The sequence below is a fragment of the Triturus cristatus genome, chromosome 2_1 (genome assembly GCF_964204655.1).
Source record: "Triturus cristatus chromosome 2_1, aTriCri1.1, whole genome shotgun sequence".
In the NCBI taxonomy this organism is placed as follows: domain Eukaryota; kingdom Metazoa; phylum Chordata; class Amphibia; order Caudata; family Salamandridae; genus Triturus; species Triturus cristatus.
The window spans coordinates 178,425,547-178,569,725 of NC_140581.1; the positions used below are offsets into that span (position 1 = coordinate 178,425,547).

At 46.3% G+C, this 144,179-nt stretch overlaps 1 protein-coding gene across 1 annotated transcript; it reads right to left on the reverse strand.

Moving 5' to 3' along the window:
- Positions 1–25,733: 25,733 nt before the first annotated feature.
- Positions 25,734–98,860, reverse strand: SKOR2 (SKI family transcriptional corepressor 2). The gene is made up of 9 exons (XM_085640698.1): positions 98,614–98,860; positions 91,803–93,598; positions 90,546–90,609; positions 89,028–89,102; positions 52,821–52,886; positions 52,358–52,456; positions 42,604–42,671; positions 32,819–32,884; positions 25,734–26,339 (listed from the first exon to the last, which is right to left on the reverse strand). Exons 2-8 carry the CDS (start codon positions 93,549–93,551, stop codon positions 32,822–32,824), a joined length of 2,184 nt encoding a protein of 727 aa, XP_085496824.1. The 5' UTR covers positions 93,552–93,598; positions 98,614–98,860; the 3' UTR covers positions 25,734–26,339; positions 32,819–32,821.
- Between the last annotated feature and the right edge of the window lie 45,319 nt (positions 98,861–144,179).

Sequence of the window (144,179 nt, forward strand, 5' to 3'; positions counted from 1 at the left end):
AGGGTGTGACAGCCTTGGGGAGGAATGATGCTCAGATCCGAAGGACCAGTAGGTCTGGATAGAAAGTGGTATATGGAGGGTTGACTGCGAGAGCATCTGCGGTTCGCTAACACTTCTGGCGGATGTAATAGCTACTGGAAACACTGTTTTAATGGTATGCAATCCGAGAGTACAGCTGTAAATGAGCACAAAATGTGAAGACATCAGAAAAAATAGAGCTAAATTGAGGTCCCATTGGGGACATAATGAAAGGTGCAGGGGCAAACGTGTTGTAAACCTTTCAGCAAACATGTCACACTGGGTGATTTGAACAGGGAGGGTTGATCCGGCAACTGCAAAAAAGTTGAGATGGCTGAAAGGTACCCTTTAACTGAGCCCAAATCCAGACCTTGCCGGGTGAGGGACAATACAAACAAAAACTATTTTGGATAAGGGTGCAGAAAGAGGATCAATCAATTTGGCAGGACAAAGAGCCATACATTTGTCCCACAAACAGGTGTACACATTCTTTGTAAATACAAAAAGCGAGAGATGGATATGCTAAATCGATCTGCACATCATCACTGTACATTTTTCATCATGATTGGTTTGTCATAAAAAACAAATTAGTCTAGGGTGCTGATACAGTGCTCAATACTAATCCATCACCAGTATTGTACTTTGCTTTATGACCACAATGTAGTCAAAAACCATTAAATTGATCCAATAGGCACGGCAGCACAACAAAGTACAGTTAAATAATTCGTAGTCCAGATTAGAGAACTTCCTCATTGATAGATCTCAATTTGTTCAACTCTGTCAAGTACCCAGAATATTATAGAAGATAGTCCAATTCCATGTCGTGATGTCAAAATATATTTTAATTCCAAAACCACGTGACAGCCGACGCACGTTTCGCCCACAGGGCTTTTTCAAGGCTGCAAGAATTACATAAAAACGACATTTACCCAATTATTTGCACCTATGACATTGTTGGCATGTTAAAAGAATCAATGTTATTTTTATAAACATCTGTATCTAATATCCACATCATAAACACACAAAACTTGACATTGTATGAAAGAGGAGAAACTACACAAAATGTCAAATCTTAAAAACACACCAGACCTTGTGAACCAGCAAAAATCCGAATGAAAAGTATAAAACAAAAGAAACAGTGAAAAGAAGATATAAGAAAAAAACTTCATAAATCACCACAAAGGGTTAAGCAGAGAAAGTACACTGTCCCCTAACCCTAAAGAAAAAAGGAAAGAAACACACCCAAAGTGCCTCCAGTAACGACGGAAGTCCTAAAAAAAATTTTTTATAGCTCTCACCTCCAGATAATTATTCCTTTGGACATAAGTCCTCCCCGAGTTATTCCAATAAAATCCTGTTATACATACTCCGATGTAGTTTTTTCAAATTGAATTGTTGACATCAAGCGCCACAAGTATAGGCTTATAAAGACAAGTAAAGGACCATAATACGTCCTAATCTTCTAAAACACAAACAAGAAAACGGCCTGTAACCATTTGGAACGTGAAACATAAGAGTCCGATAGATAAATCTGTGTACGTGACCAAATACAGAAAAAATTAGGCCATCCTCATCTTACTGCTATGAGCACCCCACATTGTCACAAATAAAATTTCAATAATATTATTTAAAAAAATTCAGAAAAATCCTCTGAATTGAACCCACATTATGCTTTATATACGGGGAAAAGAAAACAAGCAACGTAAATTTGATTGCATGTTTTCACGAAGCGCATGACTATAAGGTTGTAAATCTCTGCCAAAGTTATACATCTAATATTATTATCCGTAAATTAAATCACATCCAACTTTATGTTGAGAATATGAGCACAAAGATGTTCATATTGTACCGCTGCCCTCAAATCTAAAGCACTCCCCCGCTGTCCTGTATTCTGACAGCCACGTTCTCCAAGTTGTTCCGCGTTAGCGTCTTTGCTTTCCGCCATGAGATTTAAAGAGACGCTCGTTGGGTTAAAGAAATCAAAATAGGACTTGCTTCAACTTGTTTTCAAAATACCAAAAATGTGGTGGCCATTATTAAGTATCTCAGTAACTACCCATCATATCTATTTTTAAAGTCTTTCATTCAATTTTTCAATCAAATTTTTAGGAAAGACATATTTATTATTGTTCAAGTCTTTATCAAGTTTCAGTCAAATTGTATGAGGAACATATTTTTTTATTTTTATCATGTCTCCTAATGCAATTGCAAATAAAAAATATTTAAGTAGATGGTATTTAAATCCCATATATATTAGGGCCATAGATATTTGTCAAGTATATCAATATCCAAGTAGTCCCGAATCTGAAAAACTTATTGCGAAAACGTTACTTAAAAAAGTTTGTTTCCCGTTTGTTAAGAGAATCACCAATGTCGATCCAATTATAAAGATAAAAATGCCCCTGACGAAACATTCTTAATATTGATATGTTCCATCAGTGGGTGAAAGAGTCTCGTTTCTTCCAAAATCGTCTCCATAGAGTATGACAAAACTGGAGTCAGAAAATCGTCCAGTACACATAAATCTCTAACCAATTACAAGGCCCAATATCAAATGGAATATAATTATCCGATTGGAAGAGTGCAAACATAAACAAAAATGGACCTCACAACAAATTGTTAGGTACCATAATGTTAAATAAGTTGTTTCCATTCAGTGCACAAGAGTACCAAAATTGAGTAGTGAAATACCCAATGTTTGTTAAGAAACCTAACTAAGGAGTATTCAAGTCAAAACCCCCCAAAAGAAAGGCCCATTCTAATAGTATCAATCCCATTGTGTCACTAATTAGAACAAACCCACTTTCTATTGAGAATTTTCAGAAAATAAAAATTAAAAAACTTTCAATCCAAATAGGCATAAATGCCAGAACAAATGTACGCAAAGCACTGATAAATACAATTCAATTTATCAGCTAATAGATTGTCTGATTTCTCATCTAGAATTGTCCAAAAAGATTGCATATATAAGGCAGCCGCCTTATCTTCTGAAAATAGAACAATAGCACGTGCACAGAAAAGGCATATCAGAGTCCAAGAAGACAGTTTGAATTCACTACCATCACCATAGCAACATAGGATAAAAGAGTGGATTACAAAAATTCAAACATCTCTTTATCAATGTTAATCCCATGTTCTACAGCCCTTAAATTGATAATCCATTTACCTTCTTTTTGACGTAGTCTGCTGGTTCTGTTAACCCCTCTTATGTGTGGGAGCACTACTTCAAGACCATGAAAACCAATGTTGATTATTTCTGTTGTTCTGTGCATCATATTGAAATGGAAAGCTAGCGGATACTGGGCATTGTTGTTACGTATTGCCCTTATATGCTCCTGTATCCTCTCTTTTAAAGGTCTTATAGTGCTTCCTATGTAAATTTGGCCACAGATACATTTAATACAATAAATTACAAATTTGGTGTAACAATTTATAAATTCATTTACTGTATGTGTTCTTTCTGTATTGTATTTAAAGGTCATAGTTCTATTCATGGCAAAGCAACAAATATTGCAATTGCCACATTTAAAGAAGCCTAGTTTTCTTGGGGGTTACTGGAATAAAACTGGGACAGAGAGATTGACTTAAAGTATGACCTCTTTCAAATGTAACACTTGGTCTTGATCCAACTACTTTTAGAATGTCTTTATCATCTGTTAATAGCTGCCAATGTTTCTTAAGTATTTTAAACAATTCACCACTTATGTTGGAATATGGTGTAATGAACCTGATTTTCCTTGTCATGCATGTCTTCTTTTTATTTTTTGTTCCTGCTAATAAGTACGTTCTATTTATTTTATCAGTCTTGTTACGTGCTTTCCTAATATCCACATTTTTATATCCTCTGGCCTTGAACCTTTTTTCTACAGCATCCAGTTCTTGTTTTAGGATGCTGGTATCACTACAGTTCCTTTTAGTTCTTATCATCTCCCCATGCGGGATTGATCTTAACTGTGATGGAGGATGTGCACTATTGGCATGCAATGTAGCATTGCAGGCAGTTGCTTTTCTGAATGGTACCGATTGTAGCTTATCTTTGTCAACTGCAATGGTAATATCCAGAAAGTTGATGCAGGAAGTACTTTCTTCTTTTGTGAAAGTCAAGTTGAAGGGATTGTCATTTATGTAGAAAAAGAACTCCTCCAAGGACTCCTTTGTCCCAGCCCAAAACATTAAGATGCCATCTATCTATCGTCCTAGGTATAATACATGTTCCATAAGTGCATGAGGACCCTTTCTCCAAAGATGTATCAATTCAAAATAGCCCATATAGAGGTTGGAAAATGAGGGAGAAAATTTCGCCCCCATTGCCACACCCCTTATTTGGCGATACCACTCTCCGTTGTGTAAGAAAATGTTATTATCAAGGACCAATTCAATAAGTTCCAATAACATTGCAGTGTGTTCATATAGCTGTATTGGTCTAGTATATAAAAAATGTTGTATTGCCATCAGTCCCAGTCTCCCCGGAATACTTGTATATAATGGACATACGTCAAGGGTCACTAGATAATGACCCTCAATCCTGTCCACATCTGAAATTTTGTTGAGTACATCTGAAGTGTCCTTAATGAATGATGGCAGATTCACTAACAGCGGCTGCAGGAAAGTGTCAATATATTCAGATATCCTCTCCGTTGGAGAACCGATACCTGAAATAATCGGTCTCCCGGGAGGAAACCCCCCGCCCCCTTGTGTATTTTTGGTAAACAGTAAATACAGGGGATAGTTGGATTATCGTTATACAAATATCTTAACTCAGTGTCTGAAATAAGGCATTTGTCCTTGCAGTATAGCAATTTACTATGTATCAGTTCCTTAGTTGTCAAGGGACTCCTGGCTGCTAAGATGAGGTCACATACTTCTGGAGGCAGATTGAAAGCTCCTCGCTGTCACCGCTCAAACTTCATGAATGCAGGTGGAGTGTAAGCAGGTTCGGGTGCAGAACCATGCCCTGCTAGCTACTGTGACCGGAGATTTTGCCGAAAATGCAGACTGATCGGAGAACTGAGCCTTATGCTCAGGATTTCGGGATACCATTCTCTTTGTGATGAGTCCATGGATGCTAAAATGACTTGGACCCAGGCGGTTCTTATCTTCCTGTGAACTTGGGCAGCAGGGGTATCGGTGGAAAAGTGTACAGGAGTCCTGAGCTCCACTTGAGATGATGTGGGTCTATTAGTGAGAGCTGCCCTGGAAATTCAAAAGTATAGTAGCGCTGACATTACGCATTCTTGGTGGTGGCGAATAGATCAAACCAAGGTTTTCCCCAGTTGTGGAAGAGGCCTTGCACCACCTCTGGCTGAAGGCACTGTTCATGATATGTGAGGCATTGACAGCTGAGTTCATCTGTGTTGGCCTACAGAGATCCTGCCAAGTGTTGTGTGACCAGGTAAATGTGCTGATGCTCTAGCCATGTTGAGAGGTGCAGCGCCTCCTGGCACAGGGTCCATGAATACCTGAAACTGAACTAACCTTCCCTTGATGGATGAAAGAAAGGCTTGCAATGCCAAGCACTTCCCTCTCAATTCCAATAGGTTGCTATGGTGCTTAGGCTCCACCGGAGACCAGAGTACTCTGATCTCCACCTCGCCCAAGTGGCTACCTCAACCCAGGAATGTTGCATTTGTGACCACTGAGTTCTGGGTGGAGAAGGGAGAGGGATCTCCTGCTGACACAATCACGGTTTGTTAGCCACTACTACAGATCTTTTGCAGTTCCCTCTAATATCTGGACCAGGTCGGAGAGATTCCGCTAAGGCTGAATCCACTAGAACATCAAGTCCCACTTCATAGCCCACATGTACCAACAGGCATGCTTTACCAGCAGGATGCGGAAGGCCATGAGGCCCAGAAGCCTCAGAATCAGTCTCACAGAAATCCAGGATGGAGGATGAAACATCAGTATCATAGTTTGAATATCCTGGAATTACCACTCTGGAGGGAGGCATGAAACTGCACTGTGCCCAGAAGGCTCCGAGGAAGGAGAGCATCAGATGCGACTTAGGCATTTTGATAGAACCCAAGAAAATGCGTGAGTTCCCCTGTAGTCTGGAGGTGATGACTGCCTGAGGCAAGCTTGCTTTCAACAGCCAGTCATTGAGGTAGAGGAAGACTGAAACCCATAACCTCTGCAGATGGGCTGCGACCACCACCATCACTTTCGTGAACATCTGAGGGTTCTGGTAAGGCTGAAAGGGAGCACAATTAATTGAAAATGCTTGTGACCCACCGTAAACCACATGTAACGCCTGTGGGCTGGCAGTACGGGAATATGAAAATATGCATCCTGCCAGTCCATTGCTACCATCCAATCCCCAGGTTCTAGGGCAGACAGGACCAGAGCCAGAGAGAGCATTTTGAACTTTTCTGTTTTCAGAAAGAAGTTGAGATCTAAAATAGGACAAAGTCCTCCATCCTTTTTTGGCACCAGAAAGTAGCGGGAATAGCAACCATGACCTACTTCTGATGTCGGCACCCTCTTGACGGTTCCTTTGGCCAAAAGAGCCTGTGCTTTCTGTTGCAAGATAGCAAGGTGGTTCTTCATCAGCATATCTGAGAATGGTGGCATAGGTGGCAGGGTTTCCATAAAAGGAAGTGCATAACCCCATGAACAACCTTAAGCACCCATTGGTCCGAAGTTATTTTTTGGTGGTGGTGAATCCTGCCGCCAACTGACTGTCCATTATTTTGCAAGCTCATATTAGAGGGGCTGTGACTGCTTGGGCGGTGGCAGACTGGGTAGACCTCTAGCCTTGGTTTTGACAAAGTCTGTGCAAGCCACGTTCGTGTCCACGAAAGGACTGAGGTGCCTGGTGGCTGGGGTGGCTAGGGGTGAAAGGACACAACGGGTAGACCCTACTGTAGCCATGGGATTCTGAAAATTACGGATTTTATCTCTCGAGTTACTTAGCACCAAGTACAGCCCTTTAGTATATGACCCTCAGGGTTGCAAAGTTGATCATTCTAAGGCTTTTTCAGGGATCTGGTGTGGGTTAGAATCTCAATTCTCAATAGATCATTCAATGCAATCAAGGTCCAGCCAATGCTTTTACTTATTTTTTTTAAAGTACCATTCTTTGGACACACAATACAATACTGTACATAGTCACCCCATTCTTACACCAATGTTTTGAATAACCAGTTAAGTGAGTATCAACAGCACCAGTATCGGCTGTGGAAAGGCCATGCTTGGGTCGTGCTGCTTGTAATTCACATTGCAGTCCGGGTGCTTCTCCTGCCTCCATCTTATGTACCACTTTGGTTTGGATTCCTCCGTAGCCTCACCTACATAAAACAGAAATTTCCCATGCTCAGCCTTCCTAACTCACAGGAGTAACACACAGAAACACACCATGCATGTCCCACTTGGATGGAGTGAAGGACCTGGCTGCAGGGCACAGACAGACCAATTTTAAAATGCAGGAAAGACCAGTCTGTGACTCTTCCTGGCAGGCGAGAGTTAATAAAGCATGCCCTGTCACCATAATCTGTTGCTGCCACCACTGCCTGTCCCAGCAGCCTGATAAGCTGGTGATAGTCACGTTTAGTAAAATAATCTCTGCTGTGTATCTCATTCTGTCACAGATGGCCTCTCCGCACAGGTATGGTTGTTGCGTGTGCCAAGGTAAAAAAGTTAAAAACCCACAGAACTTGCAATGGAGAAGTTGAGGGAGAGCCACACACTCTCCAGAGCCATTCAGGGGACCATTTTCCATCCCAGCACAAACCTTGTGTAATACAGCTCTTAGAGGCGCAGGGCTATAAGAGCAGAACTATCCTTCAGGTTAGACACAAACACACACAGATATACACATGCATACACACAGTCAGATTTGACAGTAAATCTACTGACTATATACAGCCACAAATCTCACAGGCTCTGCCTCTGGACAGCAAATATATCCCTTAGGCTAAAAAAAGATCACACAAGTTAAGGCCTTGAACTGCGACAGAAAAACTATCAATCTGGTTACACAGATCACATAGGCCCAGACTTCAGATAACACATCTTACAGCCTCAGATATATGTTAGCAGAGCATTTACTTTTGTTGTACAGGTGTCTTGCAGGCTTAGGTCTCTGGTACAATCTATCGTCCCAATTCCATAGAAGTTACATGCTCTGGCTTCAGACTGACGAGCTACTCCTGAGGTTACAAAATATGTTTTTGGCTTCAGGTCGCGAGTGTTTAGTCCAGATCTCACAGGTGTCATACTTAGTGCTGTGATAACATGCTTTAGGAAATCTAATTGTCAAAAAATCCCTTGAATTTAGAACGGTGACCTGCAAGAGATAAAAGCCTTGGTTCTTATTCCAGATTTTAGGTTATAATATAGCAGTACCGATCCCATCGCACATGCACGAACATGCAGCAGCAATGTAAACAACCCTCACACACATAATGAGCAGAAGCCGTGCCTGTCATCACACACAGAACAGATACAGGTTAGAGAGGCACAGCCATGGGCCTCATTTATGAGACTCCTTGCGGCTCCGAAACGACACTGTTTGTGACGTTCTGTGGTGCAGGTGCCTGCGTGTTATTTATCAGACAACACTAAGCCACTTTTTTTGTCTCAATGCTGCCTGACAAATATCAGTCCCTTTAACGCAGGGGCGTTCAATGGGTGTTGCTGGGGGCGTTCCCAGCAACATCCATGGCCTTTTGACACTGCCCCAGATTTACGAGAAATCGTAAATCTGAGGCAGTGCCAAAAGCTTACACCTCCAGTACGATTAATTTTTTGTTATAAAGTACCAATAACGCGTTGTAACGGTATGCGTAATAATTAACTGCGAAGTAAAAGCATTTTAATGTATTTGTATATATTTGCGAAGTAAAAGCATGCGCACTGAAATCATATGTAGTAATGGTATTTGCGAAGTAAAAACTTTGAAGTAAATTCCTGCGGAGTAACGGTATGCTAAGTAACCACATGTATTTGTGCAATGGAGGTGGGCCGCATGCCCCCCCTGGAGCCATAGATAGCCCTTGGGACCAACCCCCCCACCCGCTCATGGCCAGCTCCTGCTATCTCCTGGTGTGCCCATCCCCAGAACATAGCTGTTTGCTGTGGCTTGGTGAGAAATTTGACAGCTCCTGCTAAGTCACAGCAAATGAATACATGATGTTACTTAGCATACCTTACTCCCAGGGAGGTGGCAGTCCCAGGGGCGCGGGCAGGCTTAGCGGGCCCTCCCACATAAGTGCCCCAGGGAGGTGGTGGTCCCCTGGGCTTGGAGGGCTCCTGCATTACTTTATAAATATTTGTCCTGGGTAGGTGGCAATTCCTGGGGCACGGGGGTGCAACACAAGTGGCAGATTTCTCAACGATAGTGGTCACCAGCGGTCGTGACTTGCCACAACTGCTCACATTGAGAAATCTCACCAGGAGGTCTGCTGCGCGATTTTTTCTCGTAAGTGCTAGCCAAGTTAACAATGGTGAGCCATTGGAGAGAAAAAACTCTGCTGTGCGTCACCTCGTAAAGTGTTTCGGAACTTCGCGTTCTGCGCGGAGTGGGCAGAACTCTATGAATATATATACACATATTTACTTTTTAATCTTCAAATATAGAAGATGACGCTGCCCTAAAATGTATACCTGGTTTCATCCTGGAGCAGTTCTATTAATCCCCAAACAATATTAAATACATGTGAAATGCGATAAGCAGCGCAGTGATTATTGGTCACAATATAAAAATGTGTGAATTATGTAAGGATCTAATTAATGGAAGAAGGAAGTTATGGTGGCAATGGAGGCTACATGTGGTATTTTCTTGGTCTAAATTTGTGTTTGTTTGTAGAAGATTGGTACCACAAGGCACATTGATTTCCATTACTGACCTTTCTGAGGAGTCAGTGGAGAGTAAACATGCTGAGTAAGCGTAAATTTCACGAGAAGGGGATGTACTGACTGCCAGTTAGAGAACACGGGGAATCAATAATAGGAATTGGTGTAAAGAGGAAACAAATACATAAGGATCATGATGATGACCATCAGAAAGTAACACAAACAATAAGCAATAAGGTGGAGTGACAAGATACCTCAGCGTCTGTGGATCTTGGGAGAACTTATGGGGCATATTATCAAGAAACGGCGTTAAAATTATCTCTGCTTTAGCGGCAGAAAACTGCTGCAAAAGCGGCGATAATGTGCTTGATAATATGCCGCAGAGAATTCCCATAGAAGCCCATGTTCTGGTGTCAACATGGGCTTCTATTGGAATTCTCTGCGGCATATTCTCTAGCCCATTATCGCCGCTTTAGCGGCAGTTTTCTGCCGCTATGGTGGCGATAATTTTAACGCCGTGCATGATAATATGCCCCTATGATTGTAGATCCAGATTTGAATGATGGCGAGGCATGCTGCAGCATTGCACGGGCTCTAAACAGGAAACATCCCATGTGAGGATGTTTTGGTTAAATAAGAGGGGAATAGAAGCCAGACACGTTCAGGTGATTTGTGGCAGACCTGATGCTTCTACGCAGCAGTAAGTGTGAGGTGAGAGATATGGATGGAGATTGGAGAAAAACGTAGGGAATATGTGGAAATAATATGAGAAACACTGTGGAGGGGCAATGTAGGTATTGAGCAATTAAAAGATGTCTTGATTTTGAGGATGGATAGAATTGTCTTTTTATAGAACAATGATAATTGTAATACATGTATATTCATCTTTATATGTATATGATATCTATATGGTTTTCACAATGTTCACACGATGGATGATATACAAAAGTGTGCATGCGTGAAAGTGAATTATTTTGGTTAGTGTGGCTCAATACCTCGGGGAGCATTTGTTAAAATTTAGTCTACATACCCTGTCCCCTTGATTAGAGGGGTTACTCTCATTTATTATCCAATTGAATTATAGGCCTGCACAGGCTCTAATCAATTTATTAAAAGTCTCATCTTTGACAGACTACCTGCACTCTGATATCGGACTGAGGGGCATATCATCAAGCCCCGGAGATAAAATTATCGATGCTTTAGCGTCCATTTTCGGACGGAAAGCGGCTATAATTTTATCGCCTAATCAGCAAGGTCACGCTATCGCGTGAATCCTTGCATTATCGCCCTTTCCCCCAATGCCCATCTTTGCATCTCTAATGAGATGCAAAGTGGGCGTTCCTGCACTGACATAACTGGAGAAATGTCGCTAAGCGTAATTTCTCCAATTATCAATGGGCACACTAACCTGCAGAGCGACAAGCAAAGTAGCGATAACCTCTGTTATCGCTACTTTCCTGACGCCTGCTTCAGGACTGACTTAGCCATGATAGCCTATGTAAGGTGGATATCATGGCTAAGTATGCCTTGCCCTATCAGCAAGCTTTCGCCAAACCTTGTGCAATTATCGCTGTATTTCCAGCGATAATCGCACAATTGGCAGCTTGCGCTCTGAATTTTATCGCTTTGGAGATAAGCGTTGCTGATAGCACGCTATCTCCGCGATAAAATTCAGAGTTGGTCGACGATAATTATCCTTGCACTAAGAGTGCTGAGCGATAATTATCGCATGGCCTTGATGATATGCCCCTGAATTAGATAATAGTCCAACTCCTTCAGTACGCACACGTGTGCACATTTGTGTGCAAACAGGCACAGAGCCGCCTGCTCCAGCTGTGCTGCAGCGGGGTTTATTTTGAAAGGCAGTCGCTAATAGTTTGCACTTAAATACAAATGTACAGATGCTTGGAGTAAGTGAGACTCAGTGAGACTCACAGCAGTGATCTTAAAACCCAGTGGTTCACAAACCATGGAATGGCCTCCAAATGTTTCCCTTTCCAAATAGTGCTCTTCAAAAATTACTCATTTAGTTACCCTTGGTTTCATTAAGCACTTCAGGCAGTTATTCAAGTCATGACCTTTATCTTGAAGTTCTTTGATTGAGCATGAGCTCATTCTGTAGATTTAGTTTTTGGAAAAAGAGTGTGTCTGGACTCTTTTTACTGGACGTCAATATGCCTTAATTGTATTGTATTGTATTGTATTGTAGGCAGTCTTGTATAGCGCGTAGTTACCCTCGGGCATCCCAGCGCTTGATCAGTCATACCTTGGCCAGAACACAAAAGAGCACATCAAAGAGGAAACAAGTAGGTTTTCAACAATTTCCGGAAGCGAAGGGTGCCAGTTTCTGAACGCAGCTCCAGCGGGAGCAAGTTCCAAAGGGTAGCAACGTGCACTGCAAATCTTCTGCCGCCCGTACGGGCCTTAGACACCCTAGGGACCTTGAGTAGCGATTTCTGGTTAGAACGAAGGATTCTGGAAGCTTTATAGGGCACCACCAGTTTGGATAGAATAGGGGGGCCCTTGCCCTGCAGGACCTTATGGGCTATGCAGAGGGACTTAAACGTAATCCTCTCCTATTAATCAGCTTTCTTTAGGTCTCAGGAATGTTGTTCAGGATCTAGGCACATTTTCCACCTCTACAAGTCCTTATGGTTTTGAGGTCATTTGACTTCTGAAGTAGAATCATTTTCTCTCCTACTTTCAACTTTGGCTAGTCACCTGCTTTCATTCTTCGTTAACTTAACTACATTCTCCATTTGAGCCACACATTTTCCAACCAAGGTAAAAGCAGGAACCTTTGCCTCAGCCTTTAGCAGAACATCTTTCTGTGTTGTTTCTTCATCCTCTCAGGTCAAGAGTGAAGGAAGAGGATACAGGGCTTATAGCTCCTGAGTCTCAGCACCCTCATACACACCCCAACCTACCACTACAGCGTGTGCATATCATATGCACAGACAGGCAGCCAAGTGGCATTGCAGGGTCCTGTTAGTGTCACTGTTGGTGATGCAGGCTGTTGTCTGCTGCTGCTACCACTGGTGATTCTGACTAAGGGCCTAATTTAGATCTTGGCGGGGGGAGGAGGGGAATACTCCATCACAAATGTGACGAGATTCCGTCCACCATATTTCGATCCTATTCTATCCTATATATCCTATGGAGATTGTAATACGGCAGACGGGATATCCGTCAGGTTTGTGATGAAGTATTCCATCCTCTGAGATCTAAATGAGGCCCGAAGGGCCTGATTTAGAAGTTGGGGGAGGGGAACACTCTGTCACAAACGTGACGGATATCCTATCCACCATATTTCGATCCTATTATATCCTATGGGGATCGTAATACTGCGGACGGGATATCCGTCAGGTTTGTGATGGAGTATTCCATCCGCCGAGATCTAAATGAGCCCCAAAGAGCCTGATTTAGAAGTTGGCGGAGGGGAACACTCTGTCACGAACGTGACGGATATCCTATCCACCATATTACGATCATATTCTATCCTATGGGGATCGTAATACGGCAGCTGGGATATCCGTCAGGTTTGTGACGGAGTATTCCATCCGCTGAGATCTAAATGAGGCCCGAAAGGCCTGATTTAGAAGATGGGGGAGGGGAACACTCTGTCACGAACGTGACGGATATCCTATCCACCATATTACGATCATATTCTATCCTATGGAGATCGTAATACGGCGGCTGGGATATCCGTCAGGTTTGTGACGGAGTATTCCATCCGCTGAGATCTAAATGAGGCCCGAAAGGCCTGATTTAGAAGATGGGGGAGGGGAACACTCTGTCACAAACGTGAGGGATATCCTATCCACCATATTACGATCATATTCTATCCTATGGAGATCGTATTACGGCAGACGGGATATCCGTCAGGTTTGTGACGGAGTATTTCATTCGCTGAGATCTAAATGAGGCCCGAAGGGCCTGATTTAGAAGATGGGGGAGGGGAACACTCTGTCACAAACGTGAGGGATATCCTATCCACCATATTACGATCATATTCTATCCTATAGAGATCGTAATACGGCGGACGGGCTATCCGTCAGGTTTGTGACGGAGTATTCCATCCGCTGAGATCTAAATGAGGCCCGAAGGGCCTGATTTTGAATTTGGGGGAGGGGAACACTTTGTCACAAACGTGAGAGATATCCGACCCACCATATTACGATCATATTCTATCCTATAGAGATCGTAATACGGCGGACGGGATATCCGTCAGGTTTGTGACGGAGTATTCCATCCGCTGAGATCTAAATGAGGTCCGAAGGGCCTGATTTTGAAGATGGGGGAGGGGAACACTCTGTCACAAACGTGAGGGATATCCTATCCACCATATTACGATCATATTCTATCCTATGGAGATCGTATTACGGCGGCTGGGATATCCGTCAGGTTTGTGACGGAGTATTCCATCCGCTGAGATCTAAATGAGGTCCGAAGGGCCTGGTTTTGAATTTGGGGGAGGGGAACACTCTGTCACAAACGTGAGGGATATCCGATCCACCATATTACGATCATATTCTATCCTATGGAGATCGTATTACGGCAGACGGGATATCCGTCAGGTTTGTGACGGAGTATTCCATCCGCTGAGATCTAAATGAGCCCGAAGGGCCTGATTTAGAAGTTGGCGGAGGGGAACACTCTGTCACAAACTTGAGGGATATCCTATCCACCATATTACGATCATATTCTATCCTATGGAGATCGTATTACGGCAGACGGGATATCCGTCAGGTTTGTGACTGAATATTCCCTCTGCTGACTTCTAAATCAGGCCTTAAGTGTCAGCTCCGTTCCCTCTTCTAAGTCACTTGTCCATCTGGACTTTAGGGCAGACTCTGGACTTTAGGGCAGAACAGTTGCTTCTGCAGCGCTGGCAGAGGCATCCTTTGTGAGTAGGAGTTGTGATCACTCCTATTGATTAGTGAATGGATTCGAAGGACGGGTGTGCTGACCCCTGACTGAGGATGGACTCTGCAGGAGCAAACAAGGATGTTGGGAGCACCTTGAGTTCTGTGGCACCGAGGGTTGCCATCTGTCCTTTGTATTTAGCTGGACACCTCTGATCATATCTACCTTGGACTCCTGGGTGTGAGCAGCAGGTCTCTTAGTAGATGGTTTGGAATGCAAGTTTATTCATTCTTGTTCAGCACACATGGGAGGCGAAGTCCTTAGGTACTGCACATTAACCAATGAAAACCAATAGTGTACGAATCAGCATTTAGAAGTCCTTCCAGCCCGCACGTCTCCACAGCACTCTCCAGAACCATCGCCCTGGGCTGCAGCCCATGTCAAATCTGATGTCTCAAACTAACTCTTAAACGTTTTCTCGACTGATAATTAAGGAAACCCTTTATTACAAGTTTATTGCAAACCTTTCTATCACCCCCTCGATGAAACCTCCAGCACTGGATTGCAAACACCCCGTGGTCGAAGTGTAAACATGAAAGTACCGAAATAGTGATCTTGGGTGCAGGGGGTGGAGGGCCCCTGGGGGGTGTCTGGAGTTAGGGCAGGGTGAGTGGTGTGGCGATAGAGTGATAGGCGCGGCTAAAAGTGCCAACCATACTGCATTTTGGTTCTCTTTTTCTTTTCGTAAATGCGTTTAACAACATTTAGTTCATCCACACCTTCAACTGGTGGTTAAACATCTTTTGATTCGGTTTTCAAGCATAACGTTTCAGGGGCCTTATTCACGAGTGCCCCCTGTCGGATGCGATTAATATTTCACCAGATGAAGACGAACACCCAGGTGTTTGGAACCGATTGGATTCAACAATTATCGTTTATTCTGACTTTTTGTGGACTAACATGTAGATTTTGGTGGGAATTTTCCCCCTGTTAAATTCTGGCAGTTTTAACCTGCCAAAGTGTATAGAATTTTGAGAACTATTTCGCACTTGGGGGCATATCAGCAAGGCGATGTGATAAAATTATCGCCGCTTTAGCGTCCGTTTTCGAACGAAAAGCGACGATAATTGTATTGCCCTATCAGCATGGACACGCTCACGCATTAATCCATGCCTTGGCGCCTGTTTCCTGAACGCCCAGCTTTGTATCTCTAAAGAGATGCAAAGTGGGCGTTGCTCCCCAAAATAACTGGAGAAATGTCGCTAACTGACATTTCTCCAATTATCAAAGTGTACGCTAACATGCAGAGCGATAAGAAAAGTAGCGCTAACCGCGGTATTCGCTACTTTCCTTACGCCTGCTTTTATCCTGATTTAGCTATGTAATCCAATGGGATGTGGATTACATGGCTAAATCCACCCTGCCCTATCAGCAAGGTATCATCGCAGTGCGATTAGCGCTGGATTTCCAGCGATAATCGCACTGTTTTATGGCTAACGCATGGATTTCTATCGCTTGGAAGATAAGCGTTGCTGATAGCACGCTATCTCCGCGATAGAATCCAGCATTAGCCTGCGATAATTATCCTCGCGCTAAGAGCGCTGAGCGATAATTATCGCAGGCCCTTGCTGATATGTCCCTTGGTGATTAGCAATTGCAATAAACATCGCACCACTTATAATTGCGGTACCTGCGAAAAAAGATGTTTGCACAGGGATTGCAATGTAATAGCCACATATAATGAGGCCCAGGTATTCTGTTAGCCTTTCACCTTTGGACAGCTTTACAAAAAACTATTTTGTCAATTCACATATTTAGGTATAGATTTAAACATGTTTTATTAGATTTCTAAATCATACAATGCAGCAATTTAACATGTCTATGGGAACTTGTATTTTTTAAATTACAGGTCACAAAAACTTCCACATTCTCAATGTACTTCTGGGAGGAAGCAATCTCATTAGAATTGGATCCTGTAGAACAGACATTTTCAATATGTGCATAAATCAAATGATCTATTTCTCCATGGCTGTAATCTGTCACCCACACGTTGCATGATGATCTCTGCAATGGGTGCATATATATTTCCCATTGGAATTATGACTTGTGGTCTTCAGGACACACAGATCTTTGCAGGAGGTTTTCTATTAAAGGCTGTGTAGACTGTAAGTAGAACCTGTGACATGCAGGCTGCAGATTATGTCTGAGTTCGTGGTATTAACCCATTTAAATAACATATAATTATTAGAACCAGTGACCAGCAGGTCACACATAAATCTTTAACATTCAGCTGTAGTGTACTTTTATGTTATTTCAGTTGTTTTCTCTTTTTCTCTTCTTAGACTTACTTCACAAATGTTAAATTTTTTTTCGTGATTTCTATTTTCCAATCTTTTACTGTATTGTTTTATATCCCACATGCTCCCTTTGTCTTTCAACTGTGTGTTTTCTGCATTTTTCTCTCTCTTTGTGCTGTTTTTCTCTTTTTCTGCTTTTCTGGGCCTGATTACGAGTGGGTATCAATTTCCGACCCCTGCATAAACAGCTGCTTGCATAGTGGTCGGAATCACGAGTTGAGTGTTATTAAGTGCATTATAGTAATTATCGGATGGGTTACACCTCAACCGTCGCTAAATTTCGGCAGGTCAAACCTGCCGAAATTTAACAGGTGAAAACCATACAGTAATTACCGTAACATGTGGATATTGGTACGTCACACACCAAAATCTGCATGTTATTCCCCACAAACTCGTAATAGGGGTTATTTATCGCACAGGTTAAATAACGTACCCGATGGTATCGTTATTTATCAGGTGACACCCACACTTGTAATGAGGCCCTCTGTCTCCTTTTTTAGGTCTTGCCTGATCCAGCGCATGCGCTGGTCTGGCCGAGACATTTTGTATACAGGCTTTTCAAAGTGCTGCCGTGGCCTAAAGCTTCAGTGCACGTGAACGTGCACGCGCGCAGCGCCATGTGTCTTTCCTCCGCAGCACGCAATCGCGATCACTTTCACTTTCACGTCCGCCTCACTTTCGCGGCCACGTCGGCTTCACTTTGTCTTCAATATTATGCACATTCAGATCTAGGTAAGTATTGATCTTTTATGTTTTCACTACTCTATTCTGGATGCGCATCCGTCCAAGCTGACCAAGGACGCAATGCTGACGTCACCACACCCATATGGTGGAATGTCACTCTGGTTATTCACTGTGCTCTATGGTTGGTGCTGCAGCTCTGCTAGAAGGCTGGATGCATCACTGGGTGAGAACCTGGAATACTTAGATAGCACCAAGGGGTCCTTCCTGTAGTGTGGACACACTTATTGAAATCCCAGGTATTACAGGTGAATCCGCCTCGAAAGCACAGATCCGTTTTACGTCTCGTACTCCCAGTGAGCACTCTTTTGTAAATGTAAAATGCGTGTCTTTACTTAGATATCTGAACATGGTGTAAGTTATGCTGGTTGCATCCACCACCACAACTCACAGGCATTACTGCCTGGACAGCTGCAACTAATTTATCTAGAGAATAGCCGGCGAAACTAACAGTGCTCCAAACATTTTTCTGGGTGGTTTTCTATTCATGAGAATCCATGAAGGCATTTGGCACAAAAAAATACATTATTCACTCCTCCGCCTGCTCTGGTAGCCCCAGTTTTGAGTAGCTGGATGTTCATTGTGTGATAATTGCAATGTGCTTTCCTCGTGGTGCCAGGGCTCCCAGGCAGTCACAGTCATTGGCAACTCTGCCAGTTTGCAATGAATCACGGTGCAGTTAAAAAAGGTTTCTTCTATTCCACTTGTTGTTTTTACCCGACTTCCGCCTGCGTCCCTGTATATGTGCTGTACGTGTTCAAAACTTCTCTTGAAAGAGATGAGCTGAATGCAGCCCTTCCCATCTCAAGCCCTTCTTTCAAATTTGAAATCTACGTATCAACCGCATAACGGTTAACTCGCAGTAGGCACCTGCCTGCTTTTTGCTTCAAAAAAGCTAACTCGAAAATATATATATTTTTATTAGATTAAATCAAGAGCATTGGTAACAACAAAACACAAACAAGCATTTGCAATGCAACAGGCCTCGCATATACGCAAGTTTGAGCTATCGCCATTGTAAATTACAATGCCTTTTATTTATGTTTTGGTTTTTGAAGCATAAATAAAACGCGTTGTCATTTACAATGCCAATAGCTCAAACTCACATAAATGCGAGACCTATTGCATTGCAAATGCTTGTCTTGCTTGGTTCTTTGCCAACAGTTGATTTTAATTTCTAATTTTGTATTTTCTCTACTACTTGTTCATGGCACTCTTTCACTACTCTTCTTCTGAAACCCTTATTTTTCTGTTCCATTTCATCGTGTTTTTTTCCCCTTTCATCTTTCCCCTACATCAATGCAGATTTTTTGATAGGTGCAGCAGGAAGCATGGGAATCATATTCACCAAATTATTCATAAAATCTAGCCACGGGCCATATGAACACCTCCCTTGAGTCTTGGGCCGATGGGTGGCCCTTGGGATACTTAGAGGCTTGTGCCAGATGCCCACTAGAAAAGACACAGAAATGAAATGACCCCATTTCTCCAGAACCAAATAGCATGCAAACTATACTTATTAGTTTTGGATAGTGCCAACCAACCAGTAGAGGACATCTAAACTGTCCTCCCTTGAACCTGGAAAGCAGAGAACAAGTACTAAGAAAATAGGCAGGAGATTAATTAGCATAAGAAATGTGTAATAATGTAACATTGTGCAAAGCATATTTCAATAATTTCAATCAATCTTTATTTCAAAATTAATAAATAATCCATAAAAGATCGAATACAAAGTAAGTTACAACCATATTGTACTCTCCACTTTAATGGGTTTAAGTATATTTTCCAGTCATAGCCGAGGCACAAACTTTGCTGTGCATTCTGAATATTTATATAATGTACCTAGATAACGTCAATTTGTATATATGAACCACCTTCTCGTTTTTATGTTACTGCGAAGCAGTAAATGTTCGAGGTACTACATGGAACTACACTTAAAAAAATACATGCATTTAGCAGCATTTAATTACTCGTGACATGCAGGTAAAGACAAGTTAAGGAATGCAAAAAATGTTTTAAGAAGCCATGGGCCAGGTGTACTAAACACTGGTCACAAAATACTGCAAACAATGTGGAATTGTGCGACCTGACCTATGTACTAATATGTACTAATAGGTCAGTTCACAAATTCCGCATGTAGTGTAGTCACAATCTTATTTATCTCATAAATATTCATGAAGTAGATTGTAAATTGACTCCATCTCAATCCTTTTGTACATCATTCTCTACTTCCTGTCTCTTTATCTCTCTCTATCATATTCATCATCCCTACTTTCCCACTTTCTCACTGTTTTCCTTTTTCTTTCTCCTTCTGTTGCTCCTTTTCTCCCTTTCTGTCTCTTGTGATGGGTCAAATACTGATGATGAAAAATAATTCATAGTACCAAAAATTGTACACTGCCCACTACCTACAACCACCTGCAAAAAGGAACCAATCACTACAGCTGGACACCCGCTCCTTCTCCCAAAGCTTTCAGCAGGTCCAGGCCATTTTTAACAATTTGGCAATACTTTCTGTTCAGAATGATGTGTGTAAGATGAAGAAGTATGAAAAATGTGTTCCCACTATTTCCCACCTCTTTAACTCTTCAATAACGTTGATCACAGGCCAGCCACACCTGACCCACAGCAATCAGGCTGCTCCTATTGCCAATCTTACTATGACCCGGTAGCACTCACAAGTGACCCAACAAGAGTGGGAGGTAGAGGAGTATGTTTTGTAACCGTTTCTTCCCACAATGCCCCTAACTCAGTGTGCATCTAACACTAATTGTTCTATAGCTCCATGGGTGTGCTTGTGTAAGCAGTCGTGGGTGAGATCTAACAACTGCTGAAGGAAATGAATAGGTCCCTGGAGATACACTCCATCTTTCAATTACATCCTGTACCCTTTTTAGGTCTCACGTAGCGTTGCAGCGCAAAGCGCTGCTTGCTCTGTGAGACCCCTTGTGATCAAGGAGATTGCAGAAGGGGACTTGAAGCCCCGCCCATCATTTTCATTGGGTCGCGTCAGCGTTTATTTCCCATTGAAAATGATGCTTTTTGGCCACTGCCCTTTCTCCCTTTCTCCCTGGGTCCCTGGAACAGGCCAGGCGCCCCACCCCTTCCCTTCCGTGCCTCGGTGCGTTCCAGAGGAAGCATGCCAGGCCACAGGGATACTGGAGCTGCCACCCTCGCTACCTCGAATCCTTAGTCAGGGAATGCTGCGTTTTAGGATTAGGGCTTTTTGTCTAAGAATCCCGCCCACCCCTTCCGCCCCCCGTTGACTAACTGCTTTGTGCGCTTGTGAGGGAACATAGCATGGGTTTTCAAGCTGCATGTTGCAGGTTTTGGTGCCTTTTGTACGCAGGAAATTGCAGGGGGAGAGCGTCCCCTGCAGCGCCCTTTTAAAGGGCTTGCATTTCAGCATCGTGTCTTGTTTGTGGCTGCGACCCCAGCAGTAGTGGCCGTTTTCTTCTCAGTTCGCCTGGGGGGAGGAAGGGGGCGAACAGCATGTTGTGCTCTCGGTGGCGCTGAGCTTGTCCTAAATTGAAGGGATGCAGTGCGAGTCTGGGACGGTTGTAGGCAACGAAGCATGGCTGGGATTGTAGAGGAATTTCGATTGAAATGCCATCCGCCGCAGCGCCTGACCCAGGCTGCAGTGATGGGTGCGTGACATGGCATTTAGTGCTGGCATCCGCCGCGAAGTGAGAAACAAAAGGCTTGTGCATATATTTGCTTTTGTCATTGACAGGTGAAGCATACACATTCCAAAACTGCACAATGTACATCCAACGGACATTTAAAGCTGCTATGCACTGGTGACTGTTGCATGATTTCATGAGGCCTGGCTCTGATTCAGCTCGAAGCCCTGCTAGAACCTCGCTCCCATAACGAGCTGAGCCTGCCTGTGGCTCCTACATGAATGATTGTGGGCCTCGAGAGAGTGCCACGAACTCTGTGCCGTGCACACGTGTTTAGTTCCATTTGCTTTGGCGCTATACCAGGTTTGCACCCCATAACTACTCGAATAAATGCCAATTTATTCTGCTATTATGTATATGCCCAGAATGTAGTGTTAATATTCAGTGTATGTGTGGAGTGAGTGTTTTGTTTACACCCTCACTCTTATTTTTTCGTTCTTTTTGTTTTACTTTAATGAGCACAGGGCTGTCTTCACGGACACTGCACTATGCAATGCAACAGGTGTTGCTTTTGGTATTGTAAATAACAATGGCTTTTATTTTTTTTAAATGCATTGCCATTTACAATGCCAATAGCTCCAAAATTCGCAGTTGCGAGACCTATTGCATTGTAAATGCTTGTTTGAAAGCAAGGCTTCGATTACAAGTGCTGTGTTAGATTAAACCCTGTAGACTGCATTTACCGATAAAACTATATTTCAAAAAGAAAGAAAAAGATTCTGGACAAAAGAAAGATGCCAGTGATCTCTTGACAGTTGTATATTAATTTTTATAGAGAGATAAAATGAATGATTTTCTGCTTTAAGGCTGCAGTACAAACTTGCGGGTCCAAAAATGAGGAGGGGGCACATCCCAGTCTGGACCGGGCACATAAGCACTCAAATCACATGTGCCATGCCCAGCAAAAATGAAGTCAACAAAAACAGAAGGATTGAAAGCAAAATGTTGGGAGAAAAGCATGCCAAAGATTTCAGGTCCAACAGCAACCACTAAAACTACTCCATCCAAACATTCAGCTAGAAGGTGTTGGTGGCATATACTTCACTCTCAATCATGTGGCAGTTGGCAAGAAAATATGGCATGTGTGAAGGGGTGTGCTAACAGAATATTGAGTTTTAAATATTGTGCTTAGAAAATACAATAGCCAAAATATTACGGATTAAAACATCATAAAGATAAGAATGATTTCCTAAACTTACCACCATATATATGTACCTTACCATTATCATCATCATAATATCATTATTCAATTTGCAGTAGCAATCATAAAAGCACATCGTTAAAACTTAGTGATGAGAAAGCGATTACAGCAACGTTGAAATTAAAGATAATTTCATAAATTAGCAAAATACACCCGTGGTAAAAACGGAGATAAAAAATAACAGACTTTTGGGTTATCTAATAATTGCAGATACAAGACAGCGGGTCTCACTTGATTAAAATTTAAGGGGACAAAAAAAGGACAAATATACTTATGTCTTAAAACTGCCCTTTTGAGGTAGATAAAAAACAACATGCAAAGTATCTAGTCCAGAAGTTATGTCACATGTACAGAATGGGAGATCTGATGGTTTATGCCATCCCACTAACAACTGTGGGAACAGATTTAAACGAAAATACATTAATATTGTTCTGTGCTGGGCCGGCATATCTAGAGTTAAATACATTTCCATTTTGTTCATAGACTTCACCATCACATATTGCTTATAACTGTTTTTATATTGCGACGTAGAGAACCTTGCTTCTCTTGTAGTTGATCTAAAGGCCTCTTTAACCCAGGCTATATATGATTTACAGATCATCTCTGGTGCGCCTAGTAATTGGGGTTTACCCAGCGCCCCTAGAGTTGTTTTAACATAACTTAACCACGATATACGATAGCTATGATCCAAATTCCAACAGTCACATATAAGCTTTCAATTACATTCCTACTCACTTTTAAGCCAAATTGAAAGCCAAGGAAGTATTTGGCAGAGTTGAATAAAATCGGAAATAAAATCTGCTCCCAACTCTTTATGCACTATTTCCTCTGAGACACTCTGTGGGATTTGTAATAATTTCCTAAAAAATGTATTTTTGCTACTTGTATAGAGGGGCAGGATTTGTATCCCCATATTTCTGCTCCTAACGCCACAGTTGGGCGCACTTTGTGTTGTAAAGATTTAATATAGATTGTATATGGGTATATCCTAAGCGCTTTTAAAAAGTATCTATACCTTGGACTACCCTATTAAAAACTTGTACATGTGCTCTTGCCAGAGGTCCCCGATTTGTTTGATGATCCAACAAAGTGCCTAGGTAGCACAACCTATCCACCTACCCTATACGGTGGTTTTTAATATAATAGGTTTTCGATTTTGCATGTTTGGGCCTACTGTAAAAGTGCAAGACTTAAGACAATTGATTTTCAATCCTAAACTCTCCATAAATTCATAAAAGTGATTTAATACTAACTGTAAACCATTTGCTGTCCGTTCAAGAAGAACAGAATCATCCTCATACAGTAATGCCGGGACCATTCTGGTTCCCACCAGTGGCACATCCCTACAACGTTCTCTTAAATGCTGGTGTAACCTATTATGTACCGTACCAATATCTGTGTAAAACGGATGTACGATGTTACAATGCGAGTTTTTACAACGCGTACCGTTACATCGCGGTCGTTACAACGACTGCGATGTTACCACGCCATGCCTTTACAACGCAAGTCTTTACATCGACTTGCACTAGATGGCGTGCTAACATTAGAAAAGCTTAATTTACTATTCCAACTCCAGTCCACTTAACAGTAGGGAAGGTGTTGGGATAGTAAACTACACTATTTGTAATGTTAGCACGCCATCTAGCGCAAGTCGATGAAAAGACTTGCGTTGTAAATGGCATGGCGTGGTAACATTGCAGTCGTTGTAACGATTGCGATGTAACTGCATTGCGGTGTACTAACTGCGATGTAAAGGATGTTCCCCGTGTAAAACAGATGTGGGGTTACGAATAGTAACTTTATACTTACCTGTATTTACCTACCTTCACAATATTTTGGTAGTTGACATTCTGGCTACATTATTTTGGTAGCCCAATATGTTTGTGCTTGATAGTCTCACAAATAATGTATGAGGACATCTGAATCATAATAGATAAGCTGGTCATTTCAAAGACTGCTAGCTGTACCTCTGCTACCTTCAAGCACCACCAACAGTGCCTGTGGCTCCTGCAAGCACCACTTTCTGTACCCACTGCATGACCAGCTCTGCTTGTTATAACTACAACAGTGAAAGATAAATCCTGTTAGCACTACTGACGTGCACTGTATAAGCAGCCAATCAAATACAGCACTATACAAAAATCAATAAATGAAGTTAATATGAAATAAATATTATCATGGTGGGTGTTTATTTATCTACTTTGAATGATCACCATATTTGCATTACTGTTTGAAAATGCCACAGTGAAGGGATGACATCTTGAAACAGACATCAGAATTTGATGTATGAGAATGTCTTTGTGTATGCAGTGCTGTTCCACTCAGTGGTTAATTTGTAAAAAAGTGCTGGGGCGATGGTCAAGAGGCAGTTTGCACCAGCCCTTTTCTCTAGTTAGCGCCGTGGGGAGAGTATGTGGCATAATGGCAAGAGCAGCCGACCTCTGAGCTGGAAAACCAGGTTCAAGATTCGGCTTAACTTCCTGAGATTCTGGGCAAATCACTTAAACTTCCTCTAAATTAATGTGTCCTGAACTGGTGCTCATGAAAAGCGCCAGTGTTGGTGATTAAGTGCTGGTGCTGAGCACTGGAAACCACCCGCTCAAATTAAGCACTGGTTCCACTGTTTTGGTGCTCCTTCATTTGATTGTTGCTGTTGCTATTATTGGTTTAAAGTGCACATCCTGTGACTGTGCGACATTAATCTTGCCATTGAATAGACATTATGTGATTCTCATATAGTTTCAACCAGATCTTAACAAAAGCTCCAATACCTTCACACCCATGACAATCTGCTCACTCCCTGGAAATGATCAGGTGGAAAGGCTTACATGTAAATCTTGGGAGATGCAGCGGCTCATCCCGCTGAGCTTATAAGGATTCCGCGGCGCTCACTTGTCGTAAGACTTGTGCCAGCTAACCGTTGCGAACGGTGACAAATGCCCTCGTTTACGCTTTGCTTCAAAGTATCAAAATGTAAATTGAATTACTGAAGGAACACAAATTACTTCATAGCTCTTTTTTATTATAGACTTTTTTATCCACATGAATGTTAAAGAAACTACATGAACAGCGTTAAATACCTTTTTTATAACAGCGATTATATTCTTAATTACACTCAATAGTAAACTGTAAAATTGTTCCCGAGGAGAATACAATCCTAATTGATTATGGCAGGCGGAGTACAAGTGCGGCAGGGCCGGCATAGTGCAATGTCCAGGCCTCTTCGGCAAAGCTCTGCGTTGAACTGACACCCTTCTCTTGCAATGTCCGGGGAGCTCCTTTTTCAAGATGGAGGTATCCTTCATCACGCATAACTACTTCCAATGCGTACAATGGGTAGGTCTGTACTCTCAGTTGCGTTGGAAGAACCAGCATTTGTGTTGACAGGTTGGGTCTTTAACACTTGAGATAGTCATGTTTCCGACCTGAGTAAGCAATCTCAGCTTTCCAAGAACACGGCAACTTGGAACCACCAGAAGCTCCATGACTGGTTCCTATTGTCCGCTACATTCTGTTTTAAGCAGGTACCCATAAGCCTTTGAGGCGTCTGGTCCTGGGTTTCCCAAGACCCTCATCAGTTTGTCCCTAAGCCCTTTTGCATCCAAAGATCTGTACAAGTCCATTTCCTTTGAGGAGTGAAGTTATATTTTACAATAAGAGCTGCAACTGGTCCCAGGCCTTCTGTAAGAGAAAGAAAAAAAATACAACAGCTTGTAAATTGACCTCAGACTCATACATACAGTATGTGTTTATGTAATGATACGTTAGGGCACGAAATATAAAAATATTATGCAACAACATTCTTCTAAACTGTACATTTTCTGTTGCACCACTTCTTGATTTCATACTAGCTTACGCTGTCTACAGTACACAGAACATTGCTACTATGCACTACCCAATGGATGCCGCGCTCCCTGGCAGGACACGTTAAGAAACAATAGCTTCATAACATCCATGTGCAGAACCTTGACTTTTGCACCACCTAAAAGTTATAAACCTGAAACAATTCAAATATAGCTGCTTTTGAGGAATACAATTAATTAGCTATTTCATGAGATACTCACGCAACCCTCTCCCGCCGTAATGAGGTGAACAATGTACACAACAGTTGTTGTGCTCCAGAATTTGAAATGAGCCTTCAAGGACAGAACTAATATTCTTCCCACTCATTGGTGGAAAATGAACTCATCTGAATAATATGGGTGGGCTACCGGTGTAATGTTGTTTTGAAAGATAGTTGGTTGGTGTTACCAGTGACTAGATTTTCTAGAACTTAGGGTGTCCTGCCCACAGTAAAAAAGCATGAATCTGATGATTTATATGGTTTGTGGTGCTAGTTTTCTAGTCATTAGCTCAATATGTTTGTTGGTGACTTTCCTCTGTTGATTTAAGCAATTTCAAACAACACCTGTTTGATTTCCATGCCTCCAGAGTCATAGAAGCATTTCTAAATATGGCTATCTCTCCAAGGGCAGGCAGACGTTCTATTTGATGTGACAGGCAGTGTGACGCCAAAGGCCAGGGACTAATGCTGGGTTAGTGACGCGTTTACATTTAGATGGCATTGTTGTTCTACAAAAGAACCCTGGAGACCAAAACCAAACAACGTTTAGCCCAGGGTCGTCCAGAGAGGAAAGCTGGCAGATGACCAAGATGGCCAGATCACTGCCAGCTTTTATCTCTGTCCATAAAAATTACATTCACATATAGCAATTCTAGATGAATCTGATTTACTTTGTCAATTGTTATCCTGAAACTCTGACATGGATCCTGTCCTCCTGGACCCATGTAGACCTACATGGTTTAACTGATTATCTGGCCTTCTACCTCTAGAATAAAATATAAATTATGTTGGGGGCATCATCTATGGAGAATCTTACAAGTAGTGTTTATTGAGGCACTGAGACTGTCACGTAGAGCTGTGTGGTAATGGGAGACATTTATGGTAGGCTGATTACCACATATTTCTCTAGTTTCTGCGGATTTCCAGTGTTGGCATCAGCGATGCAGCAATTGCACGTCAAAGAAATGCTCTGAATGGCTTTGTAAATGTAAAGGTACTTATAGAGCGCACTGTCACCAGACGGCCACCTTGCGGTGACGCCTTTGCAGTTTCCTGGCGCTGATACTCATACCGCTGTGGAACCCCTCCTGGCTTTCCCTGTGAAGTGTCCTCTCCTGGGCACCCCCAGGGTGAAGCCAGGCATCCTTAGCACTGTTGGGGCCAGTGTGGAGGCTAAGCAAGCTATTGCCCAGAGTTGCAGCGTGGGGCCCATGATTAGAATAGGCACCGAGGCAAGAATAGACAGGTCCGAGGAAATTGGGCCCGAGCCCCACCGAGGCAGGAATCGAACCCTGGTCCCTGGCCAGAACTCTGCTTCAGGGTCTGTCGCTCTAACCATTGAGCCACACTCCTCCACCTTTGACCAGCTCTAACTAGTGGAACCTACTACATCCTTCCTGAAGTCTAATACTAGATGGAGACTGTATTGACAAATGTATTAAGTTTTGGATGGATAATTTTACTCTGGTCAGTTGCACTGCCGGGGTCCTGTGGAATGGATGTCATTATATTACAAATAAACCACGTTTCTCTTTTGCTGCACATTTCCAGGTTACTGCATTGGCGACGAGGATGGGATAAGTGACGTTAATGTAAATTGTTTGTCCGTTGTACCGATAGGAGGGAAAGCAAAGGTGGAGTGGCCACTGGGGGTGATGTGTGTGTAGAAAAAAGAAAATGAGCTATATTAAGACATAGCTTAGACGTAGAAGGGAAGAGACTATTGAAGAACTGCCCCATTTCATGTAGACACGAAGAAGATGACACGGGATCGAACAGAAAATGATGAATATTAAATGGTACTTAGGGCTCAGCAGTATAATTATGGCGAAGAAACTTAGAGGGGTTACAGAGAGACACATATTTTTCTCCAGAGCTCAGGAGAAAGTGGGGAAGGGTGACTTGTGTTTGCTTCTTGCATCTTTATGTAGGGTTAAAGAATTACAAGATGAAATAATCTGAGACCAGTTAATAAACCACTTTAGTAATTTAAAGATGCAAGAAAAGTCTCAGTACACAACTGCAGACACTATAAAAAGCAGTGCCCATGGTTGAAAGAAATAAAAACTATTGAAATATCTTAAAGAATTGATCCATACGAAAAAAAGCTAAAACAAGAATTCAAAATATAAAATAATGAGGAGATTGATGTAAACACTTTAACTAAGTGCAGAAGTGGGGAATGGAGATGAAAGACAAAGTGCAATGCTACAGGTGTGGGAGTTTGAAAAATTTGGCCACATCCCACAATTGACCTGCGATGAAAGTCAGGTGTTATCATTGTTTTAAAAAATAATCCAGAAAGAGAGTGAAAACATGGGAACAGATTTCAAGTAGTGGACTGCAGAAGATGCGGCTTTGGTGAAATGACTGGTGATGCCCTCAATACAGTCAAAAACAGGAATGCCACAGAAATTAGCATTTTAACACACTGATATAGCAATATGTCTGAGACGGAACATGTGGTAAGATTTTATTTACTAACGATTTGTGCGGGTGCTCCCATGGTGCAAAGCGACACAAATGTTAGCATTGATTTACGTTTTATTAAACTGGCCTATGGGTTAATTGCAAAATTGCACCGCGCCATGTGAGCACCCACAGAACCCTTAGTAAAGGTAGGGTTGAGTGCTAGATCATGGCAGTGTGGTCAATAAACCGCCGGTGAGTCACAGTATGTACTGCCTTCAGATGACCATCCCTGATTACCCCCCTAATTACCCACTTAACTCCTTTCCCTCACTGGAAGTGAGTTTTAATCAAACCATGTTTATATCTAACCAAACCACATTGATTAACAATGCAAGATCATCGCAAGACCCGGCTTTACACTCTCATGGCCAAAAATAAAGAGGTGCACACAGGTTCAAGGAGAACTTGGAAAGGATATATGAAACCCATTATGTAAGGGATAAAGTACCCCCTGCAGTACATCATAAGGATATTGCAAGCCACCGAATAGTTTCATAACCATATCCAGGAACGATGCCGAAGGGCGAGTTCCTTTTTTAAAGTTATGGAACTCTGGGGTGACTTGCAATATCTCTGTAATGTACACCAGTAGGTACTTAATCCCATAAAATACGTGGTCACGCCATCACCATTTCCATAAACTGCTTACAACCTTAGTGCGTAGTTCTTTCATATGAAAGAGCAAGCATGTTTGCAAACATGAAGAATAAAAAAATAACTAAAAACTCTAGAGCAAAATTAAACACATCAAAAACCTGTTAGATATTTGTTGCAACCGGATATTAGAAGCACTTCAATACAAGTCAGTTAAAAACAAAAAGTTGCAGTAGCTCCGAACATGTAGAAACATGTACAAAGATTCTAGCTCCTCTCTATCTGCTGGTCATTGTATGCTATGAAAACAGCAGAAGAAAGAAAAGCAACATTCCATTTGTCGCTTTAAACAGCTGCTTTAATTATGCTCTGTGACCTGACCTGTCTTTCACCTTGACTGCTGGCTCTCGCAGCAGGAATGTAACATCAGAACTCGACTCTACTAAGCTTATAGTAGTCACGTTCTGACGTCTTTTCTTTATAATCGACAACTTGGTGCATCACAAGACACCATTAAAAAGAAATAGTGACAACTGTCTATACAGGGATTACAGAATTCCAGGTTTTATAGCTGGATAAAGGAGAAAAGAAGGACTTTGCCTATCTGACAGTGAAAGCTGGAAATATAATGAGTAAGGAAGCTCTCATTCCTACAGATGGAGACTTTGCATTGACCGAAGATGGGTAACCTATGGTTGGTGGCACACCAACACTCCTTCATTCTCTTTTGCTCACTGAACTGCTTGCTCGCTAGCTCGCTCATTCTCTCACTCAAATGCTCTCTCATTCACTCTTATACTCCTGCTCACTTGCTCATTCACTCACATACTCACTCACTTACGCATTTGTGGGCTTTTTCACTTCATAAAATTCTGAGGTTAGTCTAGAAATTGTGTGTATTTTAGAATATTTATCAAATGTGTGTTTATGGAAACAGGGCCCAAACATTTGTCATGGATCATGCTAGAAGCAAACCAAAATAAAACCTGGCAGCGACGTTAGGAAAAAAATACGAAACTGCAATTCGATAATAATAACCAAAGAAAACCGAAAAGAAAGTTGAAGAGGAGGAGGTTAACACCTCAAAAAAGAATTAAACTCTAAATAAATATTGGCCTCATTGCTAGTCGTGGATTGCATGGAGCAGGAATGGGAAACCAGCTTCATGAGGCAAGAATCAAAGATAAATAATGTCAACAATGAAACCAACGCCACTGGAATTCATTAGCTTACTTTATTTTGATTAATATTTGTGAACCTTATGTACACCTGATAGGTTTCTTGGCGCTAGAGCACCGATTTTAAAGACAAAGGACTGTCCTAAATAATTTGGAATGAGAGGACCCAGAAAGAAAGCAGGACCTTAAGCAGCTTGCAGACTCATATGTGCTTATCAGCTGCTCGCAAGTCCAACAGGCGGCTGCTCCAAAGCTGAGGGGACAGACGTAGGAGTGACTGGCCAGAGAATATTCCAACGTGAAACTCTCAGTCTCACAAATATTTTGATAACATCCTGTTGTATTTGGAAGACAGGATCTTCATATAAGAGTCAGAAGCCAAACAGGTAGTAGGTAACAAGATCTTTATTCCCTATTAGAACATTGGAATGTGGAGCACTCCATTGAATACAATGGAGAGCTCCGAGCTTCGACGGGCCGGTAAAGGCCCGCAAAGCAACATTCCAATGTTGTTTTCACAAAGGCCTCTCGGAACCCGAGGGGATTTACATCCCCACGGGCTCCGAGAGACCTTTGTTTTATTTATTAGAACATTCTCCCCTCTAGTGGCAGAATGTTCTAATAGCCTTATAGCCCTTCGTAGCTAGTCTATACTGGCTATTAAAGTCCTGCTCCCTTGTTAACGCTGGAGCGGGCCTTTAATCGCCAGTATAGCCCACTACGGCGGGCAAGGCTATATTAGAACATTGAAATGTTGAACACTCCTTTGGAAACAATGTAGTGCTCCCGGCTTATAATGGCCGGTAGAAGTCCGGAGCATCAACATTCCAATGTTTAACAAAGGCCTCATGGAGTCCGAGGGGATTTCAACTATCGGGCTCCGTGAAGCCTTTGTCTTACAAATTAGAACATTCTGCCCTCTAGGGGTGAAATATTCTAATAGCCTTAGAGCCTACTAAGGCTGGCTCTAAGGCTAGTCCAAGTCACAGTCTCATTAGCTCTTGTCAGGGTGCCAACTTCCATCAAACTGTATTTAATTGCCAGGCGGGCACCAGCACACAGCCCTTAACATTCTGTGAATCATCATATACTTTCAACATCCACATGTAACATTCTATGGCAGACCCCAACATTATGTGCATCACCACATGCTCTGAGCATCCACATTTAACATTAAACAGAAGAACCCAACATCCCATGCATCGTCACATGCTTGCAGCATCCAAATGTCAATTCCATGCTAGACCCCAACATTCCATGCAGCATCCACACATAACATTCCACAGTAGACCCCAACATTCCATGCAGCATCCACACATAACATTCCACAGTAGACCCCAACATTCTATGCTTTACCACATTCTGTCAGCATCTACATTTAACATTCCACAGAAGAACCTAACATGCCAGGCATCAGTACCAGCGCTCAGCACCCACCTGCAACATTCCATGGTAGACCGAAACATTCCTTCCAGCATCCACACATAACATTCCACAGCAGACTCCAACATTCCATGCATCATCACATGCTCTCAGAATCCACATTTGACATTTCACAGAAGAAGACAAAATTACATGCTTCATTACATGCTGCAAACAACCTCAACATTCCACAACATGTCCAGATGGCTCATTCATAAAGACAGAACAACGCCATTTCTACTTCTTGCACTCTTCGCCTTTCAGGGCTGATACATATATGTTTCATGTGGCTACTTTTTATATATTCAAGACCTTTCAACTTGTTTCTAGAAAAAAGCTCTTATTGTGGACCTATGGTTCTAGGGGACAGGATGAGAATACATTTTTTCTTTAAATGACGTATTCAGCTCTAAGGCATCACGATAACTCACCTCTTAGCTTTTGCTCAGATGTGCTCCAAGTTTTTCTTTCCTAATCAAGCTTGCTGCATAGGGAATCTGTTAAAAACATTAAAAGTTGAATAGATCAGCAAAGACGTTCATCAACTTAATGTGAAACTTTATATCACAATGAACACAGCAGCAACCTGATTCTGATACAACTGTGCTTGGCATCCTTTTATTAAATATATGTTATGGAGGGAAACAAGAAAGCACAGGGTCAAAGGCCAGAAAAGGGAAGAGGATCTTGACTAAATCCTCACTTGTTTTTTTGATGGGCTAGCAATACAAAATGCAAAACGTTGGTCTATGTCATGAAAAAAGTGATACAGCGCACACCCTCATATGAATGCCGATTATTGATTTTTAGGATTTCATAACAAATTTCTAGAACTACATTTGGAAAACTATCCCAGCCATGTTTCCAGGTGGACTGCAGGGGACCTTTTGTGGATTCACTTTGTTCCCCTTTGAGGAGGCATGTCCACATGTGCGATGGAGTGTGCTGTAAAGATGCTCATGTAGAAATTCAATTGCTTTTGGGCAATGATACGTTTTAATATTTGAGAACCTCCTTCTATTACTCTCTAACCATATTTGATGGTGTTTCTGTTCCCTTCCCCATCCCACTCTGGAAAGGGATTTGTTCCTGGCAAATCTCTGGCCCTTCGCAAACCCGTTTTCAGGGTGGGACAGCTATCTAGTGCGTGGGATTTATTTGAGCACAATATTAAATCATTAACAATTTACTAGTGCATAATCACCTTTTTAAATTCCTTGCACTCATAAATGAAGCCATTGGCTTGTGTAAGAATTACATGCACACAATACTCTGTGAGCTAAGCTCCATATTTGTGGGACAGTCTTTCCCCGGTGGTTATTAACAGGGAGTTGGTGTCAAAGTTCCAGAGAGGAAACTGAGTGCTGACTGTCCACGGGCATTTACTACCCAGGAAGGCCCTCCCATTGCATGGTATCGGAGATGAGACTCTTTAAAGTTTGGATGTTCTTTACCGTACTCTTTGTAAACTGTGTGTGTTATGGTCCTCTCGTACAGAGAAGATCGCACATAGTGCCACTTTTACGAAGACTCCGCGGTCAGGATGGAGAAATCTGCACATAAAAAGATAGACTTGTCCTATCTTTTATGCGTGGAGTTCTACGCCTCGACTGAGCAGTTGTAAACTTACTATTAACTTGTAAAATAGTGTAAGTTTACCTTTGTGAATCAGGCCCTATTTAGTTTTCAATATTCACTAACAGTTGTGGTGTAAAGACGGTGCAGTGATATGTATGTTGTATCTATCTTCGCTCCTTCAATGAGATATTGAGAAGATTGGGATCATTAAAAAAAGACCATTTTGCTATAGCACTGATCTCTGATTCTGATGTAAAGCCCCAAAGGTCCAATCCCATCTTAGATAATGGCGGTCACTATATGCTCAATCTTAGACAATAGAAGTCACCATCTTTCCTGATTTAAGCAGAATCATTGTTGTGTTTGCCATTTGATGCAGTTGTCATCTGACTGTATCTTTCTAAGATCTGTGAACGCATCAAGTCATTCGACTAATAACATAGTTATAACACCTGATGGGACAAGTGTCTACTCAACATGTCAGGGTTGAATAAGAACAAATACAGACATATAGTCGAAATAATGTAATCTGAATTTACGTCTTTTTACCTTATATGTTTGTACACCTCAATCCACATAATCTATGTCAGACATTCCTTAATTTATGTCAGAAATTCAAATTTCTGATAAGATTTAGTGCATAAGGGCTGCCACTTGACGACTTGTCAGGAGAGGTCCTTCGCCCAGATTATCGCATGAGATTCTGCTAGAGGTGGTCTCACCTACTGCCAATAAACTTCGAAGATGTCACATCTTTCCTGAAGCCGATAAAGCTGAGTCCCAGAGTAAGACCGCTACCACTGTGTGTGTTTTCCTTTTGCAGGGAACACTGTCTTCACCCCTCTGCTGATAAAGACAGCCTTTGTTGTCAACAAGGTATACAGTGCATCTCGTCTCCCGAAGAAACTCTAGACTGCAAGTTGGTCTACCTTCCATGCTTTCTTATTATAGCGCATAGAAGTAGATGTTAGTGTGTTTGGTCCTAGATGACATTTTAACCATGTTAGAAATGTTATGTTATGTTATGTTATGTTACGGTTATTTATTGTGCGCACAGATACTCCAGCCAAGGAGCGTCCTGGCGCAGAGACAAGGAAGCACGTAACATAACCACAAGCTAAAAACAGATGCTGAAAGAGGGCTAAAACAAAAAGGTTTTTATAGCCCTCCGAAAGGTCAAAAGGTCCTCCAACATGCGGATCTCAACAGGCAGGGAGTTCCATGCTGACGCAGCCATAACCCTGAACGAGCGGCCTCCCATGCGGCTAAGCCTGAATCTGGGAACCACCGCAAGGGCCAGACCCTGTGAGCGAAGGCTGCGGGCAGGAACATAGAACGACAGACAACTCGACAAGATCTCCGGACCTGTGCCTCGCAAGATTTTAAAAGCAAGACACAGTACCTTGAAGAGGATGCGCTTCCTGACCGGAAGGCAGTGTAGGGAGCGAAGGACACCTGTCACCGAGCAGAATCTGGGCAGGCCCACGATCGCCCTTGCAGCAGCATTCTGAACCCGTTGTAGACGGGTTAGTTCAGACTGATTAGCCCCAGCCAGGAGAGAACTGGCGTAATCCAGGCGAGAGATGATGGTAGCCTGGATTACCAGTTGCCTGGTCGGGGCATCAAAGAACTTGAGAACAGGTCTCAAACCCCTCAGAAGACCGAAACAACAGGCCGCGGTTTTTTTAGTGTGGCCAACAAAGGAGAGGCCCGCATCCAGCCATACCCCCAGATTTTTCACTTCCGATACCGGGATCGGAGTAGGTCCCAACTCTGGAGGCCACCAGTGGTCGCCCCACAGCTCCACACCCTTCCCGACGACCATCACCTCTGTTTTACTGGCGTTAAGCTGAAGGCAGTTGCCTGTCAGCCAGCTAGCCACCGCCTTCAGTCCGGACTGAAACCTGGGGGCCTCAATCTCCGCATCCCCGCTGAGAGTAACCGCCAGCTGAGTGTCGTCAGCATATGAGACTAAAGTAAGGCCCCACTGCCTAGCGACATCAGCCAGCGGTCTCACGTAGAGATTGAACAACGTGGGACTCAGCGAGGACCCTTGCGGAACCCCCATGGCCAGTGGTTGGTAGTTGGACTTGAAGGGAGGGATGGCAACACAGAAGGAACGGTCATCTAAAAAGGAGCGGAACCATTGTAACACCCGACCGCCAATACCAGTCTCCTCGAGCCGACGCAGGAGGGTGCTGTGATCTACCGTATCAAAGGCGGCGCTAAGATCTAACAAAATAAGCGCCGCCGTTTGACCAGCATCCAACATTGCCCGGAGATGTTCCACCATCACAAGTAACGCAGTTTCCGTACTGTGCCCAGCACGGAATCCGTTTTGTGAGGGGTCGAGGGCATTGGTCCGAGTCAAATGTTCAGACAGGGCCAAGTTCACATGGGCCTCCGTGATCTTGGCTGGCCAGGGCAACAACGAAATGGGGCGATAGCTTTCAGGCTTAGAAGGGTCCAGGATGGGCTTTTTAATAATCGGGGACACCACAGCTTGTTTCCACTTAGATGGAACAGTTCCCGTTTCCAAGGAAAGGTTGACCAAGGAGCATACGGCTGTACGCCCCATGAAAGCTTGATCTCGGAAGAGAGTAGGCCTTACTGGATCAGATGTTCATTTTATTCGCTTAGTATATAACGTGCCTTCATGCTGTCTTAGTAATATTCTGTGTAGGTGTCTTACTTGCACTGGGAAACAAGTTATTCCTGTAGTAATAAATACTTTTTACTTATAAGTGTTCATTCTTCCTAATGCAGTGTGTGTGTGCTATTGTGAATTATGTAATAGGTCTGTTACTGTTACCACAGTGTCTCTGATCCCTTTATAAGTATTGTTATTAACCCAAAGGCAATTACTCTTTTTCAATAACACACTGCGTAGTGTTCTGCGGGGCTACAATAATCTGCCTTTCACATTCAAAGCTGGTGCATGGAACCGAGTTCACCTGTGTCACCTGTGGGTGGGAAAACAAACCTCATAGATCTACGCCAAAGTCAAAGTTTACTCAACAACTCCTAATATGTATAAACTGTTATGACATACCAACGTAAATAAATCCAGCACAGCTAATGATTTCAGTGAAGTGGACACATAATTTGTGTATAAATTCCCTCCTCCCATTTTAAAAGCAGATGGAAAGGTAGAAAACAAGTATATGTGCACTCGTGGGCGCACACACACACCTCTTCCCACTCAAAGAGAGAGGGATTCAGATGGAATATTAGAGGTGCAAAATCTTCCAGTTATAAGAAGAACAGCCTCTAGAGTGTAAGGACAGTAAGAGCACCTTTTTGTCAGATGCATGCTGGTCTATGTGTAGGGCCACAGCGTGTTGCACCGAGTGGAGGACTGTGTGGCAAAAGCACCTCTACCCAGAAGTGGCCCACAGCTGAAGAAGTGCTTTGCTCATCAAGCTAGTGTATCCTCATCTATGGGCACTGGGGGCGGATAGAGGCAAGAGGGCTATATCAAGATTGGGAGTTGTATATGATATGCAGAATAAAATTTCATCAACATATAATGCTTTGCCACAGTTTGCTATTTTGTTCTTGAATACTCATTCCTTCAGTGAAACACTAAATTGTTGAATATTAAACCATTCAAACAAATTAAATATTAATCATCCTAACTTTTTATCAAAATTCTGAATTGCTATAGTTGAAGATGCCTCTGAGTAAGGTCCAGATAAACGAACCTTCTGGTCACAAAAAGTGATTGCAATCTGTGGTTCTACATTTTGTAACCAGAAACTTTGTTTGTGCAGTGAAATACTTATTAAGAGATCAGATCACAAAATAAGGAATCAGAGGCGAGCATATTCCAACCATCCTATCAATATTCATTTGATGGGTCGCAAATTGCAAGTCACTCTGATTGGTCACAATCAAATGGATGGTGGCCTATAAGGGTAAGCAGACTTCCCATGCCTGTGATTGATTTTAAATAAAGAAGTAGCCCAATTTTCTTAAATGAAAAAGGCCTTTTTTTTTATTAAAGTGTTATTTATTTTAATAGTTTCAGTGAGAACTTGCAGTGTTCTCCTAGACCAATGCCTTTCCTCCCTGAAACTGTTACCCTAATTCACCCTTTTGCAAATCAGTTACCACATCACCGAGACATATGGATATGAAATCCAGTTTGGAAGGGACACCCACAACACTCCGATTTCAAATTGCGATTCATAAGCTATTCCTAAACCCTTTCTAGGAGTTGCTAAAACTTTACTGATTCCTAAAATTGGTTTGGAACATAGTTATAAACTTTAGCTATCACAACCTCACAAATTTACAGAATGGAAGGGTTTGCAACTGTTAAAAGTTTTAGTACATCTGGCCCTTAGTGCTTACATTGTGCTGATGATTGTAGGTGTTGGGTACCAGCACTTATTTTCCTCATCAGACTTTGACTCAAAGCAAGAAAGAAAGACAGAAAGGAAAAGAGTAAGATAGGAAAATAGAAGAAGGGAGAATGTAGGCATGCAAACCTGCAAGAGTGAGGCAAAGAGATGGGAAGAGGAGGGTGGTGCAAGAAAGAGGCATGAGATGGAATCAAGACTAGCTTGCCTTGGTATGCAGCAACCCCAGAACTTGGCAGTTTTGGTGGAAGTTTCTTTTGTGCTTATTCTTATTTGTTTATGTATTTATTTTACAAATTAAGCACTGCCTGTGACTATGTTAAGGAACCTTTTTCTGAATGTGTTAACTCTGAAGTTGAGTGCTCACATAAAATGTTTCCAGTAAAAGTGTAGTGAATGAAATTGTCCAAGATGTAGCACGCTACTAATTTATTCTACAAAACCTTTTTTAATCAAAAATGTGTATTTTTTACAAGTGTGAAAATAAAATACAAATGTAAATGATTGGCTAATATTTTTAAGAAATTAGGGTATGATAGGCTAGGTTAGGTTCGGGAGTTGAGTTAGTAATTGGTGATATGGTAAGGAAACGTTTCAGGGTTAGTTTTGTAGTTAGAGTCACATTTAGGGTGAGGTTTTGGGTTAAAGAGTGGGTTTACAGGCATTACATTCAGGATTAGTGTTAGGCAAAGGGATGGGTAATGTTTAGTAATGGGGTGGGGTTAAGGATCAGTATTAGGGTAGGCGATAACATAAGGGCAAGGGTTATGGTCAAGGGATAGGTTTATGGTTAAGGCGAGGGTAAGTAATCGGGTTACTGATGGAGGGTTAAAGTGAGAGTTAAAGCTGGAGTTAGCTTAGGGCAAGAGCTAATGGTGACACAGCAGCATAAGCGAAACAATTCAATGGTTTATCAATACATAGTAGAATTTTTAATTTAGATACAGGTATGCCATGACTTTTTTTGCCATGATCTGTAGAGGTCTACATTTTATAACCTCTGCATTTTGGACTTTTAAGGTCCCTCTTGACAGTGCAGATATCTGCAAGAAGTATTATTACCAATTCTTTAAACTATACTTAAGGTGAGTTTTGGCTTCCCTAAGAGGAGTATAAGGGGCATATTCACAAGCCCCTATCGCCACCACAACTTTCAGTGACGTTGTGGTGGCGATAGGAGCCTCGCCGTATTCATAAGGCAGCGTTAAGCCACTTAACATGGCTTAACGCTGCCTTGTGAATAGGCCCCCTTTCATGCTGTGTTTAGCGTGAAAGGAGCGTGCAGTGGGTGTTGTGGTGGGCATTCCACCGCAACACCCATTGATATTTACGCTGCCCCCTATTCACAAGGGCAGTGTAAATAGGAGCTAACGCCAAACTTAAGACCAGGAAAACCCTGCAGCACACATGTAAGTTACAAACTGGCATTTTAGGTTTGTTTATGTGCATGAAGGGACACCTTCCTGTACATAAACAATGCATGAGAAACTATTTCACATCTCAAAAGTGCACCCCGACTCATCGCACTTTAAATTCTTTATGACAGATTTTACACAGAAAGTAGCATTTTTTGTTTTTGTTTTGCAGCAGAATTTTCTTTATTTTTTTTTGTCAGGGCTCAAAATTAAAGCCAGAGTTATTATTTTTCCAATGCTTTCTTTATTGAATCCGCGAAAAAGCATTCAAATCTCATGAACAAACTGATAGTAAGAAATTAATTCAGGGTGCAGTCCATTAAAGTAGCCAGCAGAGTGCGCTAGCGTCTTATGCTAGTACTTGTAAAGCCCCCAGCAGTTCAGGACATTTATTGAAATGGTATAATATATGGTTTTGATACCATAATATGTGTTGAACATTGCACCTACCGAAGAATCACATCCACACGTGTAATGGCAAGATGTAAGGGCTCCCTATCTATCGGAAGAACACTTCCATATGTTCCACCCTTCCAGAGGGACATATATAAATTCAGATTCCAGACACACCTGAAAAGGCTTCAGGTAATTATATAGACGGCCTCGTTTCGATTTTGTGTATTATTTGATGTATCTTTCAATATTTATTTTCTTTGGTTAATTATGAGTTTTAATGTAAATCTAAATGCTGTCAATGTCAAACTCCTGCATTGTGAACATCGTCTAACTGATCAATATCTTCCTGAGAACAACAGAGCTGGAAGCTGAGAGAAGGCTCATCAGAGATATAATCAGCAAGCCACTTGGATGTGTTTACACGACATGTCTCTGAAGAGGGAATGCTGTGCAATCAATCAAGAAACCAGGCGATCAAATGGTGGTGGATTAATCACCCAAATACATGCATAACAGTTACCATATAGTTAAACTGCCTCTTAAAATAGTAATACTAAAAAGAACCTTACAGAATATATTGTGCGTTACACCCCAAAAGAGGGAGGGGTATATGTGTACATGAAATTGTGTCTGAGTGTGTTTGTGTACTAGTGCATCCGCACACCTGATGATGACTGAGTGCACTTTCTCAAATACATGTCATTGGGGGATGTAGTCACTTCTGCTTTAATCTGTGTTATGTTTATTTCTATGTGTCTTCTGAAATACGTTTCACTTTTCATATGTGGTGACTTTAGGCACATCTATTTTGCTTTGTGTTGTGTTTTTTTTCTTAAGTACGATTCATATGGGGAATGTAGTCACATCTGCTTTTTTTGTGTTGGGTTTTATTCTTCTGAAATACCTTATATGCGAAGATTGCAGCTTTGTGTTCTATTTATTTCTCTGTGTCTTTTGAGGTAGATTTCACATCTACTTTGCTTTGTGTTGTGTTTTCTTCTTGTGAAGTACCTTACATATGAGGAGTGTGGGCACATCTGCGTTGCTCTGTGTTGTCTTTTTTCTTACAAAGTACCTTTAATATGATGTGTGTGAATAAATGGAAAACAAAAACTGAGAAGCCACACTGGAGGAAACCAAATCATGGAAACCAATTTTAAGGAAAGACAATTTTAAGGAAATACAAAAAAATTGAAAATTAAAGGAAACATTTTAAAGGAAAGATAATTTAAAGAAAAATTCAAAATTACATTAAACTTGGGTGGAGTGTAGGTCTAGTGTGGGTTTTTTTAGGTTCTGGGATTGGTAAGGTTTAGGGTGAGGAGGGATTTTTAGGGGTCATGAATAACTGGAGTTCGGGCATAGAAAAGGTATTTTAGGGTTCAGAGTTGGGTGGAGTGTAGGGGTGGTGAGGGGTTTTTAAGATTCAATTATTGATAGCGGCTGGGTGGTGAAGAGATTTTAAGGTTCAGGATGGGGTGAAGTTTAGGGTGGTGAGGGGTTTTAAGGATTCAGGGATGGATGAAGTTTACATGTAGAAAGGGGTTTTTACGGTTCAATGATAAGTAGTTTAGAATGATGAGCTTTAAGTGGTATGGGGTGGGTGGGTTTTAGAAGTAGAAAGGGGTTTTAGTGTCCCTGAATGGGCTGAGTTAGGGGTAGTGAGTGATTTTATGGTCCAGGTATGGTGTTTTGGGGTAGCCAAGGCTTTTAGGCTTCAGAGGTGAATGTAGTTTCGGTGTGGTGAGCAGTTTTAGGGGCAGGGATTGATGGTGTTTAGGTGTTGTGAGGGGTTAGCGTTGGGTGGTGTTTACAGGTGGTGATGGTCAGCTAATTATAAGCATCCAAAGTAATTGTTTGAGAATGTACAAGATATAAATATGATATAATGCCCCCTAAAGTAAAGCACTGAGGTAAATATCCTCAACAAAACTGTTTCAGAAAGTAAGACCGGCAAACATTGCATTTACACATACAAATAAAAAGCATTCAAAAGCCTATTTCAACCAAAAAGCCGTTCTATGAATTGGTTTCTATTAAAGGTAAATGCCATTCATTCTGAAAATGTCCATTAAACAGTTTAGATGAAATGGTTATTTATTGATGGCATTCCATGAAATCGTTCTCCTATGAAATCACATACAACCCCTTTGATATGGGGAGTGTGGGCACATCTGCTTTGCTCTGGGTTGTGTTTTCTGCTTGTGACGTATCTTATGTATGTGGAGTGTGAGCACATCTGCTTTGCACTGTGTTGTGTTCTCCTTTTGTGAGGTGCCGCTGATGTGGGGAGTGTGGGCACATCTGCTAAGCGCCTGATTACATCTGAGAGTAATTAGCCTATCTGCCTGATGAAAGGGCAGAGACCAGGTGCTTTGCTGCAGATGGTCTTTAAATCCCAGGCAATTGACGCAAACACATAAAAGAAATTAATCGAATCAAGAACAGGTGAACATGTCTTACAATTTGTAGTTGTTGCACCACTTCTTCTCTGTACGCCAGCTCGCGTTTCATTTGTTCTTGAAAATTATCTGGAAGAGGAATAAAAACACAGATGCATTAAAGTCATCCAAAGCTATATTTTGACTTTGATAAAAAATTTGGAAACATTATAAAATACTCAAAAAGCGCATTTTCTCTTTACAGTAATAGAAAGCAGGGGCGAGGTGTGGCGCCGCGGCCAGGGCGACTGACGCCGGAATCTGGGGCTCACGGTTCAATCCCCGGCACCGGCGGCAGATTAGCCCAGCACCATGTGACTCTGGGCAATAGCTTGCTTAATCTTCCCGACGGCCCCCAGCGCCTAGAGTCCCTTACGGGTGATTGTTCGCGCTTTACAAATGTGGATTATTATTTCTTATAAAGGGCGTGGTGCTATGCCCCCGATATTTCTTGCCTCTTTCATTTTTTTAAATACATGAATCCTACCTGCAGTAAGTCTTGATTGCTCAGCAATCAGCATAGCTTCTGACCCTGGCTCTGCACGAGGGTCAAGTAGTCACAGCAGGGCAGGCTCATGCACTTACTGCGCATGTCGCAGGGTTTTCAGGGCTTGTCTGATTTAAGCCCTTGATTCTGCGACCTGCCGAAGCGTAGGGCCACTCCTCTCCCTTGATGAACGCCACCCTCTCTGACTGATTGCACTGGGGCGCTTCAGGCTGCAGCCTGGGCTTCCCAAAGCAGTGTGTCAATCAGCGAGGGTTCGGATTGGAAGCAGTCAGGGCCATAACGGGCACCGGGCGTTTCCCCGGTAGGCCGCTAGGGTGGGGGCCGGTTTTGAGCCCCTGGGGGTTGGTTTTGTCACCGGGGGTCGGCAAAATCGGCCCCCTGTAACAAATTTGGCCGAAACCTGCCGTCGCAAACTGCTCGGCTGTACTCCCCCTCACCCCAGGGGTGGGTGGCTGAGCAATTTGCCAGGGCCGGTTTCTGTTCCCAGTCCAGCCCTGGAAGCAGTGCATGTGACAGGCGTCATCACTGACTCCAGGTCACAAGCAGTAAACAGATACAGTGCGCATGTTTCCGTTTTATGAAACATGCACGCCGTAGGTTTCGTAGAGGGCCTGTGAGATTTCCCCATTAAAGTCAGCAAATTACCAAATGACTTTCATACCAAGGGCCAGAAATAAAATGCGCACGTTGTTGACGGAAACAAGTTTATTGCGAAACACCACCACAGAGGTGAGCGGAAGCTCATTCCATTTCTAACACAGGTAAGTACTTTTCAGTCAGGGTTGGAGGTGATCATTTTCTGGTTACAGAAGGCATTGCTCCTTGTGCTTAGGATTTAAAAAGCCATTCTTTAGCCTAACTTTGGCTACTTAAAACGTGCTCATTGGCGCTTTTTAGCCCTCCGGGCTGTTCAAAGTCTATTCATTGAATATGAATTGTGGAACGACCATTCAACTTTGTATATGTTTTTATTAGTGTGTATTAACCCCTTCCCTGCTCATGACGGAACCGTTCCGTCATGAGCCACGGTTGCCGTGTGCTCATGACGGAACGGTTCCGTCATGACACGCCCGTTGGCGGCCGCTCCGCCTGCGCGGCGCTGTTTCCCCGCCTGTGCGGGGGGACAACGCAAATGGGCGAAGTCATGACGGAACCGTTCCGTCATGAGCACAGCCCAACCGTGGCTCATGACGGAGCGGCTCCGTCATGAGCACAGCGCCACCGCGCTGCCCCCCCGCACCCCCCAGCACCGCGGCGGAATTCCCGCCGCGGTGAAAGGGTTAATGTGATGTGTTGCATGATGTCGCTGTCGAATGAGAGCTAGTATGATTGTGTTGTTTTGAAGGAGTTTTGTGGGACTGTTAGCAATCTGATGTATAGGAACTGTATTGTTTTGATACTCACCTTGGTTGTTGCTGTTAACCTACACATTTAAATTTAAAAAAAAATTCCGGTATCTACACAAACAAAAATGATGAAATAAAAAAGATAATTAAAAGATTCACAAATCTATTTATATCCTTCCTTGTGTTTTTCTTTGTCTTGGTTTGCCTATTGGTTGTGGTTATTAATCATTTGGACCCTGTTTAGGGCCTTGTTCTTTATCAATTTGTGGCAGGTATTCTCTTTTTCTCTTGGTATGATTTAAAAAGCACCATGTCTTTTTACAAATACACCAGCTGACTTGGTGTATTGCAGCATGGACAAACTGATCCCACAGGGCTCCCGGCATAATTGTTCCATAGTAGCCCATACACCCTCATATCATTTGGCAGCCCCTGGCACTAGTCACCATAATATGGGTACACAACTAAATTCCAACATCATGTACAAAAATTCAAAAAAAACCAAATGTGATCTTGCTATTGGCACATAAAGTAAGCATGGCTACACCTGCCTACCTGATGAAGGCCAATGCAATGTCCTTTTCTGTTTTAGGGTGTCTGACGCATTGCTGCCTCGAAGCCATGAACTAGGTTTCTGCTCATAAAAGATGCCTTTTTCGACAGTGGCCAGTTCGTCGCTCAAGGGCTTCTGTAGTGTACGGCGGAGGGAGTTTTTTTTACTACGTCTTTGCCAGAGTATAACATGATTTCTGTAGCCAAACTGGTATGTAATGAATGTGCAAGTGAAAGAACAGACAGTACTCTGTACATGTGGTAACCGGGTGAATAAGGACATTAGGCTAAATGTGGGCCATCATTTACTCATTTAAGATGCCTTCCCACTTCTTCAGAATTATGTTGTGGGTTATGCCATGGCCCGTCTGCATACATCTGCCTGCCTGGTGAATGTGGAAATACTTTCATTCAACAAGACACCCCTTGAGTAAGTTTGTGCCACTCGCAGTAGTCACTCAGTCAAAGTCGAATATGACTTTTCCGCCCACCACTTTCACTAGCCGCCACTGATAAGAAGTACAAAGGCTGAAATAATTTATGGTGCAGTGTCTTTACGTTGTGCAAAGTGCTGTCAAGGATTCCGCTGGAATACAAAATACACACCGAGAGTTCTTATCCCCTTTATAATTGCAAATTCAACTATCTTGAACGAATTTTTGAACGACATAAAAATTGCACGCATTAGCATGTGTATGTTTTATTCCGAAAGCAGCCACTAGGTGTCACCGAGAGAACACTTCTGCTCACCTCTGCATCGCACTCAGAGATTCAAACCCTTCACCTCGTCATAGTAGAGCGCACTAACTTATGAAGAGCACGGTCGGAAACCAGAAAAAAACAGGTATTTTTTTCCTTCAAAATTTTAATTGTTATCATTGACGTTTTGGAGGCTCTGCAATTTTTCTCGGTATCGGACATGTTAAGATGATAAAACTACATTGGCAAATTCAACAGTCTGGATTTATTTGTATATTAAAATGCATACGTTTGGTATTTTGTAAGTGTGATTAATCCTTTATGCCACCCATTCATCCATACATGCATTCACTCATCCATATACTCGTAAACACAGTAGCTCCACACATACAAATCACCAACGACGGAAGACACACTTTAATCTGGATATGGGTCAGTACATCTCAAGGAAGCAGGAGTCTGCAACCCTCACTTCCACCTGTCCACGTTAATTAACAGCAATGCCATCTGAAAGTACTGGCACATTGTATGCTGCATCAGGCTTATGCAGGACATTTCAACATTCGGTGGCCAAGGCCGACCTGAAGGGGTCCAGTTCTGAAATAAAATTGGCCTCGTCGCCAGCTGTTGTCTACGCTGGGGTGCCTTAGAAAGGGCAACAGTGGGCAAAATGTAAGCAAGAAATGTAGCATTCCCGTCTCCTTAAATTGGGTATTAAAAGACAGCATATCTGGGGTGCAGTAAGTCCTTCATAACCCTGGGCCCCGGAGAAACTGCACCTGCTGCACTAATGATAACTATATCCCTGAAGACAAGCTAAGAAAATAGGTCGCTGCTACTGTGGCCTCAGGTAGAAGTATCGGCCCACAGGACACTCGCAGGAGCAGCACAGGCAAGGTGAGGCCAGCCCTCAGAATACATTTGTAAGAAGGTAATTTATTGTGCACGGAATTGAGCAGAAACTCGCTTTTATGACAGACATGATGCATGCAAGGCTCTTGTAAAGCACGGCAGAAGTAAAACACATTGTAATACGAGGCTTCTGCAGGCAGCACATGGAGCCAGTGTATTGAGTTCTGGGAAAAAGAAAAGCAGAGAGGTAATGGAACATGAACACTGTGGCTCAGAAGAGCTACACTCTACTGTTTTAGCCCTCAGCTTTGTAACTTTGGAAATCTTGCTCCTTAATGCAGTCTTCCCACTTGGAAGAATGTGTGATCTTGGGCAAATCAATATCTCCCAAAGCCTTACTTTCCTTAGCTATAAACTGAAAGTCCCTACTAATGGAACAACACAAGAAAATGTCCATGGACTTTAATATTTAAATCGAAGAGAGAATGCTGGAATAGCCTACCAAAGAATGGCCTTAGTGCAGCCTGGAAGCTGTGCTATTCCAGAAAATGTCTGTAAACACGCACGTGCGCACACACGCGCGCACTCGTGCAAGATGAGATGAGAACACCCCGCCTTATAAGTACAGGCTGCGTTCTACGTCACAGGTCAGGAGGTGAGAGTACGTCTCATCCCCAGTAAAGCACCTCGAGGCCGGAATACTGCGTGGTGCGTCACTAACAGGCCCACTTATATTTAGAGCTGCTTTCCTGCACCTAAACACATATCAACACTTCCTTGCAGCAATACTAATTTCTGCAAACTCTATCACCACAGCCAACACGCAGAACTATCGAACCAAGGGGGACCCCTAAACCAGGGTGACCAGAATTTTAAAGCCAAAAACCGGGACATTTCCCAAAAATAGAAGATCTACCATTTCACTTGAACCCAGCACACAGAATGACAGTGCTCCTTAGCAGGGAATTTCAGAAGACGCCGCAAGAACATATATAAGAGGCCATTTTTAAAGCCAGTAGCATGCCTGTTAATTACATTGCTTGCTTATATAACTGCTAACGATCCCTGCTTTGCGACACATAAAAAGATACTTCACACCGTTTTCAGCCGCCCCTCTTTAAAAACCGGGACATGAGCTTATATCCTGAAATCTGCCGGGACAACTGGCGAAAAACCAGGACTGTCCGGGAAAATCCGGGACGCCTGGTCACCCTACCCTAAACGAGTCTCCAACTCAAACGCAGAGGACTCAGCATGAAAATAAAAGAAAGACTGCGAGGATGAATCGTCCATGCAGTTTGATCCACACAGAGTGAAAGTGGCGGCCTGTGGCCATCTCGAAATGCAGCTTTCATGTCAAACTTCCGCCTGGAAGAACGTTTTGTGGAATTTACATTTTTGTGCACACAATATGAAAACATCTTACTAATAACCTTATACACATCTTGGCAAACAACAAGTCGTCCAATCGCACACCTTACAGACCACCAGTTCCATCTGATACAGTCATATGTTTAACAACCAAAAACTTCTTTCTCTTTGGGTGGGTGTTGGATTAGGGAAGAATATTGGGTTGCTCAATATCCAAAATCTGGAACAGTCTGATCAAGAATAAACATACACCAGTCTACCTGCACGTTCTAGAAGTCTCCGACGTATAGTAACATTCATACGGAGAGAGTACCGTGGCTGTGCTGGTACACTGGTTTACATTATCTCCACACAGAGGATCTGAATGAGATCAGAGGTGCCAAAAACGCACCAATCCTTTCAAAGAAAATCACAAAATGTACGTTTGGCTACTTAGTTAAACAAATAGGGCAAGGTCCAGTATGCTCGCAATTAGCTCTCCGCAGTGAGACCACCAGAAATGGAAAATACATCTTTTTAGGAGAAGAACCCTCTCTCACCTGAGGGTGACATGCTTCATCATTGGGTTCCCTCCTCTCACCGGGATTGCAAGGTCCATGGTGTGGGCTACAACTCCCCTGAGGGGAGGAGCTGAGGTGTTTTCTCAAAGATGAGCGGTGAGAGAGGGTAAGTGAGGGGCAGAGTGCGAAGAAAGTGTGATGGTGGTGATAAGCAAAACTATCTCCAGGGGTCCACGTAAGCTTAATGTGGTGGCCTCAGGGATAGAGTTTAAAAAGAGGACTGGGATTAATCAGACATATCCCTCACATGGGTCAAATAGCCGCACCTTGCAGTCCAGGTGTGGGCTTTTCTGGTGGTCTCACTACGAACAGCTAATTGTGGGCATACACGACCCAGTCCTGTTTGCTTGACTAAGTAGCGAAACGTACATTTTGTGATTTTCTTTACAATGGTTTATATAGTAGCTTTATCTGCTTACACACAATACCGAGGCAAAGAACCTAGAAACAGCAACAGCTCGTTGCGCTCAGACCCTTGTAGCCGCGAGGGAGCACCTTCATTGGATTGGAGCATTTCATATTACACAATGTAGTAGTTACTGTGCTGCTTGCTACAAGACCTCTGAACATCATAGGTAATGGTCTGTGTGCACGGAGGCGTACTGATGTCTTTAGTGATGATGTAACCTTGGCAGACATGTAAACCTGTCACGACAAATCCAGTGGCGGCCCGTGGAGGGATTGCCGCGGGGTGGTGGGGCGGGGTGGGGGTGGGGCAAGGTTGGTGGGTAGTAAACTCCGGCTCATGGCCGACAGGAGTAATGTAAATAAATAAATAAAACAAATTTAATTGCGCACTGAAACGCCAAATGCGTTTTAGCGCGCGCAATTAAATTCGGCCGTGAGCCGGAGTTTACTACCCCTGCCCTCCCTGGCCCTCCCCCGCCCCGCCCCACCACCCCGTGGCACTCCCTCCACGGGCCGCTACATGACAAATCTAAACAAACTTGTTTAAGACGAAAATAAAATAAATAAATCACAGGTTGTTCCACCATTGTTGGCACTGAATTGGAGTCCTTTTATGTTGGATGTGTTAGGATATGTAATGTTATGTTTTATGTTATGTTATGTGTATTTTTATAGCGCATAAGCCACCCAGGAGGGTGTCCTGGCACTGAAGCAGGAGCTGTATGGGCCCAGCCAGGGTCAGGGCTGGATGAAGAGCCTGGTGTTCAGTTTCTTGCAGAATTCAAGAATTGAGTAGGAGGCTCCGATGTCCAGGGGCAGGTCATTCCAGACTTTAGGAGTGAGATAGGAGAAGAAATGATTGCCAGATATGTTTCTGTGTGTGTGGGCAGTGTGTGTGAGTAGGTGTCCGGCTGAGCAGAGGTGTCTGGGAGGGTTGTAGAAGTTTATGCTGTTGTTGAGGTACGTGGGGCCAGTGTTGTGTAAGGCTTCGCATGCGTGTAAGTGAGGAGTTTGACAAGGTCTTGTCTGTTGACTGGGAGCCAGTGGAGCCCTATGAGGTGCGGGGGATGTGAGTGTGGGGGTTTGAGGGTGTGCCTGGCCGCTGAGTTTTGTATGGTCTGGAGTCTTCTGGCCAGTTGAGCGTTGATTCCGGCATGGAGTGCATTGCCGTAGTCCAGCTTGCTGGTGATGCATACCGTGCACCAGGGAAATGCCATCACTCAGACAAATGGGAGCAAATGGCTGAAGGGGGCTGACCCACTGCCCCACAGTGTGTGCTGTGGTAGGTGGAAGCAAAGTGTGAAGGACAGGTTAACAGCCAATGGAGAAAGACCGCTGATCAAAAGCCTCTATTTGTATGCAAATTATATATTATTAAAAAACATAATTGTCCGGCGAGACTGCTAAAGCTATTGCAAAGCCCAGAACTAACAATATTTCACCATTTTCTGCATTTAATCAATATCAACACATTAGAGTCTGACCCAGTTCGAAGCTTACTCTGATCTATGGTATTATGGGTGTTAACCAGGCCTCTTGCATTTCCCAATGCTTCTTTAATTCACTCCTACAATTAGTACACATCTAAACGCTGGTTAATGCTTTATTTCGGTTTAAGAATTACATCTCGGGCAACAGTCTGGCATAAGGGACAGCTTATTTAAAGCACCAAACAGGAGAACCTCAGAAGATGTGACCTTCAAATAAAGAGGCAGTCTTGAAAAATTTAAAGTTGTAACAAACACCGTGCATTCAGGGAAGCAAGGCAATAGGGTCACAAGCAACGTGAGAAGAAGTGTAAACAAAGTTTAAACTACTTCATTGTATGACCATCGAGATAGCTTGTCCCTGGCAGACGGAAATTCCCACGTATATACTATATACGCAAACCAGTAAAAATCGTACTAACAGGAAAAAACAAGAATAAAAAATACTGGTACATTTTACAAAGCTTTTCAACAGTTGCTTTACTATAACATTTAACTTAAACACTAGCCGCTCCTGCAATGGGCTGTCTTGCTGGTCCACTAGTCATCTGATGTTATTTTGCCCTGTTTATGACTCTCATCGCTCACGTTTCAAACTGCCTGAGCTCAGAGGAAATTCGTTCAAATCACATAAGGATGGTTTACATTTTTTTACAGCGTCTTGACTCACCGGTGATTTGCACAGCAGTTTTACATTTTATTGCACAGGCCTTGATTCACTTTTTAATGATTGATAACCCGTTTTTATATAATATTTCTGAATAACCAATTATGTACATAATTAATTAATGGGATTTTTTGTCATAGAAATGAGTTTTGGGTTATTGAGGATGGGGTTTTATTTGTTTTGATATTTGTATATTGTTATATGACGGTCTTTTTTAATGTGCTTTTATGATTTGCTTTAGAAAATCGAAGAAAGATGGTAATGATGAACTTAAACACTTAATTATAAAGTTCTAAACTAGTGTCTATAAAAGTCTTTCTATTGTGGGGGTGCGCTTAGGGAGTGGCAGAGGCCTTTCTTGGGGTGCTCATTTCCTACAACTAAAGAATTGCACTGGCATTTTTTTCTTAGTAAAATATGAGTTAACCAAAATGCCTTTGAAAATAGGCCTAAAACAAGCTTAGCCACACAAAAACAGTGTTCATTTTCTCCCCATTATTGCGTGGGTTAGGGTTGAGGACAGATGGGCAGGGCAGGGCAGGGCTTAAAGTGGGCCGGGTCCTGCCAGTACTTAGTCCCGGCAGTAATTAAAAAACAGACATTGAAACAGGTGCCTGCCAAGCCTTATATTTATGTCCTCAAACATTACAGGTAAAAGCACTGTCTTTCTCTTCACTGTTTACAATAACTCCAGGGTAATCAGAGCCAGTGATTCAGGAGGATTTGCTTCTGCCCAGATGTTTCTGTAGTTTTGTTTTTCATGCAACGTATAAGTCTTGTAATGCACACTGTAAGCTGTCTTGCCTCTGTGTGTCTGGGTGAGTTTGTAGTGAGAGGAAATGTTTCCAATAGGGTACATTTGATACCTCAGCACTTGAGGGTGAAAGCAGTGGTCAGTGTACATGCTCATTCAATTATTGGCCTCTCTGCAGAGTGCACAAAGCGACGGTCACAAATTTGTCATTTGTAAGTATGATTCTATGGGGAGGAACATAAAAGGGGTGCGCAGCTGGTGAAATATTGAGCGCGCCAAAGGAATAGAAAATGCAGAGTTCATGTGTGTGTGTGAGAGAGTGACTGAGAACGTGGGAAGAGATGGTTTAGTGAACGAGGGGAAATGTAAGACATTTCTACAAGTTCAAACCTGCAACGCGTTTATTTTCTCATATTTTTAGAATCTGAACAAAATGGTGGCTAATGAATGGGGGCACCTTTTAACTGTTTTATAACACTTGCATCCAGCCTCCTGTCTGCTCATGTCTCGCGCATTATTGTTAGCACTATCTTGGCTGCGGCGCTAGTGGGCGTAGAAAAAAAGCGCCTTACTGAAAACGGGGAATGAAGCGCTGCCCTTCAGCACTTGGAACTCCTGCTCCAGCCGCCTCCGCAGGTCTATCTGCTCAAACAAGACCTTCTGCAGCTCCTCTGTGAAAAGAAGGAAAAGGGTTCATTCCTCTAATGTATACAAATAACTCCCCAGTGGCCCCCGCGCCTGCCAATTCATCATTGCGAGGCAAAATATTTTACCAGCTTAAAAAGTGTTTCCAACTAAGTGCAGAAATCCATGAATATAAATCGATGTAATATATTATTTTAAAGTATCGCATTACCGTGCCATGTATTGATTGATATGTACGCATTAATCTCAATTATTTTGCAGCCGTGGGTCCATATATTATTCATATGCCCCTGGTCAGGCCTTAAAATATGATGCTGGGCCCTGCTGCTTTGCACTTTTCAATTAAAACATTAGGACCCTTTCCAGATCGTCCAAGCCCCCTTTGTTTACCTTTTCCCATGTTTTCCACATCCTTTTTCAGTGACTGAGGTGGGGCGGTTTCATGCGTGGGATCACCTAAAAAACACAAAAAGGAGAAGAGAATACTTTAAGGTTTGCTTTCTTGAAAATTAATGTTATTTTTCGTCCTTTTTAGAGTCTCCCTTTCATGTCGTGTTTTATGAGCATGCGATATAATTGACTTCCTGAGATTACAAATCTTTCCTAGATAGTAAAATTACTATGCAAATTGTGGCTGAGAGTCCCCTGCTGAATAAGGAATCTTGCCAGGGGCGAAAGGCAGGAAACAGCTCGTAGAGATTGGAACCGAACTGCATTTGCAGTTATCTTTTGTTCTGTGCCACCTCGGCACATTTAACAGTGCTTAATTTGTGCCGGTGTTTGCAGGGTGTGGGCATAGGCAAGAACGAGAAAAACAGAATAGGCACAAAGAGGAGGAAGAGACTAAGGGAGAAAGCAGAGATTTAAATGAATCTGCAAGAGTGAGATAGAGATATACACAGATAGAGGCATAAGATTGAATAAAAAAGGACAGCATCCTATATATAATTATTGTAGTTATTATTAGTGCTGTTCTCTTACAATGGTAATAACATATATGATAAAGTACCCGCTGCTGTACATTATACGGCTATTACATGTCACAGAGGTGTTCAATAACCGTATTGTGGAATGATCCAAAGGATGAGTTTCTTTATAAGATTATGGAACTTTGAGGTGACTTGCCATATCCGTAGCATGCACAACAGGGGTACTTTATTCCTTATACTACATGGTCACACCATCATCTTTTCCACAAACCACTTAAGCCCTTAGTGCATAGCTCCTTTATGTGAAAGAGAGAGCATGTTTGCAAACAAGGACAGTACAAATTGAATCTCTAGTGCAATATTAAACACATAAAAAAAGCCGTTAGATATTTGTTGCAGAAAGATATTAGAATCAGTTTAATACATGTCAGACTTTTTTTTAAACGCACAGCAGCTTGGAATGTGTAAAAACATGCAGAAAGATTCTAACTTTTCTATAATTATCTAAGGAGTGCAAAAAAAAACCCTTTGCCTTAAATATCTCCTTTCTGCTTGTCACTGTACAGTGAGAAAAACACATAGGAAAGAAAAAACATTTTTCATTTTTGTTCTTTAAGCAGCTGCTCAATTATACTCCGTGACCTGCCTTTACCCTCGGCCGCTGGCTCTGGCAGCAGGGATTGTGATGTCAGAACTCACCTGTAATAAGTTATTACAGTTGAGCGGCTTTGTCATTTCCAGTTGGGTTTTATACAGGGATTGCAGAATCCTATTTATGAGATGGATAATAATTATTATAGTTGTAAAGGTAGTTGTAAAGGTCGTAGTAGTAAGAGAATAGTAGCATCTGTTCTAGCAGTACCTTTTTTTGAGTGCGATAGGAGAACTAGTTGTCGCATTCAGGAGTTGCAGTAAGATATTACTAACTCCATTTTCCCACTCACTAGTCATACTCTTAAGGCCAGTTGCAGCTCTGCCTACACCGCACGTGATCTGACCACAGGCATTTACGGATTACCTGCCTTACCTCTTATGCCCACAGGGGGGCGCACCTCCCTCAAGGAGTGCCTTTTCTTAGCAAGGTACACTCCTCCAACTACAGAGCACAGCAAGGGGGCGTTTAGCTTTCCAGCTGCATGATGTGCTTTTCAAATGCAATAAAGAAATAACTATTTATAGTAATAACTCAATAAGCACATCCACGCTCAGTGAGCTAGGCATGCGCGGTTGAGACTTCTTTATGTCCTTCATGTTGTAGGTTCGAAGCCCCACGTAACCAGCTTATCTTTTCACTCCGCCCACAAAACTGACAAACTCTGTGGCAGCACCCACAACACCAAAAACATTGTTAGCATTCCATTTCTTCTTACTGGTGGTACTACTTGCAGTCATACTACAATAGTCTTAACAGTAGTAGTATAGTTGTGAACATTATAATAATACTCATTTTTATTGTAGCAATTGTGATAATTGTAACAATAGCAATGAAGACTAGCCTACTGTGATCAGCGGCCAATGTTTATATTCATTGACACGTAATTCCCCATTTTCCTTCTACGACAAAATGGCGGCCTCCAGATAGGATTAGCAGCATTGAGTGGGTGTTCGGCATCCCATGCGCGCGCTTTCAGGAAGCCCTACCGTTGCAGAACAAAACCCTATTCTGTGGAGAATGGAAATCCTATTTGGATCTATCTAGACATTACACAAAGATGTCACAGTGCATTACCTTCCGCAAGCACACAGATTTGTACAAAGCAGAGATTTCTTGCGTCTGTTTATGCAGGACTTTGTCTCATTCACTATAGTATCCATATTATTAGAGCAGTTTATGGCATATTATCATCATGGTTCTCCGGCATAGCATCCATGTGACATTCATTTCAGGGCTCTCTGCTATTTCCAAAGTTAATGTCCTGTGACATCTTTGCAAAATGTTTAAGATGGTCCATAAAATGTACCAGAGTTGCATAATTTACTCGTTGCGGTACAAGGTAAACATTACCAATGCAATAATGCCAAGCAGACACCTACTGTTCTGTAGGACAGCGCACTTCATCACTCAGTCCATTCACACTGACAGCGGTAGGTAGGAGTAGTAGACAGTACAACTCACGGGGCCGGGGTGAACCCAGGCTGAGAGTACAGGAGGGTAAAAAAGGAAAACTCAGAGCCCTCAAACTATGCCCTCAGGTTTCTGAGCATCATCGCTGAGCATGTCTCGCGTGCCCCTCTGTTCCTTTTCTTTGGTACCCGTGGGTCTCCCCATGGTACATGGCAGGACAAGGGTTCTAAAATCTAGGTTTACACTTTACAGCTTTTACTCCTTCTTCAGAGGAGGGAACAGGAGGTGTCAACGCGCTAAGGATGGCAAAAGGCATCTACATTGTGATGTCACCCAGGGTCAAAGAGTGCTTGATGTTACTTCTTCAGTTCCTGGAATGTTCTGAATTGATGTCCATGTTCTGAAGCCACATCTCTCCAAGGCGTATCTCACCTCTCATTGATAAGGGGAACCCGGCTTCTACCAATTACTCCTGATGAACTCATAAGACTCCCCTCCATCTCCTGGTTTGTGGCACGGAGTGTGAACTGTACAGTGCATCCCCTCAGAAAACACTGCTATATGCACTTTATGCAGAGCAACACCAGCATACTTACATCATTTCAAAATCTTCCTCAACACTTTGGCCCCTCCATAGCACGCATCTATAATCCTTCCTCCGCGGCTTTCCCTTAGTGTGCATCTGCAACCCCTCCGGGTCTGCCCCTCAGAAGCTTGCATATCTAACCCTCCCCGTGGTATCCTCTATAGCGTACATACATAACCCATCTGTGTATGTTCCTCTGTAGCTTGCATGTCTAACCCTCTGTTTAACCCTCTATAGCGTACATCTGTAACCCATCCACGTATGCTCCTTCATAGCTTACATGTCTAACTCTCCCTGTATTCCCCTCTATAGCATACATATGTAACCCTCCTGTGTATGCCCATCCGCAGCTTGCATTTCTAACCCTCCTCGTTGCCCCCTCTATAGCATACATCTGTAACCCTCCTGTGTATGCCTCTCATAGCTTGTATGTCTAACTCTCCCCGTATTTCCTCTTTAGCGTACATCTGTAACCCTTCCGCGTTTGCTCCTCCACAGCTTGCATGTCTCACCCACCCATATCACTCTATAGTATACATCTGTAACCCTTCTGTGTATGTCCCACTGTAGCATGCATGTCTAACTCTCCCCGTATTCGCTCTATAGCGTACATCTGTAACCCTCTTGTATATGCCCCTCTATAGCTTGTATGCCTAACCCAACCGTATCACTCTATAGTGTATATCTGTAACCCTTCTGTGTATGTCCCACTGTAGCATGCATGTCTAACTCTCCCCGTAGCCCCCTCTATAGCGTACGTTTGTAACCCTCTCGTGTATGCCACTCCATTGCTTGTATCCCTAACCCTCTCCGTATCCCCCTCTAGAGCATACATCGGTAACCCTTCCGCATATGCGCTTCCGTAGCTTGCAAGTCTAACACTCCCTGTATCACTCTATAGCGTAATCTCTCCCCGTATTTCCTCTTTAGCGTACATCTGTAACCCTTCCGCGTATGCCCCTCCATAGTTTGCATGTCTAACCCTCCCGTACCACTCTATAGTGTATATCTGTAACCCTTCCGCGTATGTCCCTCCTTAGCATGCATGTATAACTCTCCCTGTATCCCCTCTATAGCGTACATCTGTAACCCATCCATATATGCCCCTCCATTGCTTGCATCTCTAACCCTCCCGTATCACTCTATAGTGTTTATCTGTAACCCTTCCGCGTATGTCCCTCCTTAGCATGTATGTATAACTATCCCCGTATCCTTCTATAGAGTACATCTGAAACCCTTCCACATATGTCCCTCCTTAGCATGCATAGTTAACTCTCCACGAATCCCTTCGATAGCATACATCTGTAACCCATCCACGTATTCCCCTCCATAGCTTGCATGTCTAACCCTCCCTTTATCTCCTCTATAGCGTACATCTGTAGCCTTTCCCTGTATGTCCATATATAGTGTGTATTTGTAAATCTTTCCCTTGGCCCTTCCATAGAGTGCATCTTTGACCCTTCCCAGGGCGTTTCTCCATGGTGTGCCTCTTTAGCCTTTTTCCTGTTTGTCACTCCACAGAGTGAATCTGTGACCCTTCCCCATACATTCATCCATAGTGTGCATCTGTAACTCTTCCCCCTTGGCCGCCTCATAGTGCGAATCTGTAACCCTTCTCCCTTGTGCTCTTCATAGTGTGCACCTGTAACCCTTTCCCTTGCGCTCTTCATAGCGTGCATATGTAACCCTTCCCCCTTGGTCTCACCATAGTGTGCATCTGTAACCCTTCCCCCTTGCGCTCTTCATAGCGTGCACCTGTAACCCTTCCCCTTGCCTTCTTCATAGCGTGCACCTGTAACCCTTTTCCTTGCACTCTTCAGAGCATGCATCTGTAACCCTTCTCCCTTGCGCTCTTCATAGCATGCATTTGTAACCCTTCCCCCTTGGCCTCATCATAGTGTGCATCAGTAACCCTTCCCTCTTGCACTCTTCATAGCGTGCATCTGTAACCCTTCCCCTTGCACTCTTCATAGCGTGCACCTGTAGCACTTCCCCCTTGCGCTCTTCATAGAGTGCATATGTAACCCTTCCCCCTTGGCCTCACCATAGTGTGCATCTGTAACCCTTCCCCCTTGCACTCTTCATAGCATGCATCTGTACCCCTTATCCCTTGGCTTCGCCATAGTGTGCACCTGTAACCCTCCCCCTTGTCTTCTTCATAGCTTGCACCTGAAACCCTTCTTATTGACCTCTTCATAGCTTGAATCTATAACCCTTTCCCTGGGCTCTCCATGAGTTGCATCTGTTACCCCCCCCCCCAGCCTCTTGAAAGCTTGAATCTATAACCCTTCCCCCTTGGCCTCACCATAGCGTGCATCTGTACCCCTTCTCCCTTGGCCTCGCCATAGTGTGCATCTGTAACCCTTCTCCCTTGCACTCTTCATAACATGCATCTGTAACCCTTCTCCCTTGGCCTCACCATAGTGTGCATCTGCAACCCTTTCACCTTGGCCTTTCCATAACGTGCACCTTTAACCCTCTCCCTTGGCTTCTCCATAGCTTGAACCTGAAACCCTTCTTCTTGACCTCTTCATAGCTTGAATCTATAAACCTCCCCCTGGGCTCTCCATAAGTTGCATTTGTTACCCTCCCTCCCCCCAGCCTCTTGATAGCTTGAATCTATAACCCTTCTCCTTGGCCTCTCCGTAGCTTGCACCTGAATCCCTTCCCTTTGGCCTCTACATGGCTTGCATCTGTTACCCTCCCCCCTTGGCCTCTTCATAGATTGAATCTATAACCCTTCTTCTTGGCCTCTCCATAGCTTGCACCTGAAACCCTTCTTCTTGCCCTCTTCATCGCTTTCATCTGTTACCCTTCCCCTTGACCTGTCCATAGTGTACACATGTAACCCGTATCCGTACATCTCCTAACATCTTCATTAACACTCAGATTACTTGGCAGGTTGGATGGTCCAATGTTGCTTTTGAGTCATATTTTTCTGCTCTTGTGATGGACCAGACAGGGAGAGGTCGTGTAGGTGAATCTCTATAAGGTGAGTTGAGTGGAAACAAGGATGCTGGGATTCCACTGAGGAAGAAGAGAACTGACAGCGCTTCACACCCTCACCACTTACGCATACAACCCTGCTGCGGCAAGTCTTCTGCAATGGCGGATAAGCGTCGCCCCACTGGCTCAGCCAGCAGCTGAGGAATAAAACAATATTGTTTTAATTTTTGGCTGCTGGCTGAGCCAACGTGTCTGAGGATGAGTGGGGCCGGGCAATGGGAGGGTGTGGAGTGATGTGCACTGCTAACTGTGCATATCTGTTTCGCTGGCCCTTTTATGCCAGCCAAACAGACATGCGCTGTTAGGTTCTCCGACCTGGCTGTATTGCGCAGCCAGGTTGGAGAAACAGCACCTGAGCGGAGCATCAAAGCAGCCCGTTCAGGCCAATCCCTGCACTGCTCTCATCCATCATCTTATGTTGTTTGCTTGTTCTCCCTAAGTTGGCAGGGTATGCCCGGACGTGGGTCCCTTGCTCACTTTTCCACTGGATTCAAGCTATGCTGGCTGATGAGGGGTGTTACCCCCAAAACTGGTCCCAGGATGCTTCTTTCCGGGCCAGGGAAGACATGGCTTGGCAGTTCGGGCTGGACTGTTCCCATGAGGCACAGGGTCAAGGCTGATTTGCATATAGCTGGGTCTGAACCGGGGCTGGCGAAGTGAGCTAAAGAACAATGATGGATTCAACCCAGATCTGTGATGGGAGTGAGTGTCTGACAAGTTTCAGCGCTCCGTCCATCATCTTATTGTTCTTGCTCATGCAGCATGAGAGCAGCACAGGGATTGGATGTGGAGTCTGCTGCTGTCCCAGTGTCTGCTAGGACCAGGGAGCTGAGGAGCTCCAAGGCACGAGGCGGCAGAAGCAGCAGGATGTATGTATTTTTTTTCACGCATTCTGAACTCATATGACCCCGAAAATGAATTTTATATCTTTGTATTTTTTCATGATTCTCAAGGACATTTTTCACAAAGGAGATACCAAAGACCTCCTCACAAGTGCTGATGAGCGCCACATGCAGGAATAATGCACTTGAATTGGCAATAACCAGGAGTGATGGAATAACCAGGCAAGTATTGTGGTCAGATCGGTGCAACTTTCGTGGCTTGGAAAGAGCAATAACCCGGAGTTTAGTGTTTCTGCAGCCATTTCCATTTAGTTTTCACACATTTCAGGACTTTAGCGGGGAAAATTGTGCCAGGTTTTATAAATGTCATTATGTGTCCAGGGAAAAAACTGAGGGGCATATCATCAAGGACCGGCGATAATTATCGCTAAGCGCAGTTAGTGCTCGGATAATTATCGCCGGGTAACGTGGAATTTTATCGCAGAGATAGCGTTCTATTAGCAACGCTTATCTCAAAAGCGATGAAATTCCAAGCTCTAACTGCCAAATGTGAGATTATCGCTGGAAATCTAGCGATAATCTCACAAAGTTTGGCGATAGCTTGTTGATAGGGCAGGGCAGACTTAGCCATGATATCCACCTTACATTGGATATAATGGCTAAGTCAAACTAAAAGCAGGCGTAAGGAAAGTAGCGATAACCAAGGTTAGTGCTACTTTTCTTATCGCTATGCCTGTTAGCGTGCCCATTGATAATTGGAGAAATGTCGGTTAGCGACATTTCTCCAGTTATTTTGGGACGGAACGCCCACTTTGCATCTCATTAGAGAAATGGAGCTAATGCAAGGATTCACGCGATAGCGTGACCTTGCTGATAAGGCGATAATATTATCGCCGCTTTTCGTCCGAAAACGGATGCAAAAGCGGCGATAATTTTATATCGCCTCCTTGATGATATGCCCCTGAGAACGCAAGATTATCACACAACTTGTACTCCCAGGGTGAAGACTTTTGTCTAATTGTATTGACTGCACATTTGTATTAATCATGTCCCCCACTTCTCGTCCTCAGTGCGACCTTCTGTGGTTCAATCGCTCCTCGAATAGTGGTGACGTGTTTCCAGTACATTTACCACTCATCTCCTGCTTGCGATCGCAGCAGTTATTGAACATATAAACTTGGCACAAAGGCTTTTCCTTAGTTCTGTTAATTGCAAAATATCCTGTGAGTTTGGGTTCCCTCAGTTCCACTTGCCGTTGATAGACCACTTCCATTTTGCGTCTGGCAATGGAGTCACCCCCCTTTGCCTCTTTTCTTGCCCTGGGGTTCCTTTTCTTTTAGCAACCTTAGCAAACTGTGCAAGACTAGATTTAGCATAATAATTCCATGTTCCAATCCGAGATGCATTTACCTAAATATAGTTAACTTTTTTCATTAGCACAAAATGTGCATTTTGTACTAGCGTACGTCTCTTGACAAACAAATGGAGTTCATTGATTGCGTCGCCTACTATAGAACCAGATAGGTTACCCTTAATTTGATGGTTCTCTATTACAGCTGATTGTGTGATCTTGGACACATCACTTTATTTCCACTAATCTGCTGAAACTCATATACCTTCTATATATGTATGCATTTATGTATGTACCTACACCTCGGTATTTATAGAAACTGAATCTGGCTAGAGGACTAACTGAGCACTGTACAACGTTATATCATTTAGATATTGGCCAGCCATGGTGTTCGGTACCTCATACTGGCTGAATAAAACACATTTATGAAGTTACATTTCAGTGTTAATAATTCACTCCACGGTCTACACCTGCTGCAGTCTCCTTGCAGGCTGATCTTCACTTTTGCTGAGTATGCTGTTTTTATCAATTTAAACCAGGACAGCGGGGGAAGGAGATTTATTTCCTTGTTTAAAAAAAAATGCTCGCGCCAGAGGTGGCCAGCTGTGTGCCTGGTTCCTTGAGCTGAGACAAGCAGTCGGCTGCTTCCAATGGAAAACATAATGGGCCTCGCTTTGCGTGGGGATGTACAGCACAAGACCCCCTCAGAATGGAACAGATGTTGCAGAACACAAATATGGCAATAGGTGGAGCCCCGTGGAGAGGGAAGCACATTCTATACATCTGTCAAGCACAGTAGTTAATTTGGAAAAAGGGACATAAGAAGAGAGGCCTAAAGTTTTTTCTTAGGAGACCCTCAGAGAGTGGAACATATTTTATAATTTTTACAGATGACAGGAACTGTGCTTAGTTTGAAAAATTCATAAGTACAGGAGCTTGAAGTTTTTTTCTTAGAAGCCCACTGCTAGGTGCAGCCCCTTAGAGTGTGGAACACGTGTTATACTTTCTACGTGTGTCAGGTACAGTGCTTTATTTTGAATAAATAAGGAAATTGATAAATAAATAAATAAGTGCAGGGTCCAAATGTTTTTCTTAGAAGCCCGCTGCACGAAAGACTAGATGTTGGAGCCACCGAATACCTAGGGTGCCTGGTCTTGATTCCATCTCATGCCTCTTTCCTCTACCACTCTCCACTACCTGTTGCTTATCTCACTCTTGTCGGTTCTTCCACCCTTTGTCACACTTTGCCTATCTTTGTCGTCCCGCCTTTCTGTTTTTCTCTCTCTCCCTCTGAGTCAAAGTTGGATGATGTAAATTAAGTCCTGGTTCCCAAAAAACAGTTTCTGTATGCACCCTAGCACAAATTAAGCACCGGATGTAGGGGTTGTTCTATGTTTACACTTCTTTAATGTGTGTTACTAGGCACTCTGCTCTGGCCTACGGTGAGTAGTATCATGCAAATGCTGACAATCTTGGCAATAAGCTTTGTGGCTTTTACTACTCCTTCATCAAGCCCTTGTTGGCCAACAAACTGATTGACACTGTGTATTTCTTTCAAGAAAACTAAGATTTGTTCCACACAAGGAAAACAAGAGCGATAGTATCACAAATGACCGTATTAAATGTCAATAATAAAGATAATAATAAATATAAATAAAATAACAATAAAAAATGTAAAAATGAATGAGTTAAAGAATGCAGAAACCTGGTTTCAAAATCCAGAAATTATGCAATAAAACTAAAATGTAAAAAAGGCACCTCAGGATACACCCACTGACTCTGAAACAAACCATTCATATCTCTTAGGCCTGATGCTTTTTCCACAAGTCAAGAAGAAGTTGGATATCCACTAGTTTGGACTACTTATTTCTCAGTCCATCTGGGCACGCGCGTCCCAGACGACTGCTTTATGGGCTTTAATTTGTCAACCTACACAGTCTGGCCCACAGGCACATTGGAAATGTGGATGCTGAGCAATAATGTGGCATCACTCTCTTTGCACTCCTCCACCCCATGTTATGTGCCCAATACCCATGGGCCCCCCATCCCAAGTTCTATAAATAACGTTAATGAATTACAATATATCTATAACTATATATATATTCACTGAAAAAACCATAGGTTTCACACACGTTATAGTTAGGAATTATCATTTACAAAACCTTGCAAATTCACTTAAAAAACCATAGGTTTCACACATGTTATAGTTAGCTGTACATTTCACTCGTAAAAAACCAATGAAATTCCACGTTATAGTTAGATCAGGTAACTATAACTTGCGCGCCCACAATAAACTGCTGATGACGTCACATATTACATCACTCATGACATGGTCAGTGACATCACTCATGACATCAATGATGACATCTGAAATTACACATTGTGGATTGCGGTCGCGCAAGTTATAGTTACCTGATCTAACTATAACGTGGAATTTCATTGGTTTTTTACGAGTGAAATGTACAGCTAACTATAACATGTGTGAAACCTATGGTTTTTTAAGTGAATTTGCAAGGTTTTGTAAATGATAATTCCTAACTATAACGTGTGTGAAACCTATGGTTTTTTCAGTGAATTTGTACGGTTTTTTAAATGCTAAGTTATGTATTTTTTTTTTTTTTTTTTTCTGGTTTTTCACTGTACGCACACCCTGCGCACACGGTGCGCTTCGCGCACGTTGCGCAGTCCATGCCGTGCGCGCCTCGCCTTTTTTTACACAGTAATATTTGTTTTTTTCTCCCTTGTGGGTCCTTTAATTTATTTAATAAATGTGATTGTTACTTCTTTATTTATTTATTTATTTTTTTCCCCGTGCGCGTACGGTAAGCTTACCGTACGCGCACTCCGCGATTTTTTTTTTAAATTATTAAATGTATTTTTCGTACTTTTGGGTGCTTCTTGGACCCCCTGACAAACACTAGGGGGTCTGCAACTCTCTTCGTTGCCCCCTTTTCACGTTCCCCACCTTTGTTTCTCAGTGCGAGAGACAGAAAATGGCGGCCGACACTTCCTGATTTCGACCGATTCGAATGTTTACAGTCATGTAACCACCAATCAGAATTAAGCTCGCGCACGGCACCGTACGCGTACGGTAAGCTTACGGTAAGCGCACGGAGCGCGCTTACAGATATATATATTGATTTAAATGCTATTTTCTCAGGACCTGCTGAACAGATTTACACCAGACCTACAAAAGGCACATCCTTGACCTGAGGACTACCTCTCTGCCAAATTTCAAGTAATTCTGTTCAGCCGTTCGGGCTGTATCTCGGACTAAAGGTCCTATGGGAAAATGCATGGGGAAAACGCGTTTTGGGACCCCCCTTTTTTCTCAGCCCCCGCTTGACGAATCCCCCCGAGACTTTCAGAGTAGGAGCGGAGCGTAGCGCCCCATTAGTTTTGAAAATTTCGCGAGGATTCGTCGACCGGCGCCAAAGTTATTCCAAATAGAATGTTGCGGATTTCCTATGGAAACACGGTCCTAACTATAACTATCTACTGGCGACCGCCAGTAGATAATAACTATAACTATATATATATGGAGATATATTTATCTATATTATATATATATATATATATATATATATATATATATATATATATATATATATATATATATATATATATATATATATATATATATATATTCTCCCTGGAAAAGGAATATAACGCATATTATGCCATCTATTTCTTCAATCTGTAATGAGCAAAATTGCTGATATAACTGTGATTATGTTACACTGCGATGCAGATGTGCCCGCAGTGTAAGAAAGCTGGAGGAGGAATATTCCAGGGCAGTGTGGAAATTGGAAAGTCTGTCTTGAGCTTGCAGTACTAGTCTACCAAATTCCACACTTGTATGCCCTCAGAGATGTCCCTTCTGGCTGTCTACCTAATGTCTGCATTTACATCATCTTTGAGACATCCCTTCCCGCTTGTAATGCTTTTACTCAAAAAACAAAAAGATTGGACAATGGGTGGTGGATAGGTAGGGTAGGTTCAAGAAAGATCTCAACTCCAATTTAGATCAAGGCCGACCAAAATGTGATGGAAAAAAATAAAATAAATTGCATTGATTACAGATGCTAAATACTGATCTCATTCTGAATTTTCGAAGACTGTTATTTTAAAACAATTTGTATAGATTTGTGTTGTAATAATCTTCATCTCCCCGTTTGAAGATTATATTAAAATCAACACCAGACTGGATAGAAAGCACTAAGTGAGTAAAGGCTGCACTTATGATCTGGATCCCATTAATGATTTAGCCCCTTTATACACTCTTTTTAACCCCTCGCCTCTCATATAGATGTCAGAGAGGTATGGGATTGGAACCAGTCATTACCTCCTGCAATCACATATGCACATAATCTTTTATGATTTCTTGAATACCTTAATTTCAGTTTCTGAAAAAACCAATATATTTAATCAAATTAAAAAAGCAATCCCAATAGATTACTTAAAAACATTTCATATAAAATATAATTTTGAACATCACCTCAGTCAACCACCGGGATAAAATCTATTCTAAGTCATGTTAAAACAGTTTTAACTGCAGGGAATTATGTTTTGTTTAACTAGACAGCTAATACTAAAGTTTCAAAGAAGTGAGTTCCATTTTAGTCTTAAAATAAGTGTAATTCAAAAGATGCAAGAGCCAGGCAATTTATTCTCACTATTCTCTATTATTATTATAAATATGAATTGTCAGCAAGATCTTGTTTGTTGGAGTCTCAACATCATAAAGTAAAGATCCTAGCTAACTGAGTTATGTGTAGTTATTATTGTCAAAACCCTGCTCGGACTATTGGACGAACTGGACAGTCGTGTTAATGGCCAGATAGTACTTAAGGTTCCTAATCAGACAGTTGGTTTTCCACATTTCTTTCATTTTGACTTTAATATCTTTATTCCTTGCGTCTAGACATTGCCTGCTGTTACAGTATTTGGTGAACTGGCTTAAACATGGAAATTGCAGTGGAACACACATACATCAGGGATACTACGTTTTTTAAATCTTTTGAATGTGGTATGACTTATGAAATCCTGTAGAAACACATGATGACAATGTAAGAATAAAAGAGGTGTTTCTTTAATTGTTATATTTGCATGTTTATCTTTTTATTTAATGGCAGATATCTGACAGTAATTGGTGATTTTGATCCAATTGCGGCCAGACTCATCAAGTGGACGTAGAGAGATAAAACCAGTCCTCCAAAAAAGTAGTATTTGAGGGCAAAAACACTGTATTATAACTACTGCCAATACTTCAAATGTCACATCTGAATTACAGTCTCCCTAGAGAATAACCGGCCTTTCTCCAGTTTATTAGTGACATCTACACTGATTTATTGTAGCTATTTTCCTGGTGTGCAGTATAATGATGTATGCCTGTCCCTACTGTTGTTTTTTTTAGAAAACAGTTTATGTAACACTTTAAAGTAAAACCTTTTTATTTGTTGTAACTCCGCACAATCTATCTATTGTCCTGTTTACCATAATGTATACTTGCCCTAATATGAAACATTGTTTCTCAAAATATTACACATAATGAAATAAATGAAAAATACATAAATGTACACATTTAGAGGCTAAAAGTGCAAAAAAGGAGAGCAGTCAACACTTGTAATATCATTAACAACATGGGGTTGGGGGCTACATGGAGCCAACCAGATTACAAGCATAATTTCTTGTGATCAAAATGAAGCAAATATTAGGTACAGCATATGGCAATGTGTGATGGAGGTTGAATCATCCTACAGTAATATGTAAGAGGATCAGAATTTTAAGTATGAAATTATAAAGCTTGCAACCTTGACAGCTCTCTTTCTCTTGAGTTACAGAGTGATGCTGTCATTTCTGAAAGCTCAAGCTCAGTCATGTCCTAGATTTTAAAATCAATGAAATGGCAGCACTGTGAGGCCCTTGCCACTTATGTTAAAAGTACTGAGTTTGCCAAATGCCACAGCTCAATTGCTATCAGTCTCAAACAAGACGAAATACCACTCTGACCTCCACCGCCACACACACTTGTGATCTTGCATTGGCTATTTTCATCAAATTGTAATATTTTAAATGGGTCATCTGTCACTTTTGTCACAATAGCTTTCAAATCCCAATGAGACCCTGCCTTCTTATCAATGGGGATAAGTGGATCCTCTAAAGAGACATAACACAATCATTTTGCTAGATGCCACCTTTAATATCCTCACACTGACAAGTGGCCAATGTGCTTTCTGCTTCCATGGCCTTCTAAATTCTCTGTATTTGTTCACTTGTTCCATATAGCTTTAACACTTAACTTTCATCCAATTCAGGTGTCCAGTTCTATGGCTTAATCTTCCTTTAGGTATTGGCTCTGATCCCGCCTTTCATATAAACTTCGAAGATACATTCCTGCTTTTCCTCCCCCCAAAGGACTGTTTTTATGTCCAATCCTTCAATCAGGACTCTTTTTTCCGTCTAAATGTTCTCTGTCTATTCAATATTGTACTGTACATAAGGCGCTGGTGACATTTTAAGTAAAATGACAGTTAGGATGGTATTCCCCCAAATTACATTCCCACATCCTAGAGCCTGACTCTAGCTCTACACTGATGTCATGCTGAGACAGGTCTTGAACAATGCACTCACAATATGCATAAGGATGGAATTGATTTAACATCTCCAGGGACTTCAACATTCCATGTTGTATGGGATGTATAAACTGATCTGACTTAAGAACATCAAAGGATATGGACCTTGCGATCTCTTACTATGGTAACTCTGATCACACCATAGTGTTTCCAGAATTAGACTCTTGTGATCAAGTACATGCCAACTCTTTTATTAACTTTGCAAAGCCATGAAATCAATGAAGCAAATAGGTTGGGCAATCAAAGGGGACGTCCAAAGATAATTATTTGGAATTTTTAGCAGATAAAAGGATAGTTATTTCCTGAAAACACAGAAGCAGGATCTCATATAAGGGGTACTGAGATATGGCTTGATTGATCTCAATAATAGATGGCAGCAGAATTCTACAAGCCCTGACCACAACTCAGAATGTTTGTTTTGTAAATGTATGCAGTTTCTGTGAAGAAGGTTTAATACCATCTTAATCCAGACCCATTTTACTACACTAACGCATCTATACATTCTGGGCTTGGACTTTCATCACTAAGGCAGCCTGATTTGTGATCAAGAAATTGAAGAGTGTTTCTTGTGACAAAAGTACTTGTTAAAAAATAAGGTTGAAACTACTTTTTTTAGATAACATTCATAAATTGGAAAAATTGATAAAATAAGAAATGATTGTTAAAACATATAAATCTATGTAAATCAAAAAGCTGTAAATATGACTTATTAGAGTGTACTGAAAAACATTTATTAACATAATTGCTAGAAAACTTAAAGAATAAAGATTTTGATTTAAATGTGAAACTACTGCTCCTATAAAAATGTGTGCATCATTACAGTTCATAAAATGTACTTAGAGTAACAACTGTACTACCTATCACTACTGACCATTAAAAATTCAAATTGTACTACGCCATAGCAAATGCCTTGCTATGAAACACCACTAGCTGAAATGAATTACAAGTGACTATATCATGATCACCTTCAAGTTTATTTCTTACACAGCTGATTTTAATATCACATATGTACTTAAAATGGAAAATAAAAAATAAAAATCATTAAAATATGTTCTAAAAAATTGTAAAGCTGAGCTTGTCTTACTGCTGGAATTCATGAGTCAGCTACACTGACTGAGCTGGATAAAGAAGCAAATATTCCCAGAAAATGCTTTGGACATTGAACGCATACTATTTAATTATATCTGATTTCCTGGTTACTGAAAACAACAAAGCTGGGTCACAGGGAAGTTGAGGTAATGTGTTACGTACTGTGTGAAAACTTCTGTTGTCCTGTGCGAAGTGCTACTCGTAGCAGTGTTCCGGCACACTCAATTAGTGTGCTCTTAGTCTGTTTCCCTATCAGACCTAACACGGCCCTCTGGGGGACTAAAATGCCGCTGCTGACGTGAACAAAGGAGAGCTTGAATTGAAAAGGCAGACTTACATGGCACTTTTCTCCAGGGATATTTTGTAAGTTCAATAGAATATTCTCAAAGGGGGTTGCAGATGTTTCTTCTGCTCTATGTGGCTTATGAAAACACTTAGCGCACACCCTGGTCCGGGGCATTAAGTGGGATGAAAAAAGAGTGTGGGGGGCATCCTCTGAAAGGGGTGTGGCCTATGTAATTAAGGGCATGGCTTAAACATGTAAACTACATTTCTGTGATTTAATTTCCATAGTTTACCACCTGACTGGTATTTTGGTAACACTCTAAGTTTACAGTTATTGCATCAAGACATATAACACAACGACTGACGTAACTAAAACTAGCCAGGAATATTGACTTTGTCAATGGTTATCTGTTTGAGATGAATGAGTAATAACAATGATTTTGTTGTAAATATTTAGTATTGAAAATGTTTCAATTCTGAAATTGTGAGACTGTTAATTAAACATTGTTGAGACCTGTGGATGGGGTAATGGTCTTCAGAGTGCCTCAATCACTCCCGTTATGTTCCCTTTTGTTAGACATGTACGCTGTTTTTCTCTCCATATCTCACCCATGTGCAAATCTTACACTACATCTCTTTCCTCTTCTGCATCCTCTTTTACCTTTCTCTTGAATGCACTTCTTCACATCTTTTTCACTTTACAACCCCAAACATACAACACACCCACTCACCTGCAAGTACTACATTTGTCTTTACTTTCACCTTGTCAATATTTTGCTGAAGAGGTGTGGCGCCGCGTCCAGGGCGACTGACTCCGGAATCTGGGGATCACGGTTCGATCCACGGCTCCGGCAGCAGATTAGCCCAGCACCATGTGACTCTGGGCAATAGCTTGCTTAATCTTCCCGACGGCCCCCAGCGCCTAGAGACCCTTACGGGTGATTGTTCGCGCTTTACAAATGTGGATTATTATTATGTGGATTATTATGACTGTGCACCTCTGTTACACACATTTGCACAGAATCTCAAATGCAACAGGCACTTGTGACCATTGCTCTGTGTGTTCTGCAGAGAGGCCATCAATTGGATGACAATGCGGTCTGAACACCTTTCTGATCCACTGAAAGGCACTGTGAGAAACCGCCACTGCCGACAGCCTCAGCTCCAGACCTGCCAATCGTGGCCTGTTATAAACACCTGGGGGCAGATTTATGAGCCCCTTGCGCCACTTTTGCGTCACTTTTAACATGGGAAAAGTGACGCAAAAGTGGCGCAAGGGGCTCATAAATCTGCCCCCTGGAGGTGACTCAGTCCAAAGTTTGCACTATACAAGAGTAACAAGCCACACGAAAGCAAATATAGAAACACAACATCCTGGAAATAGCTTACACTCTTAGGAAATGCATGATTATGTGAAATATAAACTCGTACTACATCGCGGACATGAATTTCCATAAAGTTTTTACATTCATTGTTCAGAAATCGCTCAGTGTTTTTACCAGTACAATTAAGGACATGAATAAGGGCCTAATAGGGCCACATTTCAATGTAAGTTTTAATTACTAATAAGTCCGAGACCCAGAGGGACACCGCCCACTGACAGCTCTGCCTGGCCATTCGAGGGCAAACATTGTTTGGTTTTGCTCTAGCTTACCATTCATGATCTTTTCGGATAGAGGTTCTGCAATTAATTTCCATTGAATTATGTTTCCACACAAAATTTAAGAATATATTTTTACTTTTATGCGTCACGCTTTTTTGCTATATTAAACGACAAAGAATGTCACACCGTTTTTCCCATAAACAGCTGACAATGGTGAGCAGTCACATTTGTGACTTGCATTGGGGCCTGCGTGGAGAGAGCGTGGACCGGCTGGCAACACAAGTGCTACACTATGGGGCTTATTTACAAGCCCCTTGCGCCGACGGTGCGTCATTTTTAATATGGGAAAAAGCGGCCTACTGGCAGCGCAAGGGGCTTGTAAATAAGTTCCTATGTTTTCATAGCTACAGCAGGCACACACCTTCTTCCTTAATATACATCAGCTCCCATGAGCCACTTGGGTAGGGAGACCGGAGGATGCTGCTGTCAGTGAGCTGCAGTCCCGCTCCAACCATGTGGGTCATGCCGCTTCTTTCCCTGCCGGAGTCTTGTGTGGTCTGTGCCGGCGAATGTCAAGGCTTACATTCCAACACTAAATGTGGAGTTTGACTGTAATATGTACTCAGCAAGTGCCATGCACTAGGTCAGGACTGCTGTAGAGAGAGGGGGGGGGGGGAGTGGCAAGCATAAGTCAGAGGTCACAATCCATGTAGGAATACGGGAAGTGCAGCAGTCGCACATGTGTGTGCTTCCTTTTGTGCATGAGAGATACAAACAGATCAACACCGCATGACCCTCCAAGCATTGGCAAGGCCAATAGGTCTGACGTTTTGTCAGGAGAAGTGTTTAGTCCTAGTTGGATTACTTTGTGTGTGCCTTCTCCAGCAGTCTTTGAAAGAAAATGCAGTAATGAAGCAACGTCTTGAGCTACGAGACAATGGAAGCTGGGAGTAGAGCTCCTTTCCTGAAAAGACTGCATCAACAAGGGTGAGTTGTATCCTTAAAGAAGAGTGTTATGAAAAGGAGTCAGAAGATGACGTTTGCATTGTAAATGGTGAACTTAAGAGGCATACGCCGCACAATATTGTGTGATAGACGCTGATGGCAGAGGGCCAGTACTTTCATTGCCTTTTTATGAAGCCTATGCAGTCTATGCTTTGTGATATCAAAGCTGTGATCCAAAAATAAGTTCTTGTACAGCAAAATAAACCAAATAAAGAGTGATTAATGAATGCAACATTTCTAAATAAGTCATGCTCATCAAAGAGCAAAAAACAAAATAAAAACAAAGCAATAATAAATAAACCATCAATTAAAATGTCATGAAGTCAGTTAAATAATTACATCAAAGAGCACACCTGGGCTCTAATCTGACACATGGAGAAACTGAGCTCCCTCACCACAAGCCACTGAGAATACAAATGGGACAATGCAGCCATCCACGAAATACCATGGCCTTGACGGACATCCCACCCAAGCAATGGCAAATCATGACAAATACAGGAAATCCAATGCCTGACATAAATCCCGCCCTCTCTATGTGCTTTGTAGTGTACCTTTTGTAGAATTGATAGTATGAGGTCTCCCAAACAACGTAAGCTGTCTGTAGCCAGACCTCAAAAGAGGTTTCATTAATCAAAAGATCTAAACCATACACGGGGTGTACTGCGTAGTAGTCCCAAAGATCTAATAGCCAAAAACACAGCACTAGTAACCAAAAGTAAGATTGTTAAAAAAAATCCGATTTTGTGTCACAAAACCCTATAAATAATTTATGCGGGAAATGCTGGCAAAGAAATTCCATGTAGTCCGGATTTATTCATTTACCATCACCTCACATTCACCACCCTAGTCTTCACGTCCCTGCCTCAACTCCTGTGCTGGGCTATGTAGGTAAATACATCTCTGAGGGACACAGGACAGGAAAAGTCAGTCCTGAAAACTCCTCGTGCAAAGAGGTAGAAACACACGAGCACACGGACAATGAGAGAGAAAACATGCATCATAGTGCAGTGGAACTGAGACAAAGACACACGCCTCACACCATGGGAACACCAGTACTGACACATATTACCCTGCAACTGAGGCAGAGAGCACATATATGCCTCGGACGCAGGGAACACACCAACACCGGGGCGAGGCCAACCATGGCAGGAAGCAAGTCTTAGAAAGTGCAGTGACAAAGAGTGGACGCCTACCCCTGGCACCGGGAACACTCCAACACTGGGGCGAGGACAACCATGGCAGGAAAACAAGTCTTAGAAAGTGCAGTGACAAAGAGTGGACGACTGCCCCTGGCACCGGGAACACTCCAACACTGGGGCGAGGACAACCATGGCAGGAAAACAAGTCTTCGAAAGTGCAGTGACAAAGAGTGGACGCCTGCCCCTGGCACCGGGAACACTCCAACACTGGGGCGAGGACAACCATGGCAGGAAAACAAGTGTTCGAAAGTGCGGTGACAAAGAGTGGACGCCTGCCCCTGGCACCGGGAACACACCAACACTGGGGCGAGGACAACCATGGCAGGGAAGCAAGTTTTAGAAAGTGCAGTGACAAAGAGTGGACGCCTGCCCGTGGCACCGGAAACACTCCAGCACTGGGGCGAGGACAACCATGGCAGGAAAACAAGTCTTAGAAAGTGCAGTGACAAAGAGTGGACGCCTGCCCCTGGCACCGGGAACACTCCAACACTGGGGCGAGGACAACCATGGCAGGAAAACAAGTGTTCGAAAGTGCGGTGACAAAGAGTGGACGCCTGCCCCTGGCACCGGGAACACACCAACACTGGGGCGAGGACAACCATGGCAGGGAAGCAAGTTTTAGAAAGTGCAGTGACAAAGAGTGGACGCCTGCCCGTGGCACCGGGAATACTCCAACACTGGGGCGAGGACAACCATGGCAGGAAAACAAGTCTTAGAAAGTGCAGTGACATAGAGTGGACGCCTGCCCCTGGCAACGCGAACACTCCAACACTGGGGCGAGGACAACCATGGCAGGAAAACAAGTCTTAGAAAGTGCAGTGACATAGAGTGGATGCCTGTCCCTGGCACCGCGAACACTCCAACACTGGGGCGAGGACAACCATGGCGGGAAAACAAGTCTTAGAAAGTGCAGTGACAAAGAGTGAACACCTGCCCCTGGCACCGGGAACACTCCAACACTGGGGCGAGGACAACCATGGCAGGAAAACAAGTCTTAGAAAGTGCAGTGACATAGAGTGGACGCCTGCCCCTGGCACTGCAAACACTCCAACACTGGGGCGAGGACAACCATGGCAGGAAAACAAGTCTTAGAAAGTGCAGTGAGATAGAGTGGACGCCTGCCCCTGGCACCGGGAACACACCAACACTGGGGCGAGGACAACCATGGCAGGAAAACAAGTCTTGGAAAGTGCAGTGACAAAGAATGGACGCCTGCCCCTGGAACCGGGAACACACCAACACTGGGGCGAGGACAACCATGGCAGGAAAACAAGTATTAGAAAGTGCAGTGACATAGAGGGAACGCCTGCCCCTGTCAGTGGGAACACACCAACACTGGGGCGAGGACAACCATGGCAGGGAAACAAGTCTTAGAAAGTGCAGTGACAAAGAGTGGATGCCTACCCCTGGCACCGGGAACACTCCAACACTGGGGCGAGGACAACCATGGCAGGAAAACAAGTCTTAGAAAGTGCAGTGACATAGAGTGGACGCCTGCCCCTGGCACCGCGAACACTCCAACACTGGGGCAAGGACAACCATGGCAGGAAAACAAGTCTTAGAAAGTGCAGTGACATAGAGTGGACGCCTCCCCCTGGCACCGGGAACACTCCAACACTGGGGTGAGGACAACCATGGCAGGAAAACAAGTCTTGGAAAGTGCAGTGACAAAGAATGGTCGCCTGCCCCTGGAACCGGGAACACACCAACACTGGGGCCAGGACAACCATGGCAGGAAAACAAGTATTAGAAAGTGCAGTGACATAGAGGGAATGCCTGCCCCTGTCAGTGGGAACACACCAACACTGGGGCGAGGACAACCATGGCAAGGAAACAAGTCTTAGAAAGTGCAGTGACAAAGAGTGGACGCCTACCCCTGGCACCGGGAACACTCCAACACTGGGGCGAGGACAACCATGGCAGGAAAACAAGTCTTAGAAAGTGCAGTGACATAGAGTGGACACCTGCCCCTGGCACGGGGAACACTCCAACACTGGGGGCGAGGACAACCATGGCAGTAAAACAAGTCTTGGAAAGTGCAGTGACAAAGAATGGATGCCTGCCCCTGGAACCGGGAACACAGCAACACTGGGGCGAGGACAACCATGGCAGGAAAACAAGTCTTAAAAAGTGCAGTGACAAAGAGTGGACGCCTGGCCCTGTCAGTGGGAACACACCAACACTGGGGCGAGGACAACCATGGCAGGGAAACAAGTCTTAGAAAGTGCAGTGACAAAGAGTGGACGCCTACCCCTGGCACCGGGAACACTCCAACACTGGGGCGAGGACAACCATGGCAGGAAAACAAGTCTTAGAAAGTGCAGTGACAAAGAGTGGACGCCGGCACCGGGAACACTCCAACACTGGGGCGAGGACAACCATTGCAGGAAAACAAGTCTTAGAAAGTGCAGTGACAAAGAGTGGACGCCTGCCCCTGGTACCGGGAACACCCCAACACTGGGGCGAGGACAACCATGGCAGGAAAACAAGTCTTCGAAAGTGCAGTGACAAAGAGTGGACGCCTGCCCCTGGCACCGGGAACATTCCAACACTGGGGCGAGGTCAACCATGGCAGGAAAACAAGTCTTAGAAAGTTCAGTGACAAAGAGTGGACGACTGCCCCTTGCACCGGGAACATTCCAACACTGGGGCGAGGACAACCATGGCAGGAAGCAAGTCTTAGGAAGTGCAGTGACAAAGAGTGGACGCCTTCCCCTGGCACCGGAAACACTCCAGCACTGGGGCGAGGACAACCATGGCAGGAAAACAAGTCTTAGAAAGTGCAGTGACAAAGAGTAGACGCTTGCCCCTGGCACGGGGAACACTCCAACACTGGGGCGAGGACAACCATGGCAGGAAAACAAGTCTTAAAAAGTGCAGTGACAAAGAGTGGACGCCTGCCCCTGGCACCGGGAACACACCAACACTGGGGCGAGGACAAACATGGCAGGAAAACAAGTCTTAGAAAGTGCAGTCACAAAGAGTGGACGCCTGCCCCTGGCACCGGGAACACACCAACACTTGGGCGAGGACAACCATGGCAGGAAAACAAGTCTTAGAAAGTGCAGTGACATAGAGTGGACACCTGGCCCTGTCAGTGGGAACACACCAACACTGGGGCGAGGACAACCATGGCAGGGAAACAAGTCTTAGAAAGTGCAGTGACAAAGAGTGGACGCCTACCCCTGGCACCGGGAACACTCCAACACTGGGGCGAGGACAACCATGGCAGGAAAACAAGTCTTAGAAAGTGCAGTGACAAAGAGTGGACGCCGGCACCGGGAACACTCCAACATTGGGGCGAGGACAACCATTGCAGGAAAACAAGTCTTAGAAAGTGCAGTGACAAAGAGGGGATGCCTGCCCCTGGCACCGGGAACACTCCAACACTGGGGCGAGGACAACCATGGCAGGAAAACAAGTCTTCGAAAGTGCAGTGACAAAGAGTGGACGCCTGTCCCTGGCACCGGGAACATTCCAACACTGGGGCGAGGTCAACCATGGCAGGAAAACAAGTCTTAGAAAGTGCAGTGACAAAGAGTGGACACCTGCCCCTGGCACCGGGAACACTCCAACACTGGGGCGAGGACAACCATGGCAGGAAAACAAGTCTTAGAAAGTGCAGTGACAAAGAGTGGACGCCTGCCCCTGGCACCAGGAACACTCCAACACTGGGGCGAGGACAACCAGGGCAGGAAAACAAGTCTTAGAAAGTGCAGTGACAAAGAGTGGTCGCCTGTCCCTGGCACCGCGAACACTCCAACACTGGGGCGAGGACAACCAGGGCAGGAAAACCAGTCTTAGAAAGTGAAGTGACAAAGAGTGGTCGCCTGCCCCTGGCACCGGGAACACTCCAACACTGGGGCGAGGACAACCATGGCAGGAAAACAAGTCTTAGAAAGTGCACTAACAAAGAGTGGACGCCTGCCCCTGGCACCGGGAACACACCAACACTGGGGCGAGGACAACCATGGCAGGAAAAGAAGTCTTAGAAAGTGCACTAACAAAGAGTGGACGCCTGCCCCTGGCACCGGGAACACACCAACACTTGGGCGAGGACAACCATGGCAGGAAAACAAGTCTTAGAAAGTGCAGTGACATAGAGTGGACGCCTGGCCCTGTCAGTGGGAACACACCAACACTGGGGCGAGGACAACCATGGCAGGGAAACAAGTCTTAGAAAGTGCAGTGACAAAGAGTGGACGCCTACCCCTGGCACCGGGAACACTCCAACACTGGGGCGAGGACAACCATGGCAGGAAAACAAGTCTTAGAAAGTGCAGTGACAAAGAGTGGACGCCGGCACCGGGAACACTCCAACATTGGGGCGAGGACAACCATTGCAGGAAAACAAGTCTTAGAAAGTGCAGTGACAAAGAGGGGATGCCTGCCCCTGGCACCGGGAACACTCCAACACTGGGGCGAGGACAACCATGGCAGGAAAACAAGTCTTCGAAAGTGCAGTGACAAAGAGTGGTCGCCTGTCCCTGGCACCGCGAACACTCCAACACTGGGGCGAGGACAACCAGGGCAGGAAAACAAGTCTTAGAAAGTGCAGTGACAAAGAGTGGTCGCCTGTCCCTGGCACCGCGAACACTCCAACACTGGGGCGAGGACAACCATGGCAGGAAAACAAGTCTTAGAAAGTGCAGTGACAAAGAGTGGACGCCGGCACCGGGAACACTCCAACATTGGGGCGAGGACAACCAGGGCAGGAAAACAAGTCTTAGAAAGTGCAGTGACAAAGAGTGGTCGCCTGTCCCTGGCACCGCGAACACTCCAACACTGGGGCGAGGACAACCATGGCAGGAAAACAAGTCTTAGAAAGTGCAGTGACAAAGAGTGGACGCCGGCACCGGGAACACTCCAACATTGGGGCGAGGACAACCATTGCAGGAAAACAAGTCTTAGAAAGTGCAGTGACAAAGAGTGGACGCCTGCCCCTGGCACCGGGAACACTCCAACACTGGGGCAAGGACAACCAGGGCAGGAAAACAAGTCTTAGAAAGTGCAGTGACAAAGAGTGGACGCCGGCACCGGGAACACTCCAACATTGGGGCGAGGACAACCATTGCAGGAAAACAAGTCTTAGAAAGTGCAGTGACAAAGAGTGGACGCCTGCCCCTGGCACCGGGAACACTCCAACACTGGGGCGAGGACAACCATGGCAGGAAAACAAGTCTTAGAAAGTGCAGTGACAAAGAGTGGACGCCTGCCCCTGGCACCAGGAACACTCCAACACTGGGGCGAGGACAACCAGGGCAGGAAAACCAGTCTTAGAAAGTGCACTAACAAAGAGTGGACGCCTGCCCCTGGCACCGGGAACACTCCAACACTGGGGCGAGGACAACCAGGGCAGGAAAACAAGTCTTAGAAAGTGCAGTGACAAAGAGTGGACGCCTACCCCTGGCACCGGGAACACTCCAACACTGCAAGGATACAGAGACTGCACTCGATCTCACACTAAGCCAGTAAAGGTGTGTGACACACACTGCACAGTCACTAAGCTCGAGAAGACCCTTGTGTCTCAAGTAAAAACCCACCAACACTTGGAAAGGGCACACTGTGCCAGAAATGAGAGGCCTCACACACTACAGTGACAACAAAGCAGAGAAGATCCAAGCCTCAAACACTAGAAGCACACAAACAAGGGGACGAGGCTACACAAACACTAAGACAACGTTACACAAGATACACTGGCAGTAACACAAAGAATGCAGATATGACACACAGTAGTAACACACCACCAGCACTGGGGAACTGCAGACTGGCTGATCACACGGTGCTGAAAGTGAGACCCACACACTGGAACTGGAGATATTGGCTCATAAAGTGCAACCGAAACGTATGACAAACGCATCACACTTCAACACTGGAGACCCACTCTCCTGGTGAAGCCCCTTTCATTGGGATAAAATACAACTAGCAGACAACTAATCGAAATAAACACAGCCCCAAGAGACAAATAAAATGCTGAACAATTCGCTATACAAAAAACACAACACAGCAGTTGCGGCAGTGTATGTTCTCATCACATCTCTTTCCAGCTACCCACATACTCCACAGATTGGAAGTAAGTCGGGCTAAATCATCATGACTGCATGACCCGGAATAAACTCAGACACTGTTTAGCGAGAACATTTCTCAAGCATGCCAGGCCTCAAGACATGCATGCTTTTAGTGACCGTAATCTTCGCATCATGATGCTGGCTGAGAAATTCTGTATATTGAAATTTAACATGTGACTAAGTGTCCATTTTCTCTATAAAACTCCATCATTGTGACATTATGTCAGCATATTTAAAAAACACAAACCAGCAATGGCTGGCAAATTCGTGTGTGTGGTTCTACGTGTTGAGTGGGTGACTGGGAATCTGAATCAAAGACAGAGGAATGGTTGGATAGTGACTTAGTGAATGAATGCATAGATGACTGAATGCATATACGAATGGGTCAGTGCAGGGGTAGATAAATGAGTGACTGCATACATGGACATGAACACTTATGGGTGTTTTCAATGGATGAATGGTGAGTGTGGATGAATGTGTTGATGGGTGGGCGCATGGACGGCTACAATCATGTTTGGAACAGGAGACAGATATCCAATTCTGATGCTGTTCATTCACCTGTGCATTCACCTATTCATTCATGCATGCACCTGTCTCTCACTGGTTCATCCTCCCACAATCAGTCACATTTACCCACATAACCATTGCTTTCAGAGTTACACCCCATACAGCCCTTCAGGAACACACACAAACCTATCCATAGATATTCAAACACTTTCACTGATAGGAAGCCTAATCTATAGGCTTTACCAATGCATAGGTATGTTCTTGATGCTCATGACAAACACTCTGCGTGTGCCAAACGTAACCAGCATGGGCAACACCAACAGAGCAGGGTTTAAAGCAATGGAAACGTGAAGCATTACAAGCAAGTAGGAATGAATGTGTGTTTGTGTGGAAACTAAGAACTGTAGAATGATATTGCTGCAGGTTAGGAGGTCAGGGGTCAGTTGCACTGTCAAGCCAGACTAAGTTAATGGCTGCTCTCCATCCATCCGTGCGGCTGCCAGAGAAAGACCAACACTACAATGTGTCCAGTCACCTAAGACACCTTTGCAGCTTTACAATGTGGTGTGTGTGCCCCTGAAAGTGCAAGACCGACCAGCTGGATAAATAAACAAAAGGATCACAGCTCCGTGGAGGCCAGGCACTTTTTTGGGTGGAAGCACACAACTTTTGCCCAATCAAAACATATACTTCTGGCTTCCAATATGTGGATGGAGCCAAAAGCCCCTCTCTAGTGATGCTCACATAATTGTTTGGCGACAGCTGCGCTGTCAAGCCAGGCCATCAAAAGGACATGTGAAAACGCAAAAAGAAGCAAATCTTTACTGCTCACAGAACAGACACCGTTAAGACACTGCTCAAAGAAAAGACGCTGCTCACTAAACTGTGATTACTATGTATCAAAAGTGCCTTTTGGAGAGTGGCCCTAATGTGCGCATGCTCAGTGTTACACATCCAGTGTGAAACACAACCAACCTGCTTCTCCAGTAGGCCGGCACTAATCTCCACATGCTCAGGGGGGCCTTTTCATTGTGATCACATTTGCCTTTATAGTAGAAACTCTTCAGCGTATGTTCGCTGACAGCACATTTTTGTTGCTATGTTCCTTTACTCTCTCATGTTAAAGACAGAAGTAAGTACAGGAATACAGCATGAGCAGTGGAAACAGCTCATCATCACATCAGAGGAAAGCTGCTAACTATTGGCCTGTGCTTAAAATATGCAACCCATGCAACTCCGACCCAGCCGGAGTAGCAACAGACCACCCTATCAGAGCACGCAGAGGGGAACAAACATTTGACAAGGCCTGGGTGGAATTTCAGTTACACCGGAGTAGTGGGAGCAATTTTGGTAATTTCGCGTTACTCTTTCACGCACAATTACCGATAATTATGCCATTACTCCTCCTCGCATAATCCTATCGCTTGCACTCTCTTTTGATGTTCTGCTGCCCTTAGGGCTCTTTCTTAGCAGAAAATGCATCCTCGCGTCCATTGTGGATGCAAGCGTGCATCTGGCACTAAGGAAATAGAACTAAATGTCAGGTGTAAATTGAGGGAAAATTCTACCCCAAGAACACATTTAGCGAGCACGAGCATCTGCTTACGCGTGCCATTTGTGTTCTACCTCATTTAGATGCAAGGGTAAAGTTTTGCACCAAAAGATATTTATAAACGCAGAATTGCTCTTCTGACGTAATTGCTCTGTCATTTCACGTGGTTACACTATACAGAGTTACGCAGGTTACGCTCACCCCTACATTTCACAAAAAACTCAGAGGAGGAACAGTAATTGCCAGTGCATGCTCAGACATTAGGCATTAGATACGAGCAGCCCTTGAGCATGCGCCGTTAAGAGGGGGTAGTGTTTGTACCATCCATGGAGATGCTCGCTACTATCGGTTTATGGGAGAGATAGTAAACATCAGCTACACTCTAGTTATGAACTCCAAGCAACCAACTATCCTCATGATTGGAGCATGCATAGCAGAAGAAAACATTACTGCAGTTTCAGGGGAGAACATGGATGTCATTTGGGAGTAGTCAGGGGTTGCAGCTGTGACCTCTGGCTTGCTCTCTGCTACTCCTAGCACTTCCTTTGCGACCCTTGGCCTCAGAGGAAGCAACGTTTTGCCCCATGGGGGATAATCTCTGTTCACCAGTGCCTGCTTAGAAGCCCTCAAGCACAAGATATGAGCAGCCCTGAGCATTTGAATATAATTTCAATCTGTTTGGGAATGCTTTGTCATGAGGCCTCCTTCTGTGATATGTCAAGTTCATGCACATTCACTTTTGACACGATCCGTGGCAGTAAAAGCGCTCCCTAGTGGACTTATGCAGCATCTGCAGCTGAGTACTGCATGCTCACTAATACTGAATTTCTGTTGGGGTTTTACTTTACTGAGCTACAAACAGAAGTAAATACATCAAGAGAACATGTACAATAGAACCTTCTATTTACTACAAATATTAATCCCAACCCTATGCTTGAACGTATGCTGTTTCACGAGGCATCTGTTTGTCATCAACATCAGTCTCCTCTTCAGGCTTTTTAACTCCTGGCATAAACCAGTGGCCATGAAACCACCCCGCAGCCAGACTCATACAACATGAGACACTAATCACTGCATGCTCACTGTGATCAGTGTCTGTCTTCTGATCATGCTCATTGTCTGCAGACAACAATCAGTGAGCCAAAAGCACTGCATATGCAGAGCCATACTACTTAGCAACTCATCAAATGCCTAGAGGCTGGTGAAGAAGACATACACCCTAAGAGAAGAAACTCTAATCCCCAGTGCAGTCAACGCAAACCTTCAGCGCTGGGCATGAGAATTCTCTGAGCTTTTTCAGGTAAGTGGAACCAAAGTAATACAAAAAAGGGTTGCTTTTTGTATAGAATGCATGTCCACCACAAAGAATTGAATGGGCGGTGTTTGAGTGTACTATTTATATTGAAAGTAGTGCCTCGTGCATTTCAGTTCAAACACTCAATATGAAGTGGAATTATACACCAAACTCCAAACAGCATACGGAAGTGGAAACACTCCTCTAGAGCAGACCTAAAGACCCCTCTATGTATATTTTAAATGATTGAAAAGAAAGTGTCTGATAGGCAACTAAAGTATTCTGTGGCCAGACCTAAAACTTACCTTAGACTGTGCCTCTCTGCAGCCTAAGTGCATAATTAAATGCACCTAACAGGTTTACAGATTTAGGCCTGGGAAGAATTCTACCCCTGAAGAAGGTTGCAGGGCAAGTTTGGAATTGTTCCTGCATAAGTTGGCTAACACCCACAAACTAGCATGGAAGCAGTCTGGAAGAACACAATCATATCAGAACTACAATTACAACACTGGTCTAGCTGTGGTGTGGACAACATCTGTAACTCTGCAGCTGTTTCTCACGTTCCCAAATAACTGTTCTGCTGCTCTTTACCAGTATTTATTATCTCACCCTCTGTCCCGCTATGGTATTTGTGGATGGCTCTTTCTCCACTTCTGACCCTTTCTGCTCGCTCTGCCTGCCACAGAAGCTCCATTCATTCATGGAAGGTACATCAGTAGAGGCTGTCAGTCTGATGTCAGGGCTGTGAATAACCAGGTTTTAAAAACCTGTCTTCATGCCGAAGACTCCCTTTGGAAATCATACAGGCAGGTAGACTTATGGACGAGTGACTTGACAACGGGGATGCTCTTGCCAACGGGTTATAAGTAGGCCTGGGCAGAGTTTGCGGAGTTCCGCTATGCAGAACAAATCAGCGCGAATTGCATCACGTGCAGCGCAAGAGGTGCTGCTTCTTTCTGCAGCTCTAGTAGATGTTCTTCTCGAGAGGCAGCTTCCTCAATGTGAACGGAATGTTTCTCAACGCGAGCGGTAGCGACCACCCACGTTCAGAAATCTCACTGGGAGGTGGTCTGGAGTAAGATTTTCCTCGCTCGTGCTCGCCAACTTAGCCTTGGTAAGCACGAGCAAGGAAAAAACGAGCAGAGCAGAATTTCATGCCTAAGCCTCGTTCATCAAATAGAGGGCGAGAGGAAAGCTCGAGTGGTCTATGATGTCACCCAGAACCCTGAGATGAAAATCTTCCCTGTTAGTCATCATTACAAATCCATATTTTTATGTTATGTTTGGCACCCCCAAACCATCTTCCCGCTTTCCGTAGTTACGCAGGGATAGAGCACTCATGGGCAGCCATACACAGCGTGGCCTCACCTCAGCAACCTGTTCCCTGCTACACCTGGTAACCTAGCGCACGCCCTCACCAACATCTGTGTTTATAATCACCCCACTCCCAAATCAAAAAATAACAGCCTGGTGTCCTGCCACCCACCCACAACACCCCCTCTTACCCCCTTTCCAAATATAATAAAAGAAAACCTGATTTCCTGCTACCAACTCCCACCGCCCTCTGTGCCTCCCCTCCGCCACTTCCCATCCGTCTCTGCTCTCCATCACCTCAGAGGGCCAGCACCACACTGGCAAGCTCTCTGAGAACCCTTCCAGGACCGCCCAGGACTCCTTTATGACCTGGAAACAGTGGTTCTCAATGAGAATCATACTTAACAAATCATCTGTGGTAAATTGAGGTGAGGTTAGCACGTGTTAATCCATGAATGACCCTTTTATAAAAAATTAAACAAACTGATTATTCACTGTTTCCAATATGTATGTAATCATACCTGATTTTGTTTCAAACACAGACCTGCATTTCAAGTTTAGAAGTGGGACAAGTGCATTTCCTCGGATTCTAATAGTGTAAACAACAGAATTAGCGTAAAATCAGTTATCTACTGGTGCAAATACAGTTTGTGCTAGTGCTTTATTTGTAAAAAAAAAAAAAAGAAGTGCCAGAGCCTTCATCGGAGGCCACAGCAGCTTGCACCACCTCACTGCCCGTGCCAGGGCTGCCAGCGTCAGCACCTATGTGTAAGGTTGATAATTCAGACCACTTGACGCCCCCAAAACCAGAAAAATGACTTGAGCGGCAGGTATTCGTTGTTTGTGTTGTATATTGAATTAAAAAATAACTGTTGTTCTGCTGATCCCTAAATAACACAAACAGCTCCCTGTGTGGCATCTGTCATAAGTGCCAGTGCTGACAATCAAGTGCTGGTGCCAAGCACCAGAATCCACCGGCTCAAATTAAGCACTGGTTTGTACCATTTTGAATTACATGAGAAACAAAACTGGGATTTTACTAAAGACACGGAGGCTAGCATTATGCTTTCATCTTTCGTCTTTATTGTCACTACTCCAGCAGCTCCTTCAACGAATATAGAACTTTTGAATTCTGGCTAGATAAAAGCTCTGCACCCCTAACACTCAGCCTTCTTTTTGGCTGCTGCTCCTGTGGATAAGTACTGTGTGGAGAGTGTGGGGATGTTTACAAAAGAATTGTAAAGGGATTTTCACAATTTTTGTTTTTACGACGTTTATGGTATAGCCTCATATTCTGAACTCAATGACAAATGTAACCACTAGACTTCACTGTGAGGGCATGGTGATAAGATAAAGTCACTTCTCCACCCTCCCACCCAACACAGCTCAACTCACACACCTACCAAAAAGGCTACCTCAGTCTGAGCACTGCTCTATGTCTTACAAAGACTGCCTCTGCCTCAGTGTCTTCTCTATGCCTCACAAATACTGCCTCTTCCTCTGTGTCTTCTCTACGCCTCACGAAGACTGCATCTGCCTCAGTGTCTTCTCTACACCTCACAAAGACTGCCGCTGCCTCAGCGCCTTCTCTGCGCCTCACAAAGACTGCTGTTTCCTCAGTGCCTTCTCTACGCCTCACAAAGACCATCTCTGCCTCCGTGCCTACTCTACACCTCACAAAGACTGTGTCTGCCTCACCGTCTTCTCTACGGCTCACAAAGACTGGCTCTCTCTCCCTCCTCACGCCAGACAAGGCTCGCAGTGCCACAGCCCTTGCACTGCCCTTCCTTCATCCCCACCTCACATATACCAAGGTTCTCTCTGCCTCAGCCCCTGCTCTCCCCACCTCACACAGACCGAGGTTCTCTCTGCCTCAGTCCCTGATCTCCCCACCTCACACAGACTGAGGCTCTCTCTGCCTCTACCCCAGCTCTCCCCACCTCACACAGGCCAAAGCTCACTCTGCCTCACTCCCTGCTCTCCCCACCTCACACAGACTGAGGCTCACTCTGCCTCAGCCCCTGCTCTCTGCCACCTCACACAGACCGAGGCTCTCTCTGCCTTAGCGCCTGCTCTCCCTGCCTCACACAGACCGAGGCTCTCTCTCTCTGCCTCACCCTTGCTCGCCCCACCTCAGTCAGACTGAGGGTCTCTCTGCCTCACGCTCTGCTCTCCCCACCTCACACAGATCGAGGCACCCTCTGCCTCACCCCCTGCTCTCCCCACCTCACACAGACCGAGGGTCTCTCTGCCTCAGTCTCTCCTCTCCTCTCCCCACCTCACACAGACCAAAGATCTCTCTGTCTCAGCCTCTCGTTCCCCACATCACACAAACTGCAGCTCTCTCTGCCTCAGCCTCTCCTCTCCCCACCTTACACAGCGATTGATCTTTCTGCTTCAGCCTCTCCTCTCCCCACATCACACAGACCGAGGATCTCTCTGCCTCAGCCTCTCCTCTCCCCACATCACACAGACCGAGGATCTCTCTGCCTCAGCCTCTCCTCTCCTCACCTCACACAGACAAATAAACTTTCTGCCTCAGCCTCTCCTCTCCCCACCTCACACAGACTGAGGATCTCTCTGCCTCAGCTCCTGCTCTCCCCACCTCACACAGACTGCGGCTCCCTCTGCCTCACCCCTTGCTCTCCCCACCACACACAGACCGAGGGTCTCTCTGCCTTAACCTCTCCTCTCCCCACATCACACAGACTGAGGATCTCTCTGCCTCAGCCTCTCCTCTCCCCACCTCACACAGACCAATGATCTCTCTGCCTCAGCCTCTCCTCTCCCCACCTCACACAGACCGAGGATCTCTGTGCCTCAGCTCCTGCTCTCCCACCTCACACAGACCCCGGTCACTCTCTCTGCCTCAGCTCCTGCTCTCCCACCTCACACAGAATGAGGATCTCACTGCCTCAGCCTCTCCTCTCCCCACCTCAGACAGACCAAGGATCTCTCTGCCTCAGACTCTCCTCTCCCTACCTCACACAGACCAAAGATCTCTCTGCCTCAGCCTCTCCTCTCCCCACCTCACAGAGACCGAGGCTCTCTCTCTGCCTCAGCCACTGCTCTCCCCACCTCACACAGACCGAGGGTCTCTCTGCCTCTGCCTCTCCTCTCCCCACCTCACACAGACCCCGGTCTCTCTCTCTGCCTCAGCTCCTGCTCTCCCCACCTCACACAGACTGCGGCTCCCTCTGCCTCACCCCTTGCTCTCCCCACCACACACAGACCGAGGGTCTCTCTGCCTCAACCTCTCCTCTCCCCACATCACACAGACTGAGGATCTCTCTGCCTCAGCCTCTCCTCTCCCCACCTCACACAGACCAATGATCTCTCTGCCTCAGCCTCTCCTCTCCCCACCTCACACAGACCGAGGATCTCTGTGCCTCAGCTCCTGCTCTCCCACCTCACACAGACCCCGGTCACTCTCTCTGCCTCAGCTCCTGCTCTCCCACCTCACACAGAATGAGGATCTCACTGCCTCAGCCTCTCCTCTCCCCACCTCACACAGACCAAGGATCTCTCTGCCTCAGACTCTCCTCTCCCTACCTCACACAGACCAAAGATCTCTCTGCCTCAGCCTCTCCTCTCCCCACCTCACAGAGACCGAGGCTCTCTCTCTGCCTCAGCCACTGCTCTCCCCACCTCACACAGACCGAGGGTCTCTCTGCCTCTGCCTCTCCTCTCCCCACCTCACACAGACCCCGGTCTCTCTCTCTGCCTCAGCTCCTGCTCTCCCCAAATTACAAAGACCCCGGTCTCTCTCGTTGCCTCAGCTGCTGCTCTTCCCACCTCACACAGACCCCGGTCCCTCTCTCTGCCTCTCCTCTCCCCACCTCATACAGACCCTGGTCTCTCTCTTTGCCTCAGCTCCTGCTCTCCCACCTCACACAGACACCGGTCTCTCTCTCAGCCTCTCCTCTCCCCACCTCACACACACCCCGGTCTCTCTCTCTGCCTCAGCTCCTGCTCTCCCCACCTCACACAGACCCCGGTCTCTCTCTCTGCCTCACCTCCTCCTCTACCCACCTCACACAGACACTGGTCTCTCTCTCAGCCTCTCCCAACCACCTCACACAGACCCCGGTCTCTCTCGCTGCCTCAGCTGCTGCTCTTCCCACCTCACACAGACCCCGGTCCCTCTCTCTGCCTCTCCTCTCCTCTCCCACCTCACACAGACCCCGGTCTCTCTCTCTCTCTGCCTCAGCTCCTGCTTTCCCCACCTCACACAGACCCAGGATCTCTCTGCCTCAGCCTCTCCTCTCCCCACCTCACACAGACCCTGGTCTCTGTCTTTGCCTCAGCTCCGGCTCTCCCACCTCACACAGACACCGGTCTCTCTCTCAGCCTCTCCTCTCCCCACCTCACACACACCCCGGTCTCTCTCCCTGCCTCAGCTCCTGCTCTTCCCACCTCACACAGACCCCGGTCTCTCTCTCAGCCTCGCCTCTCCCCACCACCTCACACAGACCCCGGTCTCTCTCTCTGCCTCACCTCCTCCTCTACCCACCTCACACAGACCGAGGCTCTCTGTGCCCCACCCCCTGCTCTCCCCACCTCACACAGACCCCGGTCTCTCTCTGCCCCTCGCGCTCAGTCTCATTTGACAGGCAAATTTGCAGACATTGCCCGAGGATAACAACCTCGTTTGACAGCCAATTAACCGTGAATAGTCAAAGCCAAGGCAGTTTGCATTACATAAATGGGAAATTAGATTCCCTTCCCTCCCAAGAAACAAAAAAGCCCCTCTCCTTAAGACAGCAATAGACATCTTAGCATCACAGCTTCTAAGCACGTCTGCCCAAAGCCCTCGGAGACATTCTGCAATCAGCGGAAGGTGGTTTCATTTAATTTGTATAATGTAATTTTTGTAAATGTATATTACATTTTGTGCGGAGATCATTATCACGCAGATAATATAAATGTTGGCATAGATGTCATAAAACACCTTTAATGTCTTTCTGACAGATATTAAAAGCAATAAGCGCTGATCCCGCCTAATGGAAGTTTTCCGAGAGAACATTTCAATTATTACCATTTTATGCATTTTCAGCCACTTTCATTTTGCCACCTGATATATTTCTGGGACTCTTGCTGCTGAGTCCTGGGCAATTAATAATACTGTTGCTATTAATGCCCACGCGCCCCCCGTTTCTTTTCTTCTTGGTTATCGCTGCGTGGGATTGCTTTTTTCCCTACAGTTGCTTTTGCTCTAAATATTAGGTTTGTGATTAGAGAATGTAAGGTGCCTTTTATGGATTTACCTGTCATCTCGCGCCAGAACTCCCCTGTCAGGTGGTCGGTGTCTGTGATGAAGAAGTGATTGTCTTTGCTTTTTTCTGTAATGATGGCAAATAAAAAACACATGTTTTAATGCACATGAACCATTTATACATTGACATATCTAAAATACGGACAGACAGACAGACAGACAGACGGACGGACGGACGGACAGATAGATAGATAGATAGATAGATAGATAGATAGATAGATAGATAGATAGATAGATAGATAGATAGATAGATAGATAGATAGATAGATAGATAGATAGATAGATAGATAGATAGATAGATAATGCACACACATTCCGAGTTTTTTGTATGTATGTGCATTCATGCATGTGTGTCCGTATGAATACATACACATACGTGCATCTATAAACAAATATAAGTATACAGGTGTGTGACTGCTGGTGCAGATAACTACAAATATAGACAAAAAAAGTCTACGTAGAAGCCACTGCCCACGCATTTCTTTCCGAAAGCTTCAGGGTTATCGGAGAAGCTGTGTGGTAACACCCTTATTCTCACGGTAATTAAGGACTGTTGCCTCTGATTGCTCTACACGTGCCACACCCCCACACCCACCACCTACCCCCAAGCCATCACACACCTAGCTCTCATTCTGAAAGTGTGCCAGCTGCTCTAGGAGTTACCACACTGACTACCACCGCTGTGCTTATACATGGGAGTGTTTGTAACTATTTTTTTTTTAAAGAGTTACCACAAAGCAGGCGCATTATTGGTGATATCGGAAACCCAATGTGCGACATCTGAACAGAAGAGCTCGGCTGCTGTGCATTCATAAAGTAAAATAGCAACTGACACTCGGTGATTTGCATCTGCCTCAGAAAGCTGAAAGGCTGAGTCGGTCCTGCTTACATATAAACCATCCCCGTAGGTTATAAATGAATATCCGCAGGAGGCGGTAAACTTGCTGCACTGTGTTGGAGTATTATTTCGAAGCATCCAGACCCGTATAATGGCTCTTAACACCCCCATTTCTAAGGACCCACTCCTGATTTCCAAGAAACGGCTCTAGGGGTGCTCAGTCAACCAGATTTCGAACCGACGCCTTTGAGTTCGTTTAAAACAAGGCCTAGAAGTGTTTCAATCATCTCTACTTCATCCACCATTTCCTGTTCAACACCCTCCCTGATGTTAAGTATCTGCACCCCTCCTGCCTATAATCAATCTTCTCATTTCTCTCCGACACCCCCACATTTTTACCCGGGTGCGCGATATAACATAGTCTTGTGTTTCTGCCTATGAAATTCTGTGAGATTCAAGGATTATGAGGTGCAGTTCGTATTTATTGAAATGGACCCAATTTATTTCGTTTCAGTCAATAATTCCATGCCGATCTGTAACACACCACTCTTTCACTCCAACGTATAAATCATTAACACTGTTTACGTTTGTTATTGGTGTTGATCCACCCCAACCCTCACTTCCCCTAGATTTGTATTCGTCAGTATTATGGGGGTTAGCCCCGCGGCTTACCAGGAAACGAGCTGTCTTCTTTCGCTGGCGGGATTACATGGCTGTCCTCCTTAGATTTCTGATGCTGTGAAAGAGAAGCGACTAACATTGAATGACATGGTGGCCCCATCATCAATAGTCATGCTTTACGACATGTGGGCTGCCGTAATACAGGCATGCAATTTGGCTACTGTACTTGTAACTACACCTTTCAGGACATCAGCGAATTACAACGGCATAAAGTTACATCCGTTATTAAAAACGAGTTACTGAGCGAAGTTTTAAACTGGTGTTTAGATTTTCCTCCCCTAGCCTCTCCCACCGCATTGCTAAATCTTACGTGTTTTTCAGCCTACTGGCGTCCTACCCCTAAAACAAAATATCACATTTCAGTGCAATGCCAACTTTTGTACTTTATAAAAAGACAGATATTTTCTCATCACCTTTGAAATATTTAAATCGATATGATTCTAATATGTCAACTCTGTCAGTTAGTGAGGGCAATTTCCGTTTTTTTTTTAGCTGATAATGTTGACATTTCGTATCTGTTTTAGGCTTTTCCCCGAGTGATGTATCCTTCAACTCAATAAAAAAAATATAGATATATTTTCCCTCTTTTCGGATATCTAATGGGGGGATGCAAAAGAAAAGTTGCAACATGTTTTACATTGCGGGCTAATAAAATAAAATTAAAAAAGGTCGCCTGCATCTTAAACAGGGACACTTGGCCTTAATGTATACGTCCTGGTTCTGGAACGATGGACTTTGCAGGCACAACTCGGAGCCGCGCGCCTGTTTAATGCGCCCCAGGCGCCTAACGATACTTCACAGAATTAATGCGTTATTTTCCGACAGCACAGTTTAGAAACAGGAAGATGCAAACTGTGCTCACTGATTCCGAGCTGTATTATCTAAAAAATAAGGCACTAAGCCACATAAATATCGGGTTCACTGAATTAACTTCCCCCTGCAGGCGCATAAAACAGGCGCTCCTCTGCGCAGTGCCAGAAAAGGCCACCCTGATACGGCCCCTGTGTTATATTCCAGCAGCACAACCTCTAACCCCGAAGGGACGAGGGAGAGATGCGCTCTTCTGGCTGAAACTACCCCGCACATGCGCCCCCCTCGCTCGGCCCCATTTGTACGAATTAACACATTGAACGTTTCATGCCCAGCGGCCCCCATTATCCATCTTATTAGGCACATGCACGCATTCAACTCAGAGCGGAATTTAAATAATAAAAATAATGAGCCGGGGTGGCTTCAGGGGGTATTTACTTCTTTGTAGCCGGGCTCCTCCGGTGGGGTGCGCAGGGGGCTGCAGTCTTTGGGGGAATCCTCCTGCTCTCCCTGTGAGTCCTTCCTGGGGGCGAGGAGGAGGTCGCTCTGCTCGGCCTCGCTCTCGGGGGTTCTGCTGGGGAGGTGGGGGGCCTCCTTCCTGTGTCCCATGAGCACCCCCCTGTCCTCGTCCTGCTCCCCCAGCCCCCTGCTCTGCAGATAGGGTGGCGCCCCGTCCTCCTCCCCCGGCAGCCGGTGACTCTCCACGTCCACCTCCTGCTCCTCGTCGTCCGAGTCGGCGCTGTCGCTCTGGTAGCTGCAGCTGGTGCCGGGGGAGGGTTGTCGCTCGGCCCCGTACTCTTCCAGGGAGGGTCCGTGCAGCTTGGCCAGGCTCTCGGCGTCCTTGCCTACCGGCCTGAAGGCCGAGTGGTAGCTAGGCTTGCGGGTGGGGAAGGCGGGCAGGTCTGGGGAGCCATCGGCGTCGAAGAGTCCGTCCCGGGGGGTGCTGACGGCGCTGCCGTCGCTCTGCTCGGACAGGTCCAGGAAGGCTTGGCGAAGGCTGGGGCTCTCCGCCAGAGAGGTGAGGGCGCCGGGCTGGGGCTGCAGGTAGGTGGGCACCGGGATTCCCCCCGGCGTCCTGGGAGGCCAGAACATGCAGAAGGGCGGGTAGAAAGCGTCCTTGCGCCCCGGCCAGAAGAGCCCCGACAGTCCTGTGCCCTTCTGCGCCCCCGCGGGGTCCCCGTCGTCCTTCTTCTGGCATAGTCCGAAGGCCGGGAAGCTGTAGGGGCTGGGGAAGAGCGAGCTGGCCGGGAACTTCTGAAGCACCCCGAAGCCCTTGCTAGGCACCGGGATGACGGGATAGCTGCGCTGGGGCTTGTTGGGCAGCGCCGGGGCCCCCTCCAGTTCGTCGTCGTCTTCGGGGAAGCGGGACCTCTTGTGCCCCAGGTCGGGCGCCAGCAGGTGGGGCGGCAGGGCGGCCGCCCCGGCCTTGAGCGCGCTCAGCGAGGCGGAGCAGTGGCCGTGCGTCAGCGCCCTCTTGCGGCTGCCGCCGTTGAACATGGCCTTGACGTCCTCCCAGGCGAAGACCATCTCGTCGGGCGGCGTCCGGTCGGTGAGCTTCAGGTGGCGGCGCCACGAGTTGAAGTTGGCGGCGTCGGGCTGCGTGTACTTGGCCTCGGGCGTGCGGTGCGAGTGGAAGATGAACTTGTTGGGCGAGAAGTACATGCTGCAGTAGGTGCACTTGATGCACTTGGCGCGGGAGCTGTTGTAGCGGGCGGGGATGAAGCTGCCCCGGCAGCCCCAGGCGCACTCGTGGGACACGTCGAAGGCGAAGTTGTCGGGCAGCTTGGGCGGCCGGTTCTCGCCCAGGAAGGACTTGCACAGGCGCTCGGCTTCCCGCTTGGTGATCATGCCGCAGCGCCTCGAGGAGATGGGCATAGCGCCGGCGCGCCTCAGGATCTCCAGCTGCACGGGCGTGCACTGCACGCAGGTGATGCCCAGCGCCACTCGCCGGTTGTGGATCTCGTTGTAACTGTAGTTCTTGAGCAGGGTGTTGGAGATCTGCGCCAAGCACAGGCGCTCCTGGCCGTCGATTACAAGCGACACGATGGGGATTCCGTACAGCACCACCTGGCTGACCTGGTTGGGCTTCATGGCGCCGGCGCCGCCCCGGGCCGGCTCGGAGGGGTAGGTGCCCGGCGGGGAGGCCAGCAGGATGTCACTGGTACCCGTGAGGGGGCTGGAGGCCATGGCCGCGGCGGCGGTCCGGTGGAGCAGCGTCGTCGACCCTCGGTGCGCTGGAAGAGAAAACACAAGGACGCTCGTGAGAGACTACACCCAAAGCAGCTGATCACTTTCATGGCAGAAATACAGTCACGGCGCGTTAATGGTACCCGGGCCTCCCTCAACTTGTCACAGTGCTTGTCTGAGCATGAGCCCGGTGCAGCAGGTGCAGTGGCACCAAGGCCCAGAAGTGTGGGGGGCTGATAGTGCTTTTTAAAATGTAAACAGGGCATGGGGCAACCCCACTGCTTGCATTAGGGCCCACAGTGCACTCGCTATGCTACAGGTGTGTCCCTTGCAGACGGTGGATATTGCCTCTATGCCACCCAATAAGGCTACACGGGATCCTAACCTGTGACCTACACTCGATCTTCAATCACCGTGTTATATCAGTCCAGTAATATGTGTCCATTCTATGGGCATCATCTACCCAATTACTTGAAGTGTAGAACGGGCGCCTGCACCTGTTTATCTATTGGGCTTGTGTACTTCACATGTTGTTTTCATTATCTCTTCTCTAATTGTATGCCATGTTTGGCCCAATTATTATTGGGGGTCCAAACCTGTGACCTGCACCCGATCTCCAATCACCATGCTATATTTGTCCAGTAATACCTCATCACTTGAAGTGTTATAGCTCTTGCGCCAGTGTTTCTATTTTGATTTGTTTATTTCACATGTTGTTTCATTATCTTTTTCCACTTGTATGCCATGTTTGCTTTATATTATCTTTTTGCGTAAAGCGCTCTGATCCCTCTGGGTCTAGCCAGCGCTATATAAAACTTTACAAATAATAAAACGAAATAACTGCATGCAGCCAAGGTATCACACTTCTGTGGACCCACGGAGAACAAGCAATCATCGGAGCAGGGGAACGCCAAATCCAGCATGCCGCTGGCCAAAGAAGACCAGTTGACGTCCATGAAGGACTTCAGGATGGAACTACGCCCCGTTATTCATGCGCCGGAGTCTGCATAGTACTCGAGCCGAATGAGCTTCGACCAGCTGAGAAGAGACGAGCCCGAGTACCCCTGACCGATGCCCGGTGGAGCTGTCCCGTGCACCTATAGAGGAGTCTGGCTCTGGTTCACCCCCTCGGCCGTCACCTACCCAGCCGGACATCGGACAAGGTTTTCCTGTTTCTTCACGGTTTTACTTGCCTGTCACCTTAACTCCTTGTCTGCTTTGTTTCCCCTTAAATACTTTCCCCCTGCCGGTCTGCTTGACTCTATCTGGTTTCACCTCCCCTGTTTTTCTTCCACCCACCTTCCATTCCCTATAAGAAGCGCGTCTTGGCTATTCTACGCGCTTGCAACCTATTTTATTGTGTTATCTCGTGGTTTTCTACTATGCCCATACTTGATTCCTGCAAGGGATGTAACTTTTTGTATCATGTAACCTGCTGATCCTCATGTAAAGCGCTCTGATACCTTCGGGTCTAGCCAGCGCTATATAAAACTCTGCACCTAAATAAAGGTGGGCACGATTTATTGTACTGAACAACGACTCACCAAAGTCACTTGGGCTAATTATGGCCCGCGCCTTAACAGGATAGTGAGATAATAGTGAAAGTGTATGAGATGCATCGCATTGTGCCACATTCCTCAGCATAAGGTCACCTCAGACATACTATTGATGCAAACCACCTGTTCCCATCTCCTAACGAGGATGTCATTTTCCAAATGTTTCCTAAGATAAAATCAGAACTAAATATTATCCTGTCGCTCATTTGTACAGCGTAACCTTCATTTACCGCTGTTTTGCTGTAATTATGCGGCTGACTCTATTCCACTGCAGGGTTTTCATGAATGCCGACTAAAATAAACCAGCGGGCATCGCGGCTCTACAGGGGCCCAGCTTGGGGGGCACTCGCAGCACTGCTGAGGACACGTCACCACACGCACAACACGTCAGACGTCCAAAACCAGCGGCGACGTCTAAGCAAAGTCCTACACACTCTTGCTATATGGGTTTATTGTTCGGGTTTGAACGCGCGTCTGTGTCGCAGAAACACACTCAAATACAAATACACAGGCACAAGAAGAAAACTAAGAGAAAGGGGAAAACATTATAAAATACAATAAATGCGCACTTTGAAATACATGAACGCATTCTCTCCGGCAGGCGCGCGCACACCATAAAACTGATCAACGTTTGTACCTTCCTGAGAGTACAGTTGGATTTTATTATTGACGTCGTGTCGGTGGCGCCCCAGGCCGGTCCCCGAAACACAGCCCTGCCCTGGAGTGTGTTTTATGAAACACCCCGCACGCTGCCGACACCGGTGCCTTCGCTTATGTGGAACAAGAAGCGTTGCCGGGTGAGGTGACCTACCTTCGGACCCTGAACACACCTGAGCTCAGGCGGGAAAACTTGATGGCTTTCTAACCAGGGCGTCAAGGGGGTTATTTGTTTACTACTAATAATTCACAAAACAGGATTGGGTTAAAAAAACACTGCGGCCTACTTCCGGTGTGCCGATTACATTTATTTTATTCAGGTGGATTACGCATCAGGAAGTTTTACTGGTGATGCCTACCTAATTGGTAACTAGAAAATATCGAAAACATATTTTTAAATTTCTTATGACGGTTTCATACAGCTAAATCCTGGTTTGTGTCACCTAATGTAAATAAATTCAAATACGGGTAGTTTTAGTGCAAGAGCCGGGAGTCACACAAAGTTTGTGACTTTGTCCCATTACAGTGCGCTTTCGTTGTTCTTTTCGGTCTAATCCATACCATGTTTATAGCGCCCAAACCCGCAGGCGTTCAGCGCGATAATGCCCTTTCTGCCTCTCTGTGAATTATCTGCGTCCAGCAGGTCACACACCGTGAAGAGAGTGGGCGTGAAGCGGCCTGTACTTGCCACAGACGGATTCAGAGCCTCGCCTGCAGCTGTCCGTGACTTCGTCGTCTCGTAAACACATCGGATATCTTGAGTTCATAATTGAAGTGTTTCCGAAGAGTACAGATGTCTATGAACCACTCGTCATTTGACACAAACAGACAAATTAACTTAATATATATATCACTGGCGGAATCCACGTGCCTGGGAACGGAGGCGCGTTTCGAAAATGTTAAAACATTTTTCTTTTTTTTATCTTAATAAATGGAATCACAAGTCAATTGTTAATTCGGCTGGTTAACTCCCACACCCAACACGACACATTGTTTACTTTATAGATTCACAACCCTGAAAGTTTCCTGCAAGACGCAGATTAAAAACGACTCCTTTTAACATTACAGCCATATGCAGTGTTGACCAATTGACAGCGTGCTCGCAGGAGGCCGATTGTGCACGTTGGGCGTTCTCTGTAAAACCCAAGGACCAAGCGATTGCATTGTAAATACAAGGTTGCGAACTTGAACCGGAAACCGGAACACATCATGCACGAAAACAAGAAGTGACATAAGAAACGTTTCCGGTGACTGCGCGCTAAATCCACGGAATAGCTACACATTTCGAAGTGCATTTTAATCTATTTTATATAGTGTAAAACATGTAAGTTATAGAGTCCCTTTCCTGTCTCGTTTTCAACAAATGCAATCAAATCTGTTGTATTTGTGACCGCATTTGTCGATGGTTTTTGGTGTGTGTTTGCTGTGTTCTGGAGCCTCCTGTGTTTGGAGACTTTATGAATGATAGTGGAACCTGAAACCACGAGCCCTTATCCTGGTTTCCCCCCTTGACCTCTTAATTGTGTGATTTTAGGCAAATAATTTAGCTGCAACGAGACGATTTCTTATCAGACAAAATCGGGAGCATGTGCAAACAACATAAGGTATGTCAAGCGTTACACAGATTTGAACTAGATCATAGCAGGGGAATTATATAGCGCCTTTGTGGGGCCTAAAGCGCTGAACTACAACAAACGCACAAGAGAAGAGAGGCGGCAATTTACTGTCAGTTTCTGGGGGTGCTTGGAAGGGGCTTCTGAAAATGTGCTTTGGTTGGGACATGGGACCACTGATGGGCGAGAGACGGGGTGCTGGGGGTGTACTAAAAGGATTATTGGCACAGGTGATCGCCGAAAGCAGTGATACTTACAACGATGCACGTGTAAGCAGACATAAGGCCTCGCACCAAAAAGGGAGCTCTCGTTTATAACTCAACACTGTAACCCAAGCAGCGATGAAGTACACACGACACACGCGGGAACTCACAGAAACACTCACGCAGCTCCACGAGTGAGCCATAACTTACGGGGCCGTCCTACCCCGCCATATAGCGCCTCCCAAAAACAGGCTTGGCGGGGGAAAGATAGCGATAAAATGGACAGCCGGGAGCATTTCTATAGCACCGAATACCGCAGCGAGCCCCTTTCGGCGCCGCAAAAGTAGAAACGAGATGTATGCTATGGTGCAAATAAACACACTCGTGCACACGGAGCAAAACTCATCCACTCAGACACGGGAATAAACAACTAAACACACACAGACGCACGCGCACAGCGAGCGTAAACATACGAGATGCAGACACACAAATACACAGGCAGCCTCGAGTGAAAAGTAGCGACTAGGCCCACCGTGCGCCATGCCACAAACAATGACGCGGAACGTGAATGAAAATACAGAAGTATTTCTATAAAGCAGCCCGAGAGCGGAGGTGATTTCTAAGCGCTGTCAACGTAGAGGAAATTTTAAGTCAAAGCATGCAAATAAGCACTCAGGCCACGGCACACGCATGCATATATACGCACATACATAGATTCATAGATTCATACATACATTCATACATACAGAGATCGAACGGCACATTCACACATGTGTGACATACGAACTAGTACACACGGGTGTATGCATGCAAGCAAACATACAGATGTGTAATATGTACGGACACGTATACATAGGTACAGAAACTCACGCATATACACGTAAACTGCACATGAAAGTCCACAGATTGCTAGACACGCACATGCACGCTCAGAGGGCGCGTGTGCCCAGGACCTTCCGAGCCAGGAGACGGTCTGCTGTTCACACACAGGGGCGCGGACGGAGGTGGCAGATGAGCCTGCAGCCAGCATTACCTTCCGAATATCCGAGCTCCTCACCGGGGGGTCCTGGGCATCTTTAGGCGGGGGCGGAGGGTCCCATCAGATCATCTCACCTCCAGGAGAATACAGCAAAGTGGCAGGGGCGCAGAGCAGGCTCCAGACCCGGCGGGCTCGCCTCCTTCTCCAGGCAGCTCTACGGCCCCTCTCCGGCAGGAGGGAAGGGGCGTCCACTGCAGGGTGAAGAGCCCCTTTCAGCAGATTATCCGTGGGGAGCGGTGTGCGCGCGGCTCAGCCCCGGCTTGAGTGCTAAAGCCCTTTCTTCCTATCTGCCCGCCATCCTTCACTCCTTCTGGAGAGGGTGGGGGCTGCAACGTCACTGACTGACAGCCACTCCCCCAGGCATGTGGAGTGAGTGCAGACTGAAGGAACAGCCCACGTCTCACTCTGCATCCTGCCGGGGAGGTCCAAGAATGGGGTCCTCCCCCGGGCTGATGCACAGTCAAACTGTGGGCAGAGCGGCGCGCGGTAGGCATATGGTTGTGGGTTCACAGGGCAGTGCCAAGCTACCACACGCATCTCACAGATTTAACACCCAACTAAGTGGTGCCAAGAAGTCAGGACGGTTCCACGTGCTCAGAACAGGTGTCATACATATTGTGCATGTATCACACATTCTGCACAGGTGTCACATGTGTAGGCGAGGCACCACATGTACTGCGTAAATGTCGTTCATGCTGGACAGTTACCACGCACTCCGAGTGTGTGTCACGCACTCCACACAGGTGGCATTTAAGATGGATATTCACTCTGCACAGGAGTCGCGGGTTCTACTCAGGTGACCCAGACGCCCACATGCTGAATAGAGGGCACCCAGTCTGTGTGGAGAAGAGTAAGACACACTCTGTGCTGGTGCCAGCGTCTGCGAAGCTGCCACAAAATATTTCATGGGTGCCTGACATGTCAGACAGGTGCGACGTATAGAACACAGCCGCAAACGTTTTGCTCAGTTGCCACACGTTGTGCGCAGGAATCTCTCATTCTGCACAGGTAATGTATGTGGTGGACAAGCGCCACACATCCTGAGCAGGGGTCCCACAACCTGCACAGGACCCATACATGATGGGCAGGTGCCATGCATTCTGCACAGGTGCCATACATGCTGGACATCTGCCACACATTTGCATACACATGGAACGCAGGAGTAACAGGTTTTGCTCAAGTGCAACACATTCTGCTCAGGTATCGTATATGCTGGCCAGTTGCAACACATTCTGGATTTGTGTCACTCATTCTGCGCAGGTGTCACACATTCTCCACAGAGAGTCACACGTGCTGGACAGCTGCCACACATTCTGGATAGGTGCCACCCATTCTGATCAAATGCCACACATTGTGCACAGGTATTATACATGCTGGACAGCTGCCACCCACAATGTGGATATGCCTCACTCATTCTGCGCAAGTGTCACACATTCTCCACAGATATCACACATGCTGGATAGTGGCCATACATTCTGGATAGGTGCCATATATTCTGCACAGGTGCCACACATTCTGCACAGGTATCACACATGCTGGAGAGTTGCCACACACAATGTGGATATGTGTCACTCATTCTTCACAGGTGTCACACATTCTGCACAGGTATCACACATGCTGGGGAGCTGCCATACATTCTGGATAGGTGTCACACATTCTGCTCAGGTGTCACACATTCTCCACAGGTATCACACATTTTGGACACGGGTCACTCATTCTGCACAGGTGTCACACATTCTCCACAGGTGTCACACATTCTCCACAGGTATCACACATGCTGGATAGTGGCCATACATTCTGGATAGGTGCCATATATTCTGCACAGGTGCCACACATTCTGCACAGGTATCACACATGCTGGAGAGTTGCCACACACAATGTGGATATGTGTCACTCATTCTGCGCAGGTGTCACACATTCTCAACAGGTATCACACATGCTGGACAGCTGCCATAGATTCTGGATATGTGTCACTCATTCTGCGCAGGTCTTACACATTCTCCACAGGTATCACACATGCTGGATATGCATCACTCATTATGCGCAGGTGTCACACATTCTCAACAGGTATCACACATGCTTGATATGCGTCACTCATTTTGCACAGGTGTCACACATTCTCCACAGGTACCATACATCATGTGCTAGGCAGCTGCCACCCATTCTGCACAGATGCCACACACGCTGTGCGTGTGCTGCATTCGGAATAGGTGAAACTTTCTGTGTTGGTGCCACGCATTCTGTGCAAGTTATACACATTCTGCGAGTTCTACTCCAACGCGATGGGCCATACAGGTGCCGCGCATGCTCAGATGAGCCACATGCTGCACAGGTGCAATCTTTACTCCACAGGCACCCGCTCCCTAGGTGCCACACATGCTGAACAGGTGCTAGACCTTGTGTACAACTTCTATACATTTTGCGATCGGTATTTAACGCAGATATCAATTCGTAACGTATGCATGCCATGTTTGTATTCGTTTCGCGCTCGAGACACCACATTCAGCCATGGCTAGATCCGCGGATGCGCAAACGCAAGTGCTGGGCCCCGGGGCTGATCTCGGCCGCCCACCTGCTGGAAGCAAGAGCTTCCGGACACCGCCTCACGTCTCTCTTCGTCTCCTTCTCACTACCGTTTCTGCCGTTCGCTCTCTTGTTCTGAGCAAAGTCTGGAGAGTAAAAATAAGTCTATGTCCCTAAACCAGTGCCGGTGCGAAAAAAACAAGTTCTGAAGCGGACCACGCACGATGGACACAGCGCTGGGAAAATCAGTTTTACCGAAAGGGACTTCAGCATTCAGACGGGAAATGGAGCCCGAAGCAGCTTCGTCTCCCGGGTGCGTAAAGCACACGAGCGCTGCCCCGGGACCTCGGAAACGTTGTATCCGGCGTCCATGCAAAGATGGGGCCCCATGCCTCCGGGACCCAACGGGCGTGAGGCCAGTCACTGGCCCAGTGCGCGTAAGGAGTGTTAATAGGCCCAGCGTGTGAGGCCAGTGACTGGCCCGTGTGCGTGAGGAGTGTTAATAGGCCTGTTACTGGCCCAGTGCGCGCGAGGAGTGTTTCTAGGCCCAGCGCGTGAGGCTTGTGACTTGACCCACGGCGCGTGAGGTTCGCCCAGTCCTCGTGAGACGTGTCACTAGGCGCAGCGCGCGCGAGGCGTGGTACAGTCCCTCGCCCCTCACCAATCCCAACGAAGTGAGGCTGACCCGCTGCGCGCGAGGCGTGTGACTGGGGCCAGTGCGGGGACCCCAGAGTCCACGACCCACCTTGGCTAGCAACGCCGTCTTCACAACGCCACACCAGAGCTTCGTGGCCCCAAGGAATCCAGTGTCTTGTCATGCTAGATTATTTTATATAGCGCCCAGTATTCCATTCAGCGGCAAACTAAGCGCTTTGCGAATCAGGCGATACAGAGCTACATGTAATACATCCGCTGCAGGTATTTTTATTATCACGACGTACAATTATTATTATATTATTTTCATTAATATTCCTCATACATACGGCGCCCCCTCACACACCCACGCTCTCACTCTCTCTGCACGTGTTGCCCGTAAGATAGCTCCCATCTCACTTCTGTTGTGAACTCCCCATTAAAATTCAGACCCTGCCAGAAGTCACCCTTATCTCCTTCTCAAACGGAGTAATATGATTTTGGGCAATGGCACCGCCTTCTGCCTACACTGCTTAGAAAAGGCAGAAGTCCCCACGAAGCGCTGTATAAAATAATAATATCTATGTCGGATAAAGAATGGATAGCCATGCAGTCTGGCCGCACATTCCCGCCCAAAGGTTTTGGTGGCTTTATAAATAGCGAGGCTTGAAAACGCTGTTGTTATTGAAAATATTTGTTTTCCTGTGGTACAAACGAGGGAAAAAGAATTTAAGAATTCAGAATTAAAAAAAACACAACAGCTCTTGTTAAAAAACATATTTTACTGTCCGTAGAATCGAGCGCTCATTGAAGCTGGCCTCACACGCGAACTAAACACGGGCGCTGCCTGGATCACAATCGTGGTGCTTTGCTAACCTTTCACGAATTCAATGTTGACTAAACAATGGGCAATGGTGAAACTCCCCTGAGGGAGTCACGCTGAGAATAGGTCCGGCACTGATGACATCGTATTTAACAGGCAGCTGTGAAATGATATCCTCTGCCTGTGAAGTAAGGGGCATATTATCAAGGTCCGGCGTTAAAATTATCGCCGCTTTATCGGCAGAAAACTACCGCTAAAGCGGCGATAATGGGCTTGATAATATGCCGTAGAGAATTCCCATAGAAGCCCATGTTCAGAACATGGGCTTCTACGGAGGGCTTCTATGGGAATTCTCTACGGCATATTATCAAGCCCATTATCGCCGCTTTAGCGGCAGTTTTTTTGCCGATTAAGCGGCGATAATTTTAACGCCGGACCTTGATAATATGCCCCCATGAGTTTTATATCGCATTTAAGAGCACGCTCCACCCGCACGCGCGCACTCACACAGACACACACATATAATGTACATCTCTCCATACATATGCAATCCTATCTAAATCTGTCTGTGTGTGTTTACACCAATGCAGGATATTTAAACAATATATCTATCTTTCACAGGTCCGTTCTCAGCACGAGAGACTGACCCCCACCCCCCAGTAGGGAGTATGTTCAGTGTCCAGGGGCTTTTAGCTCTTTTTACCCTTTGTACACATTGCTGTCTTAACCCGCTGAAACTACCGATTTAACTTGTGGTTTTAATGGTTTGTGGTCTGGTGGTTCTATTGGATTGTGGACCAGTGATTCTGGTGATGGGGGAGGAGTCGCAGGTGTCTTTCACCTGATTGGGTGAGCGTATGCTTGTGTTACCTTGGGAGTTAGATTGCCTGTTGGCTTGTGGGCTAGCGGTTCTGTTGGCTCGTGGGCTGGTAGTTCTGCTTGACTGTGTCCTGGTGGTTCTGTTGGGCCGTGAGTTAAATGGTCTGCTGTTTCTGTTTTATTGAGGACGTGTGACTCTTTTGCCCTGCGCGCTAGCGGTTCCACGTTGTGTGCATTTATACATGTGTGGGCCAGCGGGTCTCTGATTGGCTGTGGTTGTGTTCCTAAAGACACCTGGTTCCTGGTGCTTGTAGGCAAGGGTCACGTCGGGCTCTTTGTGCTTGTGCTCAAAGACACCCGAGTTTTGTGAGTTTGTGTATCGATCTCAGCTCGGTCCTGTGAGCTTGTCTTTCACTGTTGAGTGTGGTTTAACGCCCCCCTGTGCTTGTGGTCTAATGGGTTCACCGTCTGCGACTTTTTTTTTTTAAACTTTGGTTCGAGGATTGGTTCTATGACCTTGTGGCTCTGTGGGATAGGACGTCTGTGTGTTAATGACGGACATCGTTTTGTGTATGTTATTGTGTGTTTTTTCTTTCAGTGAACTCTTGTTTGTACTGTGTTTATGTGGCTTGTGCTTCTTAGGACTCGTGTTTCCGCTTGTTTTTCTGTTGTGTTTCTGTGTATTGTTTTGTGCTCTTTTCTTCTCTTTTTCTGGACTCCTGCGTACGTCGGCTGTGCTTCTGTGAGCTGCGTGCTCCATGCTTCTTCGGGCCTGTGTTTGCTGGTGTTTTTCTGGACCTGTGCTACTGTCTACGCTGTTTTTTGCTGTGGGCTTGAAGTTGTATGTACCGTGCGCGCGAGGGTTGTTTCTGCAGGGTGTGTGTAGGACTGCGCTGTGGTTCGGTGGGCTTGTGATCGTTAGCTGGTGTTGATTATTCTCGCGGGCTGCGCATTTTTCGGCGGTTGTTTATATGTAGTCTCGTGCTTCTGTCTGTGGTTGCTCGGGTGGCGGCTGTTTTTGTTGTTCTTACTTTTCGAGTATTCTGACCTTCTGCTCAGCAGGATTCAGACATGCACCGGTACATTGGTGGAAAGGGACCCCGGAAGTGTGACCCCGAGACGGGCGATGAGTGAGCGTGCTGGGGGTTTAGCTTTTACCAGTGAGTACCCCGATACCAACGACCACACAGTCATCTTAGGGGCCACCTGCTGCAAAGGGACCGAATGCATTTACTTGAGATTGTATCCGCTCTGCTCGCTTTAGCTTGGGTCCTGGCCGACTCCATGGCTCAGTGTGTTAAACGCTCGCCTCTGCCGTCGGCCGCTACCGCAAGTAACTATATGGAATGCCGCACGCCCACCTCAACCTCCCATCCCTGAGGGGTCTGTAAATACTATACCAATGCATAGTGTCACCAGGACCGGTTTCACAGCGATTACACACGGACAACTACGCAGCCAGCGAGGCGCTATACAAAGGCGGTCTCCCAATAACACCCAGCACTGATTAACAGATGAGTTTGTGACGTCTGCCACGGTGTTATATGACGCCCAGAGCTCTATTGCATAGCTTCCAGGAGGCAGGCCGGTGAGTGCTTCGGCTGGGGTGGGGGCACACACGCCTCTTCTGGTGCCCACACCCACAAGTTATTTTAGGGGCTACTGTTTTGTGCATACATGTTAAACTTGGTTATTTCTGTAGCTGTAGGTTGCGAAGATGCCGTAGAAGTGTATATGCATGGATTTCAACAGATTCTTTTTTATACATTTTCTCATGGAGTTCTGAAAACCGTGTCACACGTTGGGCGGACCACAGAGAGACCGTCGACGCTATTGCAACTTCGCGACAATGTTTACACCGATAAGACATTTGTCACTGTTATTCGGCCCAGATATCAATGCACGACTTCGAAAAGTCCACCAGCGCCGGGATCTAGCGCTGCTCGATGCTGGACAGCAAGCAGCGCTATAGGCTAGTAGGGAGAGATATAGGACTACCATTGGCCCCATAGCCACCAGTGCCCACTGCAGCCGGACGCCCACTGACCAGGGCACATAACCTGAACTCATATTTAACGTGTGCGTAATTATGGGGTATAGCACGGTCCAATTTAGGCCTAGATAAGGGAAGCCAGTCCCCCACGTCCCCTCTCCTGCCAACTCTTCAAACAAACTTTGGTGATCCCAGCGTCACCCCTGTGAACTCTGACCCCACTGTTTCCAGGGCGGCTCTCTCACTGTACAGAGCGCTCATTTTCCCCAGGTCCATGCCGAGTAGCTGACCCAGTCCACATTTTGCCTTTGCCTTTTAGGAATTGCGGTCCTGATTTTATAATAGAACCAACATTACTACAAATCCCAGAATGCACAGAAAAGTGACTGGGTGAGATACTTGCAAATGTATCTGGGGAGCCATGAGAGTTCTGAATGTACCCCAACTGTTACCCCTACGATATTTTGATGGCTGGCAGCACAGCTATCCTTCCTGATGCACTGCCATGTGCGTGCTGTAGCCAGGGCTTTAAGTGGGCTGGGTCTTGCCGGTGCTCAGCACCAGCAGTTCTAAAAAGCCGGTGTCAATGCGGGTCCCTATCGGGCTCCGCATTTTTGCCCTCATCCTCCGGGTGAAAAAAACATCTTACCTTTGCAGCAGTACCACCCTACACTGCCTTTGGGGTAACTTTGAAGAGGCACGTTAAAGTTCTTTCACAGCCTCATCATTTCGGAACTGAAGGATTATCATATTTTATTCAACGAAGTCATAGTTGTTGCTTATGCAACTAACAACCATTGGCAAAGCCAATAGTTTTGTCTTTCTGTAGGTGTAATGTTACTTGTTGTATTATATATCTGGATGCAATGACAGAAACAGCAAAATACCAGTTTGGCGGCACACTATGCCACAATGCTAAGCCTTTAATGACATTGGCCACGCCCCTTTGAGAGACCCCCCAGTTTTCTCATTCCATTTCAAGCCCTGGCTGTAGCTACAGTATACAGCACATCCCTGTCCTTTCCTAGGGCCGGTGCACAACGGGCTGTCATGCACCAGTGCAGGCTCTCGAGGGCCATGGTGCAAGAGTGTCTGCATTGCAGGGGTGATTGTTGTTGTGCAGTAAGAGACACCTTCCTGCACAAAAAAATCACGAGAAGTGTTTCCCTCTTTCTAAGTGTGTTGCAGAATGCAGGACACATAGAAACAGGAGGAGAAGCAAACGTAAATCTCTTAGTTACGCCTCCCTTAATCCTGCCATGGGGAGGCGCAGGAATCTGACCCATTCCCAGATTTACAAAACCTGGTAAATCTGGGAATGGGTCAGGTTCCGTGGAAGTTGCGTGGGAACACCCACAGCAACACCCATGGAACGCTTCTTTCACGCAGAGTAATGCGTGAAAGGAGCCCATATTTACAAGGCCATGAAAAGCAACGCAAGGTGACTTTACATAGCCTTGTAAATATGGGCAGTCACACAGCGCCAACGGTGCATTACAAAACGCAGCCACCGGCGGTGCAATGGGCTTATAAATAAGCCCCATAATGTCTACGGTAGGCCACCATCAAACATGTTTTTTTTTACACACTGCTAAATGGAAGAACACCCTTTGCTTTTTATTTTCAGTGAAGGTAATGCAAAGTGGGAGTAGTGTAAGATGCCCGCCCTGTCCTCTCTCACCAGCATACGAGGAGCTGGAGGGTCGTCCCAGTGAAGAGTTAACTGCGGATCATCAAGGAGGTGATGCTCCAGCACGCTTTAAATAACTCCGCAGCTTCTGTGGTGAACACTGGGATTCATTAACAGCTAACTAGGTCGCAGAAACTATGGGGCCTGTGATAAGAATCAGTGTGTGAGCACGCGGTCAACCAGCTTCCCTTGGTAGAACAGTGTGTGCGCAGTTATACAGCGCCCCTCAGTGGAATCACTGTGTGTGCGGAAACACTCTGACACACAGTAGAATCGGTGTGTGCGCAGTCATACAGCGTCCCTCTGTCGAATCACTGTGTGTGCGGAAACACTCTGACACGCAGTAGAATCGGTGTGTGCGCAGTCATACAGCGTCCCTCTGTAGAATCACTGTGTGTGCGGAAACACTCTGACACGCAGTAGAATCGGTGTGTGCGCAGTTATACAGCGTCCCTCTGTAGAATCACTGTGTGTGCGGAAACACTCTGACACGCAGTAGAATCGGTGTGTGCGCAGTCATACAGCGCCCCTCAGTAGAATCACTGTGTGTGCGGAAACACTCTGACACACAGTAGAATCGGTGTGTGCGCAGTCATACAGCGTCTCTCTGTAGAATCACTGTCTGTGCGGAAACACTCTGACACGCAGTAGAATCGGTGTGTGCGCAGTCATACAGCGTCCCTCTGTAGAATCACTGTGTGTGCGGAAACACTCTGACACGCAGTAGAATCGGTGTGTGCGCAGTCATACAGCGACCCTCAGTAGAATCACTGTGTGTGCGGAAACACTCTGACACGCAGTAGAATCGGTGTGTGCGCAGTCATACAGCGCCCCTCAGTAGAATCACTGTGTGTGCGGAAACACTCTGACACGCAGTAGAATCGGTGTGTGCGCAGTCATACAGCGCCCCTCTGTAGAATCACTGTGTGTGCGGAAACACTCTGACACGCAGTAGAATCGGTGTGTGCGCAGTCATACAGCGTCCCTCTGTAGAATCACTGTGTGTGCGGAAACACTCTGACACGCAGTAGAATCGGTGTGTTGTTAAATGGTAGCGGCAGTTGCAGTCGATAACCTTTCAAGAATTGCCCGGCGGTAATCGCCTCTTATACCATTCGACAATTAACCAACAAAGAGGCAGGCGCCGGAGACTGGAAGGCAGGAAACAAAGTTTTATTCCGTCGGAGTAGAACACATCAGATCAGACAGCAAGGTATCGTCACGAGGTGCCCCTGCCCACATCGCTGAGGCCTGGCCTCTTATACACAGGTTTATTGCTTTATTACAGGTTTATCATACATGGCACATTCTTGAGATTGCTTTGATACATGAAAGAACATCCTCAGAATCCCCGGCTCAGATCCGCTCCCACACATAGCTACAGTAGAAGTTCCCACCCCACCCACAGTAGGAGATGGCTATCACACAGCTGGACATTCTGCCAATTCCCGGGGGTGTGTGCGACTGGTCGGGTCTCAGGGGGTGGGGGGCCTTGATCTACCGTAATCCCTTTGATGTGGGGTGTTTCCCTTACAGTAGGGGCAATAAACTGCATCCGCAGGGCTAGGTGATGGCCTGGGATCGGTTCGAACAATCGGGCGCAGAGGAAGGGGGTTATCAAAGGGATGTATGACTATGTATGGGATGAAAGAAGGTGTTGGTCAGGCGTGGGATGTGGTTCCATGGCAGGGTCGCGCAGAAGGAGAGGTTTTATGGCCCATGTATGAGATAGCGGGGGTGGCCACCGCACAGGTTTTTTTTCGCAGCGCCTGAGGGACGCGCTGGTGATCGGCAATGAGCAGGGAGAGAGACCATGGTGCCTAAAAATGGCTGTCGTGTGTTTTTGCGTGCGGTGCTGGGGAAGAGGCAAGATGGCGCAGATAATGTTCAGTTATGAATTAAATTTTGACAGTCCTCCCTTTTAACATATCTCGCCAGCTTGTTAGTTCGGATCTATCCCCATAATATTACGTACTTCTACCTCATACAGAGCTTTCATACGTTCGGCTTCAAAGTCCAGAGTCTTAGGGCAGATACAGTTCGCAAAAAGTGAACACAGAGGTGGCAAGCCCTGAATCCCCAGACAGCACCCACACAGTATCACAATTGGTATCATGATAAATGTAAACAACCTCCACCTCCAACTTTTAATAGTGTCCCAAAACCAACTCCCAAGCGACCATCCTTCTTGCTCCTGATGAACCTCTGCGGAAAGTCTGTGGAGGTGTTCGATCGCCTTGTAGACTGAGGGTGAGTTATCCGGTACGTAGGTACAACAGCTGGACCCAATGATGTGGCATGCTCCTCCACGATCAGCAGGAACCACATCTAGAACGAGGCGGTTCTGAAGAGCCACCAGGCGGACGGCCTGAAGCTCAGCGATGTTGTTGGTGAGGATGCCGGCTGTAATGTTCATTGTGGTTTCGACTGCCTGGGTTAGGTGCCGGATGGCACGGCTGTTTGCCATTGGACCCCATAGTGGAACAAGTCCCTTAACTGCATCCATGAACTGTGCTCCAGTGGAGTCGGCTTGTACAATGTCCTTTGCACGTTTCTGCCGGTGATGGTTTGCTGGAGCCACATATGTTGGAGGAAGGATAAAAGCGATGTAGCAGGTGCCTCCCCAACTTTTCGGAAGCCAGGTGTAGGCCTTAGTACCACAGACGAAGTACATGTTTGGGGAGGTAACAAAGGAGGGTGGGTCAGCTGAGTCCAATGTTCGGGTGATGAGACAGGAACTGTGGCCTACCGGCTGTGTTCCTAGGCCTTCGAGGCACACCAGACCTGTGATGTTGACGACGGATAGGGCCACTGTTAGGGTGGCGGCCGTTCGTTTCCGGAGGTAAGAGAAGGTGGGTCTGGCTGGGTTGTTGAACACCTGCATTTCAACTCGTTCCTTGGCAGGGATGTCCATATGGAAAGAGGTGTTTGATCTCAGAGGACAGAAGGGAGCAGAAGTTTTTCCAGTCTTGTTTAGCCAGAACCCATGGTAGAAGTGTGATACAGTTTTGCCGGAAGTGGCATTGTCCTTATAGCTTTCTTGCAGGAGGATTAGCCACGCGAGGCAGGAGCCATGGACAGAGAAAGGTGAAGGGATGAAAGGGATAGAATGTCCAGTGGCATGTGGTAGCAATCCACAGATCCAGCAGTTAGTGGCATTGGCGGCAAGGTTGTGTTGGTGGAGCAGTTGCACAAAAGAGTTATTCCAGAACTCCTTACGTCTTTCTCGGAGTTGGGGTGAAAGTGAAATCAGATGGTGTTCTTTCATGGTGGTGGGTTGGGCAGTGGTCAGCAATGTCTTATGAGCGGGTGCGTTTTCTTCCAGGATCCAGAAAGTGACCATGAGAAGGAGGCAAAGGAGAAGGGTAACAAAAAGTGCAATGGTCTTTGAACTGTGCATTTTGCCGGTCTTTGGATTTTTGTAGTGGATCTTCGGACGTCCGGTTGCTTCCATCATCTTCATGTCGGGTGCTTCCATCACCTTCAAGGGACTCGGTAGCGGGCAGAACCACAGACTTTGTTTAGTTTCTCTCCTGGAGGCCTTTGAGGTGACTAGGCAACCGCTCTGAGATTTCAACTTAGTTCGTGGTCTGCTTAGCCGAAGTTCCCTCCTTTCGTCGTAGGTTATACCCTTCTTTGGATGGCACAGTGGGATCGGGATATTCAGTCAATTCAAGGGTCTCTGTATTCGGGTAGCAGCTCAGGGATGGTCGGTCTTTGTCCAGAAGTTCCTCTTGGGCGGTGATGTTGTCGGTGGTCGTCAGGGTCGATGATACCTTCTTGCAGTGGTGTGCATGCAGCCAATTACGTTTCCCCTCCACTCGAAGAGCTGTTCGGTGGTGATCAGGACTTGCAGGGGGCCCGTCCACCGGGGCTCCAGACTCTTGGTGCGCTGGAAGTTGCGCACTAGGACATAATCTCCGGGTTGGATATCGTGTCCGGGGCCCCTGGAAGCATCGGGAATGGCTTGCAGCATCTGCTGATGGATAACAGACAACGTTTTAGTTAGGTTGTACAGATAGTCAGACATGAGGACGTCCGGGACGTGGTGAATGGATGTTGGTTTTGGTGCGGTCCAAAGGTTCATGGGCCGCCCGAAGACGACCTCGTAGGGGGTTAAGTGGTGTTTGGTGGGGGTGGAACGCATTGATAGCAATGCTAGCGGGAGAGCGTCTGGCCATTTCAGTCCTGTGGTGGCAACTATTTTGGCTATTTTGAGCTTCAATGTGGCATTATGTCGCTCAACCAAGCCTGCAGATTGGGGATGGAAGACCGCATGGAACTTTTGTTTTACACCCAACCCCTTTAAGATGAGTTGGATAACTTCGGCTACAAAGTGGGGGCCGTTGTCGCTCCACAAAATTCGACAGAGGCCGTAACGGGGGAAGAATTCTTTCAGCAATACCTTTGCGGTAGTCATAGCAGTGTTGTAGTGGGTCGGGTAGGCTTCTACCCACTTGCTGAAAGCACACACAACGACAAGTACGTACTTCAAGCTTTGGCACCTTTCTAACTGGATGTAGTCCATCTGTAGGACCTCAAAGGGATGATTAGGAACCCCAAACCCTCCCCGGGGTACAGCAGTTCCTTTACCAGGGTTGTGTTGGAGGCATACCAGGCATTGTTGGACCAGACGTTTGGCTGAGTCTGGGATCTTGTCGTTGTGCCAAACCTTGGAGATGAGTTCGATCATGGGGGAAGGCCCTATGTGCGCGGGGGAGTGTGTCATGGTCAGCATGGGAATCAGGAATGAGTCAGGTAGCAACCATTTGTTCGTGTCTTTAGTTCGCCAGCAACCGTCATTGTCCTTCAATCCCAACCGTGCCCACTCAATCAATTCGTGTGGTGAGCTGGCTAATTGGATGTCCCTAATCGTTTCCCTAGCATCCTTCCATTTCTCGGTTTGTGACCTGGTCACGTACATGCGGGTCGTGGATCTATTCTCGGCTGTGGTTCGGGCAGTAATGTCAGCTAGAGCATTTCCCTGTCCTATAATGTCTGTCACCTTCTTGTGTGCCTGGCATTTGATCACAGCCAGCCGTGTGGGGAGGAGGACTGCTTCGGTCAAAGCGGAGACTAGATCTCCATGTAGGATGGGCGTGCCATGAGAGGTCAAGAATCCCCTCTCCTTCCATAGGAGCCCAAAGTGGTGAACTACCCCGAAGGCGTACTGACTGTCGGTGTAAATGTTTGCAGTTGTCCCTGCTGCTAGGATGCATGCTCGTGTGAGAGCAATCAGTTCAGCCGCCTGTGCGGATCGCTGTGTGATGCGGGCTGTCTCAACAACTGTTCGGGCTGTGGTGACTGCATAGGTGGCTGAGGTGTTGCCATCGGGGAGCTTGATGCATGAGCCATCTACCCACAGTTCTCCGTCAGGGTCCGGGAAGGCAGTATCTCGGAGGTCAACCCTACTCTTAGTCTGTTCGTCAGTGAGGGTCACGCAATCATGTATAGGGGACGCATTGGGGTCAGTGTCAGGGAGAGGTAGCAGAGTAGCTGGATTCAGAGTGGTGCATCGTTTCAATGTGATGTGGGGTGCAAGCAGAGTCAGTTCATAACCAGTCAGTCGTGCGCTAGTCAGGTGTTGAGTCTTGGTCTGATTCAGGAGGGTATCAACCGCATGGGGTACTAACACAGTGAGGGGGTTCGAGAGCACGATCCCCTCACTTTGCCGGATAGAGACAGCAGCGGCGGCTACTGCTCGAAGGCAGGCGGGAAAAGCTCTGGACTGGATGATTTCCACCAATGCCTTCTCGCCCTCGGGCGATATCCGATACTGGGGAAGTTTTGAGAGCACCGCGTCTGGTCGGACAGTTATGTGTACGGGGTCGATCACCATGCGTCCTACGTCCGAGTCGGTTTTTGCCCACAGGTGTGAGGGTAACGTGTTGAGTAGGGACAAGTCAGCATTGGTTATGGAGAACATACGTCGTGTGAGACAAGACCTGAACAGATCCGGGTTATCGTGCAGGATGACTCGCACTCCGTCTGGGGAACATCTGATGGTAGCTCGGAAATGTTTTAGCAAATCAAGTCCCATAATAGCATCGGGGGTGTTGGAGGAGAGCAGGAATGTCGTGTCAGTGGTGTTATCTTCTAAGTCAAAGGAGATTGGTGCTGACAAGGGGTTAGTGGAGGGCGTTCCATCAAAGCCTATTGAGGTTACGTGTGAGCCAGACAAGGGGTCCCTAGGAATCAGTCGTTTAGATAACGTACTACGTGTCGCCCCAGTATCTACCAGAAATGGAGACTTTGTGCCCAAGACCTTAGCAGTGACGTAAGGACCTTGCTGGTCAACACGGAGTTCGACTGGATCCCTCCCTTGCCCCTGGCGGTCCTATGCAAAGTCATGGGTGTTTTCGTAGTCGGACTGCTGGCACTGGTTCTGTCGGGGGCGATCAAAGGTGTTTGGTCTGCCTGGCCTGTCGTTGGTGGCGTCGTTCGTGTACCCTCGTCCCTGTCCTCTACTTCTGGGGTCATATGCTATGTCTCTGGTGTCTCTATTTTTGTTCATTTCCAGAAGGACCGGGCACTGGGATTTCCAGTGTCCGAACCCTCTACAGAACGCACATTGGTTCTCTCCGTCCAGTGTAGGGTGCAGGTGTATGGTCTCTAGGGGGTAGCTTTCTAGGGGCGGTTGGTTGGTAATTTCCTTTAGGGGGCTCCCTTCCTATGGTCACCCCTTGCAACTGTGCTATCATTACCCACTCCTTCAGTTCCTTTTTCTTTCTCTCGGTCGCCCTATCGTTCTCATTCTTTTGATGTTCGTAGTATTGGGCCATCTGGAGGATAGCTGCGGGTTTGGAGGCTGCCCAACTACTCTCGCTGGTCTGTAGCTTCTGGGAGACTTCTTGCGACAGACCCTTCACATAATTCTGGACAAAGAGGTGATGTCCGGTTGCAGTGGTCATGTCCTGGCCACTATAATCGGAAAACACTGTCTCGAATCGAGAGAAGTATTCAGACACATCCTCCTGGGGTTTCTGGCGACAAGCCGTCACTATTGACCAGTCTACCTTTCTTTCTGGGATTAGAGTCTTCAATTTCTGTACAATCTTGTCTGGGAGTTCCAATATGGCTTTTAGGGGTTTTTGTCCAGGATCTCGCTGCTTATCTATGGTATCGAGTTGTACCCAGGTATATCCGAACGGCTCAGCGTGGTCGACTTTCCGGATTTGCTTCCACACATCAGCCGGCAGACATAACCCGAAGAACAAATCGATAGCCGCTAAGGTCATTATGGTTGTACCTAAGGCCGTACCTAGTTCGGTGTAGAAGGCCGTCGGGTTCTTTCTTAAGTCGGGTAGGGTTTTTCTAAAGGTCAAGATGTCTTGTCGGTCCCATGGCTGGTAGACCCAGTTATATACAACCCTTCCCTTCGCATCTTGGTGGTTGATGTCGTCGTGTGTTCCCTGACCTCGTGGGGAGACCCAGTAGGGAGCGGCTTCTTTGATGGGCATCATGGTATCAGCCTTTCCTGCCTGGGGTTCAGTCGCTATGGGGGTCTCTGCTTTGGTTGTCTGTCTGTGTTCTTTAAGATGCCGGAAGACTTCGAGTGTACGAGTGAAGAGGTCCGTCACATCGCCCTCTCCCTCCTCCCCAATGTCTACCTTCCTATACAAGGTCGCTAAGCCTTCGGGACCTCTATCTTGGTACCTATCCTCGTAGGCATTAAGGGTGTGATAACAAAGTCGTACGACAAAGTGTCGTCTGCGGTTGTCGGCATACGAGTTATACATGTCTGTTACATATTCCTCACTTTCTTCTCGTTCTACTAGTGTCCTTACTACCTTATCGATTCCGGCTCGCTCATCCTTTGTTAGTCGATTCATTCTGGCGGAATCTTTCTTTCTCATCTCAGGGTCATCTAACGTTATTGCTAACGTGGTGTTCAGTACAAGAGGCTCGGCCGGCGCGGAGGCCGTGAGGACCGAGGCCCTGGTACTGCTTTCACTTACGTTTGGGGGTTGCGGGTGTTGTACTACAGGTTGGGAGGGAGCGTATGGAGGGGGCATGTAGATGATCGGGGGACCTAATAGCAATTTGTCATTCGCTCGCTGCTTGGAAGGTAACTCAGGGTAGAGCGTAGAGGAGGTCCTAACAGGGCACTGGCCTGATGTTTCAGACTCTTGTTTTAGTTTAGCTTCTTTTCTCTCCTTTATCTCTTCCTCTAACTTTTTAGCGGCAAGGTGAGCTGCCTTTCATAGTTCTTTTTCTGCCTTTACTTCTTCTCTCTTTTTCCGTTGCGTTGCTTCTTTGCGCCACATGCCGATACTGTTGAGCATAGTGGGTGTCGTTTTGTTGCTACGTAGAGCTATTTCTAGCGTTTCTATTTTATGGTCATCAAAGGATCCCATCAGTGGCCACTGACTTTCGGAGTCCTTCTTTGTATATTTATGCCATAGTTTGCTATAAGCTACAGCGACTAGTCCATATTTAGTAAACATGTCCTTATTAGGGGTGCCTTCCAGTGGAGCCGGATGGTTCACCTCTAATAAGCGGTCCGGGCAGAACCAACTACCAATCAGTGGGGAGAAGATAGGCATGACGGGTTACAACGGGGACAAAAGTCTGCACTACCTATCTTTTCACTGCTTGCAAAGACTAGACAGAATATCTCTATTCCACGTTATTTGCAAGCAGAGAATACCTCCAAAGAACCAATATCGAACAACTAGTGTTCGGACAATCAATCAATCAATGGTGAGAAAGAGATAGGCACGACGGGTTACAATGGGGGACAAAAGTCTGCGTTACCTATCCTTCACTATCTGCAAAGACTAGACAGAATATTTCTATTCTACGTTATTTGCAAACAGAGAATATCTCAAGAAGTACTATTCTTCAAAACAATCAATATTCGGACAATCAATCAGTGGGGAGGAAAATAGGCACGACAGATTACAATGGGGGACAAAAGTCCGCGTTACCTACCCTTCACTATCTGCAAAGGGAGAGAGAGTATTTCTACTCTTCTCCGTTTGTAGGCAGCGAAGACCTCAAAAAGAGCAATCAATGAGCAATACTAGTATTTTCAATCAATCAATCAATCGTTTCGCAATTCGTCGTGTTACACGACCTTACCCGGACCGCATGGACAGTTTCCCGTCTTCCACCTCCAGCGCCCGATCGTCCTCTACTCTCCGTATTTGCCACGGCACTCCTGATGGTTCCCAGTCAGGACCGTAGATCACTCGAGAGAGGTCTGCTCGGAACCAGTGAAGTTCGGATGATCGGCTGCCAGACGAGGGTCTATCAGGCAGGAGCTCTCCCGATCGCTGCAGTCGTTCACTCTGTCGTCGGGAACTCTCCCACTGGATCCACGTGTCGCTGATGGGCCCCACGCTTGGGACGCCAATTGTTAAATGGTAGCGGCAGTTGCAGTCGATAACCTTTCAAGAATTGCCCGGCGGTAATCGCCTCTTATACCATTCGAAAATTAACCAACAAAGAGGCAGGTGCCGGAGACTGGAAGGCAGGAAACAAAGTTTTATTCCGTCGGAGTAGAACACATCAGATCAGACAGCAAGGTATCGTCACGAGGTGCCCCTGCCCACATCGCTGAGGCCTGGCCTCTTATACACAGGTTTATTGCTTTATTACAGGTTTATCATACATGGCACATTCTTGAGATTGCTTTGATACATAAAAGAACATCCTCAGAATCCCCGGCTCAGATCCGCTCCCACACATAGCTACAGTAGAAGTTCCCACCCCACCCACAGTAGGAGATGGCTATCACACAGCTGGACATTCCGCCAATTCCCGGGGGTGTGTGCGACTGGTCGGGTCTCAGGGGGTGGGGGGCCTTGATCTACCGTAATCCCTTTGATGTGGGGTGTTTCCCTTACAGTAGGGGCAATAAACTGCATCCGCAGGGCTAGGTGATGGCCTGGGATCGGTTCGAACAATCGGGCGCAGAGGAAGGGGGTTATCAAAGGGATGTATGACTATGTATGGGATGAAAGAAGGTGTTGGTCAGGCGTGGGATGTGGTTCCATGGCAGGGTCGCGCAGAAGGAGAGGTTTTATGGCCCATGTATGAGAGAGCGGGGGTGGCCAGCGCGCGGGGGGATGTTCGCAGCGCCTGAGGGACGCGCTGGTGATCGGCAATGAGCAGGGAGAGAGACCATGGTGCCTAAAAATGGCTGTCGTGTGTTTTTGCGTGCGGTGCTGGGGAAGAGGCAAGATGGCGCAGATAATGTTCAGTTATGAATTAAATTTCGACAGTGTGCGCAGTCATACGGCGCCCCTCAGTAGAATCAATGGGCCTCATTTAAGGCATTTTAGCATAGGTACCTTGCTGCGCTGCCCTATGCCAAAGGGAAAGGGCAGGAATGCATTGTATTTATGCAATATGGTGCATTCTTGTCCCTTCTGCATGTGCTGGTACATTTTGGCAGCCGAGCGCCAATGTAGGCACCCTTGCACCATTATGCAGGGGTGCCTCTGTTGCTTGCAGGTTTGTTTTCATGCAGGAAGGGGCATCTTCCTGCAGAAAAAATAATCCCAAGAGGCGTTTTCCTCTTTCCATGTGTGCTGCAGAATGGTGCAATTAGCATGTGGCTGGCCATATGGTGACCCTCAGTAGAATCAGAGTGTGTGCAGTCATACTGTAACCTCAGTAGAATCAGTGTGTGCAGTCATACTGTAACCTCAGTAGAATCAGTGTGTGCAGTCATACTGTAACCTCAGTAGGATCAGAGTGTGTGCAGTCATACTGTAACCTCAGTAGAATCAGTGTGTGCAGTCATACTGTAACCTCAGTAGAATCAGTGTGTGCAGTCATACTGTAACCTCAGTAGGATCAGAGTGTGTGCAGTCATACTGTAACCTCAGTAGAATCAGTGTGTGCAGTCATACTGTAACCTCAGTAGAATCAGTGTGTGCAGTCATACTGTAACCTCAGTAGGATCAGAGTGTGTGCAGTCATACTGTAACCTCAGTAGAATCAGTGTGTGTGTGTATGTAGTAACACTGAGCCCCTCCTTAAAATCAGTGTGTGCTTACATATACAGTGCTACTGTAAAATCAGTGTATGTCTGGTAACACTGTGCCCCTCAGTAGAATCAGTGTGGGTGTGGCCATAGTGTCCCTCAGAAGAATCAGTGTGTGCGCGGTCATACAGAATCCCTCAGTACAGTCAGTGTGTTTGCGGTCATACAGTGTCTGTAGGTGGAATCAATGCATGTGTGTTCATACTGTGCTTCTCTGTAGAGTCAGTGTGTGCAGTACCACTGGGCCCCTTGGTAAAATCAGTATGTGTTTAGTAATGCTGTGCCTCTTCATATGAGGAGTATGGGTCCACATATACAGTGCCCCTCACTAGAATCAATGTGTATGCAATAACACTGTGCCTCACTGTAGAATCAGTGTTTGTGCTGTAACACTGTGCCCCTTGGTGAAAGCAGTGTATGTGAGGTAACACTATGCCTCTCAGTAGAATCAGTGCATGGTTGGTGGGGTGGGCGAAAGACCTCAATGGCCTGGTCAGTGGGTGGGTGGGAGGGAGGGAGGGAGGGAGGGAGGGTGTAATAACACAGTGCCCCTCAGTAGAATCAGTGTGTGCGTGGTCATACTGCAACCCTCTATACCCTCTATAGAATCAGCACATTTGCGCATATACAGTTCCCCATGTTAGAGTCAGTGTGCGTATGGTAATATTTCCCTCTGTAGAGTGAGTATGTATGTATGTATATATATATATATATATATATATATATATATGGCATTTCTATAGCTTGAACCTAGCCAAAAAGCAGTGGAGCACTGCACATGGTCAAAGACAAGCATACATTCAAAGACTGGGAGGGGAGAAGGCTGGGATGTGGACGGTAATGCATTGTGATGTAGTGTTCATCTCTTTCCTAAATTGTAGGGGGGTCGGGTCTATCCCCAGGGATACTGGGATGTTGTTCCAGATCATGGGTACATAGATGGAAAAGCCTCGCTGCCTTGTTTTTCTTTTTTTTGCACTTCTTAGACTGCAGTTTGATGGTGTCCTGACTGCCCTGTGCAAAGAGCCACCATGCCCTGCTCTGGTTCGGAAGTGTGTTCTTTGAGGTTCTGCTGGTTCTTTTTCTCAAGCTCTGCAGTTGTTTCCCCCAGGTCGCTGTGTGTGGTCCCACCAAGCTCCTCCCTTCTTCCCCCCAATTCTGCTGGCTGTTCCCATAGGTTTCTGAAGCTGTTTTCTCTGGGTTCACCTTCCCGCTTGTTCTGGGAATCTTTCCCTGACATTCTGCCATTTGTTCCCCTCTTGACTTGCAAGGTGACTGGTACTTCCGGGGGTCTGTGGTTGCTTCCCTCGTGCTCTGAAGACTGTCCTCTCCGGTTTCTTTCGGTTTTAGCTGGTTGTTTCCTTCAAGTTCTAGCCCCCATGTTCCGCGGATTCCTCCTTGTGCTAAGAATGTATTGCTCCTTTGAGTTCCATGCGGTGTGTGTGTGTGTGTGTGTGTGTGTGTGTGTGTGTGTGTCTGGGGTTCTGGGAGTTTTTACCTTTAGATTCTGGAAGCTCTCCCCCGAGGTGCTGCATTCCGGGTCGCTCTGGTTTTCCAGGTCCCTTCCCTCGGTTGATGGTTTCGATCCCTCTGGTTCCGCGGATCCCATGTTCTGGGTGTGTGACTGGGGACCCGAGGGTTGTGCCTCTTACGTTCTGAGCATTACCCTCCATGCTCCGTGTTCTCCCGTCTTCCTCTGTGCCCTGCCCCCCCCACCCCTTAGCAGTGGCGCTGCCAGTGTGTCACATGACCTAGTCCTAGTGCAGGGATGGAATTAGCCCCCTGGCCACTGTTTGAACGGTGACATGCAGCAACATTCAGGGTTAGTGCCCTCCTCAGGTCTCTGGGCCGCGGTGTCACTACACCTTTTGCACCAATAGAAGCTAGGCCCTGCTAGTAGGAAGGGCTGCAGGGGCTCTCCTCACCAACCTAACCCCACCTGCAGCCGGCGGCTGATTTACCCCTTCACGGGATCATTGTCCGGGACCCGTGGTCCGGGACTGCGGAGGCGGGGGTGGGGGGCACAGTTTAGAGGAGGCTGGTTCAGGGGGCAGTGGAGGCCCTGGGAAGCAGTGGAACGAGAGAGAGGCTGAGGCAGGGTACTGTGGAGGCCAGGGAAGGGGGGGGGGGGTGGCAGCTTTGGGGTGGGGGCGGGGCTGTGGAGACCAGGAGAGGCATTAGTAGCAGAGAACTGAGGGGGTCAGGGCAGGCAGCATGTGCGACTGTAGGGGTTGGGGAGGCAGCGTTGAGACAGGGGATGTGGAGGCTGGAGGCCTGAGGAGACACCTGGGGGACGACTGGAGACTGCGGGGTCCAGTAGAGGCAGCGTCGAGGCGGGGACTGCAGAGGACACGGGACACAGAGCAGAGAACCGTAGGGGCGTGAATTGTATGGGCCAGAGGTAGATTAGAGGCGGTTGGGGCACGGGATACTTCAGAGGCGGGCTATAGGGCAGGGGGTGCTACTTACAAACCCGCGGTGAGAACCCGGGTCATAGTTCAGGGAAGAGCGGCTCGCAGAGTTGACTAAAATCCCCGCCTCCCCTCATTTGCCATGCCAGTGGGCTCTCTCCACCCAAACTGACAGCAGCAGTCTCTCTTTCCTATCTGGGGCCCCACTCAGAAGATACCACATGCTTTACACTGGCGGGGGCGGATCGGCGGGTGTGCTGAAAATTAGTGTTCCCATGTATTATTTAAAACCAGCCCTTCTTACTGATTACTTAAAACACGCCCCTTGTCCTCGGGACTCTCTCTGGAATGGACCACCTGCTGCACAACTAAAGCCAGACATTCGTTGTGTTTCCGTTTCCTGTTATTCTAGGGCCAGACGAGGACACGCGCTAATTCGACATGTAACCACTTCGCTGTAAGCACAAGATTTCTGAATGGACCCTGTTTAGCTGCTCATGAAAATGCCAGTAATGCGGGCAGTGTCCCGAGTTTATATTCCAAATTTAGATTCTAATGCGTGCATTAATATATTAAAACACTAAACTGATAAAACTAAGAAGCAGGAGAGGACAGTTTCAACGTTTTCTTCAGATTATTTTATTTAGTAGAGGTTGCAGTCACAATACCAGACGTCAAGAAATATGCAATACCCGCCTTCAAAAGAAAAATATGTATGAATAAGGAGAAAATATTGACACAATAAATTACCGACATACACCATTGCCATCAGGTGTTGAAATTAGAGCAAATCGACATTTTCGAATTACTCTATTGACTAACAGAAAAAACGAGGAAAAAAAACGAAAAAAAGAAAACACATAAAACCACAAAAATGCATTTTATAATTGCGCTGGCGCCTGGGCGACCGCATAAAGCATCGTAATTACCTCACTGGGATGAACAAAACAACAATTAAAATACGTTGTTATTTAATTATATAATTAAATGGACTACTTTGATGTAACAGAATTTGAGAAGCTGCCACTTGATGTAATAACGATGCATTTTTCGCCGCCGAAGACCGCCCACTGCGTTGTTATTGCTGCGGGGCCGTTATTACAATCAGTAAAGGCGCTTATTTACAGCTCACACCGCCTTACAGCTCCTGCTGATGTGTGCATGGATGCGCCTAGGTGAACTCTGTGCAGCTCGTGGCACTGCGGTGGAGCAGACACACTTTACATGTTGTTTCTGACACACACGGTGTTGCAGGGATTGTTTTGTGGAAAAGCCGCAGCCTTCAGTGTGCTCTGCACACGGCCGCTGATGCCAGCCGTGCACAAGTATTTTATTACAGGGCCGCCTTCCATTATTAATGACCTGTTTGCGGTAATTTCCTGCAGGGCGGGGTAGTGTACAGTGAAAGACAAGGAACACGAGGTGGAGAAGGTGTTTTTATTTCAGCTGCCGATGCGCCCACCACTGTCACTGTGCGTCATTGTCAGTGCCCCAGCACAACTGCCAAGGATCACACTGTGCATTGGCTTGCGGCGTAACAGCACACATCTCATTTCAGTAAGACATTTAACCACTTCTAGTTCGTGGTCTGAATCGTGTATGATGTTATTTCTCGTGTATGATGTTATTTCTCTATCTTTGAATGCCTTGTTTTTTAAAGCTCTGCGTGTCGCCGTTAGGGTACCCCTGGGAGCTTTGGTGCAGACTTTTACACACAGCCACTTTTAGACAACCTTTTTATTTGTGTTGATTTTTTCAACTTTCATTGAGCCCAAACCCACCCCAGCATTGCACTGTACAACACGCCTCTGTTTATAGATGTTAGTTTCCCCAGTAAAAAACACACACTATGGGGCATATTATCAAGAGAGGCGATACAATTATCGCCGCTTTAGCGGCAGAAAACTGCCGCTAAAACGGCGATAATGGGCTTGATAATATGCTCTATGGAGTTCCGATTGAAGCCCATGTTAGATGTGAAGGACGTCTAACCTGAGCTTCAATTGGAATTCCATAGCTAAAGCGGCGATAATTTTATCGCCTGTCTTGATAATATGCCCCATTCTTCGCAGGACGGGCGAACTCCCAGGAGAGAGGTGTGAACAGCCCGCCAGTGTTAGCGCAGACCTGGGCTGGTTCACCTCTTGTCTGTTCGAGGCTCCGAAGAGGCTGTTTCAGGCGTGTTTCAGGCGTGTGACTCCCACCCTCAGTATTCCACCCCCTCCGCGCGCTCACACCTCGTCATTGTGCGTGCTACAAGTGTCTTTGGCTTTTAAGTACACGAAGTTCCTAAGTGGAAGTAACGTTTTAGGGCCAAAGGACGTCTTTTAAAACCCGAACGGTGTCCGGTGAGTATTTCGAATATTGTACGTTAATATCTTAATATCTTTTCTTAGTTCGACGTAAGTGTCCTGTATTCAGAACATTTCCACGTTTCTAAGTTTTGAAAGTTCGAAGTCCGCAGTTTGTGACAGGCCAGTGGGGGTTGGGAAGGAAATCCAGGGAAACAGACCCACTTTTCGGCTGCTGCTCTCACCCTCACCCCACTCCATAATGAGCCGCCAAAAGAGGACACGGAGTTTGGAAACTGAGGGGCGTAGGCTCTCCCCACCCTATGGAGTGCGCACGCGCCAACACCAGAGGGGCTGCACCACGCTGAGTCTGCTACTCACACCTTCAGATGTGGCTGTCCCAGCCCGTCCTTCTTTATGGTGCACTTTTTGGAAGCATTCCAGATGCTTTTCATCCAGCTTTGGCACTTGTCCTCACTTTTACAGTTCAATCACTTGTCACACGTGTACTGTGTGTGCTTTGGTGGACCTGAGCACCCCTGTCCTTGTCAAGCACTCAGATATGCACCCCCATGCCCCTCAACATACCCACGTTTGTCTTCAGTGCACGGAGAGCCAACATTGGGGCCTGGAATTTGCTGAAGCTCCCGTGCCGCGTGGATCGTCGCAGCAGATGCATTTCAGGGTGGTCGACTCCACCTTTCATCCTTCCGAGGCGGGCGCCAACACTGCGTGGAGCTGAAAGTGCAGTGGGTGGCGAGGAAGCAGCAGCGGGGGCTGGAGGAATCAGGCAGCTGCGGGGAGGGTCGGAAATGAAATGGGGCCCCGGGAGGTGACGGGATATGGGACGAGAAGGCTGTTGTACTGTAATGGTAGGTGGTGAGGGGTGTCTAAGAGGGAAGGCACAGACCCCAACAAGTGACTGTTGTACTGAATGACAGCAGACCTGTGGAGCGAAGGAAGGTAGGGAACTGAAGTGCTGAAATAACAGCAGACGGCTGTGGAGCTGAAATAACAGCAGAGGAGTTGTGGTGCCGAAGGAGAGCAGAGGAGCTGTGGTGCTGAGGGACAGGAGAGGGGCTGTGGTACTGAAGAACAGCAGAGAAGGGCTGTGGTGCTGAAAGGACAGCAGAGGGGCTGTGGTGCTGAGAGGATAGCAGAGAAGGGCTGTGGTGCTGAAAAGACAGCAGAGTGGCTGTGGTGCTGAAAGGACAGCAGAGGGGCTGTGGTGCTGAAGGGCAGCAGAGACGGGCTGTGGTGCTGAAGGACAGCAGAGAAGGGCTGTGGTGCTGAGGGACAGCAGAGACGGGCTGTGGTGCTGAAGGACAGCAGAGGGGCTGTGGTGCTGGAGGACAGCAGAGAGGCTGTGGTACTGAAATAACAGCAGAGAAGGGCTGTGGTGCTGACGGACAGCAGAGAAGGGCTGTGGTGCTGAAGGACAGCAGAAGAGCTGTGGTGCTGAAGGACAGCAGAGAGGCTCTGGTGCTGAAATAACAACAGAGGAGCTGTGGTGCTGAGGGACAGCAGAGAAGGGCTGTGGTGCTGAAGGACAGCAGAGACGGGCTGTAGTACCGAGGACAGCAGAGAAGGGCTGTGGTGATGAAAGGACAGCAGAGGGGCTGTGGTGCTGAGAGGACCGCAGAGAAGGGCTGTGGTGCTGAAGGACAGCAGAGAAGGGCTGTTGTACTGAGGACAGCAGAGAAGGGCTGTGGTGCTGAAATAACAGCAGAGAAGGGCTGTGGTGCTGACGGACAGCAGAGAAGGGCTGTGGTGCTGAAGGACAGCAGAAGAGCTGTGGTGCTGAAGGACAGCAGAGAGGCTCTGGTGCTGAAATAACAACAGAGGAGCTGTGGTGCTGAGGGACAGCAGAGAAGGGCTGTGGTGCTGAAGGACAGCAGAGACGGGCTGTAGTACCGAGGACAGCAGAGAAGGGCTGTGGTGATGAAAGGACAGCAGAGGGGCTGTGGTGCTGAGAGGACCGCAGAGAAGGGCTGTGGTGCTGAAGGACAGCAGAGAAGGGCTGTTGTACTGAGGACAGCAGAGAAGGGCTGTGGTGCTGAAAGGACAGCAGAGGGGCTGTGGTGCTGAGAGGACAGCGGAGAGGGGCTGTGGTACTGAAGGACAGCAGAGAAGGGCTGTGGTGCTGAAAGGACAGCAGAGGGGCTGTGGTGCTGAGAGGACAGCAGAGAAGGGCTGTGGTGCTGAAAGGACAGCAGAGGGGCTGTGGTGCTGAAGGGCAGCAGAGACGGGCTGTGGTGCTGAAGGACAGCAGAGAGGCTGTGGTACTGAAATAGCAGAGAAGGGCTGTGGTGCTGAAGGACAGCAGAGGGGCTGTGGTGCTGAAGGACAGCAGAGAGGCTGTGGTACTGAAATAGCAGCAGAGAAGGGCTGTGGTGCTGACAGACAGCAGAGAAGGGCTGTGGTGCTGACGGACAGCAGAAGAACTGTGGTGCTGAAGGACAGCAGAGGGGCTGTGGTGTTGAAATAACAACAGAGGAGATGTGGTGCTGAGGGACAGCAGAGAAGGGCTGTGGTGCTGAAATAACAGCATAGAAGGGCTGTGGTGCTGAAGGACAGCAGAGGAGCTGTGGTGCTGAAGGACAGCAGAGACGGCTGTGGTGTTGAAATCACAGCAGAGAAGGGCTGTGGTGCTGAAGGACAGCAGAGAAGGGCTGTGGTGCTGATGGACAGCAGACGGCTGTGGTGCCGAAGGAGAGCAGAGGAGCTGTGGTACTGAAGGACAGCAGAGGGGCTATGGTGCTGAGGGACAGGAGAGGGGCTGTGGTACTGAAGGACAGCAGAGAAGGGCTGTGGTGCTGAAAGGACAGCAGAAGGGCTGTGGTGCTGAGAGGACAGCAGAGAAGGGCTGTGGTGCTGAAAGGACAGCAGAGTGGCTGTGGTGCTGAAAGACAGCAGAGACGGGCTGCGGTGCTGAAGGACAGCAGAGAAGGGCTGTGGTGCTGAGGGACAGCAGAGAAGGGCTGTGGTGCTGAAGGACAGCAGAGGGGCTGTGGTGCTGAAGGACAGCAGAGGGGCTGTGGTGCTGAAGGACAGCAGAGAGGCTGTGGTACTGAAATAACAGCAGAGAAGGGCTGTGGTGCTGAAGGACATCAGAGGGGCAGTAGTACTGAAATAACAGCAGAGAAGGGCTGTGGTGCTGACGGACAGCAGAGAAGGGCTGTGGTGCTGAAGGACAGCAGAGGAGCTGTGGTGCTGAGAGGACAGCAGAGAAGGGCTGTGGTGCTGAAAGGACAGCAGAGACGGGCTATGGTGCAGAAGGACAGCAGAGAAGGGCTGTGGTACTGAGGACAGCAGAGAAGGGCTGTGGTGCTGAAAGGACAGCAGAGGGGCTGTGGTGCTGAGAGGACAGCAAAGAAGGGCTGTGTTGCTGAAAGGACAGCAGAGGGGCTGTGGTGCTGAAGGACAGCAGAGACGGGCTGTGGTGCTGAAGGATAGCAGAGAAGGGCTGTGGTGCTGAGGGACAGCAGAGAAGGGCTGTGGTGCTGAAGGACAGCAGAGGGGCTGTGGTGCTGAAGGACAGCAGAGGGGCTGTGGTGCTGAAGGACAGCAGAGAGGCTGTGGTACTGAAATAACAGCAGAGAAGGACTGTGGTGCTGACAGACAGCAGAGAAGGGCTGTGGTGCTGATGGATAGCAGAAGAACTGTGGTGCTGAAGGACAGCAGAGAGGATGTTGTGTTGAAATAACAACAGAGGAGCTGTGGTGCTGAGGGACATCAGAGAAGGGTTGTGGTGCTGAAATAAGAGCATAGAAGGGCTGTGGTGCTGAAGGACAGCAGAGGAGCTGTGGTGCTGAAGGACAGCAGAGACGGACTGTGGTGCTGAAATCACAGCAGAGAAGGGCTGTGGTGCTGAGGGACAGCAGAGGGCTGTGGTGCCGAGGGAGAGCAGAGGAGCTGTGGTACTGAAGGACAGCAGAGGGGCTATCGTGCTGAGGAACAGGAGAGGGGCTGTGGTACTGAAGGACAGCAGAGAAGGGCTGTGGTGCTGAAAGGACAGCAGAAGGGCTGTGGTGCTGAGAGGACAGCAGAGAAGGGCTGTGGTGCTGAAAGGACAGCAGAGTGGCTGTGGTGCTGAAAGACAGCAGAGACGGGCTGCGGTGCTGAAGGACAGCAGAGAAGGGCTGTGGTGCTGAAGGACAGCAGAGGGGCTGTGGTGCTGAAGGACAGCAGAGAGGCTGTGGTACTGAAATAACAGCAGAGAAGGGCTGTGGTGCTGAAGGACATCAGAGGGGCTGTGGTACTGAAATAACAGCAGAGAAGGGCTGTGGTGCTGACGGACAGCAGAGAAGGGCTGTGGTGCTGAAGGACAGCAGAGGAGCTGTGGTGCTGAAGGACAGCAGAGATGGGATGTGGTGCTGAAGGAGAGCAGAGCGGCTGTGGTGCTGAAGGACAGCAGAGAAGGGGGGTGGTGCTGAAGAACAGCAGAGATGGGTTGAAGGACAGCAGAGACGGGCTGTGGTGCTGAAGGACGAGGGGTTGGTGTGCTGAAATGACAGCAGCGGGGCTATGGTGCTGAAGGACAGCAGAGGGGCTGTGGTGCTGAAAGGACAGCAGAGACGGGATATGGTGCTGAAGGACAGCAGAGGGGCTGTGGTGCTGAAGGACAGCAGAGAAGGGCTGTGGTGCTGAGGGACAGGAGAGGGGCTGTGGTACTCAGGACAGCAGAGAAGTGATGTGGTGCTGAAGGACAGCAGAGGGGCTGTGGTGCTGAGAGGACAGCAGAAGAACTGTGGTGCTGAAGGACAGCAGAGGGGCTGTGGTGCTGAAATAACAACAGAGGAGCTGTGGTGCTGAGGGACAGCAGAGAAGGGCTGTGGTGCTGAAATAGCAGCAGAGAAGGGCTGTGGTGCTGAAGGACAGCAGAGAAGGAGCTGTGGTGCTGAAGGACAACAGAGGGGCTGTGGTGCTGATGGACAGCAGAAGAACTGTGGTGCTGAAGGACAGCAGAGGGGCTGTGGTGCTTAAGGACAGCAGAGAAGGGCTGTGGTGCTGAGGGACAGAAGATGGCTGTGGTGCCGCAGGAGAGCAGAGGAGCTGTGGTACTGAAGGACAGCAGAGGGGCTGTGGTGCTGAGGGACAGGAGAGGGGCTGTGGTGCTGAAGGACAGCAGAGACGGGCTATGGTGCTGAAAGGACAGCAGAGGGGCTGTAGTGCTGAGAGGACAGCAGAGAAGGGCTGTGGTGCTAAAAGGACAGCAGAGTGGCTGTGGTGCTGAAAGACAGCAGAGACGGGCTGCGGTGCTGAGGGACAGCAGAGAAGGGCTGTGGTGCTGAAGGACAGCAGAGGGGCTGTGGTGCTGAAGGACAGCAGAGAGGCTGTGGTACTGAAATAACAGCATAGAAGGGCTGTGGTGCTGAAGGACATCAGAGGGGCTGTGGTGCTGAAATAACAGCAGAGAAGGGCTGTGGTGCTGACGGACGGCAGAGAAGGGCTGTGGTGCTGACGGACAGCAGAGAAGGGCTGTGGTGCTGAAGGGCAGCAGAGGAGCTGTGGTGCTGAAGGACAGCAGAGACGGGCTGTGGTGCTGAAGGACAGCAGAGACGGGCTGTGGTGCTGAATTAGAGCAGAGGGGCTGTGGTGCTTAAGGACAGCAGAGAAGGGCTGTGGTGCTGAAGGACAGCAGAGAAGGGATGTGGTGCTGAAGGACAGCAGAGACGGGTTGAAGGACAGCAGAGACGGGCTGTGGTGCTGAAGGACAGCAGAGGGGCTGTGGTGCTGAAAGGACAGCAGAGAGGAGCTATGGTGCTGAAGGACAGCAGAGGAGCTGTGATGCTGAAATAACAACAAAGGAGCTGGGGTGCTGAGGGACAGCAGAGGGGCTGTGGTGCTGAAAGGACAGCAGAGACGGGCTATGGTGCTGAAGGATAGCAGAGGGGCTGTGGTGCTGAAGGACAGCAGCGAAGGGCTGTGGTACTGAGGACAGCAGAGAAGGGCTGTGGTGCTGAAAGGACAGCAGAGGGGCTGTGGTGCTGAGAGGACAGCAATGAAGGGCTGTGGTGCTGAAAGGACAGCAGAGGGGCTGTGGTGCTGAAGGACAGCAGAGACGGGCTGTGGTGCTGAAGGACAGCAGAGAAGGGCTGTGGTGCTGAGGGACAGCAGAGAAGGGCTGTGGTGCTGAAGGACAACAGAGGGGCTGTGGTGCTGAAGGACAGCAGAGGGGCTGTGGTGCTGAAGGACAGCAGAGAGGCTGTGGTACTGAAATAACAGCAGAGAAGGGCTGTGGTGCTGAAGGACAGCAGAGGGGCTGTGGTGCTGAAGGACAGCAGAGAGGCTGTGGTACTGAAATAACAGCAGAGAAGGGCTGTGGTGCTGACAGACAGCAGAGAAGGGCTGTGGTGCTGATGGACAGCAGAAGAACTTTGGTGCTGAAGTACAGCAGAGGGGCTGTGGTGCTGAAATAACAACAGAGGAGCTGTGGTTCTGAGGGACAGCAGAGAAGGGCTGTGGTGCTGAAATAACAGCATATAAGGGCTGTGGTGCTGAAGGACAGCAGAGGAGCTGTGGTGCTAAAGGACAGCAGAGACGGGCTGTGGTGCTGAAATCACAGCAGAGAAGGGCTGTGGTGCTGAGGGACAGCAGACGGCTGTGGTGCTGAAGGAGAGCAGAGGAGCTGTGGTACTAAAGGACAGCAGAGGGGCTGTGGTGCTGAGGGACAAGAGAGGGGCTCTGGTACTGAAGGACAGCAGAGAAGGGCTGTGGTGCTGAAAGGACAGCAGAAGGGCTGTGGTGCTGAGAGGATAGCAGAGAAGGGCTGTGGTGCTGAAGGACAGCAGAGAAGGGCTGTGGTGCTGAGGGACAGCAGAGAAGGGCTGTGGTGCTGAAGGACAGCAGAGGGGCTGTGGTGCTGAAGGACAGCAGAGGGGCTGTGGTGCTGAAGGACAGCAGAGAGGCTGTGGTACTGAAATAACAGCAGAGAAGGGCTGTGGTGCTGACAGACAGCAGAGAAGGGCTGTGGTGCTGATGGACAGCAGAAGAACTGTGGTGCTGAAGTACAGCAGAGGTGCTGTGGTGCTGAAATAACAACAGAGGAGCTGTGGTTCTGAGGGACAGCAGAGAAGGGCTGTGGTGCTGAAATAACAGCATATAAGGGCTGTGGTGCTGAAGGACAGCAGAGGAGCTGTGGTGCTAAAGGACAGCAGAGACGGGCTGTGGTGCTGAAATCACAGCAGAGAAGGGCTGTTGTGCTGAGGGACAGCAGACGGCTGTGGTGCTGAAGGAGAGCAGAGGAGCTGTGGTACTAAAGGACAGCAGAGGGGCTGTGGTGCTGAGGGACAAGAGAGGGGCTCTGGTACTGAAGGACAGCAGAGAAGGGCTGTGGTGCTGAAAGGACAGCAGAAGGGCTGTGGTGCTGAGAGGATAGCAGAGAAGGGCTGTGGTGCTGAAAGGACAGCAGAGTGGCTGTGGTGCTGAAAGACAGCAGAGACGGCCTGAGGTGCTGAAGGACAGCAGAGAAGGGCTGTGGTGCTGAGGGACAGCAGAGAAGGGCTGTGGTGCTGAAGGACAGCAGAGGGGCTGTGGTACTGAAGGACAGCAGAGAGGCTGTGGTACTGAAATAACTGCAGAGAAGGGCTGTGGTGCTGAAGGACATCAGAGAAGCTGTGGTACTGAAATAACAGCAGAGAAGGGCTGTGGTGCTGACGGACAGCAGAGAAGGGCTGTGGTGCTGAAGGACAGCAGAGGAGCTGTGGTGCTGAAGGACAGCAGAGATGGGATGTGGTGCTGAAGGAGAGCAGAGGGGCTGTGGTGCTGAAGGACAGCAGAGAAGGGCTGTGGTGCTGAAGGACAGCAGAGACGGGTTGAAGGACAGCAGAGACGGGCTGTGGTGCTGAAGGACGAGGGGTTGTTGTGCTGAAAGGACAGCAGCGGGGCTATGGTGCTGAAGGACAGCAGAGGGGCTATGGTGCTGACGGACAGCAGAGGGGCTGTGCCGCTGAAAGGACAGCAGAGACGGGATATGGTGCTGAAGGACAGCAGAGGGGCTGTGGTGCTGAAGGACAGCAGAGAAGGGCTGTGGTGCTGAGGGACAGGAGAGGGGCTGTGGTACTGAGAACAGCAGAGAAGGGATGTGGAGCTGAAAGGACAGCAGAGGGGCTGTGGTGCTGAGAGGACAGCAGAGAAGGGCTGTGGTGCTGAAGGACAGCAGAGAAGGGCTGTGGTGCTGAGGGACAGCAGAGAAGGGCTGTGGTGCTGAAGGACAGCAGAGGGGCTGTGGTGCTGAAGGACAGCAGAGGGGCTGTGGTGCTGAAGGACAGCAGAGAGGCTGTGGTACTGAAATAACAGCAGAGAAGGGCTGTGGTACTGAAGGACAGCAGAGGGGCTGTGGTGCTGAGGGGCAGCAGAGTAGCTGGGGTGCTGAAGGACAGCAGAGGGGCTATGGTGCTGAAAGGACAGCAGAGAAGCTGTGGCGCTGAAGGACAGCAGAGGGGCTGTGGTGCTGAGGGACAGCAGATGGGCTGTGGTGCTGAAGGACAGCAGGTTGTCTGGCTGACTCCTCCCCTTCACAGCTTGCCCATCAGAGGAATCCAAAGCGCCGACATCCTCCTGCAGAGGCATCAACTTCCCCCCCACACACACAGCCTGCACGCACTCAAAGCACACACAGACGTCTTGTACTCACGCACTTTATACACGCGCACTAACTGGAAGCAGAGATATGTTTGCCGCTTAGTTTATTCGCCATGAAGTCAGCCCTGGGCCCGGGTCCCGCCACCTCTGCCGCGTCCGCACGATCAAGAGTGAAGCATGCACAGGCACGGGGGCCGACGGCTGTTTTTAAAATACCCCTTCATATAGGGCTTAATTCCTAGGCCAGCGTTACCTCTGTGTGCACTATATCTTGTGAACACACGAGCAGGGAAGGCCCTCCGCGGATGAAAGCGCGGTGTACAATTACTCTCACTGCGGTAACCAGCTATTACTACTAACAGCAACAAAATAATACGATTGAAAATAATTTAACATAATAATAAAAATGTATATTATTATTATAATTATAAAAAGAATTGTACCAAAACTACTTTCTCCGCCAATAGAATGCGCTCACAGTCAGCTTTGCGAAGCCCGCTCTTGAAACTCAGTATCGTTGTTACTATGAATAAAAATGACGAGAATGGTAGCGCTCGTGGTAGTAATAGCTTCCCTGACACGCACGTCACTCTGGCTGAAGCCGGGGGTCTGCATGGAGCCCCCGGGCATTCGCTCAGCTTCACGCATGACTGCAGGGTGTTCCAACTATAAAACTTTTAAAAAAAACATATCGACTCTTCTACGCAGAGGTTTTGAGTGCTCGCGATAAATTCTCTCATTTAAGCCGCAGATTACACAAATTCACTGTGTATTCTTCTATACCTGCATAAGGGTTGCCCTTGTGTCCCCCTCTCTGCAGCAGATTGCATAAGAGTTTGCCATACTCACTCTGCTATGGAGATGACTGCCCGAAGTCTGTCTGTCTGTCTCTTTCTATCTACAGCCGGATCTATCTATCTGTCTGTCTGTCTGTCTGTCTGTCTGTCTGTCTGTCTGTCTGTCTGTTGCATTAGGGCCCTCCATATATTCCCTCCACATGACATATAATTGTACAGGGGTTTCTGCATACATTAATTCCTCCATGCTGTGGCTCGCATGAAGGCTCTCCATGCATTCCCTCGTTTAGGCGTATGATTGCATATGCGTTTCCGCATATATTCCCTCCGCTATTCAGAAGACAGCAGGGGGTCCCCAACTTCACAAGTGTTAAATAGCAATATATTTACTTTTCTAAACAGAGACTTTTGAAGGTTCGTAATATATTCTCTCATTTATGCTGCAGGTTATACAGGAGTTCGCCATATATCCTACTTCTGTACATGCAGAAGGGTTGCCCATATATTCCCCTATGTGCAGCAGATTGCATAAGAATTTACTATGTATTCCTTCCTCTTTGCAGTGGTGTACATCGGGTATCTCTGTATATTCACTCCTTTAGACATATGATTGCATAGCGGTTGCTGCATACATTAATTCTTCCGTGCGGTGGTTTGCATAGGGCCTAACATACACTCCCCCTCTAGATGTATAGTTATATAGGGGATTCTGCATGCATTCCCTCTTCTGTGCAGAGGGTCGGGTTGTCCCGGGTGGTCAGCGCAGCTCTGGGAACCAATAGAAAGTTAGAAAGACGGCACAAGGTGGGAACCCAGTAATCAGAGATTAATTGCGGTAATCAGAGTTTCCCACCCGAAGCCATCCATCAACGGTAGCCAATGAGCCTCGCTTCCTCCAATGCGCGGGGTCAGGGGGCGCAGCTCCGAACCCAGACTCAATTAAGGCCGCACCTGAGCAGGGCCATCAGTCATGCCAATTAGGTAAGTGAGGCAGGGTGGGTGGGGCCAGACAGCTACAGGGGTGAGGAGTACAGGGAAGACCTACCGGGGGAGCCGGAAGAGTCTGCAAGGAAACCCCGGACATACGCGTCCTCAGGACGACATCAGGCCAGAGTGCAGCTGCTGGTGGGGTGCTGGGATATGTGCCCCCACTCCAGAGCTGTGTCAGAGCTCTACTCCCTCCCCAGCCGGGTTGTTAAAGCCGGAATCCGTTTCATTTTATCTTCAGCCCCTCTTTCTCGCTCTTATTTTCTCCTCCCCTTTTTTGTATATTTGTGATCTTGAGCGCCTACTACTTGCCAGATGTGGTAATGCATAATCAACAGGGGTATACCCAAATTACCCTTTAATACCTGGGTATGGGACGTAGTTTTATACAATAGAAAATGGTATAAAGGAAACAATACTAAGCAATTTTACGAGTAGAGCACATTTAATTACCCTCTCAGCAGTAATTATTATTCATAGCGAATATATCAAAATCAATTTGTACCACACACAGACAATGGCGCCTATTCCAGGAGAAACAAGTAACATATATCACAATATATATACCATTACAGTGAAGAACAGACATAGGACAAAAAACAATAACCCTAAAGAAACTATTCACACTAGTGTCCCCCCTATGCTTCTGGGCGAACCACTTAGAGGTAGTCAAAGTGAAACACTTAAAGGCTTATATACTAGTTGGCCTATCTCTAGTGTAACACAATACAGTTCCAAGGATCACTATCAATCCAATGACTCCTCCTTGAGAGTGTCGACGTGACCACGTTTCAGCCTTCTCTTCTTAGGCCTCTTCAGGACAGGGGTTATATACAATAATATTCTAAACGATCGGAGGAACCAAATCTCTTGCGCTGAATCAATTACAGCATCACAGGTGCAGTACCTTCCTATCGATAGGTGGGCCCACCCACTTCAAATATTTCTTTACAGCATCTCCATCGTGTATTCCAATGACCACAAGAATCCCGATTTAAATGGAACAAACGATTGAACAAATCAGCTGGCAATCCCTTCCTTCACTGGAGTTCTCTGCGGCCGCCAAAGTGTGTAGATGTGGTAATGCAGCACGGACTCTTGTCACGTTCGATGCTTGGCTTCCCTGGAGAGGCAGGTGGGAGGAGCGGGTAGAACTGGTGCCCCACCCCTCTCAGACACTGTCGGAACTGACCCTTCCTTCACCCAGAACCCATGCGAGCTTACTGCCCCTCCCACCCTGCCCACCCATCACACACCCACCTATCAGCAGTCAGATACTGGCACCATGCCAACCCATTTCACCCACCACACACATATCTCGCTACAGCCTACTTTTATCCAACTCTCCTACATGTACTCAGCACCCCCTCTCCCGGCCTGTCTCACCCACGACACGCCCACCCGGCCCAAGACAGACTTTATCCAACCCCCACCCACCACACGCCCACCTGGCCCCAGCCAGACTGTATCCGACTCCCACATAGACACTGGGCTCTACCCCGGCTTGTCCAACCCATCCCACACCCACTCGCCCCCAGCCAGACTTTGTCCATCTACTACACAGACACTCGGCTCCACCTCGACGTGTCCTACCCACCACACACCCACACGTCCTACACCAACATTTATCCAACTCCCACACAGGTAGTCCGCTCCACCCCAAACTATCCCACCCACCACACCATATCTACCCACAGCCCGCCTTCATCAAATTCACTCTCGGATACTCGGCTCCACCCCAACCTTTCTGAACCCACCACACGCACATCAAGCCCCAGCGGTCCTTATTCCATCCCTCGCCCATAATCCATGCAGTCTGAGGCCCCCAGTCCAACCTACCACCCACCACACTCCCCGGTTCTCATGCCCACCCACGCAGTCACTTGAGACGCCGCCCCGGTGCACGCCACAGACAGGGGCGCGTGCACTGCCCACTAATGTGGCAAATTCGTGGTGCACACTTTCCACGTGCCAATGAGCTACACATAAGAGCTCTAAAGAATCAGACATTCATCTGTATTAAAGATACCTGCGCTCTCGGGTTCAGTCATTTAATAGTGCGTTCGTCCACCCACGCCCATCAATCCACCCGACCACCCATTATTGTGTTCATTTACCTATTTCTTTATTCGTGCAGCCACCTGCACGTTCGTTCGTTCATGCATTCAGTTCATTCATTTATTTTCAGCGAGTGAATGAATTAATTCATCCAGTCATTCATTCATCCGCCCAGTCCTTCCCCGCCACCCATATCCACGTGGACTGGCACAAGTTGGCAAAGGGTCCGGGTTTAGATCTCTTCTTTCCAAACCCCAAACTTTGTCAATCGACCAGCTCTCGCTTTGTTTGTCTGCACCCCTGTGTGAAGGCGACCCTGTCTCTCCTGCCCTTTCTTCTGTGTGATCCCCCCTGGGGCTCATCAAATTCACCTCCAGAACAGACATGACGTGCGAGAAGTTTCACGTCTCTCACTTCTAGAGCCTTGTTTCAAAGTGTCTTCTGTGAGCTTCGATGCGCCCCGCCCCATGCTTTGCAAAGCAGCGCTTAGAAGCGCAGCTACAAAGCAGGCGGACGCAGGCGCGCGGGGAGGAGCAGTCACGTGACACGCTGGGCTGCAAATAATGGCCCCGTAGTGAAGCTCAGAGGACAGTTCGCTCTAGGGGGCCCTGCATACAGGCCTGCTAAGTCCCCAGCGTTCCTCCTTTTCCTGCCTTAGTTCCTCCTTCCCTAGTGTTCTCCTCGAGGTCCCACCTTCTTTCTTCTCCTTCCCCACCCCAATTTCTTCTGCAGTTCTGCTTGTTCGTGCTGTTCTTTATTTCCTCTTTCTTTTCTCCTCTTCCTCTTTCTGCTGCCCCCTTCCCATTCCCTCCTTCTATCCTGCTTCTCTGCGCCCCTTCTCCTCTTTCCATTGTCTTCTATTCTTTCTGCTCTTCCTCCTTCTCGGCCTCCTATTCATTATCCGAAGTATTCTCCTTCACCTCCTCCTCATTTCCCCCTCTCTTCCCTTTCATTCTTTTATATCTTTTCCTCCTCTGTTTTCTACATCCAATCCCCTCACATCCCTAATCTCTTTCTCCCTTTTGTTCTTTTTCTCGTTCCCTTACTTCTTCTCATAATATTACCTTCCCGTCTCCTCTTTTCTTCTTTTATTTTTTGTTCTCATCTCTCGTGCCTCCTCCTACCCTTCCTTGTTTTTTTCATTCTCCACCAGTTTTCTTAATTCTCTTCTATTTTCTTCCTCTTTTTCTTCTGCTCATTCTTTCCCTTCTCTCTTCCTTTTCACCTGTTTATGTGTATTTTCGTCTTGTATTTCTTAAAGTTCGTACTCCCATTGGTATTTCACTACTTCTTTTTGATCTCTTCTTCACTTCTCGTGTTCTTCTTTTGTCTTGTTTTATTATTATTTTTACCAAATAGCTCTCCCAGTTTCCGATTTAAGTTTACTTGTCCCCCCCTTCCTCTTTCTCTACCGTCCCCCCAAACCCCGCCATCCTCTTGGTCACAAGTTCCACTCCCAGGAAGAAGCACGTGGTTTTGTTTGCGAACACTGCGATGCGAGCAATTAGCAGCCGTGACGTGCTATCACGTTGTTTTTCCCCAACGAGTAGTGTTTTCTTCGCTGTCAGTTGGTTTACACATCGCGCCCCCACCCTTCCCGCCTCCCTTTATTAATGAACACGTTCCCAGCGATGATGTGATCCGGGGAGGAGAAAGTGCAGGCAGCTTAAAAAACAAAAGCGTCGTCCTAATGAGTTCAATTACACTGTGGTAAACACATCGCCTGTACGCTTTAATTAAGCCTGCTGTCCAATTTGAAGTCATTAGTAATTCATTAAGAGAGCAGCCTTTAGCTGGCTTGAATTGGAGTGTGCAGTTGCATTACACACGCGCCCGTCGGGACGGCTGCCACCCCCCCAGGGCTCGTGCTCGCTGAGGGGGGCTCCTACATCCGCTAGCATTTCAGTCCTCGCGTCCGCCCAGCCCCCACCTAGCCAGAGCAGAGCCCATCTCCAGCAAAACACGTGGACAGGAGGGGAGAAAACGCCCCCTGGCTACTTTTTTGGCAGCGTACCAGCCCGGACCAGATCCACTCCCAGCTTCATAACCGAGAACTGGTGTGATCCCCGGCGAACTGGTTACCGACCGTTTCTTGTCGGCCAAAACTGGAGGCGTTTAAAATGTGCCACTCAGGGGTTTGTTGGTGGAGGGGAGAGGGGCGAGGGATGAAGTACAAACTTGACAATTACATGGACGGGAGCCTGAGGAGGGGACCGTATCCTTGTTTTAGAGACGCAGATTGTTTTGACCGGTCTCACAGTTGGACAGAAAGCGTAACGAGGCTCCTCCTGTAGCCCCCGCGGTGCAGGGGAGGCCCACGCCCTTCAGGGGCCCCAACCATTCATGGGGCCCCCGTTCAGCCCGGGTCAATGAATATCTGTGAGAAATGGACTACTCGGGGCCCCCTGTTCACATTTTGTGTGTGTGGAGGGGGTTGGGGCGGGCGGACGGAAGAGTTTCTCATTTCGCTAAGGCCACTGCAGCGCTCAGCTCCCCGACCCCTTTCAGTTGTGACGCGTTTGCAGAAAACGCAAAGTTGATCCTCTCAGTTTTACCGCGCTTTTATCACCCTACCTCTTTTCGAACTAAAATAAGCTACTGGCATCAGGTACTGATATGCTACGTCACCAAGCTGCCGTAAAAACGTAAAGGGTGCATCAATGGCCCCACTCTAAGCCGTGTATATTTGCTGGCGGTACCATCACCTATTTTGTGTAAACATGTTATCGGTTTCTAAAATGATGAAAGGCTGAGCTACCAGACGTGATTTGAACATCTAGCTTTCACGGTACTCGCAGGAGTCAGGAAGGCACCCGTTTGCCCACCAAGCTCTCTTATTACCCGCTCCACCGTTGGCACATCTGGGCTCTAACCAACAACGTTTTTGCCAGTTCGCAGTCTGTGAGTACAAGGCAGAAGGGGTGTTAAATGGTAGCGGCAGTTTCAGTCGATAACCCTTCAAGTATTGCCCGGCGGTAATCGCCTCTCATACCATTCGATAATTTACCAATGAAAGAGGCAGGCGCTGGAGACTGGAAGGCAGGAAACAAAGGTTTTATTCCGTCGGAGCAGAACACATCAGATCAGACAGCAAGGTATCGTCACGAGGTGCTCTAACTGCATCTCTGAGGCCTGGCCTCTTATACACAGGTTTATGACTTTATTGCAGGGTTATCATACATGGCACATTCTTGAGATTTGTCTTGGAACATGAAAGAACATCCTCGGAATCCCCACTTCAAGCTCGTTCCCACACATATCTACAGTGGAAGTCCCCACCCCATCCACAGTAGGAGATGGCTATCACACAGCTGGACATTCCGCCAATTCCCGGGGGTGTGTGCGACCGGCCGGGTCTCAGGGGGTAGGGGCTTTGATCTACTGTAATCCCTTACAGTAGGGGCAATAAACTGCATCCGCAGGGCTAGGTGATGGCCTGGGATCGATTCGGACAATGGGGCGCAGAGGAAGGGGGTTATCAAAAGAGATGCATGACCATGTATGGGATGTCGGTCAGGCGTAGGATGTGGTTTCATGGCAGGGTCGCGCAGAAGGAGAGGGTTTATGGCCCGTGTATGAGAGAGCGGGGGTGGCCGGCGCGCGGGGGATGCTTGCAGCGCCAGGGGAACGTGCTGGCGATCGACAATGAGCGGGGGAGAGAGTGGGGTGCCTAAAATGGCAGCCGTGCGTTCGCTGTGCGTGGCGCTGGGGAGAGGCAAGATGGCGCAGATAATGTTCAGTTTGCAAGCTAAATTTCCACAGTCCTCCCTTTTAACATATCTCGCCAGCTTGCCTGGCCGACATTTCACCTTCGTTAACCCTTCAGCTATAATATCGTTAATGTTTTTCATACATTTCTTAAAGATACAGAGTTTTTAGGGCAGGCAGGAGTAATCTGACACATTTGTACATAGTTACATACAGTTGATAAAGTAGGCGAGGAGGTAGTACATACAAAATTACATCAGCTGCGCCGCATGTCAGGCCCAGGGATAGGAGGAGGGGAGCTTGTTTGAGCACAAATAGGATACTGTAAAGCAAAAAAAATGTTTCTGGCAAAACAAGGGATATTTCGTACATTACTTAAGGCCCAGACTTCGTGTAGATCAAAAATAGTCAGTATAGTCGTGTGCATGGCTGGTGTTGTATGAATGTCATTATACAAAGTTAGATTTTCTTAACTTCTCAGTGTACAGTCGGAAGTGATTGATGCAACATCATGAAAACTCGATAGGAAGATAGTTAATATAAAAAGGTGGTTGGGAGAGGATTTTCAACTTAACATGGGTTCTTCTTTCCAGTGTCCTATTATAAAGAGCCATCACTGGTAAGCTCTTATTGCTGTTCTTCTTTCGTTGGCACTGTTAAGCACCGGCGGTGGAGCTAAGGTCCAGCTCAAATCCAATTTCTCACGTGGCAGGGTGTGACCATTCGCTGTTCTCCGATCACAGTCCTGTTCCCTAACACAGTTCATCATAGGTACTTTGAGACAGGGTACCCGCTTTTTGTTCTTCTGTAGTTAGGTCAAATGCATAATCCATATAAAAGAGGGAGAGAGAGAGAAGGGTGTGACGTGCTTCGGGATGCCGAGGGAAGAGGGGGTGGAGTGGGATCGGATCAAAAATGCGGACCAAGGAGAGCAGAATCTTCCAGCACTGGGCCCATCAATCGGGCCCGACGGGTTGGGACTTCAGGCACGCTGGTCAGTGAGCAGGGGGCCTCGATGTAGCCCTTCGTTCTATCGCTTATCATCCTGATAATGGTGCCTCGTCTCACACCCTTTTTGCTTCGTTGCTTCCCCCTTGGTCGATGCCATAGATGTTCCATGGTCTGCAGCCAGGCTGTGCGTCACGTCCGACCCCTCTCTTCCGATGGCAGCACGTTATCTTTAAATGAGTACAAGAAACAAAATCTTAGAGAGTTGTCAGGGAAGACATTTACATACTTCATCCTCTCTCCCAACCACCGAGTAGTTGCGGACATGCTTTTATCGGTTGCTGTATGATTGATGTCTATTAACTCTGATGTTAGTGTGCGTGTTACTAATCTATCAATCATTGCTGTGGTGCAAGTTTCTGTGGGTGTCCCTGTCCATCGTCTGGTCTTCTAGGTGTCGATTCCTGCGCCCTATAATCGTTGCAAGAAGCCTGACATCTGTCAACCTTCTGGTCTATTAAAAATTCGAACCGGCTTCTCCGGTAGAGACTCGTTCATCTCAACACAAGTTTTGTTTAATACACATTTTCCTCCGAGGACTGCTAAGTTTATGAAAAAGTGCGAGGTGCTACTGTCATGGGTACACGAGTATCCACTTCGGGGAGGAACATAAGCTAAACATTATTCTTGCTGGAGACAATAGGTAACCCTTATCAGTTTAGGCGATGTATTATTATTTTTTTTTTTGAGAATAAGGTCATCAGCTGTTTTGTTCGAAATACTCTGAGACGGCTAGTATAGGGCTGGGGTTATTTTGGGAGAACGGGATGCTTTAGACATTCTATTTTGGGGTAATTGGGCGGGGGCAATTCTGGGCGGTGGAGATGGTGTTGTTAAAGCTCTAAAAACGAAAACCACTGACATATAGTCCCCGTGATGAGGGCCAGATTGGGAGACATCAGTCGTCTTACCTGTCCTTTCTTTCTCAGCCAATTAAGCTCAACATTTGCAGAAAGGAGAGGTAGTAACGTGGTAAAGTATGGTCGTTTTGTTTCTGTCAATTTGTTCGAACACCACCGTGTTTCAGGCCAATTATACACTTACCGAAGAGGTATGTGTCGTTAATTTATTTCAAAAAGAAAGAGGGTAAGAAAGCCTTTAGAGAGGGAGGGAGAGAGAGAGTGAGAGAGAGAGAGAGAGAGAGAGAGAGAGAGAGAGAGAGAGAGAGAGAGAGAGAGAGAGAGAGGGAGAGAGAGTGAGAGTGGGACGTGTGCATCAAGTAGGCTATTTGGCATATGTACGACACAAAACGAGAGAGAGAGAGAGAGACATGGGTACGATAATAGGCCACTTGGAGCACACACAACATGGAGTAGCATGGGTCTGTTCTATGTAAGAAAACACAAGCGGGGAAAAGACATAAATTCGGTGATCACGTACACACAAATACCGGATAGGGTGTGACAGTACATGCATGAAGCGCAGAAACTTAAGACGGAGACTCAGGGCTACGTTGAGTATGGGGACCTCTCCTTTCCTGTCCTCTTTCCTATGCATGCTGCGTATTTTCAGTATTTTGTAGTTTATCTTGGGGGGGGTGTCGGACCTTTTATTCTCCTCTCTTTGATCGATGGACGAGCACTTCAATCATACGGTGACGCTCTCTTCAAGTGACCCAAGCATGAAATGCATACACATTCATACCGTATAATTGTAGCACACACGCACAATCATACCATACAGTTTCTCATGTTCCCAATGGTGGTCTGCGCTTTACGCACTATCCCACAACGTTTGTCTATGTTTTTCCTGATATTGAACACGGTGCGGTCCATGTCCACCCCATTCTTCAGTCGGAACTTCGTCGTGACCTATAGAGGGGAAAAAGAGGGGAGGGGATGTGCAGTATTCAAAGTACCTTAGCGCGCGTAGACACGAAAAAGTTCTACTTACCACGTACCAGGCTAGCCGCAGGAGTGGGTAATACCACAGACCTATTATTCCTTTTGTCCGAGACAAAGATGCTCTATTTCATTCATCTCCTAAATTCGGGTTCCCTGGTCGTACATGCATTTCTCAATCGGTCGTGTGTTATGGTGCAAGATACCATACCCTGCGTTCGGCATATACCTTAAGGGGAACTACCTTTACAACGCAACTTTTACAACGCTGTGCTATTACAACGCTTTTTTTACAACGCTAAAACTTTTACAACGCATGCTTTTACAACGCGTTCCATTATATGGTAAGTACCTTTACAACGCATATACCTTTACAACGCATTTTGTGGAAATGCTTTTACAACGCATGTATTTACAATGCATGTGTTTACAACGCAAGATGTTATATTGTAAGTACTATTACAACGCATATACTATTACAACGCATTTTTTTTTGCAAAATATTTATCTTGTTTTTTTAAAAAAATATTATTACTTGGGTAGCATTAAAATTAATACTTGAGTATTTATTTATTTTTAATATAGCAATTCTAATTAAAGAAAGGGCAGTAGTTAATTAAAAAATTAATACTTGTGTATTATTTGTGGTAGAAAGGTTTGGTTGGTTAGCAGTAAAATAAATAATTCAGTATTAAAATAATTTAAAAAAATGCAATATTTATTTGAGATAAGTGAGTAGTTTATAAAAATAATAATACTTGAGTATTGTGACAAGTAGAAAAGATTGGTTTGTTTGGTGATAAAATAATACTTTAATATTTTTAGTTTCTATAGTAGTTTCTAAAAAGTGAGTAGATAATCAAATTATTAATGCATGTGTATTTTATTATGTATAAATTTTTAATACTTGAGTTTTTTTAAATTTAATACTTGAACATTTAGTATAGTGTTGAAAAATATAAAAAATAGATACTTCATAAAAAATTATTTTAAATGTTGTGTATTTATCTACATAAAAATTAGTTTTCTTAAACATTAAAGAGTATATAATATTTAAATATATAGAAAAATGATTGAGTACCTATTTTTAAATACTAGAGTATTTTTATCATATATGAAAAGACAAGAGTATTTATATGTTTAAAAGAAAGTGTCCTTTTATAATTAAATGTAAGTGTATTTATGAATAATTTATTTTTTAAAAAAATTAATAATATATTAAAAATATTAATATCAACATTAAAAAATATTTACAGTAATAATTATACCAATTTAACTTTTTAAAAATTTAAATATCAGAAATAACAATTATAACTTACTTTTTGAATTTATTTCCCACGGTTTTCAATTGAAGTCTATGAGCGTGTTTGTCCTTTATTTATTTTGGCAGCCTCAGCATATACAGCCCGCGGAACAAGAAAATAAGGTACAGAAAGTGAAGTAAGAGGAAGTTTTGCAAGGAAAAGAGAATAGAGCCAAGGTAAGGAACATATTAAGTAATTTAACATTTATATAAATACAGTATTGGAGATTTAAAAACTTAATTAAAAATAATGACAGGAAAAAATTATTTATTTCACAATTTTATTTGCTTTATTAAACATGAAAAAAATAAACATATTTTTTATTAATTTTTCAAAGTAAGTTTTAATTTTTAAACAAAATATAAATATTTTATTTACATATATTAACATTTATTTACAGTTGAATGTAAAAAAGTAGTCCGCCATAAATAGAGAAGTACGCGATGACGTAAGGACGTGTGCGTCGACGTAATACGCCATTTTGCAGAGCATCGGAGGAGGAAGCAGCAGGAAGCTGATCTGCGTCCAGGTAGGAAATATTTTCTGTTGTTATTATAGATTAAACCTTTTTAAGGGATACATATATAGTAAGGAAAGAATAAGGGGAGGTTGCTGGAAAACTAATAGATGTTTTAAAAGTTTTTAAACATGTCCACATTAATGTCATTAATACATGCCTATGTCGGGTTGCTGAAAGTAAGTTAGTTATTTCAAAAAAGTATGTAACTCTTTCTAAATGAAAAGTTACGGTTCAGACAGTTGTTTTCTTTGTTTCCGAAGATAAAGATGTACTGTCGATCTTCATTTCTTTGTACAAAAATTGTGCGTACTTTAATATTTTGTAAATGTATAATTGAAATACAAATGAAAATTCAGCTGCAATGTGTATTAAGGAATATGGTTTTATTTCTATTTTATAGTTCGAATTGAGTTTTGGTGATTGGTTTTGACGGAATTTAAATAGGATTTTTGTTGAAAATTTGAAAAAGGGCGTACCGATAATGATAAATGGTTCGAATACTATGGAACAGTAAATTTTGTAGCATTGGTTTAATTTTGATGAAATGAAGATTTGTTTGAAAAAATGCAAAA

What these genes read in the sequence shown, in the direction of transcription:
- SKOR2 (XM_085640698.1), bottom strand. Translation starts at nt 93,551, where the DNA reads ATGGCCTCCAGCCCCCTCACGGGTACCAGTGACATCCTGCTGGCCTCC. An exon ending in AGGAGCCCGGCTACAAAGAA is followed by an intron (nt 90,610 to 91,802) that starts GTAAATACCCCC and finishes TCTCTTTCACAG; the next exon opens with CATCAGAAATCTAAGGAGGA. An exon ending in TGTGGAAAACATGGGAAAAG is followed by an intron (nt 52,457 to 52,820) that starts GTAAACAAAGGG and finishes TTCTTTTCACAG; the next exon opens with AGGAGCTGCAGAAGGTCTTG.